Raw genomic sequence first — 144,179 nt, forward strand, 5'->3', positions numbered from 1 at the left:
TTGACTCAGATAAGGATCCCAGAGTCCTGGGATCAAGCCGGAGTTGGGCTCCCTGCTCAGCGGGGAGCCTGTTTCTCCCCCTGTTCCTGTGTCCTCACTCACTGTCTCTCAAATAAATAAATAAATCTTTGAAAGCCAGATCTACTGTTTTCTAACTTAGCAACATTTGTGCCAAATATATTATAAAAATACTATTTTTATTCCAAGATATTTTTAATCCATAACTAACAAAAATATTTATGAACACACATTGAAAACTAGGAAGAAATATATTACCATTGTATTTTCAAAATCAGTTCTGTAGATAGTGTTTTTTCCCTCTTTAAACAATTTTGTCTTCAATGCCGTTCCTAGCCTAGAGCTCATAGACCATTTAGAGACAGATGATACCTGACCAGGACATTTAATAGATATATTTAATATCTCTCTGTATATATATGACTACATTAATAAAGATGTTTTCCTTCATCAAAATTCTAGCCTAAAACTTTTTAAAGCCATCCCAATGAACTAGAGGGAAAAAAATCTTCAGTCCTGCAGGGAAGTCAAGATAAAATTCTTCTTTGCCATCAATTATTACTATTGAAAGTTACTCCTAACTTTCTCTTTACAGTACTTGAAGGTTTTATTTTCCTCATCTAATAATTTTTGTTACTAAATTGCATCAGACGACCCTGAAAACATTCCTTTAGCATGTTGCCAAAAGAAATCACGCACAATCTCCATATAAATGCCCATTTTATGTCTAGATAAATGAAAAACACATATGGATGGATATAAGTTTTATCCCACAGAGGTCAAGTGGAAGATTTGTAAGGGACTTTGAGTCAGACTTTGAATCAAGAAGCTCCTTTATGCTATACACCCATTCTCAGGCATAAACAGAATTGAAAGAAGCTCTTCATGAAGCTTTTCATTGAAAATGAGCACAGTGACTGTGTGTACCATGGATTCATAATTTTGTACATCCTGATACCATAGCTAGAGTAAGGTATATATACTGTTTTCTATATCTTTTTGTGTTAAAGATATTTATTTGATATATATAAATATTTCAAATATGTTTGGTATTGCCTTTTTTTTTCAGTCCTTCATTTTTCTAACATACCTGAAGCAGATGTAACTCCGAAAGTGTCAGTCTCTGAGAACCTCAGATTGATAAATACACAAGGAAGAATCCTCAGTCCCATTTAAACTACTAAGAATTATGAGGTCAGTGAGAAATAAACACAATTTGGAAATGAAAGCAGCATAAAATCAATAATCCAATATGTTTATCATAGCTATTTCTTCCACTTTTTTTTCTAATAGAAAATTCTTCTGTTTCCAGCTGTGTTAAGTTTCAAAAACTGAGCAACTATTTCACTTCTTTCTTATCTATACACTTTACAACATGACTTGGCATTTCCTCCCACTGAGAGGTGGAATCTAGTACTCTTCCTTTTAAATCTGGTATATCCTGATTTTCTTTATCTAATGGAACTTCCCAGAAATAATGGTGTTGCAGTACTAAGCCTGGTTTGCTTCCACTCCGCATCTTTGGAATTCTGGCTCCCATGTGAGCTTCCTGGGCTAACCTGATATACATAAAATAAGAGACCGATAACAAGAATCACATTGTTTCAATTAATGCAACCAAGGCTCCAGAAATGTAAGCGAGAGGCCTTAAGATCTGTAAAGCCAACACACAGCTCATATGCATTTGACAACAGAAAAATGAGAAAATCCAGCCTCAACCAGAAAAACCGCCAAGCTGAACTCAGCCAGAAAATTCACAGAATCACAACCTAAATAAATCATTAGCTGTTAAATTTTGAAATGCTGTGTTATGGTATTATGTAGTACAATTAACTTATACCAAAACCCATATTGAAATGTGTTAACTCAAATGCAAGAATATTTTCAAATTAATTTTTAATTACTAAAGCTGATTCTCTTTTCATTTTACTTCAAGGAAAGTAGCTAAGATAGATACAATTAGAAGATCTGCATATTATCTTATTTTCCTTGTATTATTATTTTTAGCATTTTTATTTTTACATGATTATATTTACAAAAAATATTCTTATTGTATTCTTATTGTAAGCATGAATAGATTCCATTACTTTAGATAGAAACCGTTGACTATTTTATACAAATTAAGTGAACAAAATATTATTTCATATAAATATTTAAAAGTTTGTATTTATTTTGCATATTTATTATAAAATTCCATTAGTCATATAATTTATCTTTGCTTAGTTGCAAATGGGGTTTACAAGTAAATGGTATAAATTTAATAAAACTACATTAAAAATTCATCTGTTGCAAATTGAGGCATACAGTGTACAATTATTAAATAACTAACTTCTGAAATGCCGTATTGTTTGCTTTAAAAATGAAATACACTAAAATACAGTTAAAATGTAACTTTAGATATTAGGTATACTCCATTAATCTGCACTACTTTGGAAAACCTAAAATCTGACAAAATAAAATGTATACAACTGAATAAAATGGCTTTTGTTCTGAAAATTTGGATTTTCCCTCAGCACTTATTTCAGGTACATGAATGTTGGGTAGAACTGACATTATTTAAGTTACGTATGTCATATAAATTATTGTGCTTTTAATTTTTATTAAAAAATTCTCATTATAGTATATAATGTATACTATAATACTATATATTATAGTATGCTATAGTATGCTGTAGTATAGTATAGTGTATAAGTATTGGATTGCATACATACCTAAGTATATGTACATAAGTCTTTATGTGTAATTTTTAATGAGAATGCGGTATATGATTTTTACAACATATTCTCTTTAAAATTGCATAGAAACACTGAACTTCATATAGTTCCTATAAAAAGAATTTAATTTGGTGTTGTGTTCATAAATCATCTGGTGTCAAGTATGTAAAAGTGTAATAGATTCAAATAACATGAAGAGATATTTGCTTATACTTCAATTTATGCTAAAATTCCTGGTCATAGATACTCTTTGAGTGGAGAGAGTTCATCATATGTACCCTGTGTATTATTGTTTCCCTTTTGAGAAGGTTTCCTGATTTATAATCTGCATTTCAATTTGTGAAATATTTAATGCCACAAGATGGTGTTTGATTTAGCAAGAAAAGGGAAATTATAGCATAGAATGAAATTCATAGATCTCTGGGTTTCAGCCCATAATTAAAAACATTATGTCCATTTAAAAAATAAGCTGGAATCCACTTTGCTCTAAGGCATAATTTATATTTTATCTTATTTTGTGACTAACATAATGACTTTTAGGTTCTATGTGTAATTTTTTGAAGATTAATATTTTTATTGTATTACACAAATACAGATATAAGGATGGGTGATAAATAACAATGCAGCAACATCACAAAGACTTGTTTTAATCTGAATATAGCCAGAACATTTGTATCAGTGAATATCAATGATAAAAGTTTTTGATTTATTCTTGAGAACAATGCTATATTTTCCATTTTGGTTTCATGGTATATATTTATGCATTATATTGAAATGAGAAGGTATATTTAAAATATTTGTGATCAATAGCATTTTCTTTAATATGAGCTAAATAAAATGCTGACGTTTATTTTTTTAGTTGAGATATCAATGACATATAACATTATATTAATTTTTGGTATACAATATAATGTTTTATATATGTATATCCTGCAAAATGATTACCACAATAAATTTAATTAACATCCATCATCACACATAATTATATTTTTTGTGATAAAATCTTCTAGGATCTGCTTTCTTAGCAACTGTTAAATATAGCACTGTTAATAGCTACCATATTATACACTATATTCCTAGAACTTATTCATCTTATAAACAGATGTTTGTACATTTTTGCAGTCTTTCCACATCCCATCCACAACTTACTTGCCCAACACCTACCTCTGGCAACCACCAGTCTACTCTGTTATCTATTTCCTTTTTGTTTGGGTTTGGTTTAGAATTCATATATAAGTGAGATCATACAGTATTTGTCTATATGTGCCTGACTTATTTCACTTAGTGAAATATCCTCAAGTTCTATCCATGTTGTTGCAAATGGCAAGATTTCTTTCTTTTTTCTGGCTGAATAATATATCTCACAACTTCTTTGTCCATTCATATTTGAAAATCCTATATCCTCTTGAAAGATTGACCCCATTTTCATGATTATCGCCTTTGTCTTAAGATGCTGAACATATTGTGGGATTATAGTATTTAAACAAAATTACTTAATTTGGTATAATTAATATGAAAGGATTACACACTACAATTAGAAAGAACATTATATGATATATCAAAAACATATTCTAAATCTCAGAATGTATAATTACAAATAAGTTTTACTTTTGATTTTGTTTTTTTCTACATCCTTTTCCATTTTCTTCTTTTTTCATTTTTTTTTTTCTCACCATAGAACATAGCCTCCCCAGTGACCATCACCCAACCACCCCATCAGTTTGCTTCTTGAGATAAAGAGTCTCCTATGGTTTGTCTCCCTCTCTGGTTTCATTTGTTTTTCATTGTCATTTGTTTCATTTTCCTCTCCCTTCCCCTATGATTCTCTGTCTTGTTTCTCAAATTCCTCACATCAGTGAGATCACGTGATAATTATCCTTTTCTGATTGACTTATTTTGCTTAGCATAAAACCCTCTAGTTCCATCCATGTCACTGCAAATGGCAAGATTTCATTTTTGATGGCTGCTTAGTATTCCATTGTGTATATATATTTATAAATATATATATAATATATATGCTGTATATATATTATATATAGGTATAATTATGTTATAATTATGTATAATTATATTTATATATAATATATGTTGTATTATATAATTTTAATATATATATCCTCTTCTTTATCCATTTATCTGTTGATGGACATCTAGGTTCTTTCCATAGTTTAGCTATTGTGGACATTGCTGCTATAAACATTCAGATGCACATGCCCCTTTGGATCACTACATTTGTATCTTTAGTGTAAATACCCAGCAGTGCAATTGCTAGGTTATAGAGTAGCTCTATATATTTCAAAATTTTGAGGAACCTCCATGCTGTTTGCCAGAGTGACTGCACCAGCTTGCATTCTCACCAACTGTGTAGGAGGGTTCCCCTTTCCCCTCATTCTCACCAACACCTGTTGTTTCCTGACTTGTTAATTTTAGCCATTCTGACTGGTGTGAAGTGGTAGCTCATTGTGGTTTTGATTTGTATTTCCCTGATGCCGAGTGAAGTTGAACACTTTTTTCATGTGTCTGTTGGACATCTGGATGTCTTCTTTGTAGAAATATCTGTTCATGTCTTCTGGCCATTTCTTGATTGGATTATTTGTTGAGTTTGAGTTTGATAAGCTCTTTATAGATTTTGGATACTAGCCCTTTATCTGATATGTCATTTGCAAACATCTCCCATTCTCTCAGTTGTCTTTTGGTTTTGTTGACTGTTTCCTTTGCTGTACAAAAGCTTTTGATCTTGATAAAGTCCCAATAGTTCATTTTTGCCCTTGTTACCTTTGCCAGGTCTCTGTGGATATGTCTGCTGCCAATATAGTATTCCTACTATTGTTGGTTACAGACCTCTGGTCTTGAGCTGCTTTCAGGATTTTCTCATTGTCACCAAGACTTGTAAGTTTTATTATTAGATGATGGGGCAAGACTTATTTTTATTGATATTTGAGGAAGGTTCTCTGTGCCTACTGGATTTTGATGTTTATTTCCTTCCCCAAACTAGGGAAATTCTTTGCTATAATTTGCTCCAATATACCTTCTTCCCCTCTCTCTCTTTCTTCTTTTTCTGGGATCCCAATTATTCTAATATTCTTTTGTCTTATGGTATCATTTATCTCTTGAATTCTCCCCTAGTGGTCCAGTAGTTGTTTATTTCTCCTTTTCTCAGCATCTTCATTCTCCATCATTTGGTCTTCTACATCACTAATTCTCTCTTCTGCCTCATTTATCCTAGCAGTAAGAGCCTCCATTTTTTTATTATACCTCAGTAATAACTTTTTTTATTTCAACTTGGTTAGGTTTAATTTTTTGTTTTTCTCCAGAAAGGAATTTTATTTCTCCATAAAGGGTTTCTCTAATATCTTCTATGCTCTTTTCAAGCCAACCTAGCATCTTTATAATTGTCATTCTGAATGCTAGTTCTGATGTCTTACTAATGTCTGTATTGATTAGGTCCCCAGCAGTCAGCCTCTTGTTCTTTTTGTGGATGTGTTTTTTTTTCTGCCATGTCATTTTGTCCAGAGAAGAATAGATGAATGACAAAACAAAATGCTAAAAGGGTATAAATGACCCCAGAAAAATGCACACTAACCAAATCAGAAGAGACTGGGGCGGGGGGGGGGGGGAGGGTATAATTAAATAAATAAAGATAAAAATAAAATAAAAAAATATGATAGGCTGGTGAATAGAATAGAGCCACACATTTGATTTTTGGTGTATTCTGGTCTGTAAGAAGAAACTGCCTCCCAAAATTTTAAAGAAAGAAACACACACACACACACACACACACATTAAAATAAAGGTAAACATGTTGAAGGGATATAATATGACTGTAAAGATGAAAATTAAAAAAAGATTTGAAAAAAGGATAAGATAAGTTGGTTGAAAACAGAAAAAAAAAAAAGAATATGATCAGGCTGGAGACTAGAACAAAGCCATATGCTAGATATAGGGTATATTTTGTTCTGTTAGAAGAAACTATATCCCAAATGTTAAAGAAAGAAAAACTTATATGTACATAAAACATAAGGTTAACTATAATTAAGGGATAGAATATGATTATAAACATGAAAATTGAAGATTTTTAAAAGACACTGATAAGATAAAATAGTTAAAATAGGTTAAAATAGGAAACATTCCAAAAAATAGAGAAAGAAAAACAAAATTAAAAAAAATTAACTTTGAAAGATTGAAGAACCATGGGGACAAACCATGAATTCCATGTGTTGTTATCCCCTAGCTTTGAAGTTCCGCAGTTCTCACTGATTCATGTACTTGGTCTTGGCGGGATGCTCTTGCTAATCTTCCGGGGTAGAGGCCGGTTGCCGGGATTCTCAAGTGTCTTTGCCGGAGGCTGAACTGCCCCGCCCTTGCCTGGGGCGGGGCTACGTCATCCACTCAGTTTTGCTCTCGGAGCTTTTGTTCCCTGCACGCTTTCCGTAGAGCTTCCGGGGACGGGAACCAAGATGGCGGCCGCCCAGTCTCCAGCCGGAGGAGCCGGAGAGCTCGGTCTGCTCCCGGATCTGCTCTCCGAGCCGTCAGTCCCTCCCGTCTCTCCGGTCTCCGGCCGCCCTCCGGGCTCACCCGGCCTGTGACCCAGCGTCTCTGTCTCTGGCGCTCGCCCCATTTGGAATCTCCGAACCCAGCAGATTCCTGCCGTGCTGCCGCGCTGCTCTTCTCAGAGGAGGAGGAGGGTCTCTCCGGATCTGCCCCTTGTGGGATCCGTGCCTGAAGAGCAGACCCCGACTGTGCTTCGGCTCAGGTTCAAGGTAAGGCCGAGCTGAGAGCTCACTCCTTGTTTCCGTCCCTGCCGCGGGCTTCCCGGCTCCCACCCCTGGCAGCTCTGCCACATCAGACACCCCCGATCTTTCTGTGACCCCGCAGGACCTGGGACCACGCTGTCCCCACAAGGGACACCCCCATTTAGCTTCTGGAGCTATGTCCTTCCATGGAGCAGACTTCTAGAAGTTCGGATTTTGCGCTCACTGTTCTCTTGCTTCCCAGGAGCGGCCCCTCCCCCGCTCTGCAGTCTGTCTTGTCGCATGTCATCACCTGAATTCACTTCTCTGCACGTCCTGCCGTCCAGACAGTGGTCACTTTTCTGTTCTTAGAATCGCTGCTCTTCTCTTCAATCTCCTGTTGAGTTTGTAGATGTTCAGAATAGTTTGAGATTGAGCCGAACTCCTGGGATCTGATCAAATTTAGGTCTCCTACTGCTCTGCTGTCCTACTCTGGCATCTATACTAGTAACTAGCTTTTAATGTCAACTGTATTCCAGGCACATGTTTGTTGATTCACAACCTCAGGAGTTCCTGGATAAAACTGGATATTCACCTCCAAGCACAGAGGGCAGGGAGACACTGAAGAAAGAAGCTGACCACTCCAGATGGGTAGGTGACAGTTTTAATAAGCAAAGAAATTTAGTTATGATGCTTGCCTTGGGTGCTCACAAGATGAGTAGATTTCAGCATCCACTCAATAGAAACGTAACAGTTTATACACAGACTTTACTGGGGTTCAGTCCTGTATCTGGCCCAACGGTGTCACCAACCCATTACTTTGTTCAGGCTATTTCCTTAAAATGCCTGTGAGTGTGGAAGTAGTAGGTGGAAGATCTATATATTCCAGGGACAGAGGAGGGGGTAAAGAGCCTTGAGTTGCCTGGGCTGAGCTCATGAGTCAACACACACACGCACAATCACACACACGCTCAAAAACAGAAACAGAGGGAGAGAAAGGTTAAATCTATATAAAATTTAAATTATAAAATTTATTCACAATGAAAGGGTAGAACATTATACCATTGTGCATTTTTCTTTATAACATTCTAACCAAGGATTAGGTGTACATTGATACCTAAAGGTCCCACAATAATCATCTAGTTAAACCACGTCATTTCACAAAATAAATTAATTTACTGGAATAATAGAATCACTATCTAAGATTCTCTGTTGAGACTCTGGATATAGATATAAATGCTAGTTTTAGGGGGAAGATCTGTGAATTAATTATTTTATTTATAAATTCTCAATTAACTGCATGAACATTTTCACTTTTAAGTTTTAATGGTATGTTGGGGCACTGGGGTGGCTCAGTTGTGAAGTTTTAATGTTACGTTTAAGCCATATGTTTTGCTGGTTTTTTATCTGTAGATAGAAATATGATTAATATGTGTATAATCTAATGGTTAAAACAAGGCAAGGGCTCAATGAAACTAAAAGTCACTTGTCTGTGTTGATCATCCACAAAGGCATCCTGAAAAGTTAAACATTTCAAAGGGCGCTGCAGGTGAGGGAAACAATGTTGAGGGTAAAAATGAAGATGCAAAGCCAATGGATATGATGTTTTATGCTGTTAGTACAATGTTAAAAAAAGTAAGGCACTAACATGTAAACTGTTTTAAGTAGAAACTTGTTTAACAATAGAGCCACCCAGGTGTCCTGTTTGTTTGTTTTTTTTTTTTTTTCAAGATTTTATGTATTTATCTGTAATTAGACACACTTGTAATGATAGTTGAATAAGCACCCAATTAAGTCAAAGACATTGAATAGCATCTTTGCTATTTTTTACATGATTGATGAAATATATTGGTGGTGTTAATATTTTTAAAAAGAGTACAGGAGAATGAATATAAATGATTTGGGAGTCTGAAAGGTTTCTCAACATGTTTAACATTTGAGAGACATAGATATTAGCTGACTCTATAAGCCAAGATATGTAGCTCTCTGGTCGCTGAGATGGTCTGTGTCATACTGGGTCAGTTTATTCATGCATAGCATCAACTGATTTGTGTCAATTGACAAAGATACTAAGGGGAATACACAAAACAACCAGGTTGCTGCTTTTAAAAAGAATGCATTTTAATGGGAGGTACAAATAATTTAAAATAAAAACAAAAACATAGCAATTGTAAGAAAAAAAAATGTGTACCAACTGTGAAACCTAACTTAATGGTACAAATTATGAGGATGATGAATAATGTGATTGAAAGTGATACCAGGGTAGTGCTATTTTAGATATGATTACTTCTCCAAAATATGACTTTTTGCATAGAGACCTGAGTGATGGGATGGAGTGAACCACAAGAATCTTTAAATAAAAGGCACTGCAGCCAAAAACTTTATCCAATGTAGATGTCTCTGGTGGGAAAGCTCTACGAAGTGGATGGAGCAGATCTGTCCACAACCAAAGGAAAGGAGTAGGTCAGAGTAAGGGCACTGGACCCTGTGGAATCTTAAAGCCAAGAAATGGATTATTTTATCCCAAAAAAGGTTGGAAAACACAAAGAGAGCTAACATTATAACACAGTTATATGAATATATTACAAGTGTCAATCTAGCTGGTGTCTACAGAATGGAATAGTGGGGTGTAAACCTGGAAACAATTTTGACAGTTGCAAGGCTATTGAAGTGAGTTGATATGACAGACGAGATGTTGGAGACTATAGTGCGAGCAGTGGAGGTATTGAGAAGCAGGTGTTCCTGGGTATAATTTAAGACAGAGCACAAGGGTGTGCTGAGAGATTTGGCTGTGGAGTATGAGAAAGTGAATGTCAAAAAAAAAAAAAAAAAAAAAAAAACAAAACAAAAGAAGAAAGAAAGGAAAAAAATGACTTTGGCTAGAAACTGGAAAAATTAAGTTACTTTTCATGAAGATGTTCAGTACTACAAAAGTGGCAATTTGAAAGGTGAATATCAAACTTTATACATGTGAATTTAGAAGGGCCTGTTAGAAATACTGGAAATGCTATAATGCTATCAAGCAGGGAGTTAGTTGGGTATTTGAATTTTCAGTCCAAATATGTAGTCAGGATAAGGGGTAAAAATTTGGGAGTCATAATAATACATATATTTACTAGCTTTACTAGATGCAATGGACATACAATAAAGAGCACATATTTGAAGTGTTCGATTTCATATTTTTCTATATATAGACCCACCAATCCATTGTTGTAATTAAGATAATGAGCATATACATTACCCCTTAAAGGTTTCTCATGGCACATTGTAATTCTTCCCTTTCACTAAAAACATTCAGTACAAAGGGAAGAAACTCCCTTTTCTCCCCCCAAAAGAATTATTTGGACCAATGTCAATAGTGCTGCGGTTAAGAAATTCTGGTCTATATTCAAGAGATATTATAGGACTTTAAATACAGAATAAGAACCTTACCACAGTGTGCTTCTGTTTTCTCCTTCCAGCCTTCGCTCAGTGTTGTTATATGTTTACTTCACCTGTATTACAAGCACTGCCTTGCAGATGTTACTATTTTTGTCTTAAATATCCAGCTACTTTTTAAAGATCTATTATGGAGGGCACAGATTACTTGGAGACCTGGGTTTATATGCAGACAATGAATATATCAAAAACTAATGATGTACCATTTGGTGAATAACATAACACAATAAAAGAAGAAAATAAATTTAAAAATCTGTAAATAATAATAAGAAAGTATCTTTAGGGATGCCTGGGTGGCTCAGTTGGTTAAGTGTCTGCCTTTAGCTCAGGTCATGGTCCCAGAGTCCTGGGATTAAGTCCCACATCGGGCTCCTTGCCTGGCTGGGAGCTTGCTTCTCCCTCTGTCTATGACTCCCCTGCTTGCTCTCTTTCTCTCTCTTTCTCACTTTCTTGCTCTCGCTGACAAATAAATAAATAAAAAATAAATGAATCTTTAAAAAAAAGAAAATATCTCAAAGTTTTTAGTCATCCTAGGAATTTTGTGTATAGACATTCCCAGCTGCATTTAAGGATTTCTCTTTATGATGTGCCACGGTGTTGTGTGTCTTTTTCTTTTCTGATTATCGTTCTTTCTTATAGGTATTTTTTGTTTTGTTTTTGTTTTTCTTTTACTTTTTTTTTTTTTTTTAAGATTTCTTTATTTATTTGCCAGAGGGAGAGAGAGAGTGCATACATAAGTAGGGTCAACAGGAGGCAGAGGGAGAAGCGGGCTCCTCGTCAAGCGAGTAACCCAATGCTAGACTCCATTCCAAGACCCTGGAATTATGATCTGAGCTGGGGGCAGACACTTAACTGACCAGGCCACCCAGGTGTCCCTCTTTTTGCCTACTCTTGGTTCATATTTTAAACCACATTTGGTAAGAGTTTGGCCATTATACTGAAATAATACTTTTTCTCTTACATCATTTACTCTGGATCTCAATTCATGTATGGTACACCACCTGATATCATCCTAAAAATCACTGTAATTCTGCTTTTAAAAAATCTTTATTTGTCTGAATTAAATTTTTAATAGTTTCTATTGCTGTCTGCAAGTTCGCTGATTTATTCTGTCTTACCTATTATAGCTATCAATCTCCCTTGGTAAGATTTTAATTTCAGATGTTAATTTTGTCTCTAAAATTCTCATTTAGTTCTTTATTTGAATATAATTCTCTTTACATTGTGAGGAACATGTCAAACATTAAAATGTGTTGAAAATATCTATAATAGCTTTCAAAGGTTCCTTGTGTGGTAATTCATTATTTCTGTCATTTATGATTGTGTTAGTATTGGCCAGTTTTTTAGCTTTGTAAAGATGGTCTAGATTGGTCATTACTCCACAGTGTACTTATTTTACAGCTAGATCAAAACTTTGGGTGTTTTACTGAATGCTCTAGTTTTGTGACAGGTCTTGTCAACATCAGTAAGTCACATCAGGGGTACATCTCCCTCAAAAGTGAGACAAGAGTTGCTGCTCCTTGAGTTGGTCTTCTTTAAGAAACTTGTCCTTCAGGGCACCTGGGTTCCTCAGGTGGTTGAAAGTCAGACTTTTGATTTCAGCTCAGGTCATAATCTCAGGATTATGTGACTGGATGAAGCCCTGTGTCTTGCTTCCTGCTCAGTGGGGAGTCGGTTTATCCCTCTCCCTCTGTCCCTCCTCCTGATCAAGCTCTCTTTCTCTCTCTAAAATAAATAATTCTGTAAAATTATATAAAAAAAAGGAACTATGTCTTTCAACAGATGAATGGATAAACATACCATATTATAAAATAATATTCACTAATAAATGATCTATGGAGTCACATAACAACGAATATGAATCTTAGATGGATTTTGCTAAGTGAAACAAGCAAAATTCAAAAGGCTATGTGTTGTAAGATTCAATTACTATGAAATTCTACAAACTGCAAAATTTACAGATAGAACATGGAACACATTGCTTGTGGTTGAAGTAACATGGAAGGGCTGACTATAAAGGTGGTTCTGGGGATATTTTAAAGTAAAGAAACTGTTCTCTGTGGTATTGGTATAGCAGGTACATTACATGATGAGTTTTTAACATCGGCAGAACTGAGTAGGGAAAAGTGAAATTTAATGCTTGTAAATTTTTTAAAAATTCATCCAGAAAGTCAGAGGATCCCATGATGAAGTATAGACTGTGACAAGTGAATCTAATACCTTTAAAAATTTAAGATTAACCTCAGTGAACTGGTGGGAGAAAAAAAGCAAGCTGACATAAATAACTTTACAAAATAATATTTTAACTATAAACTCTTAAGAATAAAGGCCTTAGAATAAACAAAAATAATAAGAAGAATAGTACTTAAACACTATATTATTGTTTGTAATTTTGTTTTTCAAAATAATCTGGATTAACATATTGAGATCAATTTACATATATTGTTAGACTGAAAGACAAGTAAACACGTGGAAGAAAATAGGGATTAGGGTTTTCAGTGTCAAAGAAATCGCAAACAGCCTGACTAAAGACAAAAATGAACTTTGTGGTTTGGATTAGAGTTGGCAACATCAATGCGGATTCATGTTTATATTTACAGACATGCATATGCAGAGAAACAGAAAGACAGAGGAAGACATATACACAAATAAACATGCACACATATGTGTGTGTGTGCCTGTCACTGTGAGTGTGTGAGTAAAGCTGATAGTCCTTAGATACACTGAGACCCTAGCAGTAATGAGATATACAAAAATAAAGCCCAGATTTGGGTTTCTAGATACCATTCTCTATTAAAAGGCACCAGGGCTTCTTTCAGAAATGGGTGATACTAGAGCTTGGAGAGGGAAAATACAAGATGAGCCTGGTACATCATGCATTGCTATAAAGTAAGGAAGTGTTGAAAACCAAACTAATGGAGATACATCAAAGTGATACAAGAGTCAGCCTAAGAGAATTCACAATGGCCAAAATTGGACTAATTTGAGCAATGCAATAGAAAATGCAGTATTGGATTGAAACCTAAATTGTGAAATTAATATCAATCGGTCATTATTTAGTATGAAAATAAATGGGAGAGATAGGAAAGCTTCTTTATTCAGTAATTCCAAATGGTATATTGATATGTATTTCTTTCCCTTCCAAAAGATTTGCCTCTTCTCAAAGATCGGTTGGCATGAGTCATTTTTTTTTTTCTGAAGAATGCAATATGAAAATGGGAAAATAGTAACATACAATGGAGAAATCTTATAACCAAGTGATCAGGGTTAATTCCCTCAACAATAATAAGCCATTTTGATATCAAACATTTTGATACTGGACATATTGTGGTGGTAAGGGCACCTCTGTGACATTCTTCCTCAAAATTCATAACCCAGTGCATTGGTGGGAAAAAAAAAAGAGAGAGAGAGAGAGAGAGACATGTCCAAATTGAGAGACTTTCTATAACTCTTCAAAACTGTCAAAATCATGGGGAAAAAAAAAAAAAAAAAGGCCGAACAACTGTCACTGAACAGTAGAGAAAGGACACATGACAACTAGATGTAATGTGACATCTCTGCCTGGATTCTGGTGTAGACAAGACATTAATAGAAAAACTAGTGAAATTCATACAAAACCTCAAGTTTAGTTAAGAGTAAAGCAACAGCACTAATTTTTAGTTTTGACAAATGTGCTATATATAAGGTGTTATACTAGGAGAAAATGAGTGATACATCCGTTGAAACTCTTGGTGTTATCTTTAAATCTCTTTTTATAAAGCCAAAATTACCCCCAAATTTTATATGTATAGATATAGATATATATCACGTATGAAAAAACATGAAAGAAAACTTTAGAGACTTCATAATCATAGGCCGTAAATGATTCAAAACTTGCAAAACAAAAATTTTCATGGCTGCGTCAGAAGAACGTCATCTGACCAACATGTTGGTAGACACAGTGGGAGAAAAATGACATAGATGCTATAAGAAGGAAGTTAGGACAATTCAGGGTGGATCCAAGACAATTTATGAATTACTACCCTAGCAGCTATATTTTATGTGAATTAATATTTTTTTACTCTCTTCCTTCCCCCATATACTTTATTTGAAGCTTGTTTTTATTTTGAAAGTGAGACTATAACATAATTAAAATCGTGCTTAATAATACAATGTCTGATGCAAATTCATGGTTTCTCTGCACTGGGGATAAAAATTTTTCATTCAGACAAATGATGAATGGAAAAGAGGCCAACTGTGCTCAATGGATGTATACTTTCACACCTACACTCAGCCCTGGGACTTTGATGGTGGACCTGTGTTGACCAGACTCCTTTATCACTTCTGTTTGACTTCAGCTAGGGAATAAGAAGGCAAAAGGAAAGTAAAATGGTAATTGGTAATGACTACGGAAGGCTCCTGTTGGGCAGTTTTCTCCTATAGGTCAGTTTTCTAAAGCTTCAAGCAATTACTCGCTGCTCTAGGTTGAATTGTATCTCTCCCCAGTTCATATGCCAAAGTTCTAAATCCCGGTACCTTGAACTGTGACTCTATTGGGAGCAAAACTCTTTAAACAGATGATTAAGATTAAATGAGCTCCTTGGGTTGGGCCCTAATCCAAAATGACTGGTGTCCTTACAAAAAGAGCAGATTAAGACACAGACATTCACAGAGGAAAGACCATGTGAAGACACAAGTAAAAGGCAACCATCTATAAGCCAAAGAAAGAAGCCTCAAAATGAAACTACCTCTGCCAATACCTGGATTTTGGTCTTTTATCCTCCAGAATTATGAGAAAATAATCATCTGTTGTATAAGCCACCAGTCTGTTGTAATTTGTTGTGCAGCCCCAGAGAACAAATGCACTTGCAAATCTTTATCTTTTAGACATGACTTCTTACCACTGTTGCTACCTCTGAGATCTTTACCGTCCTTGTGGGTTTCCCTTATCCCTAAAAAGTTGTATAAGTTGTTTTTAATCACTGAGTGTTTTAGTATATTTTATTTTTTTAAAGATTTTATTTATTTATTTGACAGAGAGAGAGATCACAAGTAGAGAGGCAGGCAGAGAGGAGGAAGCAGGCTCCCTGCCGAGCAGGACCCCAGGATCATGACCTGAGCCGAAGGCAGAGGCTTTAACCCACTGAGCCACCCAGGCGCCCCTTTCAGTGTATTTTAAATAATTGAAATGCACCTCTTCAAATGATGAAACTACCAAAAGAGTAAGACAACATTTCTTTGCCAAGTGTGTCAACTTGATTTTGAAACTTACTTGGAATCACCATTTTAAGTCAAACATAAGACAGTCATTCTTACTATTGTGTATTACATCTTGCTTTTGAAAAAAAAAAATTATATTATTCAACTGGATTACTCTATTAAAAAAAAAATGAGTCCTACTGTCTTCCAGTAATGATGAGTTGTCATCACAGGAGACTATAAAAGAGAAAATCTTCTAGGAGTGTCTAAAATTAAATTTAAAAAAAGTGTGTCAAACTGGCTATATTCAGAGAAAGTGATGTCATCAGGATGGTAACATAGGTCATTTCTTGACTTTGCTCCTACTTATAAGAAAACAACTAACATCTATTCAAGAATAAGACACTGCCTGAGAAAATGTTAGAACACAGGAGTGAGGACGAAGCATGCCCTTGCACCTCAGAGACCAATAAGACAGACTGTATTAGAAGGTTGAAAGAAATACCTGGTATGCCTGGATGGCTCAGTTGGTTGAGAGACGGCCTTCAGCTCAAGTCATGATCCCAGAGTCCCAGGATTGAGTCCTGCATCGGGCTCCCTGTTCAGCAGGGATTCTGCTTCTCCCTATTCTCTCTGCTTTCTCCCTCACCCCTCTCGTGCTCTCTCTCTCTCGCTCACATAAAGAAATGAAACCTTAAAAAAAAAAAAGAAAAAGAAAAAGAAATGGCTACACAGCATCATATGGAGCGATCCCCTCTGAGCCTCCATGACCTCCCAATAGGAAGGGTGAGGGGCAGCCACCATGCCCCTGTGGACCACACTGAGGGCCATAGATCTGATCTTACACCACAGGGACAGCAGGCAATTCTATAGGGCTCCGCCACTGGGAGTCTGGCTTTGACAGAGATGGGAGAGGAGTCTACAACAACCAGCAGATGAATCTTGGCAGACTCAGGACATAACCTGCAGTGCCCAAGTAGTAATCCCAAATAGTGGCTTTGCTCATCTGCAGGTCCAAATTGGGGCCACACTCTGGCCAAGAAACTCAGCGAGGTTCAGAATTGCTTGATTTGGATCCTCAAATAGAGTTTTCCCAGCCAATATAGTATTAGTGGTACATAATTTACAACTCCAGTATAAAAATTTTAAAAAACTAATAATAATAATAATCATAAATATGGGACACCTGGGTGGCTCAGTAGGTTAAGCAGAAAACTCCTGATTTCAGTTCAGGCCATGATCTCAGGGTCATGGGATCAAGCCTCATGTTGGGCTCTGTGCTCAGTATGGAGTCTGATTCTCCCCACTACTCCCCCCTCGCTTTGTCCCTCCCTATCCCCCCAACACACTCTCTCTCAAATAAATCTTTAAAAAATAACCATAAGTACAATAAACCTGCTCTTTACTCAATATTAAAGACATGTAGATTATAACAGTAATTACCTAAAATATGAGGAGGAAGAGAAATAAAAATGAAAACATACAGGTTCTACAGAAGCTAAGTTGTTATCAATTTGAAATAGAGTGTGAATAAGTTTCAGATGTTTTATGTAAATTTCATGCTTACCACAGAGGGAAATTCTGTAATAATCACACAAAAAATATGATAAAATATCAAACCAAAGGACACCAAAACATGCAGATAAGCACGCGCACACACACACACACACACACACACACACAAAGACAGTAGAGTAACAAGAACACGGGATCTATAAAACACAAGAAAATAATTAACAAAATGGCAATAGTAAGTAATTAATTAACAATAATTAAATATAGATTAAATTCTCCAATTAAAAGATGTAAAATGCCCCAAGGGTTTAAAGAAAATAAGATCACCAAATATGCTGCCTAAAACAGACTCACTTTACTTTTAAAGACACATGTAGTCTGGGGAAGAAAGAATGAAAAAAGACATTTCAAATACATAGTAACCCAAACATTTCAGGGGTAGCTGTACATAGATCAGACAATACAGACATTAAACTTTTAATGGTAAAAGGTGACAGAGAAGATCATTATATAATGATAAAAATGTCAATACATAAAAAAGGTCTAACATTATATATAAATATTTATGTGCCCCATATCAGGGCATTTAAATATATAAAGCAAAAATTAACAGAGTTAAAATGAGGAATAAACATTAATAAAATAAGAGTTAAGGACTTTAATACCCACTGTCAATGATGGATAGATCATCCAGACAATCAATAATGAAACTGGATTTGCACAGCATGGTAGACCAAATGGACATAACGATATGTATATAGAATATTGCACCCAAACAACAGCAGAGTACACATTGTTATATGAACATAAAACATTTTCTAGAATAGATCATATATTAGTCACAAAACAACTGTTAGTGAGTTTAAGGAGATTGACATCATATCAAGTGTCTTCTCAGATCACAATGGTATGGAACAATACCAGAAACCTTAATAACAATACCAAATTCCTTAATAACAAGAGGAAAACTAGGAATTCATGAACATGTGGAAATAAAACAACACTCTTCTGAACACTCTTCTAAGAAGGAAGTTAATAGCAATAAGCACCTATATTAAGAAGAAAGAAAGTTTTCAAGTAAGCTATTTAACATTATGCTTTAAATAATGAGCAAAATCAGAACAAATGGAGCCCAAAGTTAGCAGAAGAAAGGAAATAATATAGATAAGAGGAGAAATAATTGAAATAAAGAAGAGAAAAACAATAGAAAAAATTAACCAAACTGAGTTAGTTCTTTGAAACAATAAATAAAATTGGCAAACCATTTGCCTAACTAATCAAGAGAAAAGATCCAAATAAACAAATCTAAACACAAGCAACAAAATATCAATAAATCAATAAATCAATAAGTGGAAGTACATCAAACTAAAAAGCTTCTGCACAGCAAAAGAAATCATAAATGTGAAAGACAACCTATGAAATGGAAAAAAAATTTGCAAACCATATATCTGAGAAAGAGTTAATACACAAAACATATAAAGAACTCATACAACTCAATAACAAAAAAACAACTTAGTTAAACATGGGCAAAGAAACTGAATAAATAAAATTTAATAATTTAATATTAATTTTAATTCAATATTTATAAATTTATAAATATAAATATATATAATATAATATAATAAAATAAATGTATTTATAAATTTATAAATACATTTATTATAAATAATTTAATTTAAAAATTGATAATAAATTTAATAATAAAAAGCTAAATAAATAAAATATTAAAAAAAAGTAAATCCTAAGAGTTCTCATCACAAGAACAAAATTATTTTTTCCTTTATTCTTTTCTCATATCTTTTCTTTTTATTGTATCAATTCAAGAAGATGGATGTTAGCAATCATATTACAATATTTGTCAATCAAACCATCATGCTATAGGTCTTAAACTTGTACAGTGATGTTTGTCAATTATTTCTCAATAAAACTGGAAAAAACAGATTATATTCATAAAAATCATTTTAGATTAAGTATATTATATAGCCTGATTATTCTAAACTACTGCTTATTTATACATTTATATGTATTTATACATTATTTATTATTTCTTTTCAGTGTCATCAGAGTATATTTTACTCTATGTTCTATTTGTTTTATTTTAATTAAAAATAATTTTTAAGTAGACTTCATACCCAACATGAGGCTTGACTTCATGACCCTGAGATCAAGAGTTGGATGTTCTACCAACTGAGCCAGTTAGGCACCACTATGTTTACTTTAAAGAAACATGGATTAAGTACTGACAAAACCTGGGTTAAAAAGAAATGTTCTTTATATAAAGAAAGGAAAGAAAAACATAATTAATTTTTTAAAAAGATTTATTTATTTTAGAGAGTAGAGAGTGTGATCAGGGAGTGGAGTAGAGAGAGAGAGAGTCCCCAAGCAGACTCCCCTCTTGAGTGTGGAGCCCCTCACTGGACGTGATGTGAGGATCCTAAGATCACAACCCAAACTGAAGCCAAGAGTTGCCGCTCAGCCACTCCATATAATTAATTTTTCTAATAAATTCAAAATTTTGAGAATCCTAGTATTGGCTTATTTAGGCAGCATATTTTTCATGTATTTATATAAAGCATTTTTTATATATAGAATGTTTGAATCTACTACACATTTTCACTTGGATCTTGCTAAATATTATGGATATGTGGACAAGTCTTTGTAATTAACATGATTAAAGTTGATTTATATGTATAGAATATATACTTTCCCTTATGGCCCCACATTAAAGAATGCACACTTCCGGAATCTTCCATAAATATTCACAAGCCATTATTGCTTCCAATTTTAGAGGGAGAAAAAATTACTTCCATTCTTTTTATGAAAACATTATTCATCAGGTTGCATTTAGTTATAATGGTACAAAAAGGGTGCCTGGATGACTCAGTCAGGTGTGTCTGCCTTTGGCTTAAGTCATGATTTTAGGGGTCTAGGGATTAAGCCCCACATCAGGCTCCCTGCTCAGTGGGGAGCCTGCTTCTCCCTCTCCCCTTTCTCCTCCCCCTGCTCATGCTCTCTGTCTCTCTGTCAAATAAATAAATAAAATCTTAAAAAAAATACAAAAAAATGCATCTGAGGGAAAAAGAAAACAAGTCTGTCAATTAGATTAAAATGGATACACTACATTTCAAAAAGAATCAAAAAGACACAATTGGGGATGCCTGAGTGGCTCAGTTGGTAGTGCACATGACTTACTCTTAGGGTCATGAGTTGGAGTCCCATGTTGGGTATAGGGTTTATTTAAAAGTAAAATCTTAAAAAAAAAAAAAAAAAAGATATAATTTCCCAGTGGATTGTAGGACAAATCAGTGAAGCATCTTAAAACATGTGCTAAAAGTTAAGTGTTTGCTTATATGAAGCCTGACTTTTATTCACAGCCATCGTTCAGAGGGGTCCTGACCAGTATAAAATTCGCTGTTCATAGGTGAGCACAGATAAACACAATCACCAGAGACTAGTGTTGTATTTTCAAAAAGCTCATTTTTTTCTCTTGCACCTCTGAAAGATTAGAAAGTAATAACTGTATTCATTTTCAGATTCCAAGACATAGATTAAATCATTTTGATGATCTCAAGATGAATACACACACACACACACACACACACACACACACACCAAGCTTTATATGTATAGATAATAATGATATTATATTTCTTAGCAATGAATAGCCTTCTTGATTCCTGTGTTTAAGTTGTAGAGTTAAAAAGATACTGAAAAAAGAGGGAAAGATTGAGAGCCTGGCCATCATCTTTACTGAAGATTTCCATGTGGCTGGTTTGTGCAAAGGGGTCACAATTAGTCACACATTGGCCTCTCCAAACTCCATTTACAATTTTCTCTGGTCTTTAAATTTAACTCTATTTCACTTCTATTCCATCACCTAACAGAAATAGATATGTTTTAGGAAGGTTATAAAAGTCGTCTTTTAGATTTACGTGTCCTGATAAGTGTATCTTAATAAGATCTACCTGAAAATGTAGGATTAAATTAATTATATCTGAAATGTACTTAGTGTCTGACACATATTAAGAAATAAATATTACCTATCATCATCATTACCACCACCATCATATCAAAAGAGTAATTTAGTTAACAAGAGAGAATTATGGACATCTACTTTGCTTCATATTCAAAGTAATGCAGTAGCTTATTAAGCAACAGGATAACCTAAAATTTGATTCCTGAGTGATTTGAGCCCTTGATATTTGGGTCTTCCTCAGAGGAATTATCAGAGGATGTTCTAAAGAATTCTCTGGACTCCAGATACTTTTGTCTTTGCACTTAAGTTGTCAGTATCCCTATTAATCTTTATAGTTAAGATTAATCATCTCACCCATCAAGATAACTTACTACTGCTTACTAGTTCAAAAAACCTTATCTTATTAAAGGAATCAACATGTGTACACCAATGAAATACTTTTTACTCTTAGAACAAAAGTTCTAAAGTAAATAATTCCTGTAAGCCAGGTTGGGGTGGGGGGGAAGCAGAAATGTTTTTCCCAGTAAATCATCAGATGTGATAGTAAAAAAAAAAAAGGATTCCTTTTTCCATCTCTTTTTCCTCCCTTTATCTCTTGTTTCTGTTTTTTGTTCTGTTTTTGTTTTTGTTTTTTAGCTCTCCTTTCTGAGAGAGGAGACACAATTATGTGTTGCTACTTTATACCTTCAAGTCTTCAACTGATCTCTGAATATATTATCACCCAACTGGCTTCATTACTAAATTTTCAATATGTCATTTTATATAACATGGGCCAGTGTTCCAATGTGATAGGGAATAGGATAAGCCCAATAAAGAGGTTTTTTTAAAAAATGTAATTATCATATAAATATGAACATTCTTAAGATTCTGATAGAGAAATGAAGATAGTATTAAGTATGCCACAAAAATTGGTCAAATCCAGGACTGTCTCAGACAAATCTGGATTTAAATACATGGACCTCAACTCATCATATTAAATATATGTTTGAACAGTGAATTATTTACATAAAATCACTAATTATTTGCCATTTTAAGGTTTTCATGATTTGTATAAGACATTAAGCAATCCCAAGTATGCTCAGACTGACAGTTAAATAGGAAAGAGAAATCCACATCCCAAATAACCATTGTTTCAAATGAGAAAATATATATTACTCCAGATGTAATCAACCTTCATGATGTGTCTGTTTTGCATCCGAAGATCCTTCCTTGCTTTTATTTCTACGCAACGAAAGATTGTCAGATAAGCACACCGAACGTGTTTTTTCTTTTTATGTCTGTGTCTCTTCCTCACTTTGGATATGGTTATTTTACATGTAGTACACAAGGCCAACAGAAATTTTATTTGATGACAGACACCTCATTTTTATAGAATTAATCTCCTACATTATGCCCCCCCATAATTCTTAACATTTATTATACCTAATATCATAGGTTCTGTATATGCTATCAGCAAGAAGAGATAAGAAATGTATGCCATAATGCCCTATAGAATGTTAGACAATTAAAGCCCTTTTATTCTATCTTATTTTATAGAACCAAATGATGACTACAACCCAATGTGATAAAATGAACATATACTGTTACCTCTGCTTTCGCGTTTTAGAATTCTCTAACTACTGGAATAAGAAGGCAGAAACCCACATTTGGCAGTTTAATTGTTGTTTAATTGTTGTTTAATTGTTGTTTATCAGATCTAAGGTTGTATTAGCTTGTTCAATTAAAGAGCACATGCCAGATAATTTCTCTGAATTTGAAACTGCCAATTGATAGGCTATGCTTCTATCTTCTTCTCCAAACCATCTGACTTCTTTTAAGGGTAAACAGAGAATCACATTTTATGTCTTTGATGGTGAAACTAATTTCTGTGATTCCCCAGGTGAAGTAGTATTGCCTTTGTTTTATTATTTTAGGAGAAAAATACTTCAAATTAGTCCCTCATGTTCAAATAATCATACAAGAATTAGAGCTGACATGAGAATTCTGTCAAGTGCTATTATAAATATGTTTAAAAAAATAAAATAATTTTAGGTGAGATTAAAACACTTGCTAAGTAAAATATTTATCACTTGACAAAGTAAGCTCCACTCTGAGCAGTGAACCACAGAGGTGTTCGGTTTGCCCAGATGTCACGATTCGGCTCAGAGCCAGGTTCAAACAGTTTCTATAAAGTTAACATCTAGGTATTTTTTGTTTCTTTGTACATATTTATTCTGAAAAAAAAATTAGCAGCAATTACATTTGAGGAATTCTAGTAACAAGATTTAGGGAATATAGCTGTGATGTTTTATGAAATGCTTTTTCTCATTTTGATATCATGGGAATCCAGAAATTCCAATTGTACTCAGAAAGTCCATTTAATTGAAGTGACTCCCAACAGAGAACATTAATTTACAACCACTTTTTAAAGACCATGATGGTCTCTCTTTAGTGGTTTTCGTAATGATTTGTTGAGTGAAGTCAACTCTGAGACCATTCAGAGGACGTTGTTTGGGGGAACTGAGTCTCTTACGTCTGATGAATCCACTGAAAATTTTTATTTCTTTATGTTCTTAAAGTCTATTCCCTCCATTGTAACCAGGAGCTATTGGTATCTCAAATTTGGTTTTCATGGCCCACTACTAAATTCAAATGTTTCAACCAAACAACAAGAGTGACTATAGATACTCCTATGTCTGTTTGATCTAGCACAGTGGGTGCAGAATATCTACACTTTTTAAAAAAGATTTTATTTATTTATTTGACACAGAGAAATAGTGAGAGCAGGAATACAAATGGGGGAATGGGAGAGGGAGAAGCAGACTTCCCAGGGAGCAGGGAGCCCTGTGAGGGGCTCGATGCCAGGACTCTGGGATCATGACCTGAGCTGAAGGCCGACACCTGAACAACCCAGGCAGTCCTGCCAAATGCACTCCTATTCATAAATTCAAATCAGGCTAAAATTTTGCCCCACCCTAATTTAATACAGCTTTCAGAAATTATGCACAGATTTTGATGATATTATCATGATTTTATCCTAACTAATAGAATTTATAACTAATTTATGTTTTTACATGTAAGTATTCTGCTCCTAGGTTTGACTTTGTAATTGATCCACAGAGCATAATCTAATCTAGTTCTGGAGAAAAGAGAGAATACGAGTTTGATGCTTGAACGTTTCTTTCTCCTTGCAAATTCATCTTGTAGGAGAGGTTGCTAGAGGATATTCAGAAAGTAAAGGAAGAAGTGATTCTGCCAGCTAGGGAGACTCTTCATTATAAGATAACTTTCATGATGGAGTAATGTTGTTTTCTTCAGTGCCTACTGTAAGGTGTAACACAAACTCTAAAAAAAAATTTGTTGAATGAATGGATGAATGAATCTAAACTTTCAGATGTGTGCCCTTCAACACACTCCTATTCAATCACTTTCCAAATGTGACATAGAAAACTAAGAGAATATGAATTCAAATAAGACAGCAGAGGATGCAAAATTTGAATTTTTGGTCTTAGCTTAGCTTAGCTTTATGCCTAAAATAGGTAAGACATTCTTTTAGCATGATCATGGAATGTTTCTGGAATGCAGTCCAATCAGAATTTGGAAATGCGAAGTTTATATCCTTTTTATTTAAGCAAATTATTTGAAAGGATCATCTTTCCTCTATAGTCTTCGAAATAATTAAATAGAAATAACGTTTTCCCCGTGTTTTTAAGTCATTTATCCACTCAATACAAAATAATTATTGAGCATCCATTCTCTTCCAGGCACTGTCCTAGGCTAGAGGGATACAGCAGTGAGTAAAAGATATATCTCTGTGCTATGGAGCTAGTATTTTAATAAAATGAAACAAGTAATAAACAAATTGAGTGAATGTATGACATGTCCATTGATGATGTATGCTATGGAAAGAAAGAAAATCGATTAAATGGGATAAGAGTGCTTCCAAGGAGCATGAGTTACTACAGAGTCCATTTTCCAGGTGATAGTGGTGGAAGATTTGATGAATTGCTTGATCACTGTGCTCTTTCAACTACGATAGGCCATCCCTTAAGATCCCTAGTGACTGGATCTTACTACTTTCAATCTCCAGTCCAGATTCCTTCCCTCAGATTTGCTCAGATATTCTACTTTTTTTTGGCCTATAATTACTTTATACACCCATTGCTCTATCATTCATGTTTTGTTGTGGAATAGAAATGTAAAAAATATTGTCAAATTCAAGAAAAATAAAAGTATTAGAAAGTATTTGGTAGATCAATGAAAGCCCAACATTATTAGAAAAATGAGAATATGGTTACCCAATTGGGGATCATACCCAAAATAATAACACAAAATGAGTCTATTGTCACATCTCACAGCAACGGTACACTGCAGTTTCTGCCAAAATTTCACAGTGGTGGGATGCTAGATACTGCTACCAAAACTTACTACTGCTACCTCTAAAAATATCGTCACTACCACAACCCTTGCAAAAACTGAAATCTTTGGATTCTGTTCCCGTGAGTGGGATGTGTTTATCTCATTTATTCACATTATGACACGACTGTGACCTAGCTTCAAGGAAGCTAAAAATTGCTGCCTTTCTTAGTCAGGGTTTGGTCAGAGGATAGACTCAACTAAGATACTTCATTCTGAAGATTATAAATACAGAGGATGAGAAGCTTACCAAATAGTTTGAAGTGGAGAAGGCACGCCGTGTAAGAAGTGCTCTAGAACTGCAGGACCTGTAGGAAGCCATGTGAATGGTCTCAGCTGCCTGATGCAATGAAAGGGCTCATTCATAAGGAAGACCCATGAAGCTTGTGTAAAAATATCTCACTGGCTGTCTGCCATAGGTCATACAAGGTTTCTTTGTATATTCGAACCACTCTTCTCAGATGTAACTGATGTGTAAAAAGCTACAACTCTTTAATATGTACAAATGATGAGTTTGGACGTATGGAACCACTTGTGACACCATTAGTACAATCAAGATAGTAGATACATTTGAAACCTCCCATAGTTTCCTGTGTCTCATAGTGGGTTTTCTTTATTTTTTGGGAGGGATATGAGGGTTGGTGGTCTATTTTTTGTGGTAAGAATGCTTGTTGTGATATTTACCTTCTTAACAAACTTTAAGGTGCACAATACCATACTGTTAGCTACAGACACCATGTTGTACGGCACATCTCTAGCACTTGATCATCTAGCGTAACTGAAACTCTAAGCCTCAGACCCAGTTTAATACTGGGTTGGAAGTCCACACACTTTCTTATCACTGTACAGGAGTAGCAGATTCGCCTCTCATTTGGGTTTGTAAATTTCAAAGAAGTGATTTTTATTGGTAAAATCTAACTGATTGCCGTGGCTGTAAACAATGTTAGAGACTACTGTTCTAAAGTTTCCAGACATTTTGATGACGAAAGAACAGAAAACGCTGTGACTGGAACACAGTTGGCAAGAGGCAGTCCAGGAGAGTCACATAATCAGTCTCTTTGAGAGCACATTTACTCTCTATATGTCATTTATTTTTTTAAAGATTTTATTTATTTATTTGACAGAGAGAAATCACAAGTAGATGGAGAGGCAGGCAGAGAGAGAGAGAGAGGGAAGCAGGCTCCCCGCTGAGCAGAGAGCCCGATGTGGGACTCGATCCCAGGACCCCGAGATCATGACCTGAGCCGAAGGCAGCGGCTTAACCCACTGAGCCACCCGGGTGCCCCTCTTCTATATGTCATTTTTAACTTAAAAAAAAAAAAAAAGTGATTATGTAGGGGCACCTGGGTAGCTCAGTTGTTAAGCAACTGCTCAGCGGGAAGCCTGCTCTCCCTCCCTGACTCCCCCTGCTTGTGTTCCTGCTCTCATTCTGTCTCTCTTTGTCAAATAAGTAAGTAAAATCTTTAAAAAAGTAATTATGTAATCACTGTTATAAAGAAGAGCATAAAGAGGAACTCTAAAAATCTAGGGAATTAAGATTAAAATCAAATATGAAAAGTAAACTGATGGATCTCAGGAAAGAGTAAAAGAAGGAAAAAAATGATAGACTCTAGGTGAACATGAAAGCAGCATAAAAACATGTAGCACTATTAACATGACAAGAAACATAAGAGGCACAATGAAGAGCAGTGAGTGAAAGGAAGCAAAAAAATAAAGTGTTAGAAAAATTCTGAATGAAATCGTAGAAATAGAAGGCAGAAAAGGAGATCCAGTATCTGCCTTGGTATCCTTGAGGAAAGAATTAAGACAATAGATTAAAAAAATAGAACATTGAATACAGCAAAAATTCTAAAAAATAAAAAATAATATTTACACATGCAAATTAAAGGAACATATCTTTTCTAACAAGATAAAGATTTGGCATAGAATGATCAACACAGAGATATAGCTGGTTAAAGGTAGTAAAATTTTCTAATATAAATAATTCTTGAAACAGAGAAGCAAATATTTACAGTAATCTATACTGAGAAATGTTGGTCTTATATCCTACTTCTCCATTGCTACATCTAATGGCAGAAAATAGTACAACAGTGAGATATTACTTTAAGAAGCTCTAGTAAACAAACTATTGTAGTAAAATACAAACTGTTTGGAGTAAACATACTATTGTTCAAGAAAAACCAGTAGTGCAAAATGTGTTTGATTATATAAAAATTACTTCTCCTAAGTGCTTCTTTTAGAAAGTAAATACTAATACTGATATTAAAACAAGCCGGAAATTGAGGCGCCTGCTTGGCTCACTCTGTTAAGCAACTGGCTTGCTCAAGTCATGATCTCAAGGTCCTGGGATCAAACCCCTTCCTTGGGCTCCCCATTTAACAGGGAGTCTACTTCTCCCTCTCCCTCTGCCTCCTACCCCCCCACCCCACATCATGCTCTCTCTCTCTTTCTCAAATAAATAAATAAATAAAATCTTTTTAAAAAGCAAGAAACTAATGAAGTGATTTTGCCAAAAAGCTTAGAGGTGACCATTGAGTCTGTTTCCATATTGCAAACAAGCGTTTTAACAGTATAAAATCTGCATAGGCAGAAATAATGTAAAGTCTATGAATAAAGAAAATATATGCAGAAAATCATGAAACAATGATGAAAAACATTTGTGAAAATCTAAATACATGAAAACACAATTCCTGGGGCGCCTGGATGGCTCAGTGGGTTAAGCCTCTGCCTTCGGCTCAGGTCATGATCTCAGAGTTCTGGGATGGAGTCCTGCATCCATCCGGCTCTCTGCTCAGTGGGGGATCTGCTTCCCCCTCTCTCTCTGCCTGCCTCTCTGCCTACTTGTGATCTCTCTCTTTGTCAAATAAATAAAATCTTTATTAAAAACAGAAAAGGAAAACATAATTCCTGTATGTGGACTGGAAGCCTCCATGTTACTAAATGTTAATTTTTCCCAACTTTATGTACAGAATTGGTATAATAATAATAATAAAAAATCTCAGCAAGTAATTCCGTGGATATAAAAAAAACTGATTCTAAATTTTACCAGGAACATAAAAAAACAAAACAAAAAACAAGACAAAAAAAACTAGAATATCAACACAATTTTGAAGAAAAAGAGGAGCATTCACATCACCTGATTTCAAGCCTTACTTTGCACCAATGTGGCATTTGCAAAAGGAAATATAGACAGATTATGTATAAGTGTGTGTGTGTGTGTGTGTGTGTGTGTGTATCCCAGAAACAGATCTACAAAAAATACAGTCAACTGCTATTTGATAAAGAAGCAATTAAAAAAAAAAAAAGAAAGAAAGAAATTAAGGAAACAATTTCATTTATCATTTAAATTATTATCTTACAGAAATCAGTAGTTTTCTCATATAAAAGCCTCAGATAGAAATATCTATCAAAATAAAGACCCACTAGCAGTTATCAAAACTATTCACATCTCTAGGTATAAGCAACATGAAATGAACTTGATCTATGTGAAAAAAATATTTCAAATATTATTCAAAGACCAAAGATGGCATAAACAAATACAATATATATCTTGTTCTGCATAGAAGTACTCAAAATAATAAAAATGCCGTTTATCCATAAATATAAAATTTCAATAAAAATGAAAATGGTGTTTTGTGGGAAGGAGCTAAAATAGCAGATCTGGATTTAAAGGTCATGAGAAAAAAATTGGGATGATCAGCCAAGAACTTTCTAAAAAATAGATTAATAGTGATGGGGCAGAGGGGTTAACCCTGCCAGATATTAAAGCATAATGTAAAGATGCATGGATCAAAGTCAAAACTCTGGAAATCGCCTCTGCACAATTCCAGGATTAGGCATGTACATTTAAAATCAGTGGGAGAAGAGACGGATGATTTCATAAATTATGGTGAGGAGACCGGACTGTCAGATGGGAAGAGAAGTTGTTATTTTTTAAACAGGGATGATTTTCAGCTTTTTTTTTTCTTTTAGAAAATATTCACCATGTATAATTGATAAAGGTAAAACTTATATAGGTTATGCTTATAAACATTTTAATTTATATATAACATATCATTGCAAGAATTTTTAAATTTGTATATGTTAAAAAGACTATATTGCGTTATATTTGGCCTAGAAACTAGACATAATTTTAAAGTTTAGACAGAAATGTAATACTATATTGCAGGATCAGAAACTGAGCAGACTTCTTGCATGATCTGATGTTTGAATAGTTTTTGCATTTTCCAGTCTATAAATTCATCAGTAAAGTTGCTTGTATAATCTCCATTTTAGTTACAAATGATGCAGTGAGAGGAGGGTATATGACTTCAATTTGTGAGACGTTTTTCAGCAATGCAGTTTGATGGGGAGAATTTATTAGCAATAAATAGTCCTATTGAATGTTAGTCACTACATTTTCTCACCCTAATACTGATTTTTAAAGTTTTCGAAACATTTAATGTTGCTACATAAACATATTGATCACACAAATAGGTGTTATATATCTCTAAATCTTAAAATAATCTATAGAATAATTAAAATACTGGTTTTCCTCATTAACTTCTACTTTGACATAATGTAACTTATTTCTGGTTTGCCTATATGTCAATTTTGGGCAGAATTAAATAATATACAATACAAATAAAAACAAATTACAATAGTCTACTAGTTAAAACTACCACGACAAAATTGAGACATTTATGTGAAAATTGAAGGGAAAAAAATGTGTTTCACACATTGAGTGAATTCAGTTAAGTGCTTATAAAAAAAATAGAAATCAATGGTCTTCTAATATAGAAGCAAACACCAATTAGCTGGTAAGACCTAGGTATATCAAGTAGTTGAATCCTAAGCAACTGATCTGATCCTAACTAATCTTTACATGAGCTTACTCAGTATGTGTTCAGAAATTCTTAAATGTTTCATTTTTAAATTTTAAATTTCTTAAGGATTTCATTTTTTAAAGATTTGCAAATTATCATATTGCTAAGGAAATAGAAATTTTGATACCTAGGCTGCTATTACCTTAACAAAAGAGCCCCTTTTAACATCTTTCTGTTTTTTTTTTAAGATCTATCTATTCACTTGAGAGAGAGAGAGAGAGCACAAGTGGGAGGAGAGGCAGAGGGAGAAACTCTTCAGGCAGGCTCCCCAGTGACCATGGAGCCCAGTGCGGGGCTCACAGACCATGAGATCATCACCTGAGCAGAAACCAAGAGTCAGACATTTGACCAGCTGAGCCTCCCAGGTGCCCCCCCAGGGGGGAACTAAGAAAAGCACTAAGATGCTTTTCGCATCTTAACGAAAGGGTTCACAAGCCAAAAGTTGGCACATGCTACGTTAGACTGAACTGCCACAAGCGTTATTCAGTTGTGCTCCTAGAGCTTAGCCTAGAGCATTGAATAAATGTATGAGGGATACATGAATGATAGAAGGAGGGAATAAAGAAATGAAGCTTCACCAGTATGACTTGACACACAATAATGAATTACAAATTAAACAACGTAAAAGACAGTAACATCTCCCAAATAGAATTTTATTATCAATTACAATTTAAAATACTAATGTGTTCCTAATGATTTTCTTTATAGGTCCTAAGTTTGCAGCAAATAATGCCCTAAGCTTTGAAAAAAGTTGCTGAGTGACTTAAGCTTATGTGTAACAGCAACAGAGCCAGGACCCAGATTTTCACAATTCATGTTTAATATCCTTTAATGCTTTTAAGAATAATGACTAAGTATTTTGAAGAGAAATTAATTTTATACAGAACTCATATTATTTCATAAAGTTTCAGTTTGTATCTGTGTTTCATTGTCCTCATTATCTATTCTTTTTTACTTCTTTTTGTTTTACCATTTAAAAAAGCAATTAAAGTTAAAATGCAGACCAACAAGTAACACATTTTTGCAAACATTGATTCATAATATTGATTATGTTTCAAGGTCTTCATATATTAAGGAATTAAAAAGTAGAAAAGGAGTTTTTTTTTCTCTTTATCCCCAGTTATCTTGCATGATGGATATAGTGCCATACTTTATTGATTAAGGAAGGCTATAACAAGAATTCATATTACATTTTCTATTTTAAATAGTCAACCTGAAATTATTTGTTTTATGTCTTTGTTATTTACCGAGCACTGTTCATGTTCAGAGACTGGTTATGTTATCAGAGGCTAGTCTGATACATAATGCAAAGGCTGGTCCAAAGGGAAAGAAGTTGGATATAGACACTTGTGCTAGAAAGCAAATTTTCTGAAATACCGTAAATTAGTGAGCGGGTAGTTTTGAATGGGATTCTGTTTTTTTTTTTTTTTTCATATTTTAAAAAATATTTTATTTATTTATTTATTTTTTGACAGAGAGAGAAACAGCAAGGGAGGGAACACAAGTAGGGGGGTAGTGGGAGAGCGAGAAGCAGGCTTCCCTTTGAGCAGGGAGCTAGATGCCGCGCTGGATCTCAGGACTCTGGGATCATGAGCTGAGCTAAGGCAGATGCTTAACGACTGAGCTACCAGGTGCCCCTTTTAAAAATATTTTATTTCTTGAGATAGAGAGAGAGAGAGATAGGAGGGGCAGAAGCAGAGGGAGATAGAGAGTCTCAAGCAGACTCTGTGCTGAGTGTGAAGCCAGATGTGGGGCTCAGTCTCACGACCCTGAGCTCATGACCTGAGAGGATACTGAGAGTCAGAAGATTAACTGTCGGAGCCCGGCAGATGCCCCAGGATTCTGTATCTTTTTATTGAGATCTTCTTAATACACGTGGCATGATCTTTATAATAACAATTATAGCTGAAAGAAATTTCCAGAACTTTAGCATGAAAGAGACAATATCATGACAATTGAAGGAAACGTAGTGCTATACAACAACTTCCAGACTGTTCATAGAATCCCTTCCCTTTTTTTTCTTATAATTAGAAAACTACATATTGTATCTAATAGAATTATAAGTCTAAAATCAATGGAAATACATTGCTATGATTAAGCTAACTGCAATAGTAATTTCAGCTTTGTAAGCCTTATTAGTGACCCTTAATTTTTCATGCATGTATTACTTTAACACATATTAAATTGTACAAATATATCAGTGTTATGAAAACAGCTTTTCATGTAAGATTAGACTATGACCCATGAAGAAAGCCATCATAATTAAAAGTTAAAATTGCACTAATTTCTCTTTAATCATTATATAATGTTTCTCTTCTTCAATACTGCATGAACTAACTGTTTATTTCATAAAAATAATTATACTCACATATGGTTCTCATAATAAAAGTTATTATTTATCTTTTTAAAAAAATGGTACCAGCCAGGTATTATCTGGGGAATTCATACTCCTTTATGTTTAAGTAGGATTGAGTCAAAACTTCAAATCCCATGGCAAATGGACGTCCACATCCATCATCAAATTTTCTGCAGATACTCAAGGATATTTGTTCTCTTGCTTGCCTTTGCCATTGGATTATTTTCGTATAAATGTTATCTCTATTATATGTATATACAGACACACACACACACACACACATACACACATACATATACTTCAGAACTTCTAGAATTGCTTCCTGGTGCCGGTGGCCTTCCAGACTTTGAACTCATTGAATCATACAGTCTTATTTAAGGACTGGCTCTCTGTCCCACTGTGACAATATCCCCAATCTGGACAATCCTGAGTAGGGTGACAGGTTCACAGACATGTTCTTGTGGTGTTTCTCGCAGGGCTGTACTTTTGGATGTGGTGGTGGTAGTCTTGGTGGATAACAGTGGTCCTCTGCATTGTCATCATCTGGGTCACCACACTAAACCTAATCCATACTCGGAGGGAGACATCACCAGGAAAGGGGCATTTCTTGTCAATATCCATGCCTTCGGTGGCCTCCTTGAGCATCTTGAAGTACAGACCGATGTTTTTGTAGTATCACAGGAACTCCTCCTTGCCATTTCCTATAGCAGGACACTCTTCTTATTTTGAAAGATGGTTGGGTGTTTTTGGTGGGCCTACTCAGTCTGAATGTTGGTCATCTTTCTGGCCACCTAAAGGAAGGATGTCTTTTATATTGTTGATGTAAGCCGTAATTCAGCTTTTTCATTAACCTCCTCATGCACTATGGCCTTTTGCATATTTATCCATTTAGTAACTATTAAAGAGGGAAGAAGTTTTTCAATATGTGAATAGTTGCCCACAAGATATCAAAAAGGTGAACAACTCATATCTAGAATATGTAAGAAACTTCCAAATCAATAAGAATAATTATTCCTAATTAGATAATTACATATTTTAAAAGGTGTTTTCACTCTATAGCTATGGGAATAGCAAAACACAGGGGCACTGGGTGGCTCAGTCGTTTGAGCATCTGACTCTTGATTTTTGTTCATGTCATGATTTCAGGGTCCTGGGATCCAGGCCCCCATCTGGCTCCATGCACAGCAGGGAGTCTGCTTGAGGACTTCAATCCCCTCTCCCCCCCCTTCCCTGTTTATTTCTCTCTCTCTCCCTTTCAAATAAATAAATAAATACTAAAAAACAAAAAAAACAAAAAAAAAAAAAGGAGAAGAAGAAGAGCAAAACACAGACATCTGGGTAATGCCAAATACTGTTAAGGATTTAGTGATTCAGGAGCATATGCTTGATAAAACAGTAACCGATAAAGCAAATTTGCAGAGGAAACTGCCCTAATAAAGTTGCCGGCCACCAGTAAGACAGAAAAATCAGTTGAATCAGAGAGAGACAGAGACGGAGCTAGAGAAGTGAAAGGTGAAAGAGAAACTAGGTTTCTTATGCTTAGAAAATAACATGGCCACTGGAGAAGCAATTTATTGCAACCCTCCTACCCATATGGTTCCTCCTCTCCCCAGTCTTTTATCTTTTGTCTCTTTGTGTATTGTCTGTTGCACTACACCTCATTGCAGTTTCTCAAAATTTCCTGCTAGGAATAGCGTTATCAATTCTCTTCCCTTTTTTTTTCTTTTTAATTTTTTAATAGCCCCTTGGCTTGTACTTTTGGTCTTTCTCCTTCTGACAGAGTTTATCTGGTACTTTACCAAAGGAAAGTAAGTTCCTTCTTAAAAAATCTCTCAGGTGTCATGTAAATAGAAATTTTACTATTTTGAGGGTTATTTCATGAAAAACATTCTTCCACTCATTACTGGAAAGTTTTCTAAGGAATTAAGGATAGTTATTGTAATTAATATAAAGAAGCTCTCTATAACACAAAGTACCAAAGTACTGATTTAAAGTTTAGGAGCATTCTGTAGAATTAAATATTTGTTTCATTTTTAAACAATTATAAATATATATAATCTATTAAGGAATTGCTTTTACAGGACAGGTTGGAATAGAAATATTCATTCTATTATATCCTATGAGTATATTTGGGAAACAAATGAAGGATTTTATGTGTGACTCTGCACTAAACATAATTCAATCAAAAGATGCTAGGGTTCCTTCATAGGTCATTGTCCATTTCCTCCTTTACACTTAATATAAAGAACTACAAAAAGCCACTTAAATTCTAAATTGGAAGGCCTTCTTCCCTCCTAGACAGGAAAGAAAAGTTAATTAAAATGTACATTCTAGGGGCTGCCTGGGTGGCTCAGTGGGTTAAGCCTCTGCCTTCAGCTCAGGTCATGATCTCAGGGTTCTGGGATGGAGTCCCACATCAGGCTCTCTGCTGGGCGGGGAGCCTGCTTCCTCCTCCCTCTCTCTCTCTCTCTCTCCCTCTCTGCCTACTTGTGATCTCTCTCTGTCAAATAAATAAAATCTTAAAAAAAAATAATTGCTTAAAATATACAGACCTGGGGATAAAAATATATGTTTATAAAAAATATATGTTTATAAAAAATAAAAAATAAAAAAAATAAAAAAAAATAAAAAAAAATATACATTCCATTGGTATAATGATTATAGGACTGCAAAGGTTAAATCACTCAGATTTACCCAGCCTGGTATCTAGCATTGATCAAGATTCTCAGGAAAGCAATAGAGCTTTTCAAAACTCACCAAGATTTTGAGTCAGGCTTAAAATAATATCATATCTTTCTTTTAGATCAGAGCTACTCCAAATTCAAGGTGCATTTCAACCTTTTGTCAGAGTGGAGATTCTCACTGGATATCCGATTACTCTAGCATCATTTATTATCCCTTTTCCATAGAATTTTTCTTGAACTTTTGGAGATGATCAGTGTGCCATAATTCTGTGAGCTCTTGATGAATTCTTTGTTTAGTTCCACTGACCTATACGTCCATTCTTCATATAATACCATACAGTCTTAATTACTGTAGCCATATAATAAATAGTGAATTCGGAGTGATTCCTCCTAATCCTACTTTTTTTTTTTCCAAAAAGATTTTTAGCAACTCTAGTTCCTTCATCATTTCTTATGTATTATTAAATCATATGGTCTATATCTTGCTGGGATGTTAATAAAAACCTGAATTAAAGGATGGCTCAGTTGGTTAAGGATTCAGCTCTTGATTTTGGCTCTGGTCATGATCTCATGGGTTGGGGGACTGAGTCCCATTTTGTGAATCCATGTTCAGAGAGCTGTCTACTTGAAGATTCTCTCCCTCTGTCTTTCCCCCCACTTACACACATATTCTCTCTCTCTCAAATAAGCAAATCTTTAAAAAATAAAAAAAAATCTGAATTAAATCTTGATTAATTAGGGGATATTTGACAGCTTAACTAGGCTGAAGCTTCTGATAAATGAACACGTGTGATTTTCCATTTATTTCTCTATCTTAGCAGCATTTTATATATAAGACTTGTGCACATTTTGTGAAATGTACAGCCAAGTAATCCTAGCTTAAACAATTGTAAGTGATACTATACTTCCAGTTTCATTTTCGACATACTCACTGTGAGTATATAGAAATATATATACTGATCTTATATCCTGTGAACTTTCCTTTTTTTTTGTACTGCTTTCATTAGCTTTTTGTTACTGTAATACCAACTTCATAGAATAAGTTGAGTGAGGTTTTCTCCGTTTCATTTTTTCTAGAAGAAAATATGTAGGACTTTTTAAAATATTTTATTTATTTATTTGAGAGAGAGAGAAGAGAAGATGTGTTGGGGATAGACACAGATAGAGAAGCAGACTCCCTGCTTAGCAGGGAGCCCAATGCAGGGCTCAGTTCCAGACCTGAAGATCATACTTAGAGATGTTTAATAGACTGAGTCACCCAAGCACACTGAGAATCCATAGGATTAAGGTTCATTTTATTTAATGCATTTGATAGAATTCTTCAATAAAAACATCAAGACTTGACAATTTATTTTTTTTAAGAAATATCAAAATATGAGTTGTTTCTTTAATAGTTATAGCTTATTCAAATTATTTATTTTATATTTAATGTTATGTTGAAATAGTTTGAACTTTTTGAGTAGTCTCTTTCATTGAAGTTGTGAAATTTATATGTGTAGCATTGATTTTAGCCTTCCCTTATTATCCTTCTGATGTCTTCAGGTTCTGTAATGATATCCTCTTTTTTTTTTTTTTTAAAGATTTTACTTATTTATTCGACAGAGAGAGAGAGAGAGATCACAAGCAGGCAGAGAGGCAGGCAGAGAGAGAGGAAGGGAGGCAGGATCCCTGCTGAGCAGAGAGCCTGATGCAGGTCTCCATCCGGGAGCTTGGGATCATGCCCTGAGCCGAAGGCAGAGGCTTTAACCCACTGAGCTGCCCAGGCGCCCCCCTATTTTGTTTTTAATATTAATAGTGTGTCTGCTCTTTTTTCCCTCTTATATCTTTCTTTAATTTTGGCAGTTTTATCAGTTTTTTTAAAAAACTAACCTTTTTTTTTTGTTGTTCTTAGTTTTCTTTTTCAATTTCAGCACAATTCCCACGCTTATTTTGATTACTTCTTTCCTTCTGCTTCACTTTGACTAATTTTTTTTTTTTTTTTTTTTACTTATTCGAGACCCTTACTCTTTGCTAATGTAAGCATTTGAGGCTATAGGTTTCCAATTTTATACTTCTTTGGGTGTGTTCTGTATATTTTGATATATCATATTTCCATTTTCATTCATTTAATATGCCTTTTTAACTTCTTTTGATTTTTATTTTTCTCTTAACCGATAAATCATTTAGAGTTTCCAAACATTTGGAAGGTTTTCTGTTATCTTTCTGTGAATAATTTACAGTTTGATTTATTGTGGTTAGATAACACAGTCTATATAGATTTAAACTCTTTTAACTTTGTTGAAGCTTGCTTAATGACCTAGGATATGGTCTATCCTTGTAAAACTTCTGTGATCACTTATTTTGAATGCTTACTTTGTTGTTGGTGAATGGAGTGCTTATAAATCTTGACTCATGGTGTTTTTGAGTTGATATCACTGTTGATTTTCTGTCTAGGTGTTCATTTAGTTTTTCAGAGTGCTGTGGAAGTCTCCAATTAGAATTTTGGATTTTTTAGTTATTTTTTTAGTCATGTCACTTTCCATTTCAGCCATTTTGTTTAGTGCTTTACACTTAGGATTGCTTTGTCTTCTTAGTTGGTTGAATTTCTATGTCTCTAGAAAATTTCTTTGCTTTGAAGTCTAATTTGCCAGATGTTAATATAGCTACTCTTGCTTTCTTTTAGTTACTATTTCAATGGTATATATATATTTTTTTTTTCCATTCCTTCATACTATCTATGTTATCATGTTAACTTTCTTGTGTATAGCATCTAGTTGGCTCACTTTATTAATGTTATTCTCTCAGTTTCTTTCTTTTAATAACTGTGTGAAGATCTTTTACATTTCATGCAGTTATTTATATGCTCAAGTTTAAATCTAACATTTTTTTCCTGTTCATCCTCTGTATTTTTTTTTGTAATTTTTGCTTTATTTTCACCTCTTTCTTGGAGTTACTTGATTATTCTTAGAATTCCATTTTTATTTATCTTAGTGGTTTTGAGTATCTCTTTTAATGGATTTTGTAGTAGTTGCTATAGGTATTACTATATATATTATATAACTATATATATATATATATATATATATACATATTTTTAATAAGAGACTTTAGAGTCTAAATGTTAGAATGGCAAATACAATGAAATTTATGTGGGGCAAGAATCATTTCAAGTGAGTGGACTATTAATAACTTCAAAAATTATCTAAAAATATTATTGTAAGTATCAGTGTTTAGAAACTCTAAATTCCAATTTATTTGGAGTACTTGTACTTCATTTTCCCATTACTGTGGTGCTCGGGTGGTTAAAGTGAGCTCTGATCCATAATGTCTTCAGAGTCTTTGCCTTGAGATAGTCTTTAAGATGGAAAGCACTTAAAAAAAAAAAAAAAAGAAGGAAATATTCCACTAGAGTACTCTAATATATAAATCTGTAAATCCTCCCAAGGCCACGGAATGCCATCTAAGTGACATCTGTCCACTACCAAGATATCTGAAAGTATAGTTTCCTATTGTTTCAGCTCTTGCTACTGATCTGCTCTAAAATATGCACACGGACTGCTGCTGTTCATTGTCCCATCCAGCTGTATGCCTATGGCTGAGATTCATACACCAGATTGACTTGTCCACATTTATTACAGCTTTGTTTTACAGCCATAGTCCCTTTCACTCGTTATCACTTTATGGCAGAAAATACTCCCATTACTTCAACTCTGGGAAATTGTCCTTGCCAGACCAAAGCCCACATCAACCATGTGCCATTGTGGTCATTCTTTCATTTTAACTCCCTAGCTACAATCAAAAAAGGAAAAAAAAAACAGTGAAGTATATCTTTGCTTTCCCTATAAATACTTTATCACATCACAGAGGTTGAGAGGCTGATACATGTAAGCTAAAAGAACTGGTACTTTTTGTGAGTTCTCATACCTCTAAGAAGGAAATCTTTTCTTTGCCACTCCAAATTTTTTTCTTCCTCTGAGTTGGGTTTGCACATTTAACTTTAATCTTTTTTTTTTTCCTTAAAATTCTCCTCCATTTAAATCCAGTAAATGATTCATAAAATTACATTCATTCATTTTTAAAAATAATTCCTCCAATGAAGGCATTATACATTATCAAAGATATGAAAATGAGCACTGACACTATTTAAATTAATAATGAAAAAGAAGGCGCCTGGGTGGCTCAGTGGGTTAAAGCCTCTGCTTTCGGCTCTGGTCATGATCCCAGGGTCCTGGGATCGAGCCCTGCATTGGACTCCTTGCTCAGTGAGGAGCTTGCTTCCCTTCCATTCTCTCTGCCTGCCCCTCTGACTACTGTCTGTCAAATTAAAAAAAAAAATCTTAAAAAAAATAATGAAAAAGAAAATAGTAATTTGCACATTTATAGGCACTTCATATATCAAGTAGAATTATACCTGATGACTATATGTCAAAACAGTGTTTCTCAAACTTTCTTGTGAGGATGCTATTAAATGCAACCTCTGTTTTATTAGGTATGATAAAGATTTTATTTATTTATTTGACAGACAGAGATCACAAGTAGGCAGAGAGGCAGGCAGAGAGAGAGAGGAGGAAGCAGGCTCCCTGCGGAGCAGAGAGCCTGATGCGGGACTCGATCCCAAGACCCTGAGATCATGACCTGAGCCGAAGGCAGCGCCTTAACCCACTGCGCCACTCAGACTTTCCATTTCTAGAAACCGGTCAGAGTGATACAATTTGAGTGTTAGGGTCTTAGGAAATTTCAATTGAATGTATCATTGTTGGGCAATCTATGTTATTATTATTTTTTGATACTATAACAACACTTAAAAATAATATAGAACAAGTAAAACACTAACCTGGAAGAAGAGTACACTCTGTAAAAAGTAAATAAATATTTATTTTGTTTTTAACTGTATCACCACCATTTTCTTTCATTTTTTTTTTTAATTAATTCCCCACAACTGGAATTAAGAATTCATTGCTTTGAAAAAAAACAAAAACAAAAACAAAAAAAAGAGAGGGAATTCACATTTTGGTTACCTGGGATATGTCTCCGTGAAAATGACCAATGTGAGAGTTTGATTGTTTAAGTAATATTCTCTTGAAAGATTTCTCTGAAATATATTATTTAAATCTTGCAAGAGATATAGATATACTTTATTTTAAATACCTGATGTATATTAACTTAAAAAAAGACCAGATTATTTGTGTAGAGATAAATTATTGAAATTCAATTTTCTTTAGACCATTCAAGGATCCATTTTCTCACTTGTCTAATAACCTGTCATGTTTAGATCATTTATCACTTGTTTTTAACAATTTCTATAATTTTGTTCATAATATTTAATTGTATTAAAATTATTACTCATTATCTGTATAAGGTTTTTTAAAAACAAACTTCAGATTTCCTAATGACACTACAGCCATAATTATACTTCAAAAATGACAAGACCACTTAGACATACTATTAAAATATATTGAATATTCTCTTGTAGTCTACTTATCCAAAGGAGAAAATTGTTCTTTATACTAAATATTTCTGCATCCTGCTAGAAGTAGAAATAGATACTGGATTATTAAAAAATATGTCTCTAGAAGGCTGTGGTGGGGGGATGGGTGAGCCCAGTGATGGGTATTCAGGAGGGCACAGATTGCATGGAGCACAGGGTGTTATACACAAACAATGACTCATAGAATACTACATCAAAAACTAATGATGCACTGTATGGTGACCAACATTAATTAATTAATTAAAATTAAAAATTTAAAAATTGAATGTGAAATCTCTCTCTCTCTCTCTCTCTCTTTAGGGGCACCTGGTGGCTCAATCAATTGAGAGACCAACTCTTGATTTTAGCTCAGGTCATGATTTCAGGGTCCTAGAGCCCACATTTGACCTCCCACTCAGCAATGGTGTGCTTGAGGATTTTCTCTCTCCTTCTCCCCTTACCCTTCCCCCTGCTAGAACTCTCTCTCTCTCTTTCCAAAATAAATAAATAAATATTTTAAAATATATATGTCTTTAAAGTCATTTGTAAGATCTAAGTTACATTAAAAATTTAGCTTTTAAGAAGAAACTGAAATTAACCATCAGCTCTAAAATTTTGCATGGCGCATAATTCTCAGATAGATTGTACCCTTTCAAAGTTGAATTTTTATTGCTATACTAGCCATGTTCAACACCAACCAGGCAGCAAAAGTTTACTAATCTTTTATCACTATAATTCTACTCCAAATACCCCCCAGTGTGGTGGATTGATGAAATGCATTTACACAGTAGAAAATTTTTAAATAGAGACACTTACTGGGCTTAGGGTTTCTTTCTTAAATAGTGCACTTTGGGAAGCTTTCCATTAATTTCATATAAAACTTTGCAATCCATTGTCTTTTATTTCCTTTGGTTACCACAAGGGGCAGAGATACTTTAGTGTAAGTACAGTTTTCTTATTACATTCCAATATTCCAGTATAGTCACCCTCTTAAAAATTGTTCAAGCAAAAAAAAAAAAAAATGTTCATGCATAACATAAGTAGCTAAGAATAATGCCACAGTTTCCTAGCTCTTACTATATAATGGTGTCTTGATGGGTATTAGAATTTTGTTGCAGTATCAAATAATAAAGAAGCTAGTAGTTTCTCATTAAATAGAAATTCCATTATTCTCAGTATTTCAGAAAATTTTCTTTGGGAAATAATTGCAATGCCATTGAAAAATAACAAAGTAAAGTTGATATCATTAACTTATAGTTTTGGGGCACCTGGTTGGCTCAGTGGGTTAAAGCCTCTGCCTTCAGCTCAGGTCATGATCCCAGGGTCCTAAAATCCATCCATCTGCTCAGTGGGGAGCCTGCTTCCCCCACCCCCCGCCTACTTGTGATCTCTGTCAAATAAATAAATAAAATCTTTAACAAATTTATTATTTCAATTCATCTCTGATTTCAAATATTTGGACCCAACTTATTCATCATATTAACTCCCATATTCTAAAAGAAATAGCAACAATGAGTGTTAACTTTCCTATACCTATCTACATGCAGACATTTAACTGAAAGTATGGGGTCCTAAGTCTAAGACATTAGGTGAAGCTCAAAATCCAGAGGCACATCTCAAGAGTTCATGTAAGTCAGAACAGAATTCAAGATTTTATGAGTAAGAAGTAGGAATCTAAACAAGAAAAATTTCCCAGTCAAGATCATTAAGATGACTAGAGTCCATAACAAAAAGTTTGCCACTTCTAATAACCCATGCTTATTATGGATACCTGTGCCTTTTTTTTTTTTTTTTCATATTATGGAATCCATCTCCTTGAGCTGTTTTCCATTTCTAATTATACAGTTGCTTTATCTTATTCATGAGTGACTGCAGTGTCAGTACTTCCTCTAGGGGTCTGATAGGTATTAAAATACCTCTTTGGTCAAATATTACAATAAGTATCCCATTGTATACTAAATGTTGTCTAAAAAATATGTATTAACTTACTTGTTATAATTGGATTTTACATTGATTGTTTTTCAAATATTCATAGCATAAGAAGTAGAAGTAGGCACAGAAGTAGGCATATGCTAGGTATAATCAAAATAATAACTAATACATTGTATAAATAAGCAGCTGAGACCAATGACTTTGCAGCCAAATTGCCTGGGTTTGAATTCCAATTTTACCATGCTCTTGGCATTAAACTTCACCTCTCTGTGGTTCCTGCATCAGTACAGATGAGAGTAGTCTTACCTTCTAGGTTTGTTGTCATGGCAAATGAGCTACTATATTCAAAAACTTATGCCAGTGACAAAAAATAAAATAGTCAGAAAATGGTAGCTATTATTATCTAACAATAACATTTGTGTTGATGATATTTTCATGATATCAAAAGTTATTGCTTACATATATATGTGAACAATTAGGTGATTTGTTTTTAAGATTCTGAGATATTAATTACAATTATCTGAACATCTTTTTTTCTAAATAGTAAATGATAAAATATCCAAATAATGTTCTAACATTTTGGTTCAGATTCACTTCATTTAAAAATAACCTAAATTGATTTCCTCAGTAAGTCCTCTTTATTTAGACAATATCACGTTTATTTGAGTTCTGGAACTCATTCTGTGTAATTCATATACAGTGATTAGGACTAGTATCTTGTCCCTGAGTATCATTGGTCTGTTGCCAGATTATACTTCTACAAAAAAAAAAAAAAAAAAAAAAAATGTTTAATGAGTCAGTGATTCAGCAACAGTCTTGGGGAGAGGATAATTATTGACATATACTTTCATCATCCATGGGATAATTAAAGGCAACTTGATTGTGGTCTCAGATAAGAGCTACCAGAGTAGTCACATCTAAATTCACACTTAGGAAAGCTCATGTTCCTTTGACTTTAGATCTGCATACACATCCATGGAGTAACGAATGCAGAGTGTAACACTTGACAGTATGGAACTGTCAGTGTCTTTGTGCCTGACTAAATACATGAGCAGGGTAAGTAGCTTACAAAACTAAGGTTAGATATTTGAAGGAAACTGTGTAATCAGTTGGATATCACATGCAGAACTCAGAAATTATGGCATATTTTAATCCAGTGTGTTTGTCCATTTGCTTGTTGTTTTCCAAATTAGAATTCCTTTAGCTGAAGGAGGAGGGAAAGTACTTTAAAAAGAAATAACTATGTAGGACTTAGCTATATATTATCATAAAAAGAAACCATGATGCAGAATGAGAAGCAGTGTTAATCAATACATAAGGGATGTACTGAACAGTGTGACTGTTTGAGAAATGCAAATAATTTATAGAAATAGTAGAACACTGCTTTGTGTTAGGCCAAAACAAACAAACAAAAACAAAAAAACAAAAAGAGAGAGACTGAGAGAGAGAGAAAGAGAAATTGTTATTGGGGGATAATGATTTTTCCAGATTCTATAGAATAAAGTATAATTTTAGAAAATATATTATGGCCCCTGTCTAAATTTATAATGAACTATAGACACTATTTTGACAAAATTGCAATGTATAACTACTATCTATTCTAAAGTAGTTGAATTATTCTTTATTTGTGTTATCCTTTTTAAGAAGTCTAATATGTATTCCATATATATTTTTAAAAAGATTGCATAGCTAGAAAAATGATATTTAATGAGCACTTTCCCTAACAATGTTGTGTTATGTAAATTATAAAGTAAATGTATATAGTTGTAAGTAAAACTTCATATTTTTTAGCTTAATACTTTATGTAGCAGGACTCTGTGTAAATATCCACAAATAATCAAAGCTAGCTTAGTGAGGTTTCAGATTGAAGAACTAGATAGCACACTACTGTATGTGAGAAATTAAAACCTCAAGCTAAAATCAGATTTTGTGCATTGTGAACTCTAGTTAACTAAAATTTCATAAGCATATTACCATCTCTGAACTACAGAAGTTTCCTTTTCTATTAAAAAAAAGGACTAATAAGAAGTTAAACAGTATGAAACTACTGTTTTGTATGTCAAAATGATCAAACAACCGCAGAATTCATATATTTTAAACTTTAACTTTCCAGTTTTTTTGAGAATAGAAAATTGGTACATTAGTAGTGCTTTTATTTTTTTTTAATTTTTTTAAAAGATTTTATTTATTAATTTGACAGAGAGAAATCACAAGTAGACAGAGAGGCAGCCAGAGAGAGAGAGGAAGGGAAGCAGGCTCTCCGCTGAGCAGAGAGCCCGATGCGGGACTCGATCCCAGGACCCTGAGATCATGACCTGAGCAGAAGGCAGCGGCTTAACCCACTGAGCCACCCAGGCGCCCCATTAGTAGTGCTTTTAAATGTTAGTTTTTATTCAAGTCAGCATTGTTGTAATAGTGAAAGACTATAAACAACTCAAAGGATATCATAGGAAATTATTCAATTAGATTATGATATCAAAACTATGCCCTAAGATAATAATAATAAAAAAATAAATATAGATATAGTATTAAATACAAAGAGAAAGTAAAATGTGTTTTTTTTTTTTTTTTTTTACATTTGGTGTTATAAGGGAGTAAAAATAAATATAGAACACTCATGTTTTTCCTTTTTTGATATTAAAAAAAAAATCTTGGAAGCATGGAGTTTCTGTATGGGGAGGAATGATAACTTATTCTAAGGTGTGCAAGAAGGAAGTTGTGTTTTCTTTTCCTATGGCTCTTTTTTACCTAGTCTTTTATCTCACTCTAACTGTATTAATAGTAATAACAGCTTTTCCTGATTTGTGTTTAATATGTTACTTTTCTTTAACTTTCTCAATTCTTGTAATATTCAGATTTCCTAAGCTGCAGTACTTTCCAGAACTCATACTAAACTCCCTCAATGGCTCATCCTGTTCCAAGATGCAGCAGAAAAAGTAGTAGCCCAGTTTACTTTTTAACTTTTTACCCATTTAAATTCTTTCAAATTCCTCCCTTTTGCTTCTTTGTCTCTTGTACATCAATAGCAAACTTTTCAAGAGTAACACTCATTGGGAGCATCTCATTAACATTTAAGGAAGCATCTTCAGTGAGAGGTATCAAACCCCCTGCATGTGTACAGATCCTTACCAGTGTCCTGTGCACAGATTCTTGCTTTGGCTCAAGTATCAACCCATAGAAGAGTAAACTGTGACCATTGCAGCATGGTCACATGGCATCAGACATGTCACACCTACATAGAAAAATTCACCTTTGTATATTTGTCCAAATTGGACATATATTTGGACATAGGCTCTGAGTGTAACAAAATATCAGTTTCTGTGAATATCAATTACTTATACAAATACCAAACTTACCTTATACAGTCTATATTAATTTTCCCACAGCTTGAGTGACTACATCATGTGGACCTTCAAGACAATAATAAACCATTTATTGAAGAAGATATATTGTAGGATTTGAATAGAATAATGGTGTAAAGTGATTTATATTTTTTAAATGAACCTTTGGCTTCTCTGTTGAGAACATAATTGGAGAGGGAGAAAATGGAATTGAGAGTATTGGTGATAAATTTCTTCTCAACAAAAAACCAAAAGGAAGCCAACTGGCCTAAATTGTTTACTTACTGACTAGGTTGATGTTTGTTCTCAAAATTGAGATTTAGGACATGAAAGGAGGAGAGAATTTTTGATAGTGTTTATGGGATAAATTGGACCGTATTGAGTTTTTTGCCCCTAGGACATCCAAATTGTATTATAGTAATAATATTTTGCTACACCAGGGAGAGGACTCAGACGAAGATATAAATTTAGGTATCACCACAGATTAAAAACTTATACATAAGTATTCTTTTCAAAAGACACATTTATTCCTAATATAAATAAAACCAATTATGTTTTAAAGTTTCATTTATTTGAGAGATAGAGAGTGAGAGTGAGTGAGAGGATGAGAGTGAAGGAGGGAGGGAGGGGGAAGCAGACTCCCCACAAGGTTGTGGAGTCTGATATGGGACTTGATTCCTGAACTCAAGGATCATGACCTGAGCTGAAGGCTGTCGCTTAACCAGTTGAGCCACCCATGCAGCCAGACTTAAATCATTTTTTAAATACTGCCATTTTAAAAAAGAAAGACTTCTTTTACCTTATTCACAAATTTAAGGCCCAGTTCTGATTATATTGGACCATCATGATTGTAGGAACACTCATGTGCTATTCCTGGTGAATTGGTTGAGTGTGGACTGATACAGGAGCAATAATCTAGGGGCCACAGTCTTGGGAGAGGGACCCACGATTTCATTGACATTACCTCTAGGAGCCTGCATCAGGTTCTTATCATGAAGATTCAAGACAATTCCCTTGTAGATCTGGTTAGGAAAAGGGAAAAACAATCACTGTGAAATATATCCACCACCTTCTCAATTATAAGGGCTATTCTCCAGGTCCTTATCCCAGCTGAGGGAAGGACACTCTTCCTCTCAAGTTACCTCTAGTCTTTCTGTCTCCCCTAAAGGATGATAATAACATAGTCAGAAGGGGTCTGGACTTCAAGGAAATAGATTGAAAATGTAGTAGTCAGAGAAGGGAGTAGGGGGATGGTGGGAAAAAGTGATACCATTGGACAAATACTTGTGAGGATCTCAGCCAAGAGACACAGTCCTCCCTAAAGAACATTAGAGATTTAATCACAAAGCTATACAACACCCCCTTCCCAACATACCTTATTACCATGCCAACAGGGTCCTAATATATTAACAGTAAGTTACAACTGAAAGAGCTTTATGATATAGATGTTGTACGAGGAAATGATAAACAAGAATACTAGAAGAATTTGAAGGCTCTGGAACTCACAGCTACAGCAAATTAATTACAGCCCAACTCATAGCCAGAATAACAGAGAACTTCACACTACAGACCTATTTACTCTAGTTCCTTTAACCCAAAATATCATGTATTTCAGAGAAAAGAAAAAAGCAACAACTTTATAAGGCATGCTAAGAGATTTTTAAAAATGTGAAGAACCATGGTATGCATCAGAAGAAAACTCAGATATGACACAGATTTTGGAACTGATAGAGAGGGATTAAAAATAACTATAACTAACATGTTAAAAAAGCTAAAAGAAAAAATAAGACAGCATGCAAGAACAGATAGGCAATATAAGCCAAAAGATGGAAAATCTAAGATTGAGTAAAATAAATTCTAGATATAAAAAATACTTTAATGGTAACAGAATTTCTTTGATGAGATCATCAGTACACTGGACAAGACAGAGGAAAGAGTCACTGTGTTTGAAGGTACAAACTGAATGCAAAGAGAACAGAGAAGGGAGGGGGATAGGACAAAAAAAAAAAAGAAAAAGAATATTCAAGAACTGTGGGACAATTTCAAAAGTAGTAACGTGTAATTTAAGAAGTAGAATATGGAGAATACAGATTTAAAATAATAATGGTGAAGTCTTTCCATAATTAATAACAAACAACAAATCACAGATCCAGGGAGTTCAAAGAACACCAATCAGGAGATACGTAGAAAACAGACACAAAAATTAGGAGTATCGTGTTGAAATGTAAAAAACAAAACAATAAAACAAAAAATATAAAGAAAATTCTTAAAGAAGCCAGAGAAAAGGTACAGAAGAATCATGGTAAGAATGGTAGCCAAATTCTCATCCAAAAGCATGAAAGCAGGTCACCGGGGTTGTTCAGTCATTAGGCATCCGACTTTGGCTCAGGTCATGATCCCAGGGTCCTGGGATCTAGCCCTGCATCAGGCTCCCTGCTTATAGGAAGCCTGCTTCTCCCTCTTTTGCTCCCCCTGCTTATGTTTCCTCTCTCACTGTGTCTCTCTCCGTCAAATAAATAAATATTTAAAAACAAAACAGAACAAAAACCAAAAAATGAAAGATGAGTGCAGTGAAATATAGTGTGAAAAAAGAAAAGCCACATCAGCCTAGAATTCTATATCCAGCAAAATAATCTACCGATATTTAAAGAGAAATACTTTCTCTGTTTAACAAAAACTGAGGGCATTCACTGACAGCAGACATTTCCTGCAAGAAATGTTAAAATCTCCTCTGATAAATGGAAAATTATATATGTCTGAAACTAGGATCTACATAAATAAAAGAGGATTATCAGGGAAGGAATAAATGAAGGTGAAATAAAAATTGTTATATCTTAATCACAAAGTGATCTAAAAGGTAACATATCTTTTAAGTATATAAGTAGTAACTATATACTTATAACTATATGCTTGTAAGTCTATAATAACTATATACTTATAAGTCTATAAGTAGTAACAATATATTGGGTAAATACACCATGTGGATAAGTGGAATGAGTGACAACAATGTCATAAAGGGCAAAGGAGAGGAATTGGGAGGTACATAGAGTACATGTGAAGTGTTATAATAGTAGCTGAAGGTCTACTTAGATGAGTTAAAATGTATATTTAAATACTGTATCAGTTGATACAGGAAAAAAAAAGTAGTTGACAAACTCTCTAAATACAAACTATAAGAAACACCCTTAGCCTAATAAAAGGTTACCTCTTGGTTATTTTACTAGAAGATATTTCATGACAAATTATATATTATGACACTCTTTGGGATAATAATAATATAAGGCATAATAATAATAAAAGGCAGCAACAAAAAACACAGCTAACATCCTCCTTAATGAAAGAATGAATGCTTCCACTGAATTCTGAAACAAGACAAGGATGACTGTTCTCTTCACTTTGATTTATTGTTGAGTTGGGAAGGATAGCCAGTGAAATTAGACAAGATAAAAGTAATGAAAGCCAGCAAGTTTGAGAAGGAAAAAATAAAAACTGCTTCTGTTCATAGGAGACATGATCATGTATATAGAAACTATTAGAATTAATAAACAACTTAAGCAAATTTACAGTATACAAAACCAATTGTACAAAAACCAGTAAATTTTTTATTTGTAAATTGGGAAAAATTCATTCCCAAATGAAATTGAGAAAATAATTTCATTTATTATGGCATCAAAAAGAACAAAATATTTAGGTACAAATTCCAAAGTAAGCTTAGGATTATACAGTAAAACAACAAAACATTGCTTAAAAGAATAAATATGGGTACCTTGGGGGTTCATTAGTAAAGCATCGACCCTCTGCTCAGGTGATGATCTCAGGGTCCTAGGATCAAGCCCCATGTTGGGCTCCCTGCTTTGAGAGGAGCCTGCCTCTCCCTCTCCTACTCCTCCTGCTTGTGTTCCCTCTCTCGCTGTGTCTCTCTGTCAAAAAAAGAAATAAAATCTTAAAAAAAAGATATGTAGATCAGTGGATTAAAATTAAGAGTCTAGAAATATATCCTTATATTTTTAGTCAACTGACCATAATTCAGTATGAGTGCTAAGACAATTCAATGGTGGAAAACTCTTCAACAAATTGTGCTGGGACAATTAGATTTCCACATGTAAAAGAGTAAAGTAGGATCCCTGCTACCTCTCACCATACATAAAAATTGACTCCAAATGGATCATAGTTTAAATTTAAAGGCTAAAACTATAAAACTCTTAGAAGAAAACAGACAAGTCTTCATCCATTAGTTTAAAATGTTTTTATTAGATATAATCCTAGAAGCACAAACAACAAAAGAAAATGGATATATCCAACTGCATAAAAATTAAAATATTTTGTGTTGTAAATAATGCCATAGAAAATGAAAAAACAACCCATATAATGGGAAAAATATTGCAAATCATATATTTAAAAAGGAACTTGCATCAAGAATATATAAATAACTTTTAAGACAATAAATAGATATATAAATAACTTTTAATATAAATAATAAAAAGACAAATAAAGACAGTCAAAAGATTTGAACTGACATTCCTCAAATGGAGATATGCAAATGGACAGCACACATGAAAAAATGTTCCATATCATTAGTAATTAGCAAAATGAAAATAAAAGCACAAATGCATCCTCATATATTATTGGTGGAAGTGCTTTACCTTATGACCCAGCAACCCTACCTCTAGATTGTATCAGTTTCCCAGGTCTACTATTTAAAAAATACCACAGGTTGGATACTGACAACCGCAGAAATGTATCATTTCACAGTGTGGCAGCCACAAGTCTGGAGTCAAGACTGCAGTAGGGCCCAGTTCCTCCGAAGGCTGTAGGAGCACTTCCTTCCTTTCCTCTTCCAGCTGTGGTTGTCTTTAGGCATTCCTCAGTGCGACTTCCATCGCTTTCTCCCTCTTCATGGTTTGTCCTCTCTATCAAAAATCTTCCTCTACCTTTCTCGTACAAGGCCTCCTGTTTTTTAATTTAAGACCCACCAGACAATCCTGGTTATTTTATCTCCTAATCCTTTACTAATTATATCTACTAATACTTGTTTTCCCAAACAAAGTGCTATTTGCAGGCCAGGGCATGGAGATATCATTTTGAGGGTCATCATAAGGGCACTTGTCATGACATTAAGGGGTCAGACAAATAATTTCAGATAACCTCATCTCAGGATTTTTTTTTTTTTTTAAGATTTTACTTATTTATTTGAGAGAGAGAGATCACAAGCAGGCAGAGAGGCAGGCAGAGAGAGAGCGGAGGGGTAAGCAGGCTCCCCGCCAAGCAGAGAGCCCGATGCAGGGCTCGATCCCAGCACCCTGGGATCATGACCTGAGCTGAAGGCAGAGGCTTTAACCCACTGAGCCACCCAGGCACCCCTCAGGATCTTTAACCTTAATTATATCTGCAAAATCTATTTTACAAATAGGATCCTGTTTACAGTTTCCAGAGAGTAAGACACAGACACAACGTTTTGGGGAACACCATTTAATCTACTACATATTTATATATACAAGAGAAGTGAAAACACGCTGAAACAAAAACTTAGGAAATGTTCGAGATAATCAAACATTAGAAACAACCCAAATGTCCATCAACTGATGAATGGTTAAATAAAATATTTTAAGTACATACAGTGGAATATTATTCAATAATTAAAAGGATTGGAGTATTGATAGAATGTTACTACATGGATGAACCTTGGAAACATGCTAAGTGAAATAAGTATCAAGTTTCTATATATTACATTCACATTTATATGAAAAAATCCAAAATAGGCAATTACATAAAGATAAAAAGTAGGTTAGTGGTTTCCTAGGGCCTGGCCTTGTCAGTGGGGAAGAGATGACTGCTAATGGATATGAGCTTTTATTTAGGGTTATCTAAAATTAGATTGTGTGGAGAATATTACGTAATCTGAATACACAATATAAATTAGATTGTATAATTTAAATGGGTGAACTATATAAGATGTTAATTATATGTCAATAAAGCTGTTAAAAGATAGAATGGATGCTCTAGAGTCAGAATAGTGTGGCCAAATTATTATACATCTCCAGAAATCTTTAGAATCATCTATATAAATAAAGTGATACTGTTATTCAAATTAACTCTACAAATAACACATGATAAAGATATATAGAGAAAGCACTGAGATAAGTGGCTAGTATATAACGCAGAATTATTAGTGATCAGACATATCTCTTAACTTTGAATATAAAGTCTCATATTTAAAATTTTCCATAAAAAGAAAAATCTCAGAAATACCAAATTCACATTGAATGAACTTGCGGTGGAGTGTAACGTAAAACTGGTAAACTTGAGGATGTCAGGGTCTCTACCTACAAATCCACTGTGGTATGCAGCATTGTCTATCTCTTCACTTAACTGAGAAAGTAAAATTCAAGACTAAGGAAGATTAGTATGAGGGAATCCCACAAAAACAAAAGGTTTTAGGAAAATGCATTGGAATGACACTGGGTAGAAATGTAGAGACCAGAGTCAGCCATATCTAAGACTTTAAATGTTACCCCTAAGTGTAAAAATTGTCTGCAAAGGAGCATATTTCAGAGAAATATTTTCTGTCATCAAGATCTGCTGAAAACACTCTTGACTAATTAAAAAAGGTATGGAAAATAGGATCATTGACCATGATAGAAATAAATCTGAGTTGATGAAGGGATATAGAAAATGTTTTATAAGAGGAAGAAACTTACTCAGAGGTTTAAAAAAAGTGTTGAAGAAATGCGTATATGCGTATTGTATGTTTATTTCTAAAGACTGAATATAGTCACATCAGTTAGGTATACCATATGTTTTAAAGGATCTGTAAAATAGATCCTAAGAGAATTAACTAGAAGAGCTTTTTGATGATGTTTAAAGTTGAGATGATGGTTTGACTCAGTGCTGTTCCACGTAGCTAAACAATAAATCATTGCTGGCACTTTCAAAAACATAAAATCTTGTGAAATTTAGTAAATCAGAATTTCTGGTGGTGGGTATTATGGAGGGCATGTAATGCATGGAGCACTGGGTGTGGTGCATAAACAATGAATTCTGGAACACTGAAAAGAAATTTTAAAAAAAGAATCAGAAAAAAATAAATGAATCAAAATTTCTGGAGGTTGGTCATGGATACAGAGGAATTGTTTTCTTTTTTTTCTTCTCCCCACATTCTCCCAATGATTCTAAAATCCATCAGGTTTGAGAATTACTAATTTAAGTAACCCAAATGGTAGAGGGATTATATAATGTTAATTAACAAAAATTAGTAAAAATGGAAGCTACAATGGCTTACATAGCACATTTTAAGGAAATATTTTCCTTTGTATGAAATAATATTTCAGAATTAGAATGAGTGTAAATCAATGAATAAATATTCATTGTGTCTTTTTCTATGTATTTAAAATATTTTATTTGGTAGATGCAATGAAATCAATAGCAGTTATACTCAGAAATCTAAGAAGTGATTTCTTTTTGTAATTGATTCTAAAGTATTGACAGCTCAGTAGTATATCTTTGTTTTAAGACAAATCAAAAAATTCAGATTAATTTTTATTTTATTTCATTTCACATTTTTTCAAATTTTATTTTCAGCATAACAGTATTCCTTGTTTTTGTACCATACCCAGTGCTCCATGCAATCCGTGCCCTCTCTAATACCCACCACCTGGTTCCCCCAACCTCCCACCCCCCGCCGCTTCAAACCCTTCAGTTTTTCAGAGTCCGTAGTCTCTCATGGTTCACCTCCCCTTCCAATTTCCCCCAACTCCCTCTCCTCTCTAACTCCCCTTGTCCTCCATGCTATTTGTTATGCTCCACAAATAAGTGAAACCATATGATACTTGACTCTCTCTGCTTGACTTATTTCACTAGCATAATCTCTTCCAGTCCCGTCCATGTTGCTACAAAAGTTGGGTATTCATCCTTTCTGATGGAGGCATCATACTCCATAGTGTATATGGACCACATCTTCCTTATCCATTCGTCCGTTGAAGGGCATCTTGGTTCTTTCCACAGTTTGGCGACTGTGGCCATTGCTGCTGTAAACATTGGGGTACAGGTGGCCCTTCTTTTCACTACATCTGTATCTTTGGGGTAAACACCCAGTAGTGCAATTGCAGGATCATAGAGAAGCTCTATTTTTAATTTCTTGAGGAATCTCCACACTGTTCTCCAAAGTGGCTGCACCAACTTAAGAGGGTTCCCCTTTCTCCACATCCCCACCAACACATGTTGTTTCCTGTCTTGTTAATTTTGGCCATTCTAACTGGTGTAAGGTGATATCTCAATGTGGTTTTAATTTGAATCTCCCTGAGGGCTAGTGATGATGAACATTATTTCATGTGTCTGATAGCCATTTGTATGTCTTCATTGGAGAAGTGTCTGTTCAGATCTTCTGCCCATTTTTTGATATGATTATCTGTTTTGTTGTGTGTTGAGTTTGAGGAGCTCTTTATAGATCCTGGATATCAACCTTTTGTCTGTACTGTCATTTGCAAATATCTTCTCCCATTCCATGGGTTGCCTCTTTGTTTTGTTGACTGTTTCCTTTACTGTGCAGAAGCTTTTGATTTTGATGAAGTCCCAAAATTTTATTTTTGCTTTTGTTTCCTTTGCCTTTGGAGTCATTTCACATTTTTAAAAGAGTGAGCACATGAGCAGGGGTGGCAAGAGGGGAGAAGGGCAGAGAAAGACAGAGAACCTTAAGCAGGCTCCTTGCTCAGCATGGAGTCCAGCTTGGGGCTGGAACTTCCAACCCTGAGATCATGACCTGAGCCAAGATCAAGAGTCAGGCACTTAACCTACTGAACCACCCAGGCAGCCCCAGATTAATTTAAATATTATAATTCCTTAATGACGAGGAAGTAAAAATTGGAATCTTTTGAAATTCCCTCATCATTTTGATATTGGTCATTAGGACAAAAATTGGCAACCTTTAGTAAAGTTAATGATTATGGGGAAAAATATAGGATTAGTAAAATGCATTGAAAGAGGGGTGCCTGGGTGACTCAGTAGGTTAAAGCCTCTGCCTTTGGCTCAGGTCATGATCCAGGGTCCTGGGATTGAATCAAATCAGGCTCATTGCTTGGTGGGGAGCCTGCTTCCTCCTCTCTCCCTCTCTGCCTGCTTCTCTGCCTATTTGTAATCTCTGTCAAATAAATAAATAAAATATTTTTTAAAAAATTAGAATTGACTTTAAAAAGATGCATTGGAGGAAATGGTAAATACTCTTATACTTGTCTACGTTTCTGTCTATTGAACATTTGCAGTTTCAGTAGTACCCTTTTCTGCATATTATTACAGATTATTTTATTGGCAAATAACAGAAACTGAACTCAAATGACCTTAACAAAGTGAATTTTTATCTTAGGTACTGAATACCCACATAGTTAAAAGATCAAAGAAAGAACTCAGATTCAGTCTGTTTTTTTTGAGGGGGGCTGTTGCTTACATGCCCATATCTCATTTTCACCTTCATTTTGCCAAGAAATTCTCTCATTAAGTGACTCAAAGTGTACTTTTACAGCATCAGCTAACAGAAGAAAGATTCTTTCTTCCAGTGTTTATAGTAGTTCTGAATTTTTTTTTCTGCTACTTGGTAATTTGTCTATCCCTTGTAAAGATTGGTTTGATATATAGATAGACACACCACATGTCTATTGCTGTGTTTTCTATAACTACAATAAAGAGGTTGGGCAAATTTATATGCAGAGGAAAAAATAAAATGCCACAGTTCACTGTACAATGATTAAGAAAATAGTATAAGTATTGAGTTAACCATCTCTCCATTTTATCAATAACCCATCTTGAAAAATCAATGCCCATTTCTTCTTTTTTGAATTATGTTACTATAAACAATAAATCTGTATTTCCCCTAAAGGCTCAGCAATGTTGAGTGCTACACAATATTAAATGTATTTTATACTGTGAGTTACCAAATAGAAACTACTGATGAGTTAGTTAGATAAAATAATTCTTCTTTTCCCTTAAATCAGTAGTTTTCAAACTTACCTCTAATAAATTCCCAGATATTGAAGAAGATGCTGGTCTGGAGGTCATAGTTTATTACCTACTATGCCTATCCCTACAATCCATATAAATGTATTCAGAAATGTTCCTTTTCATAGATTTTTTTGACCTTATGAACATCATGGTTACCAAGAAATATATTAAAATGATTTATGATAAATAGTGATAAAAATCTTATAGAAGATCACAAAGAATTCAGGAAATATTGAGGTTAGATCAAGGCACTATAAATATAAAAGCCAACTAAAATTGGCATCAACAAAAATTAATTTTGTGGATTCAAGTATTAAAAAGTTCCAGCTATTGTGTTGGCTTTAGTAAAAAATAAATATAATGACTCAAATAATGTCACCCAGTTCAAAATTTTTCCTTTTTCTACACTTTTACTCTGCAAGTTTCTTCTCAGGTTATGATGAACACCTTTCTCTTGCCCAACTAACACTGGCAGCTGCAGGCACTCCTCCAATGGTCCAAAAGAGTGGACCAGAGCATGTGAGAGAATAGAGCATTTATCTTGTTTGTCCACTGACTATAGCAATATCTTTGTTGTCAGGTCCATCCCTGAGGCTAAGAGGATGGAATATACCAATTCACTAAAGGAAATCAAGACCATTTCTGTGGCCAGAGGTGGGAAAATTTCTCCTCAAACATAATGAGTCAAAAGTCAGAGAATTACTTCCCCTAGAAGAAAATTGAATTGCCAGTGTATCAAAAGAAGGGTCACTACTATGACTAAAGATTGAAGAGGAAAGAAGCAGATGCCTACTATGCTACTTAATTTAATTAATAACAGTTGCATCATCTTTATGATTAGGTATATAGAACCCTATACATGAACCAATACATTTTAGCATTTTGTTATATATGAAAAGGAGGAAGAGACAAGTTGCTAAGTTCAACTTGCAATTGTATTCTATTTTAATTAGTTACTATTAAGGGAGTTATTGTCAAACTTCATTGAGTTTTATGAACAGCTTTAAGATTTTAGAAACATGCAGATTTTTTGGTTTGTACACTAAATATTCTTATTCACAAGAATAGAGTGGTTCTTCATTTCTTTATTTTTAAGAAATACCACAAATAACTTTTCAAATAACATGCAGTCTTAAAAATGTTTTAAAGTTAATATTCATCTTTAAGTTCAGAATTTTAAATGCAAAATTGAGGTAAAGTAACATGTGCCACATATGTTAGACTGTTTATATTGTAAGGGAGTGAAGACAAACTCAAATCCATAGAACAAAAACAAGGAATTTTTAGGCTTGTGAGAAGAGGATTAAAATAATCTCCGTTGGATCATTATCTTCGCAGGCTGTTGGTGGAATCCCACTGCTTTAGACTCCCTACTCTCAGGCTTCAGTGATTAAAGTCTCTGAACTTACATTTTTACCCACCAAATCCATGGGAGACAGAGAAAAATGCAATTTTACAGACTCCAACAAATGTATCCAATATCTCTTTGATTCTTATTAGGCAAGGTGCTTATCCCTGAACCAGAAATACTTGCTGGAAGAAGGAAATATACTGAATGACCAATTAGAACTACGGGTAGAGTAAATTGACTTCAACTGTGCAGATTGGAATGGGGGAGATGTCATTTCTCAAACGAAAATCAAAAGACTTTTCTTAGAAGAATGGGGAAATGGATTTTGTGAACAATGTCAACTTGATGGAGTATAACATATTTATTTTCTTTGGCTGACTTTAAAAATTACCACAAACTTAAAGGCTTAAATCAACACAAATTTATTATCTCACTGGTCTATAGATCAGAAGTCTGACATGGGTCTCACTGAGCTAAATTCAAGGTGTTGATAGGCCTGGTATTTCTTTCTGAAAGCTTTGGGACACGGTTCTGCTTCCTTGCTTATTTAGTGGTTGGCGGAATTGAGTTGTTTGTTGTTCTAAAGCTGAAGTCTTCCTTGCCCTGCGGGATCTCACCTATGAGCTTCTCGAAGCTGCCCCATTCCTTTCTCCATCTTGCAGCCCAACAACAGACTTGAATCTCTTCCATGCTTTGTATTCCTCCTGCATTTTCTCTTCCTTTAAAGACTCATCAGATGGGGCTTCTGGGTGGCTCAGTTGGTTGAGCACCCAACTCTTGATTTTGGCTCAGGTCATCATCTCACGGTCCCGAGAGCACGGTCCTGAGATAAGGGTTGTGAGATCAAGCCCCAAGTCCGGGCTCCATTCTGGGTATGGAGGCTGCTTAGGATTCTTCTCGCCCCTGCTCTGGCATGAATGCTCTAGAGCGTGCTCTCACTCTCTCTCTCAAACAAATAAATAAGTAAAATGTGTAAAAATAAAGACTCATTAGATTAGCCAGATAAGTCTCTCCATTTTATGGTATCTACTTTAATCACACCTTCCAAGTTCTTTTTCCCTTCAGTTTAACATAATAACAGGTTTTGGAAATTTGGGCAAAGTTTTTTTTTTTTTTTTTGATAGAGGGGATCATCATTCAATCTACCACACACTGAATATTGTTCTAAATTGAATCTCTGTTCTTCCTTTTTGTATATTATTTTTGTTAACTCTATAAATATAATTTTGAGATTTATTGTCGTCAGAAACTATGAAGATTTTACTACTTGCAAGCTAACAAGTACCTTGTCACAGCACTAAATGTATATCTTTATAATAATAAATACATATTATATTATAAATACATTATATAATGCATATAATAAATATATGTAATATATAAATATATAATAAATTCCTATACATAATTTTAAATGATAAATTTATATTTCAAATATATAAGAACATAGTCTATAATATATTACATATTTAAATATATATATATACACACACACACACACTCCATTAACAAACATAAACAAATATAAATGCATATGTGTTACAGAAAGACACAAAATTGTTGGGACACAAAAATGGGCCTTTTATTAGAGCAAAACAGCAGCTAGAAATTACTCGTTGTGGTGATGGTTGGACATTACCTGTACATGCAGCAGAGTATACTACTGTAGAGTAACCCCAAAATTAGCATCACTGAGCTTTTATGGAGCTGCTGGCCTATCTCCCCAATCCTCCCTCCAGATATGTAGATTACATTGCGGTCATAAATATAAGAATCTCCTGTTGGGGGAGGTGGGAAGAAGAAGGCAAGTGTCTTAGATTTATTATGATCGAATGTAAGCAAATGTCTCTGAAGAGTAGGAAAACGGGACTTGAATACATCTCTAAATCTTTCTTGGGGGAACACTAACACTTGTTTCTAAGGCATATCAACTACTCAAACATCTTTTGCTCAGAATGCCCAGATTATGCAAAAGCACCCTAAATCCGTGAAGGATTGGCTTCCCACCATTGATGGTCTCATTTTAATAATTCTCTATATAAATCAAAACCTGAATATTTAAAACTTCAAATATAAATAAAACTTTGAGTGGAAGAAAGGTTTTCTCTTTGATAAAATATAAAATATAGATACCTAAATATATACCTAAATATATATATATATATATATATACCTTAGAAGTAGACAACTACCATGTCTTTGAAATCATAATTAGTTATTCAATATGTGTATTAGACATATATGAATTGGACTATCTCTAGCTATATTCTGTACAACAAAGTTCAGAATGGATCACATATTGCAGTTTTCACTATATGGTAGTGAAAACAATAGTGGTTTAAGTTAACTTCAGCCAAAACTCAGTATATTTGAATTTGCCAAGACTTTTTGACCTGGACAATTATTAAATCTTCTAATCATTAGTTGACTCTTCTGGAAAATCACTAAATCTTCAAATCATCAGTTAACTCTTCTGGAAAATTACTTTATAATATATAATGGAATTTCCATTTTTGTGATTTAGATTGAAACATCAAATAAAAATATTTTAAATCGTACTTATAATCTATATTACTTATAAATAAAAGTATTTATAATACTTATAAATCTCTAAATACGTTTAAATTTATTCTTTAAAAGTTATCTATAAAGATAGCCTTATGACTATTTTTAGTTTTCTCATCTCTTACAAAATGTGAAATTTAAAATAATTTCTAAACTTTGCAGCCTAAGAACAGAAATATTTTCCACCCATTGTAAAGTGGTTTTTTACATCTTTCATGTTGTCAAAAATGAAGTATAAAGATGTTAACATTGAATTACTCTGAATAATACCTCAATTGTTTTTGCTCTGTAATCTCAAAGCTGTTGTTTTATCTCAGATTTTATCATTATCTGCAAAAAATCCCTACCTTCTTATGAAGTCTAGAAATATTGTTTGTTTCATTTTAATTGAGCAGATTCAAATTCTTATTATTTTTGATGCACTGTTTTCACACCCTTTCCAAAAGCAAATATAGTGGTTGCTACTGCAAAAACTTTGGGCAAAGGAACAATAAAATACAGTAAACTAACAGAAGGAACCAGCAGCTTTTCACATTTAAATATACTCTTTATTCCGCACATTGAAATGGCATCTCATTTTTCAGTGAGTCCCAGAACAGCAGGCATATACAACTCCATCAAAGCACATGAATCAATAGACTAAACAAGTTACACTGTAGCAGTTTATACATCAAAACCACTTGTCTATTTCTTTGAGCAATATCATCAAAATCAATATATCCCCCAATCTACAGCTATTCCCCAAACTACCCTTTCATATTACATATTCAAACAGCTGTAAACAAATTAATAAATTGCTCTGGACTTTTGTTTTCTCTCCTCCTGAATTTTAATTGATTCATATCGCTGGAAAATCCATGCAGGCTTGTTATCTTGGCTTTTTTCCCCCCTCTTCTGGCATGAAGATGAATACGGTGAATAAGAGCTTCAGCCTCACACTTCACTAACCACTAGTAGTTTTGATGTTAAACTCAAAGAGAGTTCTTCTGTTAAACGTTTAGTATGTAATTTTCTTCTATCACTGAAACACAAAGCAAAAGAGTTTTCTTATCCAGACCATAGTGATGAGTCCTATAATGCCAGTGAAGCACAAAATGTACAGATGCCATTAGAAGGCATCCAATCTATGCCAGCTAGTAAAGTAGTGATTAGATAACTGACATCTGCAAAAACTAGAACATGCAAGAACTGTTAATTACTAAATCTCCTACTTGCATTTTATATTAAGGAAATTACCCTATTGAATTCCTTCTTCTTTTTATTGTTTTTGTGTTCTTTATCAGGGCTGTGTTTTGTGTTTTTATAGTGAAATGATATTATTTAAGTGTGGAATAGTACACCTAGAGAACAAAATTCAACCAACTCAACAATTTGATTCTATTTAATCCTTGGTTGGTGTTAAAAATAAGTAAGTTGATATATGATGGGGCTTGGATTTGATACAATCCTAGATACAAAATTATTGATATCGTTTGGTAGTAGACAAGAGAGCATAAGAAGCATAGGTTTTGGAATTTAGATGCAACATAGCTATTAACCTGGCCATATTATGGGGCAGGTGTTAGCTACTGTTGTGCAACTGTTAAGTGTTGATAATGATACATACCTCTTATGGTTATTTTCAAGGTTAAAGATGAGATATTACAATGTATTGTGCATAATATCCAATAAAATATTTTGTCTGTGTATCCCCAGCCCACTGTATTTATTTAAGTAATTGACAGCATCACAGCTCTTTTGTGTTAAGCACCCAATGGACCAGAATCTCAGGGAACTTGTCAGACAGGGTCACACAATATCCAGTGAAAACCACTTTAGTCATTTCTTTGCTTGTATTTGTTCAGAAATACTATATAACATGGGGTGCCTGGTGGCTCAGTAGGTTAAGCCTCTGCCATGCTGATCATGCTCAGGTCATGATCTCAAGGTCCTGGGATCCAGCCCTGCATCAGGCTCTCTGCTCAGCAGGGAGCCTGCTTCCCTCTCTCTCTCTCTGCTTGCCTCTCTGCCTACTTATGATCTCTGTCTGTGAAATACATAAATAAAATCTAAACAAAAAGAAAAAAAAAAGAAATACAGTATAACCACGCTGTCCTAACAAAAAGGAAAATGTAAATATTGGTTGGCTTATGAACTTAATAGTAACTTTGGGCTTTATATTGGAGAGGGAATTCCAGGGCTGTGAACAGGTGATACAGCCAATCAAAGCAAATATAACTATACCTCAACTTTCTAAATCTTTAATAAAGAAGGTGGTGCAATGGATTGAATGTGTCTCCTCTCCAAATTCATATGTTTAAATCCTAACCTTTGGCGTGATGGTATTAATAGGTAAGGCCTTTAGGAAGTAATTAGTAACTTAGGAAGGATTAGTGCCTTATAACAGAGATTTGAAAGGTATCTTGTCTCTTTTTTCACATCCTGTGAGAACACAGCAAGAAGATGGCTGTCCTGAACCAGGAAGTGGACTCTCATCAAATACTGAACTGCTGGTACCTTCACATTGACCTTCCTAACTTCCAGAACTATGAGAAATAAGTGCTTGTTGTTTAAGCCACCCATTCTGGTATTTTTGTTACAGCAGCCCAAATGGACTAAGACGGTCAGGTTGCCAACATAAAAATCTCAGCCGTAACTGTACTTGTTTTCTGTTACTCCTGTAACAAATTGTTAAGCTCAGTTGTTTAAAACAGTACAAATTCATTAGCTCACAGTTCTGTAGGTTCAAAGTCTGACACTGGTCTTACTGGGTAAAAATCTCAGTGCTGGCAAGACTACTTTCCTTCTTTACAAAGAACTGAATTCAGTTCTTAGTGGTTGTAGGACAGAGGACTCTTTCCTTGTTGGCTGTCAGCCAGTGATTAATCTTTGGGTATAGGCTGCTAATTTTCAGTTTTGTGATTTCCATTGTCTCCTAGAGGCCTCTCTCCAATTCTTATATGTGATCCCCCAAGGTCACTAAGCCAACAAGGGTGCATTAAGTGCTTCTCAGGCTACTGAGCTCTATGACTTCTGCTTCACGTCTCTGACTCCAGCTGAAGAAATTCTATGCATTTAAAGGATCAAGAAACTAGAGTTAAGTCAGATAAACCAGGATAATCTTATTTTAAGGTTGGTCCTCGTAAGTCCGTGTAAAGTCCCCTTTTTTATATAAAATAACACATACATGGGTTCCAGAGATTTGGGTGTGTACATCTTGCCTTGTGGGTGGCAAGGAGGCTTTATGAAGACTATTTTAATAACCATCTTTCCAATTGGCTTTAAATACTCCACAGTGTCATGATAATACTACTTTTCTGTTACATCAAATTGCTTAAATATAGATCCTGTTTATTTGCCATCTGGTAAATAAGGGGGCATTGGATGATCTCTCCCCCTCTGTTTCTTTGGGCAGAGGAAGTGAATGTCATACTTGCTGCACCTAGTAGGTAGGAGTAAATGAGGGTGAGTATTTGCCCTTTTACAGGAGCTAGCACAAAGTAGGTACCCAGAAAGTATTTCCTGCCATTCCTTTTCATGAGGCAGCCTTTCTCTGCATATTTTTAGTGTTGGAGTAATAAACCCTTGTTCAATTCACAAATTTGTGAAGTCAATGCTATTTCTGTCCACTTTTCTGGGTTATCCTGCTACTGAAAAGGAAGCAGAAGATACTGATTCTAAAATGGTTCTACTTTCATCAAACCACAGAGCATTTTACTGCTTATAACGGAGATTAACTGAACATTTTGTCCAATGTTATAATCCAACTCCTCCAAGTATTAACTCATGTGCTTCTCAATTGTAGGGAAAAAATGTAATATTTCATAGCCTAGAGTTGTCTGGAAACTGACCAATAACTGAAAAATGCTGAGACAAAAAAATGTCAAAACTATACCTGGCAACGCTATACCTGGTAATTTCTTAATGTAGCTCAGAGATTAAGGCTAAAGACTTTCCTAAACAAAAGTTGTAAGAGTTCATCATCAGTAGACCCACACTATAAGAATTGCTACAGAAGTTAAAAAAAAAAAATTGCTAAAGGAGTTATTTAAGTTCAAACAAAAGCACATAACATATAAAGGTTTAAAATCACTTGGAAGGTAAGACTGTAGTCAAAATTCCAATACTACAATGGTGGTGAAAAAATCACTTTTAAATCTAATATGAAAGTTAAAATATAAAAGTATTAAAAATATCCCTAGATATAGTAATTTATTAAAAGTTACAAAATATGTAAAAATGTAAGTTAGGATGACAATAGCATAAAATGTGTGTGGAGAAGATAAAGTGTAGCTTTTATGTAAAGTTGATATTAACTCTTTTAAATAAAATAGACTATTACAATTATAACAGGCTTCTGAAAGTATCATGGCAATGACTGAGAAAAAAATTTGTATAGATACACAAACAATAAAAAAAAGAATCTGTACCACTAAAGAATATCATCAAATCACAAGGGAAAACAGTAAAAGAGGAAGAAAGAAATAAAAGAACTACAGAACAGTCAGAAAACAATTAACAGAATGGCAGTACTAAACTCTTAACTATCACTAATTATTTTAAATGTAAATAGATTAAATTTTACAATCAAAAGCAAGGAATGGTTGAGTAGATTAAAAAAAAAAAAATCCAACTGTACACAGCCTAAAAAAGACTCACTTTCGATTTAAGGACACATATACCCTGAAAGTGAAGTATGGAAAAAAATACTCCATGCAAATGGCAATCAAAAGAGACCAGAGGTGGTTATTTTTATACCAGAAAAAATAGACTTTAAGTCAAAAACCATCACAAGAGAAGTATAAAGTTATTATACAATGATAGAGTGAATTAATCACAAGGAAAAACAATTATAAACATATAGGACACACTGGAATACTTAGATATATAAAGCAGATATTAACAGAAGTGAAAAGAGAAATAAATAACAATTAGTAATAAGAGATTTTAATATCCCACTCTCAGCTATGGGCAAATGATCCAGACAGAGAATCAATAATGAAATACTTAACTTACAACATTACAGAACAAATGGACCTAACATGTACATAACATTCCTTCCAGCAATAGCAAAATACAAATTGTTTTCAAGTACGCAGATATTTTCTAAATGCATCTTATGTTAGGCCACAAAATAAGTCTTAAAAAATAAAATTAAAATCACAAATGTCTTCTTCGACCATAATGGTGTGACACTAGAAGTCAGAAGGGCATGGATTGTATACAGCAATGGGTATTATATGCAAAAGATGAATCATGGAATACATCAAAAACTAATGATGTACTGTATGGTGCCTAACATAACACAGTAAAAAAAAAAAAAAAATTAAACCCATTTAAAAAAAACTAGAAATCAGTAACAGGAGGAAAATTGGAAAATTTATTAATTGTAGAAATTAATGTGTCAAAGTAGAAATAAAAGGAAAATCCACCTATATCTTGAGACAAATAAAAATAGAAATACAAAATACTGAAACTTAAGGGATGCAACAAAAACAATTCTAAGAGGGAAATTTATTGAGATAAACATTAAAAATAAAGAAGAATCTCAAACAAAAACATAACTTCATGCTTCAAGTAACTAGAAAAAAAAAAAGAAAGGCTAAAATCAGCAGACAGAAGGAATTAATAATGATTAAAACAGAAGTAAATGAAATCAAGACTTGGAAAACAATAGAAAACAAAAAGTAGAAGTTGGTTTCTTGAAAAGTAAAACAAAATCTACAAATCCTTAGCCAGACTAAGAAAAACAGAGAGAAGACTCAAACAAAATCATAAAAGAAGACTTTCAAACTGGTATCTCAGAAACAGAATGGTTCAAAAGAGACAATTAGGTACACTTATATGACAAGACAATCTCTGGAATCTGAGAAAATGTTTGCAAACCATACATCTATAAAGGGTATCCAAATACCCAAGTATCCAAAATGTATAGAGAGAACTCAAACAACCCGATAGGAAGAAAATGAAAACAAGATTAGGACATTTCTCAAAAGAAGAGAAAAAAATGGCCAACACGTATATAAGAAAAAACATTTAATATCACTAATCACTAGGGAAATGAAAATCAAAGCCACAAGATGATATTACCTCACATCTGTTTGAATGGCTATAATCAAAAAGACAAATGATAAGTATTGGCATGGATGTGGAGAGAAGAATGCTCTTGTGATTGTTGATGGGAATGTATCTCAGTAGAACCATTATGGGAAGTGTTACGGAGGTTCCTCAAAAAACTAAAAATAGAACTGCTATATGATTTGGAATCTCACTTCTGGGTATATACCTAAAGGAAATGAAAACAGGATCTTGTAGGGAAAGGTATCTGCACTCCCATGTTCATTGTAGAACTACTCACACTAGTCAACATATAGAATCAACCTACCTGTGTACTGAAGGAAGAATGGATAAAGAAATGTAGTGGGCGTTTGTGTATGCATACATATATACAATGGGATATTATTGAGCCTTAGAAAGGAAATCTTAACATCTGTCATGGCATCGATGAACTCAGGGCACTATGCTAAGTGATATAAGTCAGATCTAGAAAGACAAATTCTGCCTCATCTCACTTATATGTGAAATATGAAAAAGTTGAACTAATAGAAGCAGAAAGCAAAATGGTGATTGCCAGAGGCTCCAGGAGACATGGGAATGGAGAGAGGTTAATCAAAGAAGACAGGGTTTCAGTTAAGAAGAATTAATAATTTTTATTTTATTTTATTTCTGGTGTTCCAGGATTCATTGTTTATGCACCACACCCAGTGCTCCATGCAATATGTGCCCTCCATAATACCCACCACCAGACTTACCTAACCAACCCACTCCTCTCCCCTCCAAAACCCTCAGTTTGTTTCTCAGAGTCCACAGACTCTCATGGGTTGTCTCCCCCTCAAATTTCCCCCAAATTACTTCCCCCCTTCATCTGCTAATGTTCCCCATGTTATTCCTTATACTCCATAAGGAAGTTAAACCATATCATTGACTCTCTCTGCTTGACTTATTTCACTCAGCATAATCTCTTCTAATCCCATCCATGTTGAGCGGGCGTTGGTGGTATAGTGGTGAGCATAGCTGCCTTCCCGCCCATGTTGCTACAAAAGTTGGGTATTCATCCTTTCTGATGGAGGCATCATACTCCATAGTGTATATGGACCACATCTTCCTTATCCATTCGTCCATTGAAGGGCATCTTGGTTCTTTCCACAGTTTGGTGACTGTGGTCATTGCTGCTATGAACATTGGGGTACAGATGGCCCTTCTTTTCACTCCATCTGTATCTTTGGGGTAAATACCCAGTAGTGCAATTGCAGGGTCATAGGGAAACTCTATTTTTAATTTCTTAAGGAATCTCCACACTGTTTCCAAAGTGGCTGCACCAACTTGTATTCCCACCAACACTCACTCCCTATCTAAACTGGTTTTTGTTTGGTTTTCAAAACACAAAACTTAAAATAGTATATGTATAAAATCATTTTCATAGGACACTGACATTCTCTTTAAATATTCCAGTCGACCTGGTGAGTTCATCAGAAAATATCTTTAAAATACACCAAAATTGCCATTGAGATATTCAGTCTAGATAGCAGAGAAAAGGAAAAGAATTTCATTTAATAAATACTTACTTTGATCAGCTACTTCTTCACTGAAATCTTGAAGCCGCATATGAAGTAGATGTCATTATTTTGTTTTAGAGATGAGAAAATGGATTTGAGTCACTCATTTGAAACATCACATCCATTTAAGTGGTGGGACAAAATTTTAATTTCCAAGTATAAATAATATGCACTTATGTTTCTTCTTTCCAGGAATAATTATTATTGCTCTATATGTGAATGTCTTGTGGACTACAGCCAGGGCGATTTTGTTCTAGAACTATTATTTCTGCAGCCTTGTCATAGGATTTGCTAATGATTGGAAGAGAAATAATCAGAGGAAGGGTGTTCCTTAGTGTCTCAAACCCTGTAATTCTTTTGTTCAGGATAGAGGATGTGGAAATAAATTTTTTAGAGTCTTATGATGAAGTTATCAATCATACTTAATTTGTAATGGAACCCTAAAGTACAAAGAGATGTAATTCTATTTTTTTTTAAATTTTGTTCATTTATTTGACAGAGAGAGTGTACAAGCTGGAGCAGAGGGAGAGGGAGAGGCAGACTTCCTACCGAGCAGGGAGCCCAATGTGGGGCTTATTCCCAGAACCCTGGGATCATGGCCTGAGGTGAAGACAGACACTTAACCAATCGAGCCACCCAGGTGCTGTGAAAGTAATGTAATTTTAGATACCCATAATTTTTATAATCTATTCAGGGTAAACTTGATCAAAAAGAAATTATAAAGATCTTTGCAATTTAGTATATTGGTATGTGTTTACATATTCAATATTGATATCTATATTATATATGAAATACGAGGAAATGAAAAATGAATATGGAGTAAATAATTTCAAAACTTACATTTTATCAATGTAAATGAGAAGTATAATAGGGAGGAATAATTGGTACAATTCAAACACAATTGTAAACCCCTTAGTGATGCCCTCACTGCAACAAAATAAACCTATGATCTCATTCTGAATATGGAACTGACAAGTCAGCTGACTTAACGTATTTTGAAATTTCCTGGAAGCTTAGTTAATCAGAGGCATAATTTCCAAATTGCTCTTGTAAGTTGACTGGTCAAACCTCATGAGGTTGGAAAGACATTTTGGCAACAGTTTTCTTTTAGGTAAATGAAATTGTTGTATTATTTAAATCTGTACAGGATACAAAATGATAAAATGAATTAAATGTTACCCCATCACTCAAATGTCTTAATTATTTAAAGTACATTTTTGTTTGGTTTGTCTGAATACCTGTAGAAGTATGGGACGTTGTTTCCCGCCCCCTAGTGGGAAAATTCAATGAGAATTGTTCCCTTCACTATTCAGTTCAAGTGTCACTTCTTTTATCATTATGGTCTTGCAGATGTGAACGTTTATTTTTTCCATTAACCTCATAATATGCTTCTATGTCAAATAGCTGTCTTTTTTACCTGACTGTGGATTAATCAGTCAAATTAATATTTAAAAATACTATGTAACACCTATACTAGAATATTTCTGAACAAATCCAGTTGATTGAGCATTAACATTTTTCTGTGTAGGCAATGAGCTTGATTGAGCTGCTATGCCGTATAACATCATAGAATCACTTAAACTCAGCTTTAGCATAGTAAGTCAAAGACTAAGAGGTGAGGTATAGTCCCACAAATTTTGCTTCTACCTGTATTGTATGGGCAAGGTTGCCCTGTAAAATATAGTGAATTCCTGCCTTGAAAATGTAGTTGATTCTAGTCACTATCTTTAAACTGGACTGCTGACAAAACATACATACATAAACTATGCAAATATACATTTATTAGAAGGTGGATGGGGCCATAGCCTCTGGAATCAAGCTGCCTCATGTGGAACTGCTTTAATTTCATTATTTAAATTAAATAAATTTAATTTATTAAACATTTCCCATTGTTTCAGACTAGTGACACAGTATTTCTTATAGTGAATTTTAACATTTCATTCATTCGTGGATGCAATTTCAAATAAATATTTCTATAATACATGATATAATAAATATACACATTTGGCCAGAAGAGATCTAAGTCATATGGAATCACAATGAAGGATGGCATCAAAGCTTCTCTCATAATCTCTATTCATGAGACGATGGTAGAATGTTTTCAGTGCAATAGAAAAGATGTTCTGCCAACTCAGCCAGGAATCTCAGGAGAGACAGGCTATGAGAAAATTATCGAATTCCCTTTAAAACAGTGAAATAGGGGCGCCTGGGTGGCTCAGTTGGTTGGACGACCGCCTTCGGCTCAGGTCGTGATCCTGGAGTCCCGGGATCGAGTCCCACATCGGGCTCCCAGCTCCATGGGGAGTCTGCTTCTCCCTCTGACCTTCTCCCCTCTCATGTGCTCTCTCTCACTGTCTCTCTCTCAAATAAATAAATAAAATCTTTAAAAAAAAATAAAAAAAAATAAAACAGTGAAATAAACCAATCACGTGATTTCTTTCTGGAAGTGTTAGTTCATCTAATTAGAAAATAATAAAATAAATTTGTAAATATATGTCAAAAGATTAGGAAAATTACCATGACATGCAAGTGACATGATGAACACCTCAAAAATCCAGAAGAATCAGCCAGAAACACAAAGGAATTAAGTAGATCAAAAAGGTGCTTGGGATGCCTGGGTGGCTCTGTCATTAAGCATCTGCCTTCTGCTCAGGTCATGATCCCAGAGTTCTGAGTTCGAGCTGCACATTGTGCTCCTTGCTTGTGGGGGAGCCTGCTTCTCCCTCTCTCACTCCCCCTGCTTGTGTTTTCTCTCTGTCTGTCTCTCTGTCGAGTAAATAAAATCTTAAAAAGAACAAGGTGCTTATCATAAAATAATCAGTAAACAATTGATATCTTAAATCATTACAATGAGTTAGAGACTGTAATTGATGTGTAGTACATTCTTCGTGAAATACAGGTCTCCCGCTCCAATGTGGAAGCCAAATTTTTTATATATATACATATATATATATATAATATATCATATATATCATATATATGATTCTATTTATAATTACCCTCCTCCAGAAAGCAGTTACTGAATATAGTTTAGGTGAAGTGGACACATTTCCTCAGGGATTTTATTATTAAACCGAAAGGTTAGAACTCGTTCACATTGCAGCAGCAATCCAGGAGCAGCTGTGGTATGTTTACCAACGCTAGGGCCAGAGGCAGGGTTCTGGCCAAGCTGTTACACTGCACAATGTGACTTCTGAGCTTTCTTTGGTTCCAGTCTGTTTTCCAAAGCTGGTGTTCTCTAGGCTTCCTGTTGATGTGTGGACTGAAAGTATGTTTCCAAAAAATTTATTTTCTCTTTAGGTTAGCCAGGGTAGGTTTCTACTGAGCATAGGTAAGAACCCTAACTAATAACCTTCACGGATACACACACACACACACACACACACACACACACACACACGGGTGTACATGTGTGTGTTGCTGCCTTTCTATGAATTCCTGGTAAAGAGATGCCCATCTGTTTCTGTTCTACAGAGTCTGTTTTAACCAGAATATGCATGTATATAAATATCTTCCTTGCCATCTTATAACATAACCCTCTTTCCCTTCATGACTTCTATTTAATATGCCGCTATATATTTTTCCAATTATTTATATATTTTGCATTTTTTTGTGAGATTTAACTATGATTCTTCTTAAGGAAATTATTTTAAAAAGTTAAACAAGTGATGATTGCATTTTTTGCATTATATGAAGTTTATTTTGTAGTGCCTTGACACTCATATAATACTTAAATTATGATTTTTAGTCCATTATTAGTGAGCAAGTATTTGAAGCAAGCCCAAAACTTGACAGAATTTCAAATATCTGTTTTATTATGAAATAGTATTTTATTTATTTCTGTATTATGTACTTCTTATATATTTCATGTATGCTCTGTTTTATGTAGTTTCATATATTTTATTTAGGTTTGAAGACAGTTTTCTAGGCCTAATCAATAAAGTGAAGAAGCAAGAGCAGAAATAATATAAAGTGCAATAACATTTTTTTCTCGTTAAAGTAGGACAGGAAAACACACACACATACACACACACTTGGAGGAACATATTGAAAAATAAATCCAAATCTTTAGCATTGTTTTTGGACAGTAAGAATGGTCATTGAATATACTTCAGTGTTTACCTATTACAAAATAACCTTACTGTTCAAATGTGAAAATGAGGAAGTTTTAATAATATACAAAAATGACATTATTGTGTGGTTCATTATGACTACAATCCTAAAATCACTCAGGTTGGAGCACTGGAAGGTACTAAAACAAAATTGAAACATTTTTTATTAGGTTAGAGGGATTATGGAATTTATTCTTTGTTCAGAGGGGTTTAATTAGTTGTTGGATTTAAATATAAACATATTAAAAGACTTCCTGTCATGTAATAAGCCAATTTTGGATCAAAATATTTTTATAGAAGAGTAATGTAACATGATCAGCATGTCATTGATATTGTTAAGAAGCTGTTTACTTCCTTTGAGAGAGCATGCTCTTTCTCTGGAAGTAGTTACTAAATAACACTTATAATAGTGAAATAGAGTCTCATGTAAAATTACTCAATATGCTCATTCAAACATACTGGATAGCAATTAATTCAAAACTTTGTAACACTTAATTGACACAAGCCCAAATATTATTACTTCAATTAGGAAATATTGATAATAAATATGGAGAAAACAGTCGACCAGATTGTAACAGCAAAAAAATATATTCAGTGAGTATTTCAATCACTGTTTTCTAAATTATCCTATCAATTTACCAATGATATGTACTTATGTATTTCAACTCTATATGCAAGAAGGAGCTGTATATCTCCATATTATTTGTTCTAATTACTACAATGATTGTTCAAATTCTGTCTTGAGAAAATTGTCTGTACAGTCACTTGCAAGTGGATAAACATAGCTGGAAATAATTTTGATACCTGTAGAATATAGACCTGTAACAATGGGTTTGTTACGTAAATTGGGAATACTTAATTCATATTTGGAGATGGGACAACTCAGACATAACTCTGAAGAAGTCATATCTTGTCAAAATTTTAAGTATTTTGTTCAAAAGTAAGTGACAATCACAATTATTTTCTTGTTTATATCATTCTCAGTCCAGCACTAGCCTCTCAGCTAATGTTGATGTAGTGAACTTCTCAATTAGTCTCTGCATAGTAAATAGTTTACAAGTTGTTTTTGCCTCACTTTCCTTTATTTTTTCAATAGTTATGTCATCTATAATGGAAAGGAAGATTAATAGTAATGATTTTCTTGATATCTCTGATATTTCCTAATTTTTATTACAATTGACTTGGAATATTCTGAGAAATATCACTTCACATTCATTCTGATCAGCATTCTGGAAGCACTATATGGCACATAAAACAGTTTTCTTTATTTTTGATTCAGAAACTCTACAAAATTTATTTCTTCTTTCATAAGCATGGTAAACTATCCAGAGTGGAGATATTTATTCTAATTTAAGTAAACTAAAGTGATGGAGATTCCCTAATAACTCTTGGAAAATCATGGCAAGACTTGCATAGGTCCTGAATTTTCATTGTTTTATCTTCGGTTCTCCACTATAGTTCTTCCTTTCGTGTATTGATTAAAAATGTATGAATCACATGGCCTGCTAACCAATACTTCAGTGAAGAAAAGCCACTCTATGAAGCAGTATTGTGTAAACACAGCCTTAAATATACTATTTCTTGGAAAGGCAGTCTCACGTAATGCTAACACTTTCCACTGTTAAAGAAACAACAAACTCCTTTTAAATTCAGGAAATTTCTTATTTACATGGGCAGAGAAAGCAAGAATAGTATATTATCTATGTTCTATAGTAGAACATAGATAATAGAACATAGATAATAAACATAGATAGATAATAGAACATAGATAATAGAACATAGATAATATGTTTATTATCCTATAGGAGGACACTGAATTACAAGTATCCAAATGATGGAATCTATAATGGCAGGTCACAATTTGAAAGCCCACAGTTATGTACTTTAAGAACGGGGAAGTGGAAAACCTCAGAGATCATCGGAACACAGAAGGAGCACAGAATTGCCCAGTGACAGCCTCCATGGTAAAGAGGGAGGTGAATGACAAATGACCTACTGGTACCACCTTAGAAGTCCTCCCCAAGTTCTTCCATCTGCGTATGGTCACAGGGCATTCTGCCCAACTTAGACCAATTGGTATTAAGCGATGTATGCAGACAAAGTCATCAGGGTACCATGGAAAGACTAATATCAATGGTTAAGACCGTGCTATTCAGTTTCCTCTAAGTTATGTAAGTGTGGTCACACACATACACACACACACACACACTCATAATGAGACAAATACTCAACAACGTATTCTCAGGTAAAGTTGAAAGTAAATAATAATTAGGTGGGTCACTTGGTTCTTGTCCCAGATGCACCAAGGTGTTGGAGACCTGAGACCAGAATGGAGAGATAATTTACACTTTCAAGAGTGAAAGTGGGCCATTGCCAGAGTAAGAAGGGTAATGGTCCCGAGAAGCTCTAACTGCATCCTTTTAATTTTAAGTCTGCTTTCTGCATGTATAAATTTGCTTTGATTGGCATTTTGGGTGGACAGTTGGAGGTTTCATAACATTTCAGCTTCTACATATGTGCCTACCCATGATGTGTTCTGTCATAATTACATTTATTGATGTATTGTATATTTATGAATGTCTAATCAATTTTTGTTGTGACCTTAAAGGTACTTAAGGGCAAGTTGCACCTTTTGTGCACATGCTCAGCTCTGAGAGGTCCCCTGTGGCTTTTGAGCTGCCCTGTGGTGAGGTCTTTTGCGTTCTGTTAGCCCTTAGAGGTGGCTCCGAGGGTGTGGCCAGTACAAGCTTTAGCCCGGCTTGCTCATTCCTAACTGCAGACAGCTCTGTGGATTCACCTCTTCCTGGAAAATGAAGGAAAATTAACCACTTCTTAAATGTCCCTTTAACATTAAAAAGAATAATAATGCAGAATATCTGTTCTTTTAATACCTAGGCTCACTACAAACTTTGCAAATCTGCAGAGAAATAGATTGAGACTTCCCAAAGCTAACACTTTTCACTCAGATCTTGTAATTGGTTCAGTCCTAAGAGACTCAAAACATTGCAACCTAGAGATTTAAAAGAGGACTAAATTCTATACAAATTTACTCCAGATTAAATTTGGATGTTAAAACAAAAGCAAAATCCACCTTATAAAACCAGGTTATTATATTATATTATATTATATGTTATATATTATATATACACATCATAAAATACCCTGGTTCAGAGGATATGAAGCCTTTGGTATTCCAATGAAAATTGACCCCACAATTCAGATGTTGCCGGATTTCATAGGTGTGTTGACTCCTGTATTTTATGTAAGTTAGTTTTTAGTAAATTGACATATATAGTGTGACTGAGAGTTCTACTTCACCTTTTCCCCTTTTTGTTTACTTTCTTGTTTGCCTTCATGTTCTGTTATTCTAACTTTCTCACTGTATATTTGGTGACTGTTCTATGTTATCTTCTATACATTATTTTTACTCTTGTGTATTGTGGTTATGTGATTACATTGCCAAAATATGTTATTTCTACTTTGGGAAATGTGTTCAAACTTAAAGCTTTTATATATGTGTGTGTGTGTGTATGTGTGCACAGATGTGTGTGTGTACAGATGTGTGTGTGTGTGTCACTAGTAGAAAATTTTTACTTGTGTAAGGCATTTGATTAAAGCATCAGTATCTTTCTTTCATGTCTGCTATGTTTCTCCTAAGGTGACCAGGGAATTCCAATGGAAAGCACATTAGACAAAGAACAGAGTGGATTATATTCTATATCGGGCATAATTGACTAGTTGTGTTTAAATGTGCTGGCTCTTTTGCTAATTTAAACCTTAGTGTGTCTACTTGGAGATGTAAAAATGAATAAACTATATTTTAAGATGAAATACTAAAAAACATTGAGATTGTGTGGAATAAAGAAAACATTTTTTCTTATAATTGAGTAGCATCTATGAAAGAGTACCCATCATAATATGAAATTAATCTGTAGATGATTATTTTATCTTAATACCATTCATAACAACCATGAGTCTCAAATGATTTGTTTAATAATTAATGGTTTCTATGTCACACTATCATAACGTTATATAAAAATCTTTCCTATTTTTAAAACATTAACCAATTAATGAAATACAAGCCACAAGTTTTTACTGTAAAACATTATAGCTAAATTCACTCATCTTTAAATTCTGTTAGCATATAACTATTCTTTTAAAAAGTTAAGGGTGAGTTGAAAATCCACAATTATTTAAGGAGGGGATCATAGTCTTTATTTTTTAATAAGGTAAAATAGGAAAATGGAATTCAGTGATTATCATGATTAATTGATTTTCACAAACAGCTACTTTTTTGTTATAATTAGGAATATGTAACTAAAGGTAGAGTCTTATATTTTTATTAATATTTTTAAGGAAGAATTTTTTTTTACTCTGAGTAAGAGACTTTTCTTACATTATAATGAGTGATGTACTATCATTATATCTTAATAATTAAACTATCATAGCAGTTGGTATTTTCTTGTGGTCAAAGCAATATACTTAAAATGAGTATAATGGCTGTACTTAAATGCAAAATGTTTATACTATCCATGGTGGAAAGCAGCAGGTGTAATTATCAGATAACAACACTCCTGGGTGTTTGAAGGCACAGATATTCTCTTCAGGGATGATACTAAGACATGATAACTATTACACCCCAAAGGCCTCTTATTACCTAAGCTTATTTAAAACCCCTACAATTTACTATTGAAGTAGCTATGCTATCATAAGCTATGATATCGCTGTCTTAGTACATATATTTTTTTCTTCTCTAATTATACCAAACCCTAAAGTTGCTAGGCATTGTCATTGTTAAGTAAACTTGAATGTGAATGAAATTATAAATTTTAAAATGTTGATTGGCATTAGAATGATCTTTAAAAATCACTAAAAATCATCTAGAATAAAAACAACTAACTAAACAAAAACAATATCTGTTGCACATTATATTATTATAAGATATACCCATATATATGTAAAGGTGTGTAAACAACAGATATATAGCTGGATGTATTTTCAAAAATTGAGCCATAGCTATATAACTGAAACTGATCACTAGTGTCACTAGTGTCCTCAACATCTTTTGCACATCCTCAAGGAGCTTGGCTTCTGACACCATAGTTTAGCTTTTTTTTTTTTTTTTTTAACTTAGTATAAGTGGAATCACCAATATTCTCTTTTTTGTATGGCCTCTTTTGTTGAAAACTAAGGTGGTGTACTCATTCCTTTTACTGTCTCTACATATTGCATATTCAGCATTGCCTATGATCACCTTGGATGAACACACTGTTGTGTTTTCACCCATTCCACATCTGCATGTTAAGATATTTTGGGCTCTTATGAACAGCATTGATGTGAATAATCTTGTACATGTTTTCTGGTGAATATATGTGCTCATCTATTTTGGGTGCATATCCCTGGGAGGATTTGCTAGAGTGTAGAACATCCATATATTTAATTATAGTAGATATTGCCAGATAGTTTTCACAAAGTTATTTTATCAACTTGCACTCTCATCATCAGTGTATATAAATTCTCTTTTTCCCACATAATCTCCAAAGCTGAACCTTTGCTGTCTGATTTATTTTCGCTCTTCTTGTGGCTAATCTATTCTATATTTTTCCATCTAGTAGTTTGTCAATTTCTTTTTGATTAGTGGTTCTTTATATATGCTGAAGATAATAACTTCACATATTGTATATTAGGAATCTCTTCCCCACTCTTTGGGTTGCTTTTTTATTCTCATAGCAGCTTATTTTATAAATAGAAATTTCTTAATGGAACGTAGTACAGTTTTGTTTTATTTCCATCATAGTAGGTGTTTTATTCTTGCTGCTATTTTGTTCTGCTTGGGAAATCTTTGATCCACATTCATGTAGAGGTTGTCCTTTCTGTTCACACAATAATGTTCAGATGTTAAATTTTCATTTTAATTAACAAAGTATTTCTAACATCTGTTTTTAAGTTATTTTTGTTCTACTTAATATTTCTGTATGTAGTCTCAGGGATGTGAGATTGAGCCCTGCATTCAGCTCATCGCTGGTCATGGAATCATGGAGTCTGCTTAAGATTCTCTTTCTCCCTCTCCCCATCTCTGCTCGTGCCTGCTCTCGCTAAAATAAATAAATAAATAAATAGATAAATAAATGCATATATGTTTATAGCTATGTATTATTTATTTACCAGGAAGTGGAGGATTTGAATACTTCCTCCTTGCCACTGCTTCTTTTAATTATCTAATTTAATTCCGTATGATTAAGGTACAAATTTGAATACATTCAATTCTCTGAAATTTTTGAGGATTTCTTTATGGTTTTGCTACATAAATTCAGCTGGGAAAAATGTTTCCTGTTTGAATCAAAAAGATTCAGTGTTGGGGCGCCTGGGTGGCTCAGTGGGTTAAAGCCTCTGCCTTCGGCTCAGGTCATGATCCCAGGGTCCTGGGATCGAGCCCCACATCGAGCTCTCTGCTCAGCGGGGAGCCTGCTTCCCCCTCCCTCTCTCTGCCTGCCTCTCTGCCTACTTGTGATCTCTGTCAAATAAATACACAAAATCTTTAAAAATAAAAATTCAGTGTGGGAACACAATCCTGTTTGTGTATAAAATAAGTCAATTATATTAATCATGTAATTGTTATCTCCCATAACTTTATTGAATATTTAGCTACTTTACTAACATTATTGAAAATGGAGCAGTTAAGTATTCTGCTCCACAGTGGGTTTTCTTATTTCTTCTTTTATAACTTCATGTATTTTTCGTTTAGGGTATATTGAAGTGATGTTCAGATTGCTTACAAATTTAGTATTGTAATATCTTTCTATGAATTGCCACATTATTGTTATGAAATGTCCTTTATTTGTGTAGTTTTGCCTCAAAGTCTACTTTGGTAGTGGTATAGCTTATATCAGCCTTCTTTTAGTTAACATTAGCATATTAAATCTTTATCCATGTTTTTCCTTTTAAATTTTTTGTATTATTATGTTTGTTATTCCTTTGGAAGGATTTTGTACTTTTTCCCATGGTGACATTCATAGAAACATTTAGTGCATTTACTGATAAAAAGGAATTGTTATCTGTGTGTATCTGTCACCTTAAATTTTGTTTTCTAACCATTCTTCCTGTTTATTTATTTTGACTATTTTTTGTTTTAGTATTAAATACATAGTGTGATTATTGCCTTGCTCTCTGTTAACCTTTTAGCAAACATTCTGGTGTTAAATTTGTCATTTCCTCAATAATACCAGAATCCTAGGGCATATTACTTCTTGTAAAATCTAGAGTATGGTGATACATTTTTAGATATAATAGCAAAGGTACAATCCATGAAAGAAAGAACCGATAAGCTGGGCTTCATCAGAATTATAAACTTCTGGCGTGTTGTGGTGGCTCAGTTGTTTAAGCATCCAACTCTTGGTTTCAGCTCAAGTCATGATCTCAGCATTGTGGGGTCCAGCCCTGCCTTGGGCTCCATGCTCAGTGTGGAGTCTGGTAGAGATTCTGTCCCTCTTCCTCTCCTTCCGCCCTTCCCCCTACCCATGCAACTCTCTTTCAAATAAATAAATAAAATCTTTAAAAAATTTTTAAAAAATTATGGAGGGCAAGTATTGCATGGAGCACTGGGTGTGGTGCATAAACAATGAATTCTGGAACACTAAAAGAAAATTTTTAAAAAAGTTTATAAAAACAAAATAAACTTCTGCCCTATGAAATATAATTTCAAGAAAATTACGAGGCAAGCCACAGACTAGGAGAAAATATTTGCAAAAGAAACATCTGGAAAAGCACCATTATCCAAAACATACAAAGAGCGCTTAAACTCAACAATAAGAAAACAAACCCTATTAGAAAATGAGCCAAATACCAGGGCACCTGGGTGGTCCACTAGGTTAAGTGTTTGCTCTCATCCTAAGTCATGATCTCAAGGTCCTGGGATTGAATGCTGCATCAGGTTGCCTGCTCAGTGGGGAGCTTGTTTCTCCTTCCTCTGCATCTCTCCCTGCTTGTGCTCTCTCAAGCAAATAAAATCTTTTTTAAAAAGACTTTGTTTTAAAAAAAAGAAGAAAGAAAATGGGCCAAATACCTTAACAGACACCTCACCAAAGAAGATACGCAGATAGCAAACAAGCATATGAAAAGATGCTCCACATCGTATGTTACCAGGGAAATGTAAGTTGAAACAACTATGAGACATGAGACACAACTACTAAAATGGCTAAAATCCAGAACAGTGACAATATTAAATGTTGACAAAGCTGTGAAGTAACAAGAATTTTCATTCATTGTTGGCAGGAATACAAAATGGCACATGCTTTGAAGGACAGTTTGTCAGGTTCTTAGAAAAGTAAACATACTCACCATAGGATCCAGGAATCATACTCCTTGGTATTTATCACAAAATACAATACACAGATGTTTCTTGCAGCTTTACTAGTAATTGTCCAAACTTGAGCACAATCAAGATGTACTCTTGAAAGTGTAGTGAATGTGTGAATGAACTGAAATGAATCTAGACAATGAAATATTAATCAATAAAAGGAAGAAATGAGCTATCAAGCCATGAAAAGACATGGAAAAAAATAATGCTTATTAATAAGTTTTAAGAAAGTCTGAAAAAGCTGCATAGTGTGTGGTTCCAACTATGTTATTTTCTGTGGAAAAATAAAACTGTGTACTAAATAAAAATTTTTTTAATTTTAATTTTTTTATGAACATATAATATATTATTAGCCCCAGGGGTACAGGTCTGTGAATCACCAGGTTTACACACTTCACAGCACTCACCATACATAGCACTACCCTCCCCAATATCCATAACCCCACCACCCTCTCCCAACTCCCCTCCCCCCAACAACCCTCAGAGATTAAGAGTCTCTTGTGGTTTATCTCCCTCCTGATCCCATCTTGTTTCATTTATTCTTTTCCTACCCTCCAAATCCTCCATGTTGCATCTCCACTTCCTCATATCAGGGAGATCATATGATAGTTGTCTTTCTCCGATTGGCTTATTTCACTAAGCATAATATCCTCTAGTTACATCAATGTCATCGCAAATGGCAGGATTTCATTTCTTTTGATGGCTGCATAGTATTCCATTGTGTGTGTGTGTGTGGGTGTGTGTGTGTGTAAATATATATATATATATATATATATATATATATATATATATATATTTGGGTGCATGCGCCCCTTCAGATCACTACTTTTGTATCTTTAGGGTTAAAAACCCAGTAGTGCGATTGCTGGGTCATAGGGTAGTTCTATTTTCAACATTTTGAGGAACCTCCATGCTGTTTTCCAGAGTGGCTGCACCAGCTTGCATTCCCACCAACAGTGTAGGAGGGTTCCCCTTTCTCCGCATCCTCGCCAGCATCTGTCATTTCCTGACTTGTTGATTTTAGCCATTCTGACTGGTGTGAGGTGGTATCTCATTGTGGTTTTGATTTGTATTTCCCTGGTGCTAAGTGATGTGGAGCATTTTTTCATATGTCTGTTGGCCATCTGGATGTCTTCTTTGCAGAAATGTCTGTTCATGTCCTCATGAGTACTATAAAGTACTCATGAAAGAAATTGAGAAAGACACAAAGAAATGGAAAGATGTTCCATGCTCCTGGATTGGAAGAACAAATATTGTGAAAATGTCTATGCTACCTAAGCAATCTACACATTTAATGCAATCCTTATTAAAATTCCATTCATTTTTTTCAAAGAAATGGAACAAATAATCCTAAAATTTATATGGAACCAGAAAAGAGCTCAAATAGCCAGAGGAATATTGAAAAAGAAAGCCAAAGTTGGTAGCATCACAATTCCGGACTTCATGCTCTATTACAAAAGCTGTCATCATCAAGACAGTATGGTACTGGCACAAAAACAGACACATAGATCAATGGAAAAGGATATAGAGCCCAGAAATAGACCCTCAATTCTATGGTCAACTAATCTTCAACAAAGCAGGAAAGAATGTCCAGTGGAAAAAAGACAGCCTCTTCAACAAATGGTGTTGGGAAAATTGGACAGCCACATGCAGGAAAATGAAATTGGATCATTTCCTTACACCACACACAAATATAGACTCAAAATGGATGAAGGACCTCAATGTGAGAAAGAAATCCATCAAAATTCTTGAGGAGAACACAGGCAGCAAACTCTTTGACCTTAGTCACAGCAACAACCTAGGAACATTGCCAAAGGCAAGGAAAGCAGGGGCAAAAATGAACTATTGGGATTTCATCAAGATCAAAAGCTTTTTCACAGCAAAGGAAAACAGTCAACAAAACCAAAAGACAACTGACAGAATGGGAGAAGATATTTGCAAATGACATATCAGATAAAGGGCTAGTATCCAAAATCTATAAAAAACTTAGCAAACTCAACAGCCAAAGAACAAATAATCCAATCAAGAAATGGACAAAGGACATGAATAAAAAGATTTTTGATGAATAGAACTATTAAATTACTATACTGTACATCTGAAACTAATATAACACTGTATTTTAACTAACTGGAATTAAAATAAAAATAAAAAATAGATACATAAAGAAACGAGTTCTGTGGTCACCAGGAGTTAAGGGAGAGGGGAGGATGAATACTCGGACACAGAGGTTTTTTAAGATAGTGAAACTGATTCACATGATAGTATAATAATAGACACATATCATTATGTATGTGTCTAAACGCTTAGGGTATATATACACCAAGAGTGACCCCTGGTGTAAGCTATGGACTTTGAGCTAAAAAAAATATGTTAATGTAGATTCATCAACTTGATAAATGTATCATTCTGGTAGGAGAAGTTAAGAGTGGAGGAGTCTTTGTAGGGGAAGGGTTTTATGCAAAATCTCTGTACCTTTTACTCAATTTTTCTCTGAATGTATAAGTGATATAAAAATCAGTCTATTAAGATAAAAGAAAAAAACACAAAATATCCAAGATGCAGAAAGAAGCATTGACAAAATTCAACTTTTCATTATTAACTCTCTCAACAAACTAGATATAGAAGGAAATGCTGCCATTTAGCAAAGGCTGAATATGAAAAGTCCAAAGCCAACAGCATATCCCATGATTAAAAACTCAAAGATTTTCCTTAAAAATCAGAGACAAGGCAAAGATGTCCACTACTGCCACTTGTATTCAACATACTACTGAAGTGCTAGCCAAAGCAGTTAGGCAAGAGAAAGAAATAAAGTGCATCCAAGTGAAAAAGGAAATTTTTTTTTAAAGATTTTATTTATTTATTTGACAGAGAGAGAGATCACAAGTAGGCAGAGAGGCAGGCAGAGAGAGAGAGGAGGAAGCAGGCTCCCTGCCGAGCAGAGAGCCCGATGTGGGACTCGATCCCAGGACCCGGAGATCACGACCTGAGCCGAAGGCAGAGGCTTTAACCCTCTGAGCCACCCAGGTGCCCCGTAAAAGGAAATTTTTTAAGTTCTTTATCTATTTTGGGTTCTAACCCTTTAGTGATGTGTGGAAGTTTTGAGTCACTAAATGATACACCTGAAACCAATATTACAGAGTATATTATTAACTAGCTGGAATTTAAGTAAAAACTTCTAAATTTTTTATAAAATAAAAAAAAATGAAAAAAGGGAAGGGGTAAAATTATCTGTAAATGACATGATATTATATGTAGACTAGACTAAAGGAGCTAAAAAACCTCTTAGAGCTAATAAACAAATTCAGTAAAATTATATGATACAATATCAATGTACAAAAGTCAGTTCATTTCTATGTAATAACAGTGAACTATTCAATTTTGGAGGGGAGATGGGTGGGGGATTGGGTGAGCCTGGTGGTGGATATTATGGAGGGCATGTATTGAATGGAGCACTGGGTGTGGTGCATAAACAATTAATTTTTGAACACTGAAAAGAAATAAAATAAAATGGAAAAAAAACTAAAAAAAAAAAGAAAGAAAGAAAGAAAGAAAATAATTCCATTTACAATTGATCAAAAAGAGTAAAATACAAATAAACTTAACCAAGAAAGTGATAGTCTGTATGAAAGAAATTTTTAAAGGTACATAGAAGTGGAAAGACATCCCATGTTCATGAATTGGAAGATGTAATATTGTTTAAATATCTGCACTACCCAAAGTGATCTCCAGATTCAGAGCAATGCCAATGAAAATCACAATGGTATTTTTTTTTTTACAAAAATCTAAACAAACAAATAATTTAAAAATTCATATGGAACCACAAAGGACCCAGATATACAAAAGAATCTTGAAATAAAAATAAAGTTGTAGGTACCATGCCAGCCTGATTTCAAAGTATTTTACAAAGCTGCAGTAATTGAAACAGTATTATACCGGCATAAAAACAGATACATAGACCAAAGGAATAGAATAGAGAGCCCAGGGGTCAGAAATATGCTCATCCACTAGTCAACTGATCTTGTTAAGGATAACAGGAATGTGCAATTGGAAAAGTATCATCTCTGCCACAAACAAAGAGACAATGTGTCATGGGCCCAAGTATCTATCCAAATTCTTGCTATGGGTGCAAAGAATACAGGGCTCTTACTGCCTACTACCCTCACCATTTTTCTGGGTTATGATTGCATGGAACAGCTTTGAGAGATGATATAATCCCTCCCTTTGGACAAAGAGGAGGCTTATTTCCACTCTCAATAAAAGCAGTACATTCTCCAAACTCAGTGTTCCTCTTCCATCCCAGAATTCACTATTTCTCTTGGTTTCATGTAGGCTCATGTGTATTGTATCTATGAGCAGGAACATTATACCTACTTTCTGGTTGCTGCTTTTGCTGTGTATAACAAAGTTCACTGTTTCTGACCCAAGGGTCTTGCATATTTTTGTTAGCATTAGTGAAATAGTTAACAGTCTAGTATATTAGCTTGTAAATAAGGTAAAATCTCAGACTCTTCACAGTTCGTGGCACAGACATGGGAGTGAAGACTTTTGGATCTTTGATCCAGTCCAGCTGAGAAGCTGATCCCAGCTCATCACAAATGCTCAACTATTGTTTTAAGATACTAAGTTCCTCTGCTTGACTTATTTCGCTAGGTAGTTTCTTATTCAGCAAAAATAAATTAAATAATCATAATGAACTAATATTTAGAACCACCACTCCTACCAGAATTACTAAAATGAAACAACAAAACATGAAATACTGAGTAACCAGTACTTTCACAAACTACTGGCAGAATATATATATATATATAATCACTTTGAAAAATTTATTTGGCAGTATCTTCGAAAGCGGAACATATATGTATCTATAACTCAGTATTTCCACACCTAGTTTTATCCCAAACTGAATACATATATATGTTAACCAAAAGACATGTAAAATTTGTTTATGTGAGCATAGTCAATAATAACCAAAAATTGGAAACATTGAATACTAGAATGGATCCATATGAATTAAGCAGTTATCCAGAAGGCTCTATTCCCTTTAATTTTGAACTATAGTCTCAAAACTTTTGCCTCCATATTTTACAGCTTCTTTTCTTTTATACTCTTTTTTAAAAACAGCTTTGTTGAAATATAATGCATATGCTACAAAATTCACCCATTTAAAGTGTACAATTAAATGGTTCTGGTATATTTATAGAGTGTTAAATAATCAGTACAATCTAACTTTAAAATTTTTCATCACCCCAGAAAAAAAACCCAGACTCCTTATCAGTTACTCCCCATCCCTTCTCATGCCAGCCACAGTAAATTGCCAATTTATTAAATTACTAATTTAATAAATAAATCACTAATTTATTTTTCTATGGATTCGTTTGTTCTGGAAATTTCAACTTAACACAATAATAGAATATGCAGTAGTTTGTGACTGGCTTGTTTTAAGTAGCATAATGTTTTTTGAGTTTCTTTCATATATCAGTATCTCATTTTTTATTGTTAAATAATTTCCCATTATATGGATATATAACAGTTGATATACATTTATGTTATGTCACTTTTGGGCTCTGATGAATAATGCTACTATGAACATTCCATTTATATCTAAAAAATCATTGCTTAACCCAAACTCAGAAAGAAGAAATCATTGCCCAATTCAAGGTCACAAAGATTTACCCTTAATTTTACTTGTAAGTGTTTTCTTCTTTTTAATTTTGTCTCATCTATTCTGACCAATCATTGGGCTAAGACCTCCTTCTGTTATAAAATTTTTGCTTTTCTACTCAGATGAATCTGGAGGATAGTCAGTTACCATACCAAAAATGTAGCAAAATCACATTTTCTAGAAAATGCACAAATTCAGTACCATTATAGTGAATAATATTTGAACATAAAAACAAATCCGTAGCTATTAAACACATACTTTAAACAAGATAATTAGTACTTTAGGTGCTATAATGCAAGAAGTATGAAAATTTGGATAATTAAAAACCTTAAAAGACCCTTAATCTGACATTTACTCTTTGATACATATATGAATGGTGAGTTTAAATGCCATTATTTCTTGTAAGTAGGGCAAGTCTATATTTTTATGAAACAGGATACAAATAGTTTCTGTGTTCAAATTTTGAATAAAAGTGAAGATTGGACTTGAGCAATGTTTATCTTTCTTCTTCTTCTTTCTTCTTTTTTCTTTCTTCTTCTTCTTCCTTTTTTTTTTTTTTTTTTTTACTACTATGTCATCCAAAACCAATAAATCCACATTTCCAAAATGTTTAGTCTAGCACATTCAATGCCACTAGGGATCTACTGTTTTAAAAGGGGGAAGAATTAAAGTCACCTTCTTTTTCTCCATCTTAATCTGGGGAAATAAAAAATCAGACTTAATATATCTCAGTCATGACATTGCACATAATCAGCATATAGTTGGGCCATATCCAGAATTATTTTTTGCTTGATTGAGAGGCCTACTCAAGCTTTTGATGTAATAGTTTAAACCTACTGCCTCCTGAACATTTGTATAATGAATTATGCCTTGTTTTGTCTACACACTCACAAAAAAAAGTATTCTTTTTTTAATTTTAAAAATTTTTTTTATCATTTCATTTTTTATGTTCAATTAGCCAATATATATCATTAGTTTTTGATGTAGTGTTCAGTAATTCATTAGTTGTGTATAAAATCCAGTATTCATCACACTTTCTCCCCTTAATACCCATCACCCCGTTACCCATCTCCCTACCCCCTTCCCTTCTGTAACCCTCAGTTTGTTTCCCAGAGTCGAGAGTCTCTCATAATGTGTCTCCCTTTCTGAATTCTTCCCTTTCAGTTTTCCCTCACTTCCCCATGGTCCAAAACAATATTCCTTATATTCCACATATGAGTGAAACCATATGATAATTGTCTTTTAAAAAAAGATTTTATTTATTTATTTGATAGAGAGAAGGATCACAGTTAGGCAGAGAGGCATGTAGAGAAGGGGGGGAAGGATAATTGTCTTTCTCTGCTTGACTTATTTCACTTAACATTATCTCCTCCAGTTCCATTCCTGTCGATGCAGATGGTGGGTGTTCATCCTTTTTGATGGCTGAATAATATTCCATTATAGATACGAATCATATCTTCTCTATCCATTCATCTATTGAAGGGCATCTTGGTTCATTTTTACATTTAATGTGAAAATGACAAGAAACTAGAGCACTATCCAATGCAATTTACCATGATTGGTTTTCCCACTACTAATATAATACACAATCTTTATAATTAATGAAACTTGCAAAATGGTGGATATCCGGTAAATACATTTTGAAAAATAAAGATTATCCTAGGACATATATTTTGGAATTCTTTTTTTTAAATTTTATTTTATTTAAATTCTGGAGACTTATTGTGTGTAGTGTCCATGTTGACCTTTACAGCATCTACTATGGCTCTTCTCTTGTAGGTCTTTCAGAGTGACGTGGCAGATGCAAGACATGCTTTAACAGATTGCCCAGAGTAAGAAAAGCAAAGGAAATGTCTGAACAGATACTTTTGAAAACCCATACTTCTACAATGTATCTGTTACAGTGAAAAACATTCACAGTGAATGTTAATTGTCTCCATTGTAGGGGATGTTAACCTTAAATAATATATTAATTCAAATCCTGCTAATAAATTTTGTGAATATGGATTAATATTGACTTCTTTTGGCAATAGTGATGTTAGTTGACATATGTATCCCCCAAAACAATTTTCTTACTGATATAAATGTCATTTTTCAAATTAATTCTAGCAAGAAAAAACTTTTGGCAGCTCTTTATAAGTGTCTCTTCTTCTGAAAAAAAAAAAAAAGAGAGAGAGAGAGGGAGAGATGCTTATAATTTGTAAAAAGAAGTAGGAAAGGAAAAAATTAACATTGAAAATGTCTTTTTAACAGAGCAAAATGCATGTGGGCAAAATTCCTAAGAACGCTATTTAGGCAAATAAATATAAGTTCTGCATACCTAATGGTCCTATGGGAATTTCCTCGTATCTTTCATATAATATCATGACAAGAAAGATCCTATTAAACTGTCTTGTTCTGTTCAAACTCATAACATCTGTCTTTGAATGTAATTCACATGAGAGCTGTAAATTTAATATAAGTTTTATTCATTAATAATAAAAGTCAATCTTTTGTGAGGAAGAAAGAATACAAACACTTTCTTCTTTCTGAGACATTTCTAAAATGAGACATTTCTAAAGATGACTTGATGTTCAAGAACAAATTAGATTATTCCACTACCTAGTTCTATTAAAAACCTTTTTAAAAAAATTTCGTTTCCCTTTCCCCCTCTATTCAGAAACACTATTTGAAAAACCCAATAATTTTCTATAGAATATTTGAGAAGTGTACCTGAATCTAATGTATTCTTATCCAAAAATTTAGAAAGATCATTTTAGTAGCTAATTTTATAAAATATATCATCATCATTATTAACTTCTAAGAATGAATATTTCATTGGGAATATTTTTGGAAATTTTCCAATATTTTATTGTTGATATTAGTTTTGAATTTAGAAAGCCATCCCAAAATTATATAAGGAAATTATTTATATCTCCATGGAATAGAAGTAACTTAATATTTTGGGATTCCTTTAGTCAAAATATAAATGTCTGTCAGTGTCTTTTCTCATTATTTCCTTTAATCATTTCACATATAATCAAGATATTCTAAAAAATGTCTAAAATAGTATGTAGAATGACATGTAAAGAAATATCTTTAGATTCCTAGATGTGAATTCAATAGCAAGTGAAGGATAAGAAGAGAGTTGGAATTGATATACTGGGATGATTGTAGCATTACATGAGTTCCTAGAAAAAGAGCTGAAGATTTTAAAATGAAAAATTAATAGCAATTATGAATAGCAATATATATGTGTATACATATATGGATATACATACATACCCATATTTATATGTTTATGTATATATGTATATGTATGTGTGTATGTTTGCATATATCCATGAACTTTCATTCGAGAAACATACAGTTTGACAAATGTTTGCTTTCTAACCAGAAATGTGCCTAAAATTGTTTGGATATTAATCACCATTCTAGCTGAAAAATTTTAGAATGAAATATCAGAGTAAGGTGACCAGAATCTATTGACACACACAGCTAATTGAGAAAGTTTAACCCATGGAAATTCTCAGGTATTTCAAGCACAAATATAATGAAACAGCTATGCAAAAAACTGGGCTTCTGAAAAGAATATGAAACAATAAAAGAAATAATTGTCCTCAAAATACTGTGAATAAAAGGCCACTGGTAAAAAAAAATATTTATAATTGAAAATATTAAAATAATTTTCTTAACTAAAAACAAAATCTAAATATATAAGTTGAAAGAGTTGTTATATTTTCTTCAACTTCCTGATCCATCTGAAGTCAATTGTAGTATATGATTTTGTACATTCTATATAATATTTAAGTAATCTGTTATATGCTAATCAATTTGCAATATCTAATTTATCATACATAAGGTGTTATTTAATAAAGTTCGAGATTTAATTTCTTTATCCATATGTCAATATGCTTCTGTACAACAGTGTTTTAGAAGATTTAAAACTTTCTAGGATAAAATTTAAAGAGTAATCCATTGTAAAACATAGAGATATACTTTAAGAAGCTTCATCATTGCATCCTTTAAATTAAATTAATGTGATTTTCTGTTTTAAACTAAAACATTTTCCAGAAGCAAAATAAAACTATAATATTCAATCAGGCCAACATAGGTGTCCAATTAATCCAGGAATTAGGAAATTTCAAACACTGGGTGCTCATGCTTCCCTTGTTGGCCAATTATGACCAGTATAAATTTAAGTTTTCATAACTTCGGCCCTCTCATTTTATTACAAGAAACTAATCCTATAGAAATAATCAGTGTTACAGACTAAGGTTTATTTTTCTGGAGATAGAAAATGTATCATTTACAGCTTGATCAGGGGTAGCAAGACTCCTATGAGAGACATGGCATTAGAGATGTCTTATTTGGATTTGACCTTGACTACTTGTGGGAGCTGGTGAACAATGGAAGGCTGTGGCTCTGCATCTGGGGGAAAGTTTAGAGTCACTCTTGTCCTAAGATCTACAGTTACTAAGAAAAACTGGACTTGAAATCAAAGTTGCTAGGCCACACTGGAACATCAGGAGAGCTGGAACCCATGAGGACGACTTTGGAGGCGATGCATTGTCACATGCAATTTGAATCTATGGAGTCACCTGCCTCACCACCTCACCATGGGTGATGAGTGTTCCTGGTCCAGGAAGCAGAGAGGTTAAGGAAGAACATTTGGTGGAAGAAGTAACTTGGGGCCCAGAGCATCCTTCCACCCCAGCACACACATACCAGTGGAATAAGGCAGCAGGTCACTGACAATGTGCAAACAGAAGCAGAAGATGGGTCTTTCTCCAGCTTCCTTCAGAACTCAATCATAAAAGTGTTTGCCATGTACTAATCAAGTAAAAAAAAAAAGAAGAATGTATAATTGAAGATGCAATATAATGACAAGAATTAATTGGATAAAATACAAAATATTCTCATGATAAAAACAATTATGAGATATGGTGGGATGGGGAATGATTTTTCTTTTCCTCTTAATAATTTTTATATTCTCAAATAAGCATATTGAAAATGCATTATCTAAAATAAAACAGAAAGTGAAATAATTATATTTTACATTTTGGTAAAAAGAATTGCTCAGGCCTCTAGTGAAGAATATAAAGATAATTTTGTGTTAGGATATTTATTTACTAGCTTAAGTGATGCCATATGTGTGACCTGGCAATTATTCTTAAATTGTTTAGCTTTTCCTTTGATTGCTCTTGTGTTTTTCTTTTATTATCAGTTTCTGCATTCATCCAAACATCTCCTTCTAGAGAACATCTTCGAGGTCACAAGGGAAGACCTAGCCTACTCCTTATTTTCACTCTAAAGTTTTACTATACTAAAACTCTTAAAACTAATACAGCATACATCAATGCAAGGCTTCTTGTTCTAAAAACTTAGAATCTGACTTCATTTCAACCTTAGAGTTACTGTCTTCTGGTATTAGTGCCCATACCTCCAGGACAGTCCACAGTGCCTTAGTGAAGAGACTGTCCAAAGAACACTCCTGGAGAACGTTCAAGTGGTGGATACCCAGTTCTCCATTCTAGGGTTGTTACTCTCTGAGTCTTCAGATCCCTATTTCTGGTGAATTGTGTTCATAGAAGTTCTCATTCTCCCACCACATTTAATGGAGACTATTTCTTTTCTTCTCTGGGCTCAAGAAACCACTGCAACAAAACATCACCAGTAGCTCATTTCCAGAGTACCGTACCAGAATACTGATTTCCATGTCATAAATGAGTGCCCTACTACCAGTGCATTTTCCCCTAATCTGTCTTCTTTTGTCCCCACCACCTGGCATTTCACAAAATGTTTACCCACTTCCTTCAATTATTTTGGTCTTTGAACTATTTCTTTCCAGAACAGAGTTCATACCTCCAAATTCTGGCAGTGCTGAGAACTGACCCTATCATTTTCTTTAAGGCAAAGAGGGTAGTGAATGCAGATATTGAGGTGAAAAACTATCACCTTAAGAAGCAAATGCTCTAGCTGTGATCACTGTGGAATCTTCAGACAAGAAACCTATTCTCTTTTTGCCAGTGGCATTGGGATCCTTCTGCCAGCTAGGGAGTTTGGGGGGAACTTGGGCAGTTAAAGATTCACAAGCTCAGTCACCAAAACCCCAGTTGTGAGCTCCCACTGATTTTCTGTGACAGCTCTAAATTTGACGTAGGACACTATACTTTATCTGAGTTGATCTGCCACATTCAATCTTGATTTCAACACAAAATTTCTTGTATTTCTGAAACATGATTGACTCCTTTAAAGCTGCTTTAAAGGCTTCTAACATTTAGGACTTGACTTAAATTGGAAATTAAGTGCCTGAGGCAGATATATAGGTAGATGATGGATGATAGATAGATAGATAGAGGTAGATAGATAATATCGCTTTTGCAAGACCTGCAATGTCATAAAAAACAGCCACCCACACCACATCCTTCTAAGTATTATCACCCTTAAACCAACAAGTGCAACATCCAGTTGATCTAATGACTTGATTCCTTACACCCCATACCAATTCAAAAAACTGAAAGTTTTTATAATGGGTCATTTTATAGCATGCCATAACTGCCCCTCTTAAAAAAAAGGCAAAGAAGTTATTGTTGCCTCCAGATAGGTGAGATATTGAATCTGAAAACTCATTATGAGTGTTTTGTTTTTTGCTTTTTTTTTTTTTTTTTTTTGGTCATTCCTGGTACTGTCTTACTCTGGGTTCTCTAGAAAACAGAGGGAAAAAAAAAAAGTCCATGCTGTATGTTGTATGTATTTGGATACAACCCCAGGTCAACAAAGGAGAGAGAAAGGAGAGTATGTCAGGGAAAGAGGGAAAGTAAACCCAAGTGTTACAACTTCTCCGAATATTGCTAGTTGCTGAGAGGCCTTAGAGAAACAGTCCCTTCTAATCAGTTATATAGGGGAAGAAGTTCATGTCTTTCATTTTGGGATTCACCCTGGTTCCTTTCTTTCACTGAAAAAGTTCACTCCATCCTGCAATAACTTTCCTTCTCTTCTATATTGAGTTATAAGACTCCACTGGACAGACTCTGGGGAAAAGGAGAGGCTATGTTGTGATCATATTGGACCTTTATGGACACAAAGATTTATTCTATCAGGTTTCAACCAAAGTGAACACAAAAGAGCCTGAGCCAGGGGCTTCTGGGTGGCTCAGTCAGTTAAGTATCTGCCTTCGGGTCTGGTCATAATCTTGGGATTCTGGGATCAAGCCTCCTGCTTACCGGGGAGTCTGCTTCTCCCTATGACTCTCTCTCCCCACCCCACTTGCACTCTCTTTCATTCTCTAAAATAAATAAGTCAAAAATTTATTTTTAAAAAGAGGCTGAGGCAAAGTCCAGCCCTTATCCCATGGAAGAGACTAAAATAATCAACAGATTTAAATAGGAAACTGTATAACCAGTCTTCCAAATGTAGGCACTTCTAAGATTGAAAGGGCTTACTATTAGTTACACTAAGCACAATAATTAGACTAAGTGCACAGGTATAAGCTGGATTGTCTCAGTCAGATTGGAACATATGGTCATCCTTGGAAGACGAGGTCACATCCTTAGTACGTGGTCTCATTTAAGAGCAGTAGCTGAGGCATAGAGGCAAGTGCAGCCAGCGGAATCTCAAGTGTATGGTCTGGGTTCTGCGCACACTGTGAGGTGGACACTATGGCTATCCACGTCCATGGGTAAAGACATTGAGTTCCAGTATTCTAGCCTATGTGATGGAATTCATTGCAGGCACAATAAATATAACCCTCTTTCCTTATCTTTTTTCAAAATCAACTGGTAGGAATAAACAGGTAAGTAGATGAAGAATAGGGATACAACTCATGTTAAAGAAAGATGATACGCGAGAATTTGGCTTACACATTGAATACTCTTACTTTTTTTTTTTTTTAAAGATTCTATTTATTTTATTTGACAGGCAGAGATCACAAGTAGGCAGAGGCAGGCAGAGAGAGAGAGGAGGAAGCAGGCTCCCCGCTGAGCAGAGAGCCCAACGCGGGGCTCAATCCCAGGACCCTGGGAGCATGACCTGAGCCGAAGGCAGAGGCCTGAACCCACTGAGCCACCCAGGTGCCCCAAATACTCTTACATTTTAAATACTTGGTATCAGAATAAGATTCAACTGACTAGGAGCAAGTTCCATGTAGGGCCAGAGCCTTTATTGCTAATCTGGTGGCATGTTAGAGAGTAGTTGAAAGTGTTTTGTTTTGTTTTGTTTCTTTTAGAGGTGATCCCAAAGGAGAATGGTAGACCGATAAAATTGACAAATCTTGCCAATTCCTTCATCCCAAAGCCCCCAATCAGATGAAAGAGGAGTATATGGGCAGCCTGATAAGATCCAAGAGTGTTAGCTGGTGAAGCCCCCTCCTACATAGAAGCAAAACTTAGTAATGAGATCCTCTAAAAAGAGAAGTTAAAATTGTTTATGAAAAATGCCATATAGTAAGTTTAAGATATAAATAATTTTTGCATATTAGAAGAGGGGATATATTCCTATCATTAGAGTTATTAAACCAAAGTGCATGCTTTTTTTTTTTTTTTTAAATCTGGATGCATAATGCCAAGTGTGCTATAAAAAAGATATGCCAGTGTATAACCCTATTCACACAAGGGAGATATTAAATGCATTTTACACTTACTAGAATACAGGCACTGACCAATTAGAACAGATGCTCACACCAACTAGAACATATGGCCACAGTGGTGATTTCTACCTGAGTATTAGCCCGGAACAGCAATATGTGAAAATTATAAATCCCTCACTCAATTGTCAAGATGAGATAGTATCTGACTTCCTGATGTGTTGCCAATTTAATGCAGAAAAAATGTTATATCAGTGTTATTTGATTGGCATGTTTTTAATTAGAAATAAGTGAGCATTTTAAAATTTAACATGCCATTTATTTTTAATTCTAGCATATGTTTCATTTGTCCATTTATACATTTGTATGTTTTGTATTAATAAAATTAATTTATGAGTCTCTATAAAACTAAGACTGATGTCCTTCATGTATGTTACAAATATTCTGCATATAAATATATTATTTTTATATCCTTGCCATATCAGATTTTTAAAAGTTTTCTTATTTGACCTAGTCATATCTTCCTACATTCTTTATTGCTTCTTGACTTTCTTTCTTACTTAAAATATTCTTTTAACAATGATTAAAAATAAACCTAAATATTTTACTTAGTACTTACATTTATGAGCTAGTCAATATGGGATTCATTTTGGTGTAAAGATTAAATTAGTGATCAAAGCTTTATGAAAAGAGCTAGGTACATGTACAATTGCCATTTATTGAGTAATTCTTCTCTTTTACCAGTAATTTAAAGTATGTCTTTATTATTTACTAAATACCAATAGCTGTATTTAGGGACTTTTATTTGATTTCTACTCTATTTACCAAATTCCTACAGTGTTAATCATAGTTCCTAACGATGCCAATGCATTTATTCACTTGATCTATCCTACAACAAAAACGAATATTTCTTAATTTCTATACCAGTATCACTACTCACAAGTATATAAGATAAATTTCAAGATTTCTTTGCAATTATTCTTGTCCTTAGAATAAATATCCCCTTGTGTCTTAAAGTTACTTAAATTAATTCTTTGTATGTGTAGTTATGTTTTGTATTGTATAGAGTTAGACTTCTTCTGTTTTAAAGGTTTATTGCAAAATTTTTACCCTCATTTAATATTTATCTTACACTTTAGAGTATGTGTTTTTTGAACAGGAACCTCATTAGCATACATTAAATCAAAATTTTCTTCAACCTAACTTTTTCCAATTTCACCCACCCTCTTAGTAAGCATTTTTTGTTTCGAACTTATGCCTTCTATGTTTCTTGCATATTTTTGTAAAAGCAAACAAATACATTTAAATGTTTAATTGCTTGATAGTATTCTGCACCTTGCTGTTTTTCACTCCGTGTGAGCTGACTATGCGGGTATAAATCTTTCTTATTCCTTTTCACTGCTGCTGAACCCCACTGTGTGATTCTGAACCAAATGTCCCCCATACACGGGCATCTAGGCATTTTCCAATATATTGCCATTACAAAGTCTGCCACAATAAAAACATTTTTTTATTTTGTTCAAAAATTTCAAGCGATATTTTTGGATTAAGCCTAGAAATGGGATATCTGGGGCACCTGGGTGGCTCAGTGGTTTAAAGCCTCTGCCTTTGGCTCATGACCTGGGATCGGGCCCCACATTGGACTCTCTGCTCAGCAGGGAGCCTGCTTCTCCCCCACCCCCTGCCTGCCTCTCTGCCAACTTGTGATCTCTGTCTGTCAAATAAATAAATACAATCTTAAAAAGAAAAAAAAAAAAAGTTGGATATCTGGATCCAAAGCTAATTGCATTTGTAGCGCCATCAGATGGTGTCCATTTTGCATTCCTGTAAGTAGTGCATGAGTGAACCTTATTCTTCATAGCTTTGCCACCTTAGTTTGGTGTGAAATCTTAAACACTCTTATAGTCTACTAGGTGAAAAAATTTATTTTGTAGTTTTATTTTGCATTTTTATTATGTATGAAATGGTGTTAAAGGACTTTTGTGTGAACTGTCCATGCTCTTCACTAATTTTCTGTATTTGTCCTCAAGCTTCTGAAAAAAATTTATACATTAGGATGTTTTGTTTTGTGTTTGACTTTTTACATCTCTTGTTGCTATTAAGTAGTCTGATGCTGATTGGAATTATGTAAATTTTTTTAAAGATTTTATTTATTTATTTGACAGACAGAGATCAGAAGTAGGCAGAGAGGCAGGCAGAGAGAGAGAGGAAGAAGCAGGCTCCCTGCGGAGCAGAGAGCCCAATGCGGGGCTCGATCCCACAACACCGGGACCATGACCTGAGCCGAAGGCAGAGGCTTTAACCCACTGAGCCACCCAGGTGCCCCAAGGAATTATAAAATTTTTTAAGTGATTTGTTATATTTCTCTGGAAGCATTATGAATGTAGCAATGTTCTTACAATCAACTAAAATTTGCCTGTGTGATTTTCCTTCTCTTTCCTTACTCACTTTATGAGTCTTTTAAATGGAAACTTACTGTTTCTCTAATTCTGGACAAATTATCAACATATTTCTACCAGTACCTCCTCGTCTGCATTTGTGATATTTTTCCTTCAGAACTTCTACTCCGTTTGTACTTATTTTATATTACCTTTTTCTTAATCCCCTCCAGTTGCCTTCAAAAGTGTTCCTCTCTGTCATCTTGCATTTTACTACTTTTTTCTGCAAAATTCAGTGCACTGTGGTCTTCATCTTTTTGCCTTTTACATCAACAACGAGATTTCCTTGTTAATATTTCCTTAAGTCAGGGGTGTCTGGGTGGCGTAGTTGATTAAGTATCCAATTCTTGATTTAGGCTTAGGTCAGGATCTCAAGGTCCTGAGTTTGAGCCCTTGGGCTCAGTCTCTGCACTCACCGGGGAGCCTCTGAGGTTCTCTCTCCTCAACCTGTCCCCTAGAACCTCTCTCCGTGCATGCAATTTCCCTCTCTCTCTCTCTCTCCCAAATAAATAAATAAAATCTTTTAAAAATATTTCCACAAGTTACCTTTATGCCCCTTAAACCACATTGAGATACCACCTTACACCACTTAGGATGGCAAAAACTGACAAGAAACAATAAATGTTGAAGAAGTTGTGGAGAAAGGGGAACCCTCTTATACTTTTGGTGAGAATGCAAGTCGACGCAGCCACTTCAGAAAACAGTGTGGAAGTTCCTCAAAAAATTAAAAATAGAACTACCCTATGACCCAGAAATTGCACTACTGGGTATTTATCCCAAAGATACAGATGTATCTGTGAAAAGAAGAGTCATATGCACCCCAATGTTCACAGCAGCAATGTCCACAATAGCCAAACTGTGGAAAGAGCCAAGATGACCTTCAACAGATGAGTGGATAAAGAAGTTGTGGTCCGTACACACTATGGAATATCATCAATATTTTGCATCAATATGGATGAGACTGGAGGAGATTATGCTAAGTGAAATAAGTTAAGCAGAGAATGTCAATTATCATATAGTTTCACTTACTTGTGGAACATAAGAAACAGCATGGAGGACAGTAGGAGAAGGAAGGGGAAATGAAGGGGGAGAGATTGGAGGGGGACGTGAACCATAAGAAACCATGGACTCGGGGCGCCTGGGTGACTCAGTGGGTTAAGCCTCTGCCTTCGGCTCGGGTCATGATCCCGAGGTGCTGGGATCGGGCCCCGCATTCAGGTTCTCTGCTCAGTGAGGAGCCTGCTTCTTCCCCTCTCTCTGCCTGCCTCTCTGCCTCCTTGTGATCTCTCTCTGTCCAATAACAAATAAAACCTTTAAAAAAAAAAAAAAAAAGAAAAGAAACCATGGACTCTGGGAAGCAAACTGCGGGTTTTATAAGGCGGAAGTGGGGGGATGGTGAACCTGGTGATGGGTATTAAAGAGGGCACAGATTGCATGGAGCACTGGGTATTATACGCAAACAATGAATCATGGAACACGACATCAAAAACTAATGATGTACTGTATAGCAACTAACATAACATAATACAAAAAGTTACTTTTATGCCTTCTTGTTCATTATCATTTTGCTAAAATTTTGTTACTTTCCCAATATATTTATCCTGCTTATTTTAAATTTCTGGGGCACACATTTTAATAATTCTGCTTTTAATATTATACCTTGTTCTGGTTGATTTTCTGTCTTTTGAGGAGTTGTCCTTTTCGGTAGGAGTCTGCTTATAGCGCGTAACTTTTGCTCTCCTAGGCATGGCATCTGTCTTTTCTAAGAATATGTCTGGGTGGGTGAGGGGGTGCCTGGGTAGCTTAGTCATTGAGTATTTGCCTTCAGCTCAGGTCATGATCCCAGAGTCCTGGAGTCGTGCCCCACATCGGGCTCCCTGCTCAGCGGAAAGCCTGCTTCTCCCTCTCCCACTACCCCTGCTTGGGCTCCTTCTCTCATTGTGTCTTTCTCTGTCAAATAAATACATAAAGTCTTTAAAAAGTAGTTCTTAACACTAAAAAATAAAATAAAATAAGAATGTATCTGGGAAGATTTGATGGTAGGGCTACCATTTATGTTGAGCTTCAAGGTAAAGGTGTGTTTAAGAAGCATCATGGAAAGAAACCCCCCCAAAACAAGTTCCCAGGCACAGGGATAATTACCACCCTCTTCCTGTTGGAGCCATCTCATTTACTTCGGCTGGTCCCAAGGTTCACCTCCTCTCTGGGAGGAGTTGTCCCGGAAAGGGTTGAGAAATACCTCTTCAAGAGCATTTCCTTCCTTGTTTTCTTCCTCTCCTGTCCCTAACTTGGCTCATATCAACCTCTACTGTGGAACATGAGCACCGTGCCTAACTGTCTCCATACATCTCTTCCACACTGAGAAGAGGCAAGAGCAGAAAGCAAAAAGCTTTCTCCTGCATGTCTTCCCATCACTTCCTAGAACACAGGCTGCCCTCACAGCAGCCATCTACCCCCACACTCACCACAAGGCAGTAGGACCTCAAGTACCAATGAGATGTCCTCTTTCTGTTTCCTTTGGAATTCACATTTTCCTCTTGTTTTGTCTTTTGTTTAGGTTCGATTTGGAGTAAAAGGACTATAGCTCATGCTGGTTTATCTTTTTAAAGAGATAGAAGCCACTTCTTCCTTGTACTTTTGCTTCCTGGCTGCCTAGATTTCGCAACTTCTTTAAAGTCTTAAAATTATTTCTAAACCTCACCTGCTATACCTCACACCCCACCCCCATATGTTAGACCCTGAAATAATGATTATCTACAGTAGTGGTATTCAAACTTAAGGTATTCAAACTTAACCTATATACCCAGGAAAATTTTAAGTGCAGACCTTCAGATATTAATCCCAGATGTATTTCAATCAGAATGGCAGGGACTATGGTTCAGAGCCTCTATATTTAAAACTCCTTAGGTGCTTCTGAATGATCAGATCCTCTTGGTAACCCCTTATGTAAACCATATAATTGAACAGTTAATTTATCACTCTGGTTCATGCAAATACATCTTTTCTTTATACTGTAAACTAAATTATTATCAGTTTGAGAGAAAGGACTGATTGTAAGACACAGAGATACATGTAGAAACGTACAATCACACACATACACACACAACATGACTAATATAACACTTAGGTGCTAAAAGTATTAATATCATAGATCAAGTCTAAAGCAGTGTTATCTGCTGTTTCCTTTTTTTCAACACTGAACATTCAGTGTGGGTTTTGCTGATAAACTACTCCAATCTCAAGTCCATGTTCTTTAATTCTTCCATTTAGTCCACAACTATTTAGTATTTACTGTATGCCAGACATTTTTTAGTTGCTAGGATATGATAGTGAACAATATAAGGCGTTACTCTCATAGCACATAGCATATGTGAAGGAAGATATGCAATACACTGACACATTGAATTAAACTCTATTGGATAGTAGTAAGAGTCATGAAGAAAAAAAAAAAAATTGTTAGAGAATATGGGGCCTATTTTAGCCAGGGCTGTTAAGAGAGGATTTTGTAAGGAGATGGCGTTTTATAAAGAACCTAAAGGAAGGAGAGCTGCATGGGACAGAGAAGAGCAGGGAGTGTAAATAGTCCTAAACTTGCTTCCGTTCAAGGAATAGCCCAGAGACCAGCATGGCTTGCAGGAGTGGGGCATCAGGAAAAATGTTAGAGGACGCGTTTGCAGGTCTGCAGACCACAGTAATTCCCAACTCCTTTCACATAATGACCCACACGGAGACTGTGGCAGACAAGAACAACAGGATGGGGTGCCTCTAGTCCAGCGGGCCCAGGAGCCATGCTGATTCCTAAGAATCAGGAGGCGGGGTTCAGTATCTAAAGATTTGTGACACCAATTCCTCCCACTATTGGGAAGCTCTAGAGAAGCTCTAGAAGCTCTGTTGGGAAGCTTTGTTCTAGGTCCTTGCATCTTTGGAAGTGTCCAGGAACATGTTCAGATGAGAAGGGGAAATACTAGATAGCTTTGTGTTTACAACATGAATTGAAAGTTTCTCATCAAGGTTACCAAGAATCTCATGGAACCAGAGCATGTAATTCTTTGTATTCTTTCCTGCCTTCTCCACATTTCATTCTAGTTTTGACAAACTTTTGTTTTTTAAAGCTTTCTTCTCCTGTGCAACTATCTTCCTGTTCCTTCTCTAGATGCCCTTGACTTTTTGACCACTATTTGTTATGACTTTTTTTTTTTTTGGCTATCGTGTCTTGTTGTTATTCCACAGGGTCCTGTCTTTAGAATTCTATTCGCAGACCACAATCTCCCTAAGAAACCATATCCAGATAGATGACTTCAAATACACAGACTCACTAAGGAGTGGTACACTTTTCTCTCCAGGTCATGTCTCTCTCCTGAGTTTAAAACAAACTCTGCACAGAAACTGTATTTAAGAATAAAATATTCACCTGAGGATCTTTAGGTTCAGGCTAAAATTACAATCCTTTGCAACAAGGAAAGAACTTTTTGTATGTTTCTATCTTTACGAGTTGAATCTTTGACAATGAATGTTTCTATACCACAAGCATCTATGACTAGCCCTAGTCTCATAATCCTTCACACAAATTAGTGGTTATTGTTATCTTAACTAGTTAGAAAGCTACCAAAAAAAGGTATCTTGTCTATTTAATCTCTAAAATATTCCCCATGAGGGGAGTCTGAGTGGCTCAATGGGTTAAAGCCTCTGCCTTCAGCTCAGGTCATGATCCCAGGGTCCTGGGATTGAGTCCCGCATCGGGCTCTCCGCTCAGCAGGAAGCCTGCTTCTTTTCCTCTCTCTCTCTGCCTGCCTCTCTGCTTACTTGTGATCTCTATCTGTCAAATGAATAAATAAAATCTTAAAAAAAAAAAAAATTCCTCGTAAGAATTCTCTTCTCTTTACCTCTGTTGTTGCTGCCATGTTGAAGTCCTCATGATTCTTTCTATAAAACTGTTCCAAAACAATGGATTCATAAATGTGAAGATTAAGTGTCTGAAACTTGGGATGTGGAAGGAGACCTGGTGGGAGGCGGCGGAAGGAGTGAGACATGCCGTTTCTCCCTCGGTTGCCAACGTTCATAAAACGTGTCCTATGTTTGATGTCATAGGCTGACATAAAACAGGATTTGGAGTTTGTTTTTCTTTCAGTGTTGGATGTTATTCGATACCTGCCACTGTGTATATGTTTTTCATTGAATATATTCTTGGGCTATGACAATAGGTGTTTTTCATACAGTGTGGACCCTGATGGTAAACTAGCTACTTAAACCGGCACTGAGCGGAAACACAAACTAATACACAAAACCCTTCTCTTTACCAACAGAGGAGGACAACTTGGTTATTGTTGTCTTAACTAGTTAGAAAGCTACCAAAAAAAGGTAAACCGAGGGAAGCTCAAAATGGTCAAAATGATGAGTTTATTCAGGAATAGCAGAGGTATAGCAAGTGGGACCACACAAAGTGTAGCAAGCTACAGGTGGCTCTGTTAAGCGTCTGGACTATGCGGTATTTATATGCAGGGAGTATGAAGAGGGGAGAGTTCAGTCAGAGTCTGTTAAAATCAAAACCAAACGGAGACCATATTTGAACATTTCCTGAGCAGACAAAACCAGTCCAGTTGTACAAATAAAGCTTCATTCAGCTTAGTTTGTGAGATCAGCCTGTCCCCCGTCATTCCTTACTTGTGTCTCTGGAAACCATAAGCAAAAATTTCATCTGGTTGATATGAAGTAACCCCAGATAAACTCTGTCATTTAAGAAATACTAACATTGTCAAATTTCTGTAATTCAGGCATTGGTGGAAAATCAGTCTCATAGTCCTGAAGTTTTGTTTTCTTAAGGGTAAATGTATAAGATTTTTCCATCTTATATCCTCCAGTTCTGTGTTACTGAAATTCTCTCACATATTTAACTAGTGTTTATTAAGCATATCATAGTGCCAGGCATCTTGTAGGCTCTAGGAGTATGATAGTGAGTAAGATAGAGAAAACCCCAATCAGCAGAAACTTATTTTGTATTTATAGATAATATGTTAGGTTTTTTGTTTTTTGTTTTTAAGATTTTATTCATTTACTTGGCAGACAGAGATCACAAGTAGGCAGAGAGGCAGGCAGAGAGAGAGGGGGAAGCAGGCTCCCTGCTGAGCAGAGAGCCCAATGCCGGGCTCCATCCCAGGACCCCGGGATCATGACCTGAGCCGAAGGCAGGGGCTTTAACCGACTGAGCCACCCAGGGGCCCCAATATGTTAGTTTTTAATGTGTCATATTTCTAACTATTTTTTTCTGGGAAATATTGACTGTATATTATTTGTACCTTAAGTTGTAAATTTAGGATCAAATCCTTGTGAAAATGACTGCAGTGCAACCTACGTATGACACTTCCTGCCCAAGCCTCTAATCGGCTTCCTCTCAGTCCGTCAATGCTTCAAATGAATGTCAAACACCTAGCTCTAACAAATCATATATTGCCTTCCTCATATCCCTGGAACGCCTCATTTATTCTGAAAATAAATTTCAGACTCCTTATTGCTTGCAGCCCTAAGTTTGAAGCCTTATTGCTTGCCTACCTCCCCTTTTCAGTTGCAGGTCTAGAATTACTGATGGCGGGGGCCCCCCTGACCTCACAGTGATCTTCCAGGATCTGGTGCCCTCACATACCATCTGCTTGCCTGAGGTATCTGCACCGAGAGTCTTCCTGACAAAATACTACCCATATTTTCACTCAAATAGTTTCTTCTCTTCTCTGTCACCTACTTGCACCCCCACTTCTCCAACATGTAGAGAGAGAATCCTTGTGTGTGTGTGTGTGTGTGTGTGTGTGTGTGTGTGTGTGTGTTCTCAGACTACTTAGCGCATTCCTCCAGTAAAACCCACAGTTTTATGTTATAATTTTTGGCGTGTATTTTCCTTTGTAGGCTATTAGTTTTTTGTGTGTGTGGGTTTTTTGTTTGTTTGTTTGTTTGTTTGGTTGGTTGGTTGTTTTTCTGTTTTTTGTTTTGTTTTGTTTTTTTAGAGCAGCTCTAAGTTTACAGCAAAATTGAATACAAGGTACAGGGATTTCCCATTCACTTCCTGACCCCACTTGTGGGTCGTCTCCCCATTATCAACATCCCCCACCAGAACTGGACATTTGTTAAAATTAATGAACCTATGTGGGCACGTCATCACTCAGACTCCATTAAGTTACATCACAGCTCACTATGGGTGTTGGACTTTGTATGGGTTTGGACAAATGTATAATGACATTTAGCCACCATTATAATATACAAAGTATTTCATTGCTCTAAACATCCTCTGTCCTCTCCGCACTCATCCTTCTTCCTTCAACCCATTGCAACCACTGGGGTTCTCCTATTTCTATAGTTTTGTATTGTTTCATTTTGAATATAAGCAGCTTACTTCTCATATTCTTCTATTTCTGTCATCAAGCTCAGTCCTTGGCATATAATAAGAGATGTGCATTAGTGAATAAATGCTGGAATCTAAGATACATATTGATATGTCCATAGATACTGATATTAATGAAAAAAAGCACAATTTCAGTTTTCATAAGTGAAGGAGTGCAAAAAACCTATGCTTAATTTTATGATTTGTAGAACAACTCATAAGAAAGCACATACAAGAAAATAATATATTTTTAAACAAGCCATGAAGAGAGAAGAGGAGAAATAGGATACAGAAAGAGGAAAGACAGAAGAAGGATTAGAAGGAAAGAGAAAGAAGGAACACAGGCAGAGAGAAAATAGATTACTTTGGTCAAGGGTAAAACTTTACCATGCCACACTACTTGCCCAACAGTGTATGTCTTTCCCTTCTAAAACACTTTGTGAATGGGTAGATTTTCATTGTAATAGATTTATTTTATGGGCATGGTGAATAATAATGATATAGAATATATTTATTTCTTCATGAGGGCATTAAATATTTTCTATTCTGTATTCAAAACATCTATTTTTTATATGACGTAGAAGAATTATGCAAAAATTTGTCCAATATATCTGATAACTTTGAAATAGGCAATAATAACTGATGTTTTATAAGGTACTAAGTAGTCTAAAGAACAGTGAATAGTACACTAATGTATAAATGCTCTGTACATTAATCCCAATAAGATTGTTAAGGACACAATATTAACTCCATCTTACAGAACAAGAAATGGTAACACAAAATGCCGATTTGCATGAGGTTCATCAGCACATGTGACACACCTCGTTCAGATCATCTCTTTCCAGGGTCCATATATTTCAATTCTGTGGCATCAGCTTTTGCCATAAAACCATCTCATTCAAACTTCTCTGCACATTGCTTCAAATAAACTTGTCATATATGTAAGTCATTTCTTTTTGCTTTAATTTAATTGTTTTGTTCTAAATCAATTAGCCAGCATATAGTACCTCATTAGTTTCAGATGTAGTGTTCAATGATTCATCAGTTGCATCTAACACCCAGTGCCCTCCTTAATGCCCATCAGCCGGTTACCCCATTCTCTCTCCAACTCCTTTGCAAGAAACCTCAGTTTGCTTTCCATAGTTAAGAGCCTCTCATGGTTTTTCTCCCTCTCTGATGACTTCCTGTTCTGTTTCCCCTTTCTTCCACTATAGTCCTCTATTTCACATTATGAGTGAAGCCCTATAAGATAATTGTCTTTCTCCTATTGATGTAAGTCATTTCTTATTCAGAATTTCCTAATACTTGTAAACTCAGAGTGTATTCTTAGAAAAGGCATTACACGAATTCATTGTGTAAAACCTAACCCTCTGAATTTAAAGTGTGCATGATACTACATTTAATAAATAATTAAATACCTCCAACAGGCTGCATTTGAGTTCAAAGTGTAAATTATCTCTGTGTGAACATTTAAAAGCAATGAAAAATTTGAAACTATTATGAAAATCATCACTTATTTTTTATATTTATAATTTCTCTATATATTGTTTATTTTATTTCTCTATATATTGTTTATTGTATATTTCTCTATAGTATATTGTTTATTGTTAATTCTCTATATAGTATTTTATTTTTAAGTACGAATTTGCTAGGAACTGAACATATTATTTCAGAATACTTTTCCTCTCCTTCATAAAATTGTTCCTTCATTTTATGAAGGAGAGGAAAAGTATTCTGAAATAATATGTTCATAAACTTTTGCCATTAATACAGAAAATTGAGTAATTTCAAGCTTTCTAAAGTTCTATATTTTAACACATATATATAAGCTCAAATGGAAAAGAGAAAGTAAACACTTACTTAAAATTGGCTAACTGCACTAATTCTGTAAGGAACATTTTGGGAAATATATTTTGTATTATTTTCCGTTGTTTAGTAGCAGCATGAGGTCAGTGCACTTAGAGATGGTAATTAGATAGAAGGTTCAAAAATGTATTACCCAGATATCACATTCTCCATTTTAATTAAATTATACTTGCAGACACGGCAGGTATAGCTACCAAAATTAAGTTAAATTGTCCTATATATGCAATTTTGTTATTATCTTGGCTTTAATCTTTCATGATAAAAGATAACTTTGTCTACAATAGTGTGTTTATACATACATGAATACATTTTCTTTTCTTTTTTCCTCCCCCCTGCAAGCAAAGCGTTCCTGAATAAGAACAAAGTAGAAGCTGCTAAAATGGATGGCATGATGTAAACTCAAACCTTTCTTTTAGATGATGTTTCCTAGAGTATGGTGCTGGGAACATTTGCATTGAAATCATGTGAGGATATGCTATAATTTCAGACTTCTCGACCCTATCACAAATTCGAATCCTAATCCCTGGGTATGGAATCCAAGTATCATATTTTTAGCAAAATCCTAGGTAAAACTTTATAGCCAACCATATAATATATCACTTTAATATCACGTGAGTCATCTCCAGTACGCTCTCACAATTAAGAGAACAGTAGCTCCAGAGCTATAGAGATAAATAGGAATAAATGGATACTCCTTTACTTAGCAGAGCAGGACACAAAAGCCTGGGAATTTCTGTTTAATTGATGCAACACTTAGGTCAAAATGGCATAAGTAAGGGTTCTTGAGTGGCTCAGTCAGTTAAGTGTCTGCCTTTGGCTCAGGTCATGATCTCAGAGTCCTGGGATTGAGCCCTGCATTGAGCCCTCAGCAGGGAGCCTGCTTCTCCCTCTCCCACTCCTCCAGCTTATGTTCCCTCTCTACTGTCTCTCTCTTATCAAATAAATAAAGAAAGAAATATAGAAATAAAAATTTTTAAAAAATAAATAAAATGGCATAAGTTTACGCTTATGTGAGAACGATATTCTTAGGAGAATTCAGACCACTAAAATGGGTGGGTTTAGTGAAATTAAAATAGAACTTTAATAAAGTGGTTTCCTTACCCACTCTGAACCTGTTTCTTCATCATTAAGAGAGTAGGGTGGTGTCTACTTCACAGAGCTGTTGAGAAGACAGATGATGTGACTGGGAGTGGTTGATAGGCTATATCCTCTCTTTCACTCTGTCAGTAGAAGTCTATGTGTTCTACAATTTGTGTGTATGCACATGCATCTATATTAACATTTTGCTGTAGAAGTAAAGCCATAGTGATGGAACTTTTTCTGTGAGTAAAGGGTAACAGTGTTTGTAGGTTGAACGTTATTCTGTTATTCCCTTCATTATGTTTTATACCCATTTGTCTTAAATTTCAGAAAAGAAATTATTTGCATGCACAGCTGTATCTGATTTTGTTATTGAAACTTTGAAATACTACATTTTTTGATAAAACGTTTATTTTGGCTTATTTCACTTTTTATTTTCCTTCTTTTCTCTTCCTGGACTGAGGCCATCGACAAATGCACGTGCCTCCCAGCATAGTCATTTGTTGCTTTCCTCCATCTGTCAGATACGGCCTATCTGGTGCCGGATACGCAGGTAATACCAGGTGGTGGGAAGAGCAGAGCACCTTCACGGAATCTGAGACATAAAAGGAGTAGTTTTATAGAAATTAAGTCTTGGATGACACAAGGAAGCTGAAAGTTGACATTTAATGTTGGGAGTTTTTCAATTCTCATCCTTTTTTGGTTCCTGTATTCTCAGCACTTAAACCTTACGAGTTTCAGACCTACATGGGTCATTACCTAAATGGGGTAGAAATCAAAGAAGTCGAGTACAGCTACGTCAGTTTGCATTTTATTGAATATTGAATCAAACAGGCTTATTTGGTTAGAGAGGGAGCATTGTTTGACCTCCTCGAACCAAAACTTCAGAAATTTGGGGAACCTTTTCCCAAAGTCCGACCTTCTCTGCATAATTTTGTAACTAGTGTTTAGATACAGTTCAGTTATAAACATCGAAGTGTGGTATTTGAGGGGTCCAGCAAATCATGCTACTCTGTTGCATGTTCTAGTATAGGTTGGATTTAGAGACGTGCACAAAAGGCAGATGTAAATTAATGCTTGTTTCATTGATGACTACAGTCTAGACTGTTCACTTCCTTTATCACGGTACTTTCAACTTCACTTATCCGCCCTCCTGGGCACACAGAGGTCATGAAAACCTATGCCTGGCCTACCAGTGAGGAGGCCGTCCACATTTATTGACTGCAGAGAGGAGAATGCTGTCTTCAGGTAGAAGACCCTCTGAGAGGGAGAGGATGGGTCTTGATCAAACTTGCTAGATAATTCCACCAAACCCACAAACCATATGTGTCGCTGCCTTCACCAGGGGGAGAGGATTAGGAGACTGAGGCAAGAGATGAAGACCGTTACACTAGGGGAACGCCCTATCACTATTATTAGTATTATTATTATTATTTCATTATAATTATTGTACATAATTGTTATAATTATCTTATGTTCTCATTATACATAAGGCGACACGTAAGTGCATGAAAAGATATTCCCAACTAAGAACACTTTTCCCTTTCTGCTAAATGCCGTCACACGTAAACCCCTATTCAACAGCCTTTGCCTAAAAAATTCACCCTTATTTTCTCTTCCACTTCTTCATCAAGCACTTTTCATTAAACCAAAATACCCTTGTGATTACTTCATTGCCCCTCGTGTCTGCTCCTCTCAACTTCTACTTACACGTGCTTTGTTCCCCTTCCTTGTTCTCTTGCACTTTCTTTGTCTACATTTCATTAGCCTCCGCTCCCTAAGGAGAGAGAAGGACTCCTCTGTGTCTTTTGTTCTTCCTAATTACGCCGAGTACAGCCGTGGGTATTTAATACTTCTTAAGTTAATGTTAAATGAAGAAATGTCTCCTCGTGGATTCTCTGTGGCACATAAGTAATTTTTAAGGGAGGATGGGCCCGTCTCTCCACTGTTGTTCCTCAGAGAGCACGTCATGGTCCTGTTAAGAATAATCACGTAATATCTTTTTATTAGTGGTGCTAAGTCACCTGGCCTCTACAATGAGGTGCAGATTGATTTTCAGCTCAGTCGTTTTAATCAATACCCCCAGCCTTAGGAAGAGCACCGCTCAACGTTTGCAAGGGTAAACAAAACCCAGCGTGTGTTCGGCAGTCTGTCGGGGACAAGCAAAACTAAATCAAAGTGACAAATTACGTGGAAACATGCTCCTTGTAAAGGAAGTGTGATTTTTATGTGTGGGCGTGAGTGTCTGTATGTATATATCCAAACAAATTTTTACAAGCTTTTCACTGCGTAGTGAGTTGTTATTAAACTCTAACGTGGCTCAGCAAAAATATTTATTGAAATTTCAGAAAAGTGCATTTAAAAATACCTTGTAAAGAGGTTACCCTGGGAGAAAATTATAACCGAATCAAATCATAATAATTTAATGTGTTGGGCTTAGAAAGGTAATATTTGTGATAGGCGGATAGGGAATTTATTATTTTTCCAAAGTTGAACCGTATTTTAAGAAATGTAATTATTCCATACATAAGAATTCAGAATACAATCACCACACAAGAAAAAAAAAAAGGAAAGAAATGTACTTGTCCTACACTATAGCAAGCATACTGAGGCTTTAAATGAATATATATTTATAAAATTGCCTCTGACAATTCACACGATCTGATTTTGTGGCAGGATGCTCTGACGAAGGATCTGATTGCATGGTGCATTGAGCTGTGGCTGGGAAATAATAACATTCCCTGTTCGTGCTTCTCCTTGTTATTGCTGGAAAAGAGGCAGAATGGGGAAAATTCGTTTGTATCATAAACAAATCAGTTACTGATGCAAGACCCACGATGGCATGACATTTATGTTATGCCACTGAATTTTATGAATGGATAATAAATTTTTCTAAAGTGGATGCTAATTTTGATCAGGTCATCTATGTATACGGTAACTGGTCCATGTCAGAGATCTCCACCATCTGTGCTGAATGATTAGATAGGCTTCTAAAAACATGTCTCAGGTAGAGGAGAAAATACCATTAATCATACTTTTGTATGGCATGAATCGCACAAGACTCTGTATTCACGTCCTGTACCATAGTTAATTAAGTGGTAATTTAAATATTATGGGAAGTGTTTGAATTTGAGGGAGGAGAATTTCAGGAAAAGGTGCAATATTAAGCTAAAAAATTAATAATTTTTGTAATGGGATTATTAAAAGATCTATTCTTTTCAAATATTACATTTCCTGTTAGGGAAATAGTTCTGTGCTTATCACAAAAATGAACAGTATAGCACCCACACTAAACTGTTACAAGTTTTATATAATAAATATGTGTGTGTGTATGTGTGTGTCTGTATTTGTGTGAAATGGTAAAAGGTAAAGCAGATTATGCATATATAATATGCAAATTATATAGAGTTATATATAAATTATTTATAAATATATATTATATAAATACATACATATTTATTTATATAAATGTTCCAAGTATACATATATATTATGTATATTTTTATATAATATGTATATTTTATATATGTAATCCAGAGAATCAAAAATATTGTCATAACAAGCAGTGAATCTCAGGAATATGAAATATTGACAGTGGGAGATAATATTTATAAATGCGAATTATGCACACAAAGCTGTGAAGATTGTATAACAAGAAAATTGAGTAAAGTTTAAATTTTTTTGTTTTAATTTAATTTAATGATTGATTAGAAATTTGTGAAGTGTAGGTGTTTTATTTACATATGGCACAAGTGTCACACACACAAAAAGTTGTTCAATAAACATTATTTAATTTTAACTGTGAAATATACAAAGAAATCCGTGTCTTCTCACGTAGGTAAAACTAATCACTCATGTCACCTTAAATAATGCGGATTGACTTACCTTCTAACACTGTCATTATTGTGGTTTATACTGCTCTCCTGGCATAGACAGATTGCGGTGGGAATGTTAGATAAGCCGTCTGATCCAATCTCATTTCGGCCTATCATCTGGAACTGCAGGGAAGACATAAACTCTGTTTCCCCCATCCCGGTGCAGCTCAGATTCTCGTGCTACTGGCGGAATCATGGTTCCCATCTGGCAGCTGCAGCCTCGTTCTGGAGCCAAGTGGTCTGGAGCTCACCTCCTGCTTTCCATAATGAAGCCAAGTTATTATGTTCCCGAAGCCAGGATTTAAGAAAGTTATTGTTTCTCCTTAGAGTGTAGACAAAATGGTGTATGCATGTGTCCAGCAGTTGACTCAATGACTTTCTCAGTACAGTGGAGGTAGTGGTTCTCTTGATGGGCAAATCCGATCGTGGTGTCCAGAAAGGAATTCGTCCAAGCCAAAATTAGAGCCTGCCCCCACAGCCTTCTCAGCAATTTTCTGAGCATTTAAATTCCCACATTTAATCAGTTAATGCCTGAAATATCTAAAATTACTTCCGTTATCTACGTAAGAAAACTTAATTGTTACACAGATTATGTTTCCTGACAAAACCTTATGTAATTTCCTGTACCTGGACTTTATCACAAATTACGTTCCTTAATTTGAGCAGACTAGGATTTAAAAGAGTTATTAAAAATTTAAATGCTAGCGTGCTTATTTGAGTGGTTTTCATTAATTACAATAATAATACATTATATATTTCAACCAATACCTATTTATTCAGTATGGGTCACATGACAAGATACTGGTGTGGATCTTGGAGATTTAACTGTAAATTAGACAGAGATCCCACTCTAAACTATCACTGCATATTAGGAGGAAAAGATAAATAAAGACATAAATTAACATACAGTCGTTAATGCCACAGTGAAAATCATGTATGAGGTAAAAAAGAAAAGGTTTTTTGTTTGTCTGTTTTATGTAACAGGCATAGCTATACAACAGAGACCCACAAAAAAGAAGAATCAGTAAATTGTTTGCCTGAAGCAATGAACCATTTAGTGTTGCTAACCCCTAGAAGACAAAGGGATGAGAGGCCGAGTAGAGACTTAGTAGTCAGGCAGATTCCATCGTGAACAGCACCGTGTGCATTGATAGCTCTTGAACACGGCCAAGGAGAAAGGGGGTAAACATTGGCGTAATCTCAACTAAGAAAACGCACATGACCATATGTCGATTTGAATAATATCTTTTTCAGCATTTGTGAGGAGGAGAGGTCAAGGACATGAGATAACCACTAAATCACTGTAGAAATAGCAGAGGCCAGAGGGAGTGGTGTTTAAAGGTAATTTCTAGCTCCATGTTGACCGGTGCAGAAGCTCAAAGCAGAAAACTGTCTCAGACGGTGATCACCATGATCACGCTCTGGCCTGAGCAGATGGATGTACGGCTGACAACAGTGATTAAGATTAAAACCCAAATGAAGAAACTAGAGATGAAAAGGAGACTGGGACTGAAACACGGACATGATAATAAATTCAGTTTGGGGAGATGCCAGTCTAAATTAATATTCCCATGGATTTTCATGGAAATGTTTATATTAGATGTTGGGTTTTGAGTTCCGCAGACCTGGAAGCTGGAGACGCAAATGTGTGTCATGGCGTATTCACACCCCTAAACAGCCCTTTAGACAGGCCCTGCCAGTGATAACCTCTCTCAGTTCCCCTTACGTAATTAGTTCCACTAACCAACATTCTGTCTGACGGTTTCATTTTTTTATAGGTTAGAATCTTCAATCAGGTTATAGTCAAGTTGTGCCCATTAACGGTCCTCTTTCTATTTCCGATGTCATTTTACACATCTGCCCCATGGACAACTTTTTCTTGATTTTTCTGTCGCTCTTATACTTTTTATATTTTCTGTGTGATTCACTAGGATGTGGCTAAGATGATACATACACACTGATTCTCTTATTTTCTGTAAACTCAAAATTCTATTCTGGAATGTCATTCTTTTCTCTTTTACGCAAGTGGAATAATTGTTTAAATAAAGCTAAAGTAAAGTGCCGGCGTTATCCGTGGTTTCTCAAAAAATATGTTATATATCTATTTTCCAAACACAATTATATTTTGGAGATATTTGATATAGAATATAATGCAATGCATTCATACAATGTGTGTGTATGTGTCTGTATCTCATAGGTATCTAAAACTTTTCAAACAGTTCCACATTCTAACATACACACATGCAAGCTAATCCACACAATCACATGTGTACTCACATGCACATTGGTCAGCTAGATGTGGTTTCAACTTCACTGAAAATTTGACCAGACTGTTGACTGTTTAATAAATGGAATTTGAGAAGGCCAAGGAAAGAGAACCATCAAATTTTCTCTGAAATAGTAGAAAAAGCCTTTTACACTTTAAAATATTCACAGTTATAGAGACAAATACTACTTCACAAGATTTATTATATGGAAACTATTGTAGGTTGAAAAGATATTTCTGTGTTATGTGATTTTGTATCACTATATTATGAAAATTAGAAGATACATCTAGGTTCATCAAAGCGAAATGGTTAAAAAAAGGTAAACATTCTTATAATAGACTATTACACAGTTCTTCAAAATAAGATTATAGAAAAATAATAATTCAAAGTGTGCTTATGATATGAATTATGTGATATAATAAAAACAAGTATTAAAGAAAATCAATTTTATAATACATTAACTTTTAAAGTTCTTTCTAATGAAGTTATAGACTGATTCTTACTTCTGTTTCCATATATTTTAAAGCTAAAAATAAAATGATGTTATAAAAACAAAGTGAAATACTGGAAATTGTCCTTGAATTCACTAACTTTTGAATAAGTCTCATTGTATTTTATTATAATTAAAAACAAATAGATAATACTGGCAACATTCCCTTGCCTCACCTTTTACTTGATATATCAAATAAAAACATAACCAAAAAGCATTTTTATATGGTACACATTGTTATTATTATTGTTATTATTGTTATTAATTGGCATAGTTAGAAAATTTATTGAGTATATTGATTGATATATGACGATCTAGTATTGATTATAATTGCTGCAATGGAGAACCATATAATATAAAGCATAGATAAGTCCAATATATAAATTCTTCATACAAAAAGACTAGTTATGAGCTAAGAATTTCATGTTGGTGGGAAGACATCAGTGTCCATACACATAAATTAAGGACATTAATGTTAGTGTTCAGAAGTATATAAATACAAGTATTTCATAGAGGTAATCTGTGAAAATTGACTAATACTTGATCCTGTATGTTTTGTCTTAGAAAACAATCTGATCCATAATAAAACTTAGAAGAACCTTACCATAAATTAGGTATCAGCAAAAGAGGCCAGCCATTTTTTTTCTAAGTAATTTACTCATCAGATTTGAAAAGAAAGAAAAAAAAACAAGTTTTAATAGTAGTAGCATAGCTGTATTTATGTAAAAACTACTGTATTATATTTATTATATATAAAGTAATTTATATGTGAACCATCTAAGTTTTTAAACCATTAAGACAAAAACTGGACATTTTGAAACAAAATATATTGGGTATTATGTACAAAAAATGTATAGGACACAAAAATAATATAAGGCCTAAGGCAGGTTAATTGGGAAAAGTTTAAGAATCAGCTGGAACACTGTTCTTTTCTCAGGAGGGATCTGCTAATGAGCTTGCTCTAATATGATCTTGTGTTTCCTTGATAGGATATACTATCACTTAATAACCAATTGAGAATACTGGTATTAAGACATTATAGATGAACCTGGATGAGTGTGTTTCCCCCCTGCTGAGTCTCTGTATTAATTTCTTAAGCTCAGTTGTTTTTTCTATAACTTGTCTTTGGTCTCTTATATGCACTCTTCCTAACTTTATATAGGAATCATGTTAACACTTAAAAATTAACTTCTCAGGCAGTATGTAGCATAAGAAACCAAAGAAAGCCAAACAAATTACAATAAAATTTAATTATTATATCAGTAAATATTTGTAATGCCTTTTACTGAGTATGCATAAAACAATGGCTTTTTCATCTCATTCCTAAGCAGAAAGATCAAGTAGTTGTTCAAAGATATTATTTCTACATATTACTGGTTATATAAAAAATTAAACTTACTAGTCTGATCATTTTTGACACATTATTATTATTATTAAGAAAAGGAGTAATCTATATAGTGATCTCATAGAAAGACAGATATATTTTTATATTACATAATTACCATTCTCACTGAGAAGACTAACCACCAAATGTGTAAAATTCTTAGCTTTGATTTCTATTATGTGAAAATTATTGAGTAGAAGATATTTTAGGAAGAAATGAAAATTACTTGAAAGGAAATCTTTCTTTTTTTTTTTTTTTTAAGATTTTATTTATTTATTTGACAGAGAGAAATCACAAGTAGGCAGAGAGGCAGGCAGAGAGAGAGAGGGAAGCAGGCTCCCTGCTGAGCAGAGAGCCCGATGCGGGGCTCGATCCCAGGACCCTGAGATCATGACCTGAGCAGAAGGCAGCAGCTTCACCCACTGAGCCACCCAGGTGCCCCGAAAGGAAATCTTTCATACAAACATATCTTAAAATTACAAATATATAAAAACTTGCCAAAAAATTAATTTACATGCTTTTCAGCTAAAATTCACAGAGGAGGTGATTAGAATATTTTTAATATATTTATTAATAACAAAATAAAAAACTAAGTGACAACTAAAATGTTATAGAAATGAATTATTATTATTATTTCTAAATATCTTATTTATTTATCTGAGAGAGAGAGAAAAAGCACAAGCAAAGGGAGCAGCAGAGAGTGAGAGAGAGAGAGAGATAAGCAGGCTCCCTGCTGAGCAGACAGCCCAATGTGGGGCTCGATCCCAGGACCCTGAGATTATGACCAGAGGCAAAGGCAGATACTTAACTGAGCCACCCAGGCACCTGAGAAGTAAATTATTATTGAATGCAAAGTGTATTTTTATCATTATTTTTCTTTTTTAGTGAATAATTCATATAATTTTCCTCATAAACTAAGGTTTATTTGGTAGAAGAGTTCCATATGATTGGGAAAACTGCTATTTCAAATATGATTTAGGCTTTTATCCCAAGACAAGAATTCAGATGCGTTCAATTGAAGACTACAAAGACAAAGAAGTCAATCGATTAATCGTCGAATGACTGATTTAACTATGCTGAAATATGTCCCAGGTTTCTGACACCAGCCTCTTCCTTGAAAAAGCTGGATCCTACCAGCAGTATGGATTGAGTAACAAGAAACTGGTAATACAGTTCTGCCCTCAAGCAGGTTAGAGATATGTGGAGAAAATGCAAATTGAAAGGAAACAAGGAACACAATCACCTGTGCTAAGTTCCGTAACAGAGTGACTTCTGTGTCACTCTAAGCCAGAGACCTGAAAATCAACAGGTGAGGCCAGAGGAGAGAACCTATGTTGGGGAGTGCAAAGAAAGCATCCTAGGAAGTAGTTTGCAGGAAGACTAATGCACATGAGCAAAGGAAGGCCTGCAAGAATGTGAGAACACAACATCACGACGGACGGCAAGCATTTCAGCATCCACCGCGCCAGTGGGACAAGGCCCCGAGAGGGATGGTGAAGGAGAAGCAAGCACAGGTTGATCCTGAAGACGTGCTCCGTACTGAAGCATTTTTCTCCATTGCTGGGAGCAATGGCCTTCCACTAACGAGTTGTAAGCAAGGGAATCTGGGTGTTCAAAAGTATACTTTAGTTCAGAACACGTGTTGGAACACTTTTTTAAAAAGGACCAGTTAGTAAAGAATTTTGGTTTTGCTTGCAATACTGTTTCTGAGAAAAGTACTGAGTTCTAATACTACAGCTTGCAGGCAGCCACAGATACGACATGAGGATAAAATGTAAGGGTATGTAACATCTGAAAGTGGCGGTTGGGAGTTGACCCAGGGACTGGGGTTTGCCAATTCCTAATTTAGAAAGATCATGCTGGCCTCGTGAGAAGAATGGCTGCCAGTGGGAACACAAACCAAGTAAATGTAGTTACGTTGTAGGGCCTTGGACTTAGGATTGAAGAATTATATTCTTCATTATAAGTTATGTAAGTTCTAAAATGCAAAGGACTCAGCCACAGATTAGATGCAAGGGTTAATGGAGAAATTTCACATGGGATGACTCCCAAATTATTGGCCTGGACAAAGAGTTTTAGGGTGGTAATTCTGGTCAATGAGAAGAACAGTAGATTCAGGAAAGTAAGGACAAATAGAAGTTAAATTTGTGTATGTAAAGTCTTAGATGCCACTAGAGATCCAGAGAAAGCTTTTGAGTGAGTAACTTGAAAGTGTTCCTTATATAGGGAGAAAGGTCTAATCTGGACTTTAAATACCTGAGAGCTAACCAAAGACATAAAAGGAAATAAAATTATTTACTGGTAATATGCAGTTTGAGATGTAAATAGGGCTTAGGAAGAATTTCTTAGAGATGTTTATGTTAAATTTACAGACCGAGAAAGTTGAGTATGCAAAGGAAATTTAAGATAAATTAAGAGAAATATGGCCAGAGATGCAATGATGCATTAAAGGAGAGAGATTCTAGCTTCCAGGACGTAGGCAGCTCAAAGGAGCATTTTTCCCACTCTTGCAGCAACGAAGCAGCTCAACAAACTTCTAACTCATGCGTTTATTCAAACCCACTGGACACGTGTCACAGAGAAATCCAGAGGCTTAAATTCTAAAAAAAAATGGGGCACATAGTGTCTATGAAGAGGGAGAAAATGAGAGGATATACTCACCCCAAATTGATGCAACTGGATGTAGATCCAGAGTTCACCTTGAAAAAATGACAAGTGACTCTTGAGCAAAGACCGGAAGGCCGGTGTGAAAAGCTGGCAACAATAGGTATTGGAGGAATCATGCAGCTCTTTCTCCAGGAACTCTATTGAACACTCCCAGAAAACACTGGAAAGATGGCTAAAAATTACCCATGGTGGATGCTGCTGGAAAGAATGATGGCAGGCTTGTGAGAAGAGCATAGATCCTCTTCTTTTTCTATGATGAATAAAAAACCTTAATCTGTGAGGGAAGAGCAACAAGCATTGTGGTCCCTCGTGCACAGGTGAAAACACAAGGCAGCTGGAAGAAGAGGACAGGGCGGGGAAAGTCCCACTGAGCCCAAAGTCACATCTGGGGGACTGGCAGGATGACCAGGAAGGCCAGACTTCCAAGACATAGGGACACAGACGTGTCTGAGACAAGGAGATTCAGAGCAAGGAGACACACATCCTGCAACCCCTCAACAACCAACTACAAAGAGTTGAATAATAAGAGAGAAACGAAGTCCTCCGAAAGTGACAGAGAAGGAGAAAGGGTACTCAAAGATGCGCCCTCAGACACATGGCACAAAATCCTCGACCACAAAACCAAGCAGACATGTTATGGTAAGTTGGCTTTCAACTTAATTTCAAGGTATCTTTGTAAGTTCAAGTCTGAAGTATAGTATGTGTAAAGATAGCAGTGACATATCTCAGTCCCAGCCCAAACCCTACGTAGATTAGCTCAACTCCTCGCTGAAGGTCTAGCAGGAAATGAAGGGGATGATCATTTTCTGATATGAATACCATATTGGTATCTACAAATTCTGCAAGTCAGGCCCCATTGTCATTTGAAACACTCATCAGAACCACGTTAAGATCTTGTACACATATTAAATCTACCTGTTAGGGTTTTAACATTATTATAACTCACATAGAAAAAGTTCTAATGGGAGTTCCAGGTGGATCAGTTGATTAAGTGACTGCCTTCGGCTCAGGTCATGATCCTGGAGTTCCAAGACTGAGTCCCGCCTCGGGCTCCCAGCTCCATGGGGAGTCTGCTTCTCCCTCTGACCTTCTCCCCTCTCATGCTCTCTCACTCTGTCTCTCTGTCTGTCTGTCTGTCTGTCTCTCTCAAATAAATAAATAAATGTTTAAAAAAAAAAAAAGGTTCTAATAGAAAAAGGGAACAATATGCCAAATGAGACAGGTAATTTTTACAAAACAGTGGAAAGTAAAATGAAATGAAAATGCTAGAAATAAAAAACACTAACAGAGATATGTGACAGAATGCCTTTTCCAGGACTCACAGTAGAAACAACACAGCCAAGAAAAGAATCAGTGATGAGCAGGTAGGTCAATGGAAGTTACACCAACTGAAGCACAAAAAGAAAAATGTTTTTTAAAAATCAAATTCAATTTCTAAGGTATGTAGGTCAATATCAAAACTTCTAAGACATATAATTAGAATCCCAGAAGGAAATGAAAAAGAGGAGGGCAGAAACTAGTACTAGAGAAAATATTGACAGCAGTTTTTGCAAAAGTAAAAATGAGACACATCAAAGTGCTGATTAAAAAATGACACACAATACAAGAAACTTTTCTGAAAAATACAGAACATATCATATTCAAACTGCTGATAAAGTACAAAGACAAAACCTCGAAGGTAGCTTGAGTAAAAGGAGAGGTGACACAGAGAAACAAAAGTAAAAACTATAGTTGACTCCTTGTCAGAAATCATGGAAGCAAAAAGACAGGAGGAATGGTAGGTTTTTTTTTTTTTTTTGACTTTTTATTATTTATTTATTTATTTATTTATATTAATTTTTTATTTTTTATAAACATATATTTTTATCCCCAGGGGTACAGGTGTGTGAATCACCAGGTTTACACACTTCACAGCACTCACCAAAGCACATACCCTCCCCAATGTCCATAATCCCACAGAATGGTAGTTTTTAATGTTGAAAGAAAAATAATGCCAACCTAAAATTTTATACTCAGTGAAAAATATACATTAAAAGTGAAGGCTTTCTTGATAAATACCCTATGTTGTCACTTATATGTCGGATCCCCCCAGAAAGCCTTATAGATACAGAGAACTGATTTGTGGTTGCCAAGGTTGGGGTGGGGGATGGGCAAAACAGGTAAAGGGAGTCAAAAGGCATAAACTTCCAATCGTAAAATAAATAAATCCTGAAGATATAATGTAGAGCATGATGACTATAGTTAATGATATTGAATTTTATATTTGAAAGTTGCTGAGAGAGTAGATCTTAAAAGTTCTCATCACAAAAAAAAAATTTCCCTGACTTTGTATGTCAGTGGATGCTATCTAGAGTTATGCTGGTGATCATTTTGCAATATATACAAATATTGAATCATTATGTTGTAATGAAACTAATATATGTTTGTTGTAGTTCAATTTTACCTCAATAAAAAAAAAAAATCTGAAGCGTTTCTCCAACGAAATCTGAAGAAATCAGAGCAGTCGGATCCACTCTTTAAAAAATGTTAAATACCTTTCTTCTGAGAGAAGAATAAGGTATCAAATCCATAAAAAAAAAGTGAAGGAAATTAAAGTAACATTCAATCCATTTTTAAAATATTTTAATTTTTCTAAAAGATTATAGACTGTCTATGGAAGCATATATTGTGTATTAATACCATATGTAAGAGTAGATGTTATAGAAAAGATAGACCAAAAGATGGGGGAAAGGAAATGAGTCTATAGAATTAAAAGTTCTTACATTACAAAGGAAGGGTAGAATATTATTTGAAGGAAGATTTTGATTATTTAAAGAGATACATATTTGTGGAGCATAAGTAATAACACGGAGGATATGGGGAGATGGAGAGGAGAAGGGAGTTGGGGGAAATCGGAGGGGGAGACAAACCTTGAGAGATTGTGGACTCTGAGAAACAATCTGAGGGTTTTGGAGGGGTGGGGGTGGGGGGTTGGGTGAGCCTGGTGGTGGGTATTATGGAGGGCACGGACTGCACGGAGCACTGGGTGTGGTGCATTAACAGTGCATCCTGGAACACTGAAAAGAAATTTTAAAAATAAATTAATTAATTTTAAAAAAGAGATACATTATAAAATCTAAGTAAGCCAACTATTTTTTCAAGAAGGTATAACTAATACATCACCAGAAGAGATCACATGGAATTGGATAATGTATTCAACTAATAAAATAGTAGGCGGACGGGGAGGAGAAATGAAACAAAGGAGAGGCAAAATCAATAGAGGACGCTTGTGAGTTGGTAAATTACGAGCCAGCTTATCACCTCAAATAGGAATATTTTAACACACCAGTTGAAGGAGCTTGTTAGATTGAGTAAATTAGCAGATCCAAATATGCATTGCCTATAAAGAAAATCACTTTAAATATTTAAATAATTATCAACTCACATTTCTGACATATAACTTGAATTCTTATTTTTTAAATGACTCTTAAAACAATAAGGTAATAAACAAAATAAAAAGTGATCAAGAATGCAAAGAACTTGGAGCTCTTTCTCCTAGAGGGCTTTGATTTGAGAGCAGCTTTAGAAATCAGATGAACAATTTGTTATTCATTCACTGATGCTCCTTATATATGACCAATATGCTGGATATCAACCCAACAGATGAGAAAAAATATATTTACATAAAATATTTATGTGGCTGTTTTATTTTATTCACAATTATCAAAAATTGGAAATGCAAAAAGTTGGAAATGGGGCATATGACCTTCAACTGGAAAATTAATAAACAACTATGATATACTCATAAAAACAACTATGAGTACTAAGCAAGTACAAACTATTGATTCTTGCAAAAATATTAGTGAACCTTAAAATTAATTTTCTTTTTTTTTTTTTTTTTTTTAAAGATTTTATTTATGTATTTGACAGACAGAGATCACAAGTAGGCAGAGAGGCAGGCAGAGAGAGAGGAGAAAGCAGGCTCCCCGCTGAGCAGAGAGCCCGATGCGGGACTCGATCCCAGGACCCTGGGATCATGACCTGAGCCGAAGACAGAGGCTTCAACCCACTGAGCCACCCAGGCGCCCCTAAAATTAATTTTCTAAGTGAAAGAAGCCAGTCCTCAAAGGACACATATTGCGCTATTCCATTTATGTTACATTCTGGAAATAAATTAGATCAGTGGTTGCTGAGGGCCAGAGGCTGTGCAGTTTATAAAGGTGCAGCCTGAAAAAGAAAGGTCTAGCACCAGGGAGTTTTTGTGGTAATGGAACAGTTCTGTATGAAACTGTGGTGGTGGACACCTGATTCTATATACATTTCCAAATGTGCAGAACTGTATCCAACCAAAGGCATATTTTGCTTGATGTAAATGTTATGGTCATTTTCAGAGGGAGATGGAGCTCACCCCCAATGTAGTTGAGATGCAGAGACCAGCGACTTCACATGCATGTAAAGGGTGTATGAAAGGCTTATTATTCACGTATCTGAAGTATCTGCGGAGAGCAAGGAATTTAAGATGGCCTGACAAAACAAGGGCAATAAGTAGCTTGGGGTTGTACCCTGGGTAGGGAAAGGCACTGGTACCAGAGTTCCCTCCGTTTGAGGGCAAGGGCTTACCTGCTTTGGATTCCCACTGATACCTCAAGAGCGAGTATTCTGGTTTCCTAATCTGCTTGCCCAAATGAGAGGCCCGAGGGAAGAGAGGAGATGTGTTACCTGGTACAGAAAGGTCAAAAGCAGTTCAGTGGGCAAAACAGATAAGGACTATAAGGGTCATATGGAGAATTTTATCATAAACTTTTTATACTCACTCGCCTGTATACTTTATGGATCAAAATATCTGCTTCAAAATGTAAATATTGGCTTTGAATTTCATCTCAATCTCCAGATGCGTGATATACAAATGTAACAAAATTATGTTTTATTTTTTTTCAATAAAACCATTCCAGGTATTTCAATGTCGCTATAAGGGAAAACAAACAAAAAAGAGATCGATGGGGAATAAAACTTAGAGTTATGCTGAGAGGCATTACAAGGGCATATAGATTGAAATCATTGTCCAAAAATAATATGTATGCATTAGGCAATCAGTTGTACATAATGAAACAGGAAAATGGTTATTAAACTTCTGAAATACACCTGTCATGTCATCTATCTTTCTGTGTCAGATATATAGCTTGGCTGGATATCTACATGTTCAATTTTATTTCTGAGCTCTCTCTTGCTTTTACTGTCACATACAATACCCATAGTTCATCTTTAAGGATGTTATCAATTTTTTAAATTTCTCTGCTTTGCTCCTACCTCTTTCCTGTAGAGCTTATATTGGGTATATAAGACTCTTCTCTCCAGCAATCTATCTCCAGTGCTTTAGATGCTTTAGAGTAGAATATGTGCAAAACAAAGAAAGTTTTATTTAATCAGCAAATATTGTTGGGCTCTTACCAAATCCCAGTGTCTATTCTACATTCTAGAAATAAAGAAATAAGACAACAAGAGCAAATCCCAAGCCTCAGAGAATTTATATTCTAGAGAGGGGTCAGAGCAACTTAATATTAAAAAATACACAAAATAATTTTAGTTATTGTTAAAAGGTTTGAAGGAATACAGTAAGATAACGCTACAGAGCAAGTGGACGTGGGAAGTGACAAGTTAAGTCCTAAGTGGATGATATTCAAACTAAGACACAAATGTAGAGAAAGATAAAGCCATTAGAAGACACAAAAGAAGAGTTACAGGCAGAAGACGCCGCAAATGCAAAATTGTGATGTAGGAACAAGCTTGATGTGCTCAAACATAAGCAAGATGAATAATGCAAATATTAAGTTTGTTCCACAGAAATTCTCTGGGACACTCATGGGAGCCAATAACAGCTTTAATTATCTATCAAGCCTCATGATTTAGGGAAACCAGAGAGAGGTATCTGGGGGGCTCAGTGGGTTAAGCATCTACCTTCAGCTCAGGTCATGATCCCAAGGTCCTAGGATTCAGTCGCATATCTGGATCCTTGCTCCTGCCTCTCCCTCAGACTTTTTCTCTGTCTCTCTCTCTCTCTCTCTGACAAATAAATAAAACCTTTACGAAAGAAACAAACAAACAAACTAGGGAAGATCCAGGACATTTATAGCATGAGCATTCTGAAATTGTGCAATTTATTGAAGCTTCATAAAATACTTCATAACATTTTCATGTTTCATATCGATACCTAAATTTATATATAGTGACTTGAATAATTTATATAACAAAAAAAGTTACCGATCAAGATGTACTATCTGCTAGATGAACTTTCAGTGTGAAATAAGGCAAATGTTCAGCAGTATATTGTTTCAAATCGTGTGAAGGCCTTGTGGAACAGATCTACTGGAGAACTGTATCAGAGAATGCTCTTTGTTCCGCTTAGGATCTCTTATTGATAAGATCCTGGGTAGAGTGAATTTACAGGATGACTGCTGGTAGAAAAGATAGCTCTAAAGGTTAGAGCTCTTTGCCCTAAATGCTATCAACCACTTTTATACTTAACAGCAAATTTATTTTAACATTTTTTTATTAGCTTTCTATAATTACCCAGCTCCTTAAATGCTCGCTGAACAAGCCTTACCATCTTTCTGTTTCCCTCATTAACCAGTGAGTAGAATGAAATTGTCAATACATATTCATTTTACACTCGTAGAGGAATCATGCTTTAAACTTTTTTGTGATTATATTTTAACAGACATATGAAACAGTTTTCCAATCGACATATGGATGTAATGTAACAGGGCACAAAATGCAAATATCTTAATGCTTACTTTGGTTCAGAATTTGTGTTTTGCTTCCTGCCAAGAATTGCTACATAGATGTTTAAGTTTGCCTGTACTAAACTGTATTATGTTGTTTGTAATAATGTAAGATTTCTTGTGAGACAAAGATTGTGTGTGACATAATTATGTACATGTTTATAGTTTTGAAGGAGTAAAGTCACTCGATTTTAAAATTTTAATTCTAGGGGAACCTGGGTGGTTCAGTTGGTTAAGCAACTGTCTTCGGCTCAGGTCATGATCCTGGAGTCCTGGGACCAAATCCCATAATGGGCTCCCTGCTTGATGGGGAGTCTGCTTCTCCCTCTGACCTCTCCCCTTTCAGGTCCCTCTCTCATGCTCTCTCTCTGAAACAAATAAATAAAATCTTAAAAAAAATAAAATAAAGTTTTAATTCTAGTAAATTTGTTATTGCAGTTACACCTCATGTAACTATTCTTATTAATATTTCTCACAAATAAAAATAGTCTTCTCTTATATGAGGAAAGAAATCAGAATGTAATACCATCTCAACAAAAATGTATCCTATTGTGGAAAATTCTACATATACAAATGTGCTTATGTGTACTTTCATTTTACTTTTTTCAGTTAAATTTTATTTTTTTCTTGTGTTATGTTAGTCACCTTTGTGTACTTTACAGCATACTTAGAATTTTGGGTATGTAAATTTTGAGATAAGTCTATTATTTTTAACATGGTTTTAATATTTTTCTCAAGACCTACACATGGGAGGGCGCCTCGGTGGCTCAGTGGGTAAAGCTGCTGCCTTCGGCTCGGGTCATGATCTCAGGGTCCTGGGATCGAGCCCCGCATCGGACTCTCTGCTCAGCAGGGAGCCTGCTTCCTCTCTCTCTCTGCCTGCCTCTCTGCCTACTTGTGATCTCTCTCTCTGTCAAATAAATAAATAAAAAATCTTAAAAAAAAAAAAAAAAAGACCTACACATGGGAAAAAACATGGATGAGATTGACATAAGCCACATTTCAATACACGGTGGTTTCACAGAATTTTTTTTTTTAATGCATGAATATAATAGAGACGCTTCTGCTCACACAGACCCCATCAGCACCTTCTCAGAACTTGTTTTGGGGTAGGTAGCAGTGAACAGGAAAAGGAAGGACTTATTAGAAAAAAGGCTCATGGTTTCATCGCACAGTCATGCCCATATTTGAAAACAAGGGTGGAGCACATATTTGAAACCTACACTTTTGGAGGGACTCAAATATCGATTTTAAAGATAGGGAAGATTACCATGAACAGTCTAGAGTATGACCTATCTGAAAGCAAATTTTGGGAGGTTAAGCGAATCTAAATACTTAGTAACAGGAACAAATGGGGAAACAGCAATGAGAATAGTTGTGTTTTATATTTTAGAAATATGATACAGAATTGAGGTGATTTGGAGAGGCTAATTTTCCTCACCACAGGATAATTAGGGAGAAAAAAAAAAACTGGTCAGCAATTATAGAAAAGGGAAATAAACACATGTAATAAGGAAACTAAATGTGTTCCCAGTAAAATAATTGAAATTGCAAAAGAGGAAAAATCCAAGTAATATCCAACACATATATGCACGACACATCCAATGAGGGACTGAGTTGAAATATACATCAAAGAAAAGGTCTGGCCACATGTCTGCTTTGGGTAGGCTAACAATGTAACATATATTTGGGCTTGTTAAGAGAAAGTAACAAAACTGTGTGTTTTTCTTTACCAGAAAACTACTCTGCCTCTCTGGGACCATAGTGGAAGCAGGATTCAGGAAGAAAAACTCAGTGGTTTCCAGCCAGGTAATTAAAAATTTTAAAGAATAAAAAGTAATAATACACTTTTTGAAGAGAATTCGAGATGTGAAGGAACATCTTTTGCACATATTTTATCTAAAACAAATTGAGATGAGTTTATTATTTTCTACTTGAGAATAGATAGGAGTCTCAAAAAGATTTCCGTTAAGCTTAGGAAACTGATTGGCAGATAATGTTGTAACCAGTTATACAAATTTAGCCTGCACAAATTACCAATATATTGTATGGTGAGTTCTGAGTTAGTCTTAATATCCTATACTCACTGCAATTCTCCCTAGTCCATCTTCATAATTCAAGTGGATGGTGTACTTTTTATACCAGGGACTATAAAGGGCAGGACAGTAGTTCATGGATACATAAGCACATTTGAGAAGGTAAATGGAACTAAGTTTGCCTATTTTGTCTTTATGCTTGAAGATAGAAAATTTTCCTTATATATTCATCTTCTCATTAAGAGAGGTGGCTTTGGAAATGAAATAACATCCGGTTGTATGTAGAAATCAATATAGGCATATTTCATTTCACAGGTATTAGATATTCATTTATTTATTTATTTTTACAAATTAAGGTAGACGGCAACCCTGTGTCCAGTAAGTCTATCAAAACCATTTTTCCAGTATGATTTGCTCACTTGATGTCTCTGTGCCACATTTTGGTAATTCTCATGATATTTCAAACTTCTTCATCATTATTATATTTGCTGTGGTGATTTGTAATCAGTGATCTTTGATGTTACTATTGTAATCATTAGGGCATCAAGAACCACATGTAATGGTGAGCTTAATAAATGTGCATGTTCTAACTGTTCCACTAGCCATTCCCCCAGGCTTCCTCAGTCCCTGAGACACAACAATATTGAAATTAGGCCAATTAAAGCCCCATGATGGCCTCTAAGTGTTTAAGGGAAAGGAGAAGTAGCATGTCTCTTACTTTAAATCAAAACCTAGAAATGATGAAGCTTAGTGGGGAAAGCATGCCAAAAGCCAAGACAGGCTGAAAGCTAGGCGTCCTGTGCCAGTTAACCAAGTTGTGAATACAAAGGAAAAATTTTTGTAGGAAATTGAAAGTGTTTCCTCTGTGGACCAATGATAAAACAGAACAAAACAAAACAAACAAACCAACAACAAAAGAAACAACCTTATTGCTGATGTGGCAAAAATTTGAGTGGTCTGACTAGAACATCAAACCAATCACAACATTCCTTTAAATCAAAGCCTGACCCAGAGTAGGACTCTAACTCCTCTCTTCAGTTCTGTGAAGGCTCAGAGAGTTGAGGAGGCTTCAGATGAAAAATCTGAAGCTAACAGAGGTTGGCGGTGAGGGTTAGGGAAAAAACCATCTCCGTAACATGAAGGTACAAGGCTGAGCAGCAAGTGCTGGTATGGACGCTGCTGCAAATCATCCAGAAGATCCAGCTCAGAGAATTCTGGAGGGTGGCTACACTCAACAGCAGGGTTTCAGTGTAGACCAAGGAGCCTTCTCCTGGAAGAAGATGCCATCTAGGACATTCATAGCTGGAGAGGACAAGTCCATGCCTGGCTTCGAACATTCAAAGGACAGGCTGACTCTCCTGTCAGGGGCTGATGCAGCTGTTGACTCTAGGTGGAAGCCAGTACTCATTCACCATCCTGAAGACCCTACGGGCCTTCAGAATGATGCTGAATCTACCCTACCTTGCTCCTTAAATGAACAACACAGCCCAAATGACAGCAAATCTGTTTGCAACAATTACTGAGTATTTTAAGCCCTATATTGAGGCCTGCTGCTGAGAGAAAAATGTTCCTGTTAAATTAGTACTTCTCACTGACAATGTGCCTCATTACCCCAGAGCTCTGATGGATCCCTGTACGGTGAGATTAATGGAGTTTTGTAGTTGGCAACACAACATTCTTTTGCAGAGCACAGAGCAAGGAGTCATTTTGACTTTCAAGTCTTGCTATTTAAGAAGCATTTCGTAAGGCTACAGCTGCCACAGATAGCGATTCCTTTCCAGAAGGATTCACCATTCTGGATGCCATTAAGAACATCTGTGATTTGTGGGAAGAGATCAAAAGATCAACATTAACAGGTGTTTGGAAGAAGAGGATTCCAACTCTCATGGATGACTGTGGAGTTCAAGCCTTCGATAGAGGAAGGAGATACAGACGTGTTGGAAACAGCAAGAGAATTAGAATTAGAAGAGAAGCTTGAAGGCAGAACTGAGCTACGGCAATCTCATGATCAGTGTGGAGCAGATGAGGCACATGCTTCTCATCACGAAGCAAGCGATGTGGTCTCTTGAAAAGGAATCTATTCCTGGTGAAGATGTTGTGAAGATTGTTGAAATGACAATGAAGAATTTGGACTACCAAAATTTACTTGATAAAGCAGCAGCAGGGTTTGGGAGGACCGACTCCACTTTGAAAGTGGTTCTGCTGTGGTAAAATGTTATCAAACAGCATTTTACAGAGAAATAGTTCATTAAAGGAACCACCCATCGATGTGGCAAACGTCACTGTTGTCTTATTTTAAAGAAATCGCCACAGCTACCCCAGCTTTCAGCTACCACCACCTTGATCAGTCAGGATCGTACACATCGAGGCAAGACCCTCCACCAGCAAAATGATTACAACTTGCTGAAACCTCTGATGGTCGTTAGCATTCTTTTAGCAATAAAGTATTTTTTTTTTAATTAAGATAGATATTTTTGATATAATGCTGTTGCACATTTACTGGACTACAGTGTAGTGTAAACATAATTTTATATGCATTGGGAAACAAAAAATCATTTTACTCATTTTATTGTTTTATTCATTTTACTGGCCTTATTGTGGTGATCTGGAACCAAACTCACAGCATCTCTGAGGTCTGCCTATAAAACATTAGTGTCTCTACTGAATCTTGATTCAGATGTGCAAATCACTCCCTGCTTTTCTAATTCTACAAAGAACTAGAAAAGAAGATTGCGTCCTCTGGTGTCTTTCTAACAGGATAGAAATAACTCCCAACGAAGAGAGCTTCATTCTGTGACCAGTGATCCCATACTTCTAGTGCTATCCCCAGTACAAGTCCACACATGAGCCCATTCCTGCACACTCGTGCAAATTCAGTTATCAGTTTGGTTTCTTATTCATCTTTGTAGGGCCAAGGTAGCATTTGAGAAAGGCAGTGGGTAGATAGAGCCTACTGCTTTTAGATTGTTTTTGAAAAATCAGACCAAAGGAGAATGAAGTCTGTCTTTTATTGGATTAGTAACTTTTTTTATTCTGGGATTCTACTTTAATAAATCGCATTGTATGTCTGGGTCATGTTACCCCCCCAAAAATGTTATGTTTAATTCAGAATGTGTTCTAACTATAACATGTAATCATTATTTAAACTATAAATATTATTTGTGGCATGGATTTTCTCTTTTTCAAGGTGTAAAACTTTATCTTCAAGGAAAGATTCTAATAAATAACCTAAAAATGTTTTACTTTTTTTTTTTTTAATCTAAAAGCTCAAGGTACCTAATCACCAAATCATCTTGAAGATTTTTCTGGATGAAATATATTTTCATTGCATAAAACTCATTATAAATGCTCTCAAAAATCTTCACCTACTTTTTTTTTTCTCCCCAGCCCCTTTCAAAACCCCAACTGCCTGCACTTAGGGAGAGAATAATATGAAGTCTTTATTGTCGATTATGGCAAAGATTCATTATCTAAAAATTATGTTATACAAACATGCTATGAAAATATAAGTTGACAAGAAGTTCAGATTTATCCTTAATGGAATAGAGTTTTCTATATAATTCTGGTAGAAAAATAATTCCCAAACTATTACATCTAAAATGACAATGTACAAGTAAATGAGGGATCTCCTCCTAGCTAATTTCCTCTGGTGTCTCAGTGCTGCACATAGACTAGTCTGTGACTTTGACAACCAAGGAAAAATGAGTCTCACTCTCTTTTCAAGCACTTTATTTATTCAAACAGCAGAATAGGGGTCTGACAGCTTGAAATTGTATGTTTTTTTTTTTGTTTTTTCTTGTTTTTTTTTTAGGTGAAACAACAGATTCACTCTAATTATGGGAAGTTTCCCCCTGATATTTAGAGTCATTTGCTCTTAGTTTCACTTAGGTCCATGTAGTGGCTACCATACAATGATAACTTAACCCCCTGCCAGTTTTTAATAGCCACATGGCTTCTTGAGGTTAAGAGAGAGACCTCACTACTGCAAGAATCTAATGACATTTCACAGATCACACGTCATTCAGCATTCCCCATGCCATGCTCAGTTTATATCTTAGCTCCAAGAAGAACTTCATACAAAATTTATGGGCTCAAATATTACATTATTTCCCATTTTCTCTCCAGTAACAATAGGAGTACCAGGAGAGGTTTCTGCTGAATTTTTTTTTTTTTAATCCATGGGATTTGTTCTCATCGTTTCCTATCCTAATATTTGTAGCACTATCAATATACTCAGTATTTATTATCCACATATTCTCACGGACATCTTATATATCAATGAGGATTCAGAGTTCCCATTAGAAGAATTTGGAAATAAGAAGGTTTTCTAAATCAGTGAATTGTGTTAAAACAAACACACAAGCACCAAATCAAAGAACAGCTGAAAAATCTGTAGACAAACCTGTATCTGTAAGAGAGTGCTCTGTTTTGAGGAGATGTCACATCCTCAGGCAGAGAATGAGAGGAGAAGATTATAATTTTGCTTGAACGCTGAGCCCCTCGTGATCACTGTAACGCTGATAACCTCAGCAAGGAATACTTCTCAGTCCCCCTCAACTACTGCCAGGTGGCAGAGTTCGGCAGGAGATGTAAGTCACTCTACTTCCTCTGCCTCCTCTTCTCCTATTCATTGCCACACAGTCCAGTTCATTTCTAAAATGCAATGCATTTGCCTCGGCACATTGCCGACGTAGGTGTTTCCTCCGGCACCCCATCCCGATCCCCAGTATTATTATTTGCCTTTGCTGACCGAGTGGGCTCCCAATTTTCTTGTGATTCCCAGTACATTAGACTGTACCAAATATCCCTCTTTAGATCAACTCTCCTCCATAGGACCTATGCTGGGTTCTTCAATTCCCCACTTCCTATACTTCTGTTACTCATCTTCAGTTTTAAAGAAAAAAGTTTCGTATTTCATTTTCTTAGAATCTGCTATGTCCAAACTTCTTTCTCAGTAGTGAATGGGATCCACTCCAAGATGTTCTTCCTTAGGTTTTCTGTAGACTCTGTAAGGTATGAGAACAGAAAAGTCCTCAAAAAAGAAAAGAGGTGCTTGTTAAGACAGATGAGACGAATATTAGGGTGAAATGTTTGTTTTTTATTTGTTTGTTTGTTTTGGAAATGTCTAAACGATAGTTCTCTTTATCTACAAATAAAAGATAGGCACATGTATCTCTGACTACCTCACAAGGGAAATCTTTGTACAATTAGAAATTTGACAGGAACCCAACAAAAAGGCAATTTATTCCACATAAACTGTGTTTTATTTACATATATGAATGTGCTGGTTCAAGAAACCTAAAGTAGATTTGCTTCAGTTACCTTTAACAAAGCGAAGGAAGGTCCACAGAGAGGCTTATACAATAAAATAAACAACAAATGCTGCATTAAGACAAGATACTTTTAAAAGCTTGTTATTGCAGTCAATGTGTATGATGGTGCTTTGTATATTTTAATCTAAATATAGCTCTCTGATTATCACAGTTACTATTAGAGTCGCCTTGTTTCTGTAATTCCAAATAGTCTTTCTATATTAATTGCAGTGAAGAAATATGTTTTCAGTATCCATCAGATTACTGTTTTTGTTATTCATTCAATAGTAAGATGACAACCTTTATGGATGCAAACTCGCCTTCATGCAGTGCATGTTGAGAGAGCAAAAGGAAAATGAAAGGCACCAGAAAGGGTGCAGATGTTGTCTGGACTTGAATGTTAATGTTAGTGCTTCCAAATGCTACTTTGTCAGAAAGAGGAAAATGGTACTAGTGGTTCAAGAGGCTGAAACACAATATGCCATATACAGCTGGCTGAAGGGAGAAAGTGGTGAAGAATTATGATCAGGAGAGGTTAGGCAGGAATACAAATTGCCTACTGTGGAGGGAGCTTGCATTTCTTCTGCTATTTGATTTTAAGTTGGGCTACCTTGGGAATGAATACTAAAGATCATTTTGGATGTTCCTCAGAATATCACCACAGTAACAAAAGCATGTAACATTTATCATCAACTGCTAATATGCTAGCATATTGTTACATGTTGTTCTTGCATATGCTACATGTTGTTCTTGATATGCGACCAAAATATTAGAAAACACAGATAAGTTCAGAATAGCTGAATCCGTGAAGAAAGCCATGGAAGGTTTCACCACGTCCGAATCAAACTGAGTCTTCTTCCCGCGTGTTCCAGTAGCTGTGGTCTTTGGGAATAGAATCCACAATCAGACATGTCAGAAGAAATCTTCAGTTTTCTCTTTAGAACATATTTACTAGGTTTTCAAATTCTATTTATTTATCTGCTAAATTAATTATAATATAACTTCTCATCATTTTATGGTCTGCCTTTATTTAAGTCAATGTCTTAGTCTTCTCTCTCTTTTTTTTTTTTTTTTCTGACTTGTTTGCCACTCTTCATTCATATCGTGCTTATATGTTTCTTAGAGTCTGCCTTCTTATTTCGTGGTGTTGCTAACAATCTGTGTCTGTCTGCCTGGCATACACGTTTATATACATTTATGTACATAGTATCGACATTCAAATAAATAACAAGGACTTGGATTGTACTGATAAGATATAAACCACTTCCTTAGACCCCCTAAATATTTAATTCTTCTTAAATCCTTTTTAAAGTCAGATTTGCTTTCAGGCAATAACATTTATATGTAAATGGATAGTTAGATGGTGTTTTAGAGCATTATACAGTCATTCAGCTCTATAATCAAGATGAGATTTTTGCATTACCCCAACGAATATTCTCCTGCTTCTTCGTACTCTCTCTTCCCACCAACTCCATCCTTCAGCAGTCGATCTTTTCATTTCTGTGCCAATACACTTTTGTTTTTTTCCTTTTCAGAACATCGTGGACATTGAGGCATGCAGCCTATGGCATTTGTGTTTCTTCTCTTTCACTTAGCATGATGACTTTGAGATTTGGACAGGCCCTGTGTCAGGGCTTCATCCACACTTAGGGGCAGTAGCGTCCATCCCGTGAGTGTACCACACAGTCTGTTTCTCTCGTCGTTAGTTGATAGATTTTGTCTCCACCTTAGGATACACTGGAATAAAGTTGCTCATAAACATTTGTGTACAGTTCTCTGGGAGGATATACACTGCATTTCTCTTAGGTAATACCTAAAAGTGTAATAGCTGAGCCACATGATGTGGCTTATCACTCAGCATCGTAGGAAACTGCCTTACTGGTTTACATCATAGCTGTCCCCCGTTGCATCTTCATTAGCAATGCATAATGATAGTTCTCATTGCCAGTATTTTGTGATTTCTGTTTCCTCCTCTTCCTCCTCCTCGTCACTGTAGCAGGTGTAAAGTAACATCTCATCATTATCATTTGCATTTCACTGAGAGATAATGGTGTTGAACATCTTTTCCTATGCTTAACCTCCCTTCATATATTTTTTGGGAAAACGTCTTTCAAATAAATTGTCCATTTTAAATTGGGGTTTTTGTCTTCATATTGTGTTTGAAGAATTCTATATTCTCAGTAGAAACCTTTTGTCAGATATGTGTTTTGACTATATTTTCTCCTAGTGGTTTAGCTTTTTAATTTCTTTTTTAAAAAATTAACTTATAATGTATTATTTATTTCAGGGGTACAGGTCTGTGAATCATCAGTCTTACACAACACCCAACACTGACTACAACACACACCCTCCACAGCGTCCACCACCAGCCACACCATCCCGCCCTCCGCCCCGCCAGCAGCCCTCAGTTTGTTTCCTAAGATTAAGAGTCTCTTGTGGTTTGTCTCCCTCTCTGGTTTCATCTTGTTTCATTTTTTCCTCTCTTCCCCTATGATCCTCTGCCTTGTTTCTTAAATTCTGAATATCAGTGAGATCATATGGTAATTGTCTTTCTCTGACTGATTTATTTTGCTTAGCGTAATACCCTCTAGTTCCATCCATGTCATTGAAAATGGTGAGATTTCTTTTGTTTTTTGATGGCTGTGTAACATTCCTATATACATACACACACTACATCTTCTTTATCCATCTGTCGATGAACATCTTGGCTCTTTCCATAGTTTGCTATTGCAGACATTGCTGTTATAAACTTTAGGGTGCACGTGCCCCTTCGGATCACTACATTTGTAATCTTGAGGTAAATATCCAGTAGTGCAATTATTGGGTCATAAGGTATGAAGTGGTATTTCATTGTGGTTTTGATTTGTATTTCTCTGATGCCAAGTGATATTGAACATTTTTTCATGTGTCTGTTAGCTATTTGGATGTGTTCTTTGCAGAAATGTCTGTTCATATCTTCTGCCCATTTCTTGACTGGATTATTTGTTCTTTGGGTGTTGAATTTGATAAGGTCTCTATAGATTTTGGATACTAGCCCTTTATCTGTAATGTCATATGGAAATATCTTCTCCCATTCTGTTGGCTGTCTTTTGGTTTTGTTGACTGTTTCCTTTGCTGTGCAGAAGATTTTTATATTGAGGAAGTCCCAGTAGTTCATTTTTACCTTTGATTCCCTTGCCTTTGGAGATGTGTTTAGCAAAAAGTTGCTGCAATGAAGTTCGAAGAGTTTGCTGCCTGTGTTCCCCTTAAGTGTGACAGGAATCAATCAAAATGCTTAGTTTTCCAATTTCTTAAAAATATCCTTTTAACAGCAGACATTTTAACTTTTGTAAGGTACAATTTAACAATTCATTCCATTTTTTAAATGATTTGGCCTTTTTTGGTCCTATCTGAGAATTTTTGCCAAATCAAGGTGATGAATATATTCTTCTGTTTTCCTCTATTTTATATGTGTACAATTCAGATCTAGAGTATTGTTCTTGTTGTTGTTCAACAAACTGAATAGCCAAAGATTGAAGTTTGCTCTCAGATTCAATATCACGTTCATCTTATTTATATGCCTACCACGTTATGCCAAGATCGCACTGCTTTGGTTATTCTAGCATAAAAATTTTTTACATTAGGTAGTGTTAATTCTCAACCTGACCTACTGTAGTACAGGTACTCTCCCAGGACGTGGGGATGAAGTAAAACGCAAATATGGCTGATCTCTGAGAAATATTGATAAATACTGGTAATTCACCTGCTAACCTTCCTGCTTCAAAAGGTCAGACAGTCCCTCTGTATTGTTCACTGTATATTCATCTTCTGAAAAGATGTCTGCTACAAAGAGCTCTGCCTCCAGACAATTCCTGGTTGTTTGAAGTAATACAATCAGTTGGAACCTGAGAAGTTTCGCAGTACCTTCAGTCTTCAGAAATGTTTAGAAAGAGTTGCTTCCAAGTAATGATTAAGTCAAATTTGCTGCTGAATCACAAGCGACATATTCTAGGCAAGTTCTGCATTTTCTATCTTCTGATGTGAGATATTTTCCTAACCACTCCTTTTTATTTTTTGGCTTAATATTACTTATCTGTAAAGTGAGAGCCCATTGCACCTACTTCACTTGTTAAAGGTTGAAATGTGTTAGTATATGTAAAAGTTTAGACTTTGTCAGAATTAATACTAAAATAAATAATAGTGATTGCTACCCCTGAAACTATTACCAGTATCCCAGCCTTCAGCCTGAGGAAGTCCTCAGGGATGGATAGGCTGCTTTGGGAAGGGGAAACAGGAGACCAGTGATGATGGCGAGTAGCAATGCTTCCACACAAAAGTTATCTCCTCCGATACCCAGCAGCAGCCTATTTTTTGCTCTCTCTACTGGAAGCAATACCCAGGTGCCAATCAGCTTTATTTTTCTGTTCTCTTCAAGGTTTTATTACTTGTATTTTCTTGCTGCTGAAAATATGAAGCAGAAACAGTCTTCTCCAAACCCCCCTTTCTCACAAGCCTTAGGATGAGCAAATAAAGCTCACTTCCGGTAGTGATTTTGTAGCTCATTGGACCAAGCATGGAGATGTTACAAAACTAAAACATCTTGAAAACATTATGATGCTTAGCATATCACTCCAACACTTTTGTTAAGATAATAACTAGAAATACTGGAAATTTCAATAACTCACTTATATTTCTGTTGGTAGTTTTTTGTTTGGTTTTTACCAAACTCCCTAAACTACACTCAAAATTGCCTTTTCCTAGACAGCCATTACCTTTCCGTCAGATAACTTCTGATTCTCTCTTCTGCTTTCAAATCAGTGTCTAGAAAGCTAGATAAAATAATGTGTCCTTTGCCTAAATTCACTAGTCTACATTTATGAAGTAGTACAGACTAGTGTTACTCATTTAATGAAAGTTGTTTTTCCATAACTGACCAATCCATTTCAGTGAGTCTTACAAATGGGCTTGTCACCCTGCTAGGCACCGATGGGCCTCAGATGTCAGCAGGCACCTTCTGGAAATCATGAGGATAGAAGCTGTGAGGAGGGACTTCTGACTTTGGCACACACTGAGATGATATTTTGAATCTAAATCCTTGTCCAACTGTCAGAGGACAATATTCATCCAGTTTTATATGAAATGTCCTTCTAACAGAATACTCATTTTATGGAAAAGAAAATCAATTGAAGTGTTATCACCTTGCTCTTATCTAGATTATTCTACAAACAGCTTTGAAACTCATTTATGTTCCTAAAAGCCGTGGGCATCTTCTGTGGCAACCATTGATGAATTTTCAATCAGAGGAAAATAAAAGGCAAAGGAGTTTACACACACATATTTTTTTGCTTGATATTCTCACAATGTATTAGCAAAAAAAAATAAAATGTGTATGGGGACAGAAGGAACACGAACAGGTAAATAAATGTCAAAAAAATTAGACATAAAACAGATGAAAAGCAACACATGCAGAAAGATAATAATTATACTTAAAACTTTCATGGGCATTTTTACATAGACAATTATATGTAGGTATGTATACATAATTTATAGATGGGAAATATAATTTCACAGGTCTTATATATTTAACTTTTTCTCAAAATTTTATCAATTACCTCTCACCATCCACACATAAAAGTAAGGAGTCAATAATGCAGCTTTCCTTTTGTCCTTTATTATAGGCAAGCTAGCTTTTAGACCTACTCCTTCCTTTCAAATTCTGTAGAAACTTTTACAAGAAAAAAAAAATTGGTTACAAGTGAGCATGATTCCCACCTGGATTACATTTAGTGATTCATCTACTAATAGAGCAGTAATTCAGAAGTAGAAAAACATACCTTTTTGGCCTAAATGGATTGGTCAGTATTTAGAAATATTTACCTTGGGGGGTGTCTGGGTGGCTCAGTGGGTTAAGTGACTACCTTTGGCTCAGGTCATGATCCTGGAGTCCTGGGATTGAGTCCTGCATTGGGCTCCCAGCTCCACGGGGAGTCTGCTTCTCTCTCTGACCTTCTCCCCTCTCGTGCTCCCTCTCTCTCACTCTCAAATAAATAAATAAAATATTTTTTTAAAAAAGAAAGAAATATAGATAGATAGATAGATTGATTGATTGATTGAAGTGCCTGGGTGGCTAACTTGGTTAAGCATTCAACTCCTGGTTTCAGCTCAGATCCCAATCTCAGGGTGGTGAGATTGATAACCACGTTGAGCTCTGTGCTCAGTGCGGAGTCTGCTGGAGTTTCTCTCTTCCTCTGCCCCTCCCGCTTATGATCGTTCACTCTCTCTCTCTCATATAAATAAATAAATCTTAAGAAAAAAGAAATATTTACTTCATATCTACCTATGCATAAAGTACTTTTTAAAATATTTTATTTATTTATTTGACAAAGAGAGAGAGAGAGAGCACAAGCAGGGAGAGCAGGAGAGAGAGAAGCAGGCTCCCCGCTGAGCAGAGGGCCTGATTTGGGACTCCATCCCAGGACCCTGGGATCATGACCCAAGCTGAAGACAGACACTTAACTCACTGAGCCACCCAGGTGCCGCCATAAAGTACTTTGAAAGGGGATGCTTTATGTCCTAAAACAGAAGTACTGAATAATAATTTGTGAAATCAAATGGAGCTTTGGAAAATTATCTCTCTTTTCTGTACCCCAAGAGCACCTGAAAACTATTACTTTTTCAGTAATAGTTTAATACTGTTTTAGTATTTCAGTAATACTTTTTTCAGAAATAATCTGGTTCTTGTGGGCCGGAGTCTATTCTGTTTAGTGTTAAAAGAGAGGTAAACTTCAGTTTCTTATAATGAAGCCTCTGTGAAACCCTATAGGACATGATTTGGAGAGCTTCCAGGTTGGGAAGAAGAACGCTTCCACAAGGAATGCGCCAAGTTCTGTTAACTCCTTTTTCTTTTAGACCTCACCCTATATATATCTCTTCATTTGCCTGTTGGTTTGTTTCCTTTAATATCCTTTTTAATAAACCAGTAATCTCATGAATAAGCAGGTTTCATAAATTCTTTGAGCTGCTCCAGCAAATTAATCAAACCCAAAGAGGAAGTTATAGGAACCTTTGATTTATAGCCAATGAGTCAGAAGTATAATTAACAACCTGAGTTTGGGACTGGCATCCTAAAGGGGAGGGTATTGTTGAAGCCTCCCGTCTGTAGCCCTCCCAGGAGTGCAAGTGAGAAGCTGGGCTTGGTACCTGCATGTGAGGTGGGGGTGTTGGGGGGGTCAGTCTTGTAGGACTGAGCCCTTAACATGTGGAATCTGACACTATCTCCCAGTTCATAGTATCAGAAATGAGTTGAATTGGAGGATACCCCACTAGTGTCCACGAATTTCTTGGTGGTGGTGTGGGGTCCCCCTCCATGCATCAGATTTGGGTCCAGTAACCCAAAAGAATTCCTCTCCTGGGAAACGAGATTATACATTGAAATGCTTCCACACCCCTCTTAGTTGTCTTTCAGACTCGTACACCAAAGCTCAGCCTTGTTTTTTGTGTTTCTGCCAATATCCGAATTCCTACTAACAAGCTGTCAGTAGTAAGGGTAGCAGTGTGGTAGGTCTTGAACCCAGACGGAAGCAGGTTGGGAAGACAAACTGTAGAATCCCAGCTGAAGAGTATTATGATTTCTTCTGCCCTCTTGCATTTTGCGAGGGTCTACTCTGCTGCCTAGTGAACAAACATGGCTCTGCAATTCTGACGAGTTTCCTATCCTGGGTGAGCCCTTTCCCTCTGAGATGTAGGAGCTGGTGGGTCCATGTTCCAGCATGCCATTCTTCAGACACACACATTCTGAGAAGCATTCCTTTTAGTTCTCAGAACGTCTCACGGAGTGACCATAATGTCATTCCTTTATATTGGATCTCTTTCCTGTTCACGCACTTCCAAAATCACTTCTCAAGTAAATTTTTTGCTCTGGTTTTGGCTCTGCTTCCAGGGAAATGCAAATTAATATTGATGGGTGATTGAAGAGAGCTTTAGAGTTTTGAGGAAGGCTTTTGTTCATTCATTTGGTTGGGAGAAGTAGAACCATATATAAAATCAACCAGCAAGATCCATGAGTGAAAGAGGAAGTGGAATACCAGTGACAGAAATGGTGTAGTACGCTCCCGGGAAGTAGGAACTGGTGACATTCACTATATTGATTACCTTAAATGAAAAGAGGGACGGGGTGCCTGGGTGGCTCAGTGGGCTAAAGCCCCTGCCTTCAGCTCAGGTCATGATCCCAGAGTCCCAGGATGGAGCCCCACATCGGGCTCTCTGCTCAGCAGGGACCCTGCTCCACCCCCCACCCCCACTCCCGCCTCTCTGTGATTTCTGTCGGTCAAATAAATAAATAGAATCTTAAAAAAAAAAAAATGAGGGACACACACATTCACATACATAAAGTAATGAAAATGGGTTTGAATACATGTTTTGTAGACTTCATAATAGGAAATGCGTGAAGAAACAAGGCAACATAAAATGAAACACTGAGCTCTGAGGTTATTCAGTTGCTGCCCGAGCTCATCCCATATGATGTGAGCCTCCCCTCATCCTATCCACCATTCTACCCTCTCCAGCCTCCCAAACCTTCCTGCTACATGCTCTGGACCTAGAGTCTGATATCAGCAAATCACCCTCATATTTTGCTTCGAAGGGCCCCTCTGCTTTTTTCCATTTTGACAGAATCTGGTTTTCTATAGCTTTCATTATTTATTTTACTGCGCTTACAGAAAGAAAAAAAAAGAAGAAGAAGAAGAAGAAGAAGAAGAAAAAGAAAGAAAGGAAGAGAAAAGAAAAGAAAGGAAAAAAAGAAAAGGTTTCTTTTGGTTAAGTCTGTTAAATTTTCACCTGAATAAACCCTAACTAGCACAGACTTGCTCGTGGGATAAGTATTATTTTACTGCTGCTTCCAAATTTTCCACTTTTCTTTCAAAAACTCTTTGCTGTGGTCATCTAGATATCTTTCAGTTAATTCTACCCATTCAGAAGCTTTCAGAATCAAGCCCCATGTCTTTCCTTGTGTAGTCATAGTCACACATTGAATACCCATGCAAGCAATCCACCTACACACTCACCGCTCTCTTATTTGACACCTTCAACAATCTTTTCCTATATCCCTCCTTTCCCTTCGACATGTTTAGTCATACTGTAGAACTTGACATCATCTATTATTTCACTGCCCTCCAAATTTCAATTTCAGAAATCCTATTCCCCACATATTTTTCCATCGTTCCAGGTTATTTACCCTATTCTGGTAAGTAAGACACTTTTAATGACCGTTTGACACTTTAGAGTTTTCCATTGACCCAAAATAATTTTCTCTTAGCATCCCCAAATCTTTGTAGATTTAGAAATTTTTCTTTCTATCTTATCTAAAATATTGCCTTTCCCATAGTCACTCTCACTTTTGAGTACGGTATCCTTTACTATATTTTTTATAATAATCTTCACTACTTGAAAAATATGTTATCTTTGCTTATTCGGTGCTGACTCTGTTACTCAAATACAAGCTCTCTGAACACAAGGAATTTTTCTCTCATTTCCTATTCCACCCCCAGGGGTTTGGCAAATAGCAGACAATAGTAAACATTTGCTTATTAAATAAATGAATGAATGAACTGGTTGTCACTTCCATTCTTCTATCTATCTATCTATCTATCTTTATAGATAGATAGTATTCTTTTTTTTTTCAAAGATTTTATTTATTTATTTGACAGAGATCACAAGTAGGCAGAATGGCAGGCAGAGAGAGAGGAAGAGAAGCCAGCTCTCTGCTGAGCAGAGAACAGGAAGTGGGGCTCTCGATCCCAGGACCTGAGCTGGAGGCAGAGGCTTAACCCACTGAGCCACCCAGGTGCCCCTATTGATAGTATTCTACATTTATATATTAGTTTTATTTACAAACTATACATTATATTACAAATATTTAATTATTTCAAAATCATAGAGAAGTCATAATTTATTTTGTTCTTAACCTTGATATTTTATACTAATGATTTTCTTTTTTTTTTTAAAGATTTTATTTATTTATTTGACAGAGAGAGATTACAAGTAGTCAGAGAGGCAGGCAGAGAGAGAGAGGAGGACTCAGGCTCCCTGCTGAGCAGAGAGCCCGATGCGGGACTCGATCCCAGGACTCTGAGATCATGACCTGAGCCGAAGGCAGCGGCTTAACCCACTGAGCCACCCAGGTGCCCCACTAATGGTTTTCTTAATTAGTACTTGTCAACACTACTACTCAGGTAATCTGCTCTTAAATTGTGTGAGCAAAGAAGCTAAAATTTAAATTAAACATTTTCCTTTGAAATTGCTTCATACTCTCTTTAAATTGTGCAAATGCAAATTATGCACTCTGAAAAATTAAACAAAATTTAATTTTGTCAGGTTAGGTAAAGGACTAGTAAATACAGTATGCAATAACCACTTCCATGGCCTAACTGCAATATATATTTGTGTATATTTCTTTATAGAGTTATCCGTGGAAAAACCTGTAGGGTGAACTTGCCGGGTGATTCAAATTATTTTTCAATATTTTTCTTACTGTAAATGAACTTCATTTAATGCACTTGGTTTCCTATATAATCTAACCCTGACATAGATGCAATTCTACTTTTTTTTTGAAATATGGTAACTATAAGGCCAAGGACTTGGCAAAGCTCAAAGATTGCCATATATTGGCCATAAAATGCAAATTTCCTTGAAATAAACCATGCTTGTTTTAAATGAAAAATAAAGACATGGCATGAAAAATTTGGAATACTCAATGCTGACAAATTAAAGATAATATTAAGTAGTTATACACACACACACACACACACACACACACACACATATATTTATGTTGTGCCTAAAAAAATCAGTTTAGCAAAGTTAAGTAGAGAATGTTCATTCAGTTCGATTTCTTCTTCCATTGTAAAATAGACAGTGTATAGACCATATCATCCACTGAAACATCATTCATTTTTCCTACACGCTTCATTTTCTTTGGGTCACTCTATGTTCTGATCATCATATTCTTTGTCCTATAAAACTTTTTTTTATTCTCTTTATTTTTTTTAAGATTTTATTTATTTATTTGACAGACAGAGATCACAAGCAGGCAGAGAGGCAGGCAGAGAGAGAGGAGGAAGCAGACTCCCTGCGGAGCAGAGAGCCCGATGCGGGGCTCGATCCCAGGACCCTGAGATCATGACCTGAGCTGAAGGCAGGGGCTTTAACCCACTGAGCCACCCAGGCACCCCATATTCTCTTTAATTCCTGAAACCACAAAACAGCTCAAATTCACCTGCTTTTATATTAAGAACAAACTCATTCTCTTTCCTTGCATCCCTTCAAGTCCAAATCCTATGGCATGACACATTCCAAAACCAAATACTCACTTCAAGTAATTAATGTAATCAGGAAAAAAGAAAGAATTTACTATCTAAATGAATTCAGCTGATCTCCTCAGTAACCTTCTTCTGTTTATTCCAAAAGGCTACAGTGATAATCAGTAAAGTAAAAAATATAATGGAAGTAATAATAATCAGAATAAAATTCATTTAACTTTCTTGTGTTGCTGGATTTGTTCCCAGTATGCTTTTTCTATTAGCTTATTTAATCCCCAAACATACTTTGGTTAAAATGTACTTCCAGTTCTGTGGGAAGTATGTTCACAGACAGAGTCTATCTCCACACATCTCCTCTAGTCCTTGGGTTATCCTGTCTTTCCTGTGCGGTGTACATGTCTCATCTGGGTGGTGAGTCGGCAGGGTCAGGTCGGGGATGCCACAATTCCATGAAGAAGAGACGGCAGAGGAGTAAGACTGTGGAGAATTAAGAGGTAGAATATAAATGGGGAATTCAGTAGACACTATGTATACGTGACACTATCCAAGTTTAATGTTTCCCTTTTA

At 35.2% G+C, this 144,179-nt stretch overlaps 1 long non-coding RNA gene and 1 pseudogene across 3 annotated transcripts; one reads left to right on the forward strand and one right to left on the reverse strand.

Annotated features, from left to right (window-relative positions):
- Positions 1–6,198: 6,198 nt before the first annotated feature.
- LOC131820559 (uncharacterized) lies at positions 6,199–103,870 on the forward strand. Of its 3 annotated transcripts, none has more exons than XR_009349696.1 (3): positions 6,199–7,492; positions 8,002–8,113; positions 103,777–103,870. It is a non-coding gene; the product is annotated as an uncharacterized LOC131820559 (long non-coding RNA). The 3 variants fall into 3 exon arrangements; XR_009349694.1 differs by lacking the exon at positions 103,777–103,870 and adding an exon at positions 87,996–88,430; XR_009349695.1 differs by lacking the exon at positions 103,777–103,870 and adding an exon at positions 41,637–41,839.
- On the reverse strand, positions 33,486–33,964 carry LOC131820558 (small ribosomal subunit protein uS17-like; annotated as a pseudogene).
- Positions 103,871–144,179: the final 40,309 nt, after the last annotated feature.

This window comes from Mustela lutreola, chromosome 18, assembly GCF_030435805.1.
Source record: "Mustela lutreola isolate mMusLut2 chromosome 18, mMusLut2.pri, whole genome shotgun sequence".
In the NCBI taxonomy this organism is placed as follows: Eukaryota; Metazoa; Chordata; class Mammalia; order Carnivora; family Mustelidae; genus Mustela; species Mustela lutreola.